Genomic DNA, 113,684 nt, shown 5'->3' with positions numbered 1-113,684 from the left:
TCCATCAGGGTGATCTGCCCCACCTCTGCATCTCGTTGGCCCAGGCTATACGTCATGACGTATTGCACCAGGGCTCGGCGGTGCTGCCACAGTCGCTGTAACATGTGGAGAGTCGAATTCCAGCGTGTCGGCACATCGCATTTCAGGCGATGAACCGGCAGGCCGAAAGACTTCTGGAGCGATACAAGTCGCTCAGCTGCGGCGGTTGAACGGCGGAAGTGAGCAGACAGTTTTCGTGCCCTTGTCAGAAACCATCTAGGCCGGGATAGTGTGTTAAAAATTGCTGGACAACAAGGTTCAACACGTGAGCCATACAAGGCACGTGTGTCACCTTGCCCAGGCGAAGGGCCGCACCCAGGTTTGCAGCATTGTCGCACACGGCCTTACCAGGCTGCAGGTTGAGTGGAGACAACCATTTATTAAACTCAGTCTCCAGAGCTGCCCACAACTCAGCCGCTGTCTGACTCCTATTTCCAAGACATGTCAAGCTAAAGACCGCCTGATGCCATTGCGCTCTGCTGCCAGCATAGTAATGAGGGGTGCATGATTCCTTCTGCGCAGTGCGAACGCTGGTGGCCTGACCAGGCAAGCTTGGGGCGGAGGTGGAGGACCCAGATGAGGTGGAGGAGGCAGAAGCAGTGGCGGAACTTGGACAGACAGAGGATTGACACACAAGTCGTGGGGACGGCAAGACTTGTGCAGCAGACCCTTCACCATCTATCACCATAGTAACCCAGTGCCCAGTCAGCGACATGTAACGTCCCTGTCCATCCTTACGGGTCCAAGTATTGGTGGTGAAATGCACCCGTTGACACACAGAGTTTCTCAAGGAAGCAGTGATGTTGTGTGCGACATGCTGGTGTAGCGCGGGCACACCTTTCTTAGAGAAGTAGTGGCGACTGGGCATCTGGTACTGGGGCACAGCGACAGACATAAGGTCTCTAAAATCCTGTCTGTCCACCAGACGGAAAGGCAGCAATTCGGTAGCCAAAAGCTAACAGAGAGATAAAGTCAACCTCTTAGCTTTGTCATGGGTCGCAGGAAATGGCCTTTTATTTGTCCACATCTGAGGGACAGAGATCTGGCTGCTGTGTGTAGACGGTGTTGAGTAGGGTGTCCCTGGAAAAATGCAGCTTTGTGAGGAAAGTGCAGGCGTAGACATGATGTCGCCTTCATCCAACGTTGGTGCTATCGATGTCTGAGAGAGCTGTACACACGTACTTGTTTCCCCTTCCAAACCAACTGACGACCTACCAAGCAAACTGCCTGTTGCGGTTACAGTGGTGGAAGTTGTGCGTGGAAAACCAGGTGTGACAGCTGTCCCCACAGTCCTAGAAGATGAAGAGCGCGTGGATGCACTAGAAGGGGCAGGCGGCGGATGGTTCGCTCCGCTAGGCCGCATTGCAGCTCGGTGAGCTTCCCACCGGGACATATGATATTTATTCATGTGACGATTCATGGAAGAAGTTGTCAAACTGCTGAGGTTTTGACCTCTACTAACAGAATCATGAAAAATTTTACAGATCACATAATTTGAGCGATCTTTTGCTATGTCAAAAAAGGACCAGGCTAGGCAAGGCTTAGAGGGCATGCGACCTGCTGATCCACCCCGACTAGTGCTCAGAGGCACAGTGGTGGCTGAGGATGCAGTTGTAGACATGCTACCAGTACTCCTACTCTGTCTAGGAAGGCACAAGGTAACTTCGTCGTCAGTTGCATCCTCCTCCACCGCCTCTGTTGACCTCCTCGAGTGCCTGACTGTGGGTTGACAGTAGGTGGGATCTAGAACTTCCTCATCAATTGTTGTGTTTGCACTCCCCTCACCCTCAGACCGAGCCTCTTCTTGCCTTGACCGAATATTTAAGTTATCATCCCAATCTGGTATCTGCGTCTCATCGTCATCAGTATGTTCCTCATTGTCTATAACAACAGGTGTTACAGTTGGTGAAAAAGGGTCAACATTATACTCAGAAACTTGGTCCTCACGGCCTGACTCAGAGTCACAAAGGTTCTGGGCATCACTGCAGACCATTTCCTGGTCTGTACTCACTGTAGCTTGGGAGCAGACCTCTGATTCCCAGGCTATAGTGTGACTGAACAGTTCTGCAGACTCCATCTCAGTTCCACCATACTGTGCAGGGCGGATGGAGACTTCAGAGCTGGGAGAAAGCAAGTTTGATTGGGATGACAACTCAGAGGACTGGTGTTTTTTGGATGCGGTAGTTGAGGTGGCGGAGAGGGCACTTGTTGGACCACTTGAGATCCATTCAAGCATTTTCCTTTTTTGGCCATCATCTACCTTTATTCCAGTTGTTCGTGTCCGTAAAAAAAGGAGCACATCGGATTGTCCACGGTAAGTAGTAGACATCTTACTTTTGCTGGAAGATGGTCTATCTTCAGCAGATGTTAATGGAGCTTTGCCACCTTCCCCACGGACAAACCCTTTTTTCCCTTTTCCCACACGCATCTTCCCCTTTCCACCAGCATCTGTCATTTTTCCACTCATTTTGATAGCGACAATATTGTGCACTTAAAATGTGGTAGTAAAAATTGACAGGTGGTGTAGATTGCAGCAGTGGTCTAGCTTTATTAACAGCAGAATAAACAACAATAATTATCCCTGACAATGCAACTACGGCCCTTAAACTGGCAGCAGTGTTTGCTAGTATAATGGCTTAGTAACAATGAGTTTGAGTGTGCAATGCAGGCAGACGTGCTGCAAATATCTTTGCACTAGTGGGACTATACAGAAGTCCAACAGCCACGTTTAGGATGCCACTAAGTTCACTCAGTGTTTGCTAGTGTAATGACTTAGTAACAATGAGTTTGAGTGTGCAATGCAGGCAGACGTGCTGCAAATATCTTTGCACTAGTGGGACAATACAGAAGTCCAACAGCCACGTTTAGGATGCCACTAAGTTCAATCAGTGTTTGCTAGTATAATGGCTTAGTAACAATGAGTTTGAGTGTGCAATGCAGGCAGACGTGCTGCAAATATCTTTGCACTAGTGGGACAATACAGAAGTCCAACAGCCACGTTTAGGATGCCACTAAGTTCACTCAGTGTTTGCTAGTATAATGGCTTAGTAACAATGAGTTTGAGTGTGCAATGCAGGCAGACGTGCTGCAAATATCTTTCACTAGTGGGACAATATAGAAGTCCAACAGCCACGTTTAGGATGGCACTAAGTTCACTCAGTATTTGCTAGTATAATGGCTTAGTAACAATGAGTTTGAGTGTGCAATGCAGGCAGACGTGCTGCAAATATCTTTGCACTAGTGGGACAATACAGAAGTCCAACAGCCACGTTTAGGATGCCACTAAGTTCACTCAGTGTTTGCTAGTATAATGGCTTAGTAACAATGAGTTTGAGTGTGCAATGCAGGCAGACGTGCTGCAAATATCTTTGCACTAGTGGGACAATACAGAAGTTCAACAGCCACTTTTATGATGCCACTAAGTTCACTCAGTGTTTGCTAGTATAATGGCTTAGTAACAATGAGTTTGAGTGTGCAAAGGGCAGGATGGTACAGTGGCAGGGTTGTGGGTCTGGGTAGAGGAAAGGAAGCCTGCCTTTCTATCCCTCCTAATGGGGAAATGCAGCGAGGAAATCCCTGACCTTAGCTACACAGACGCTGTCATCTTCTGTAGCTGTTAAACTCTGTTTTCACGGACCTGTCACTTATGGCTCTGACCCTGCCAGTATTAGCCCTTAAAAGGACTGATAGAAAGTGCTATCCCTATGCTGTACAGCGCTGTGTATAGAGCGTACACAGCAGTATCGGAGATAGGCGCTGCGCCAGCGGTGACTGACACCAAGGACGCAGAAGAGATAAGGGCGTCCGGACGGGCAGATATTCGTTTTTATAATGCAGGGACATGTGACATGGACATCCTATCACACATGCCGTTGCTTCTCTGGCTAAAAGTCCACTTAGCTGTGTGTGTGTCTGGGATTGGCTGACATGCTGGCCCGCCCCACTACACGTGCGTGCTTAGGGAAGGAAGACAAGGAAAAAAAAAATGGCGATCGCCATTATCCATACAGCAGTGATCTGAATGCGCTGTTCCCGCACACTATACGCTGAAATGTCATAATAGTGTGAGTCACAGAGTGACTTACACTATTACAGCGGAAAGCCAGCTAGTAATTAGCTGGTCTTTTTGCTGCTAGAACCGTTCTCGAACGTATCTAGAACTATCGAGCTTTAGCAAAAAAGCTCGAGTTCTAGTTCGATCTAGAACAGCCCCCAAAATCACTCGAGCCGTGAACTGGAGAACCTCGAACTGCGAACCGCGCTCAGCTCTAATTAAGTGCTAGTCAGTAACGTCCTGGTGGTAGCAACCCAAAAAGTTGTTCAGTTACCTGTTTTAACCTTTTAGTGTTTTTGAAAACCTGAAGCTGTTAAAAGAAGCTAAATAAAACTGAACGTCTGCACAGCAAGTGCAGATCTTCATTCTTATAGCATTTAGCACTTTTCCAAGTGTGTTACAGAGTAGATCAGCCCTAAATAGATGTCGGGAGCACAGACTCATAGGGTGAGATGTCAGTAAGGGGTGCGAGCACTTAAAGTGCCTAGGGCAGCATGAAGGCCAAATACAGCTCTGTTATATTCAGTGAGTCCACCCATATCCTGTCCACCGCCATTAACTTGAGAACGGCGGCAGCTATAGGCATAGAAGTTATGTCTAGGTATAGTAAAGTAGCCATGCGCTACGCAATGAAACCACCTATAGCGCCACCTGGTGGAAAACAACGGAGTTAGCATTTTTATCTCAACAACAGAACAAGATAGAGAAAAAAAAGTGAATTACAAAGTTGTAGGGCATCATCAATTCAATACGAATATATATATACTAGAAGGTGGCCCGATTCTAACGCATCGGGTATTCTAGAATTTATTGTGTAGTTAATGTATGATTTTTGTTATATATATATAGATGTTGTTGTGTCTAGTTGCCAAGTGTTTGTGTAGGGGCTGTAAATGTTCTGGGTGTTGTCTGGGTGGGGGTGTGTGAGAGCGGTGTTGTTTGTGTGGAGCGCTGTGTGTGTGTTGTGTTGTTTGTGGAGCGCTGTGTGTCTGCAGTGTTCTCTGTGTGTGGTGCTGTGTGTGTTGCTCGGTTTGTGTGGGTGTGGGTGTGGGGTGCGTGTGTGTGTTTTGGGGGGAGGTATGTTTTGTGCAATGTGTGTCTGTTGCACGGAATGTGCGTATATTTGTGTATGCTGCGGTGTTTGTGTGTTGGGTGTTGTGTGTGTGCGGCGTTGTCTGTGTGTGTGGGTGTCTGTGGTTCCCAGTGTGTGTGTGGTGTGTTGTGCGGTGCGCGTGTGGCAGTGTGTGTGTGTGTGTTTTGGGGGGAGGTGTGCACCCCCATCGTGCTCCATCCCCCATACTGCGCACCCCCCATCGTGCTCCATCCCCCATGCTGCGCACCCCGCATCCTGCTCCATCCCCCATGCTGCGCACCCCCCCATCGTGCTCCATCCCCCATGCTGTGCACTCCCCATCGTGCTCCATCCCCCATGCTGCGCACTCCCCATCGTGCTCCATCCCCCATGCTGCGCACTCCCAAACGTGCTCCATCCCCCATGCTGTGCACTCCCCATCGTGCTCCATCCCCCATGCTGCGCACCCCGCATCCTGCTCCATCCCCCATGCTGCGCACCCCCCATCGTGCTCCATCCCCCATGCTGCGCACTCCCCATCGTGCTCCATCCCCCATGCTGCGCACCCCGCATCCTGCTCCATCCCCCATGCTGCGCACCCCCCATCGTGCTCCATCCCCCATGCTGCGCACTCCCCATCGTGCTCCATCCCCCATGCTGCGCACTCCCCATCGTGCTCCATCCCCCATTCTGCGCACCCCTATCGTGCTCCATCCCCCATGCTGCGCACTGCCCATCGTGCTCCATCCCCCATGCTGTGCACTCCCAAACGTGCTCCATCCCCCATGCTGTGCAACCCCCATCGTGCTCCAGCCCCCATGCTGCGCACCCCGCATCCTGCTCCATCCCCCATGCTGCGCACCCCCCATCGTGCTCCATCCCCCATGCTGTGCACTCCCCATCGTGCTCCATCCCCCATGCTGCACACTCCCCATCGTGCTCCATCCCCCATGCTGCGCAGTCCCCATCGTGCTCCATCCCCCATGCTGCGCACCCCCCATCGTGCTCCATCCCCCATGCTGCGCACTCCCCATCGTGCTCCATCCCCCATGTTGCGCTCTCCCCTTCGTGCTCCATCCCCCATGCTGCGCACTCCCCATCATGCTCCATCCCCCATGCTGCGCGCTCCCCATCGTGCTCCATCTCCCATGCTGCGCGCTCCCCATCGTGCTCCATCCCCCATGCTGCGCATTCCCCATCGTGCTCCATACCCCATGCTGCGCACTCCCAAATGTGCTCCATCCCCCATGCTGCGCACTTCCCATCGTGCTCCATCCCCCATGCTGCGCACCCCCCATCGTGCTCCATCCCCCATGCTGCGCACCCCCCATCGTGCTCCATCCCCCATGCTGCGCACCCCCCATCGTGCTCCATCCCCCATGCTGCGCACCCCCCATCGTGCTCCATCCCCCATGCTGCGCACTCCCCATCGTGCTCCATCCCCCATGCTGCGCACTCCCCATCGTGCTCCATCCCCCATGCTGCGCATTCCCCATCGTGCTCCATCCCCCATGCTGCGCACTCCCCATCGTGCTCCATCCCCCATGCTGTGCACTCCCCATCGTGCTCCATCCCCCATGCTGCGCACTCCCCATCGTGCTCCATCCCCCATGCTGCGCACTCCCCATCATGCTCCATCCCCCATGCTGCACACTCCCCATCGTGCTCCATCCCCCATCCTGTGCACCCCCCATCGTGCTCCATCCCCCATGCTGTGCACCCCCCATCGTTCTCCATCCCCCATGCTGTGCACCCCCATCGTGCTCCATCCCCCATGCTGCGCACTGCCCATCGTGCTCCATCCCCCATGCTGTGCACTCCCAAACGTGCTCCATCCCCCATGCTGTGCAACCCCCATCGTGCTCCAGCCCCCATGCTGCGCACCCCGCATCCTGCTCCATCCCCCATGCTGCGCACCCCCCATCGTGCTCCATCCCCCATGCTGTGCATTCCCCATCGTGCTCCATCCCCCATGCTGCACACTCCCCATCGTGCTCCATCCCCCATGCTGCGCACTCCCCATCGTGCTCCATCCCCCATGCTGCGCACCCCCCATCGTGCTCCATCCCCCATGCTGTGCACTCCCCATCGTGCTCCATCCCCCATGCTGCGCACTCCCCATCGTGCTCCATCCCCCATGCTGCGCACTCCCCATCGTGCTCCATCCCCCATGCTGCGCACTCCCCATCGTGCTCCATCCCCCATGTTGCGCTCTCCCCTTCGTGCTCCATCCCCCATGCTGCGCACTCCCCATCATGCTCCATCCCCCATGCTGCGCGCTCCCCATCGTGCTCCATCTCCCATGCTGCGCGCTCCCCATCGTGCTCCATCCCCCATGCTGCGCATTCCCCATCGTGCTCCATACCCCATGCTGCGCACTCCCAAATGTGCTCCATCCCCCATGCTGCGCACTTCCCATCGTGCTCCATCCCCCATGCTGCGCACCCCCCATCGTGCTCCATCCCCCATGCTGCGCACCCCCCATCGTGCTCCATCCCCCATGCTGCGCACCCCCCATCGTGCTCCATCCCCCATGCTGCGCACCCCCCATCGTGCTCCATCCCCCATGCTGCGCACTCCCCATCGTGCTCCATCCCCCATGCTGCGCACTCCCCATCGTGCTCCATCCCCCATGCTGCGCATTCCCCATCGTACTCCATCCCCCATGCTGCGCACTCCCCATCGTGCTCCATCCCCCATGCTGTGCACTCCCCATCGTGCTCCATCCCCCATGCTGCGCACTCCCCATCGTGCTCCATCCCCCATGCTGCGCACTCCCCATCATGCTCCATCCCCCATGCTGCACACTCCCCATCGTGCTCCATCCCCCATCCTGTGCACCCCCCATCATGCTCCATCCCCCATGCTGTGCACCCCCCATCGTTCTCCATCCCCCATGCTGTGCACCCCCATCGTGCTCCATCCCCCATGCTGCGCACCCCGCATCCTGCTCCATCCCCCATGCTGCGCACCCCCCATCATGCTCCATCCACCATGCTGCGCACTCCCCATCGTGCTCCATCCCCCATGCTGCGCACTCCCCATCGTGCTCCATCCCCCATGCTGCGCACCCCCATCGTGCTCCATCCCCCATGCTGCGCACTCCCCATCGTGCTCCATCCCCCATGCTGCGCACCCCCCATCGTGCTCCATCCCCCATGCTGTGCACTCCCCATCGTGCTCCATCCCCCATGCTGCGCACTCCCCATCGTGCTCCATCCCCCATGCTGCGCACTCCCCATCGTGCTCCATCCCCCATGCTGCGCACTCCCCATCGTGCTCCATCCCCCATGCTGCGCTCTCCCCATCGTGCTCCATCCCCCATGCTGCGCACTGCCCATCGTGCTCCATCCCCCATGCTGTGCACTCCCAAACGTGCTCCATCCCCCATGCTGTGCAACCCCCATCGTGCTCCAGCCCCCATGCTGCGCACCCCGCATCCTGCTCCATCCCCCATGCTGCACACCCCCCATCGTGCTCCATCCCCCATGCTGCGCACTCCCCATCGGGCTCCATCCCCCATGCTGCGCACTCCCCATCGTGCTCCATCCCCCATGCTGCGCACTCCCCATCGTGCTCCATCCCCCATGCTGTGCACCCCCATCGTGCTCCATCCCCCATGCTGTGCACTCCCCATCGTGCTCCATCCCCCATGCTGCGCACTCCCCATCGTGCTCCATCCCCCATACTGCGCACTCCCCATCGTGCTCCATCCCCCATGTTGCGCTCTCCCCATCGTGCTTCATCCCCCATGCTGCGCACTCCCCATCATGCTCCTTCCCCCATGCTGCGCGCTCCCCATTGTGCTCCATCCCCCATGCTGCGCGCTCCCCATCGTGCTCCATCCCCCATGCTGCCCATTCCCCATCGTGCTCCATCCCCCATGCTGCGCACTCCCAAATGTGCTCCATCCCCCATGCTGCGCTCTTCCCATCGTGCTCCATCCCCCATGCTGCGCATTCCCCATCGTGCTCCATCCCCCATGCTGCGCACTCCCCATCGTGCTCCATCCCCCATGCTGTGCACTCCCCATCGTGCTCCATCCCCCATGCTGTGCACTCCCCATCATGCTCCATCCCCCATGCTGCACACTCCCCATCGTGCTCTATCCCCCATCCTGTGCACCCCCCATCGTGCTCCATCCCCCATGCTGTGCACCCCCCATCGTTCTCCATCCCCCATGCTGTGCACCCCCATCGTGCTCCATCCCCCATGCTGTGCACCCCCCATCGTGCTCCATCCCCCATGCTGCGCACTCCCCATCGTGCTCCATCCCCCATGCTGCGCACTCCCCATCGTGCTCCATCCCCCATGCTGTGCACTCCCCATCGTGCTCCATCCCCCATGCTGCGCACTCCCCATCGTGCTCCATCCCCCATACTGCGCTCTCCCCATCGTGCTCCATCCCCCATGCTGCGCACTCCCCATCGTGCTCCATCCCCCATGCTGCGCACTCCCCATCGTGCTCCATCCCCCATGCTGCGCTCTCCCCATCGTGCTCCATCCCCCATGCTGCGCACTGCCCATCGTGCTCCATCCCCCATGCTGTGCACTCCCAAACGTGCTCCATCCCCCATGCTGTGCAACCCCCATCGTGCTCCAGCCCCCATGCTGCGCACCCCGCATCCTGCTCCATCCCCCATGCTGCACACCCCCCATCGTGCTCCTTCCCCCATGCTGCGCACTCCCCATCGTGCTCCATCCCCCATGCTGCGCACTCCCCATCGTGCTCCATCCCCCATGCTGCGCACTCCCCATCGTGCTCCATCCCCCATGCTGTGCACCCCCATCGTGCTCCATCCCCCATGCTGTGCACTCCCCATCGTGCTCCATCCCCCATGCTGCGCACTCCCCATCGTGCTCCATCCCCCATACTGCGCACTCCCCATCGTGCTCCATCCCCCATGTTGCGCTCTCCCCATCGTGCTTCATCCCCCATGCTGCGCACTCCCCATCATGCTCCTTCCCCCATGCTGCGCGCTCCCCATTGTGCTCCATCCCCCATGCTGCGCGCTCCCCATCGTGCTCCATCCCCCATGCTGCCCATTCCCCATCGTGCTCCATCCCCCATGCTGCGCACTCCCAAATGTGCTCCATCCCCCATGCTGCGCTCTTCCCATCGTGCTCCATCCCCCATGCTGCGCATTCCCCATCGTGCTCCATCCCCCATGCTGCGCACTCCCCATCGTGCTCCATCCCCCATGCTGTGCACTCCCCATCGTGCTCCATCCCCCATGCTGTGCACTCCCCATCATGCTCCATCCCCCATGCTGCACACTCCCCATCGTGCTCTATCCCCCATCCTGTGCACCCCCCATCGTGCTCCATCCCCCATGCTGTGCACCCCCCATCGTTCTCCATCCCCCATGCTGTGCACCCCCATCGTGCTCCATCCCCCATGCTGTGCACCCCCCATCGTGCTCCATCCCCCATGCTGCGCACTCCCCATCGTGCTCCATCCCCCATGCTGCGCACTCCCCATCGTGCTCCATCCCCCATGCTGCGCACCCCCATCATGCTCCATCCCCCATGCTGCGCACTCCCCATCGTGCTCAATCCCCCATGCTGCGCACCCCCCATCGTGCTCCATCCCCCATGCTGTGCACTCCCCATCGTGCTCCATCCCCCATGCTGCGCACTCCCCATCATGCTCCATCCCCCATGCTGCGCTCTCCCCATCGTGCTCCATCCCCCATGCTGCGCACTGCCCATCGTGCTCCATCCCCCATGCTGTGCACTCCAAAACGTGCTCCATCCCCCATGCTGTGCAACCCCCATCGTGCTCCAGCCCCCATGCTGCGCACCCCGCATCCTGCTCCATCCTCTATGCTGCACACCCCCCATCGTGCTCCATCCCCCATGCTGCGCACTCCCCATCGTGCTCCATCCCCCATGCTGTGCACCCCCATCGTGCTCCATCCCCCATGCTGTGCACTCCCCATCGTGCTCCATCCCCCATGCTGCGCACTCCCCATCGTGCTCCATCCCCCATACTGCGCTCTCCCCATCGTGCTCCATCCCCCATGCTGCGCGCTCCCCATCGTGCTCCATCCCCCATGCTGCGCGCTCCCCATCATGCTCCATTCCCCATGCTGCGCATTCCCCATCATGCTCCATCCCCCATGCTGCGCACTCCCAAAAGTGCTCCATCCCCCATGCTGCGCACTTCCCATCGTGCTCCATCCCCCATGCTGCGCGCTCCCCATCGTGCACCATCCCCCATGCTGCGCGCTCCCCATCATGCTCCATTCCCCATGCTGCGCATTCCCCATCATGCTCCATCCCCCATGCTGCGCACTCCCAAAAGTGCTCCATCCCCCAAGCTGCGCACTTCCCATCGTGCTCCATCCTCCATGCTGCGCACCCCCCATCGTGCTCCATCCCCTATGCTGCGCACCCCCCATCGTTCTCCATCCCCCATGCTGCGCACCACCCATCGTGCTCCATCCCCCATGCTGCGCACCCCCCATCGTGCTCCATCCCCCATGCTGCGCACTCCCCATCGTGCTCCATCCCCCATGCTGCGCACTCCCTATCGTGCTCCATCCCCCATGCTGCGCATTCCCCATCGTGCTCCATCCCCCATGCTGCGCACTCCCCATCGTGCTCCATCCCCCATGCTGCGCACTCCTCATCATGCGCTATCCCCCATGCTGCACATTCCCCATCGTGCTCCATCCCCCATGCTGTGCACCCCCCATCGTGCTCCATCCCCCATGCTGTGCACCCCCCATCGTTCTCCATCCCCCATGCTGTGCACCCCCATCGTGCTCCATCCCCCATGCTGCGCACCCCGCATCCTGCTCCATCCCCCATGCTGCGCACCCCCTATCGTGCTCCATCCCCCATGCTGCGCACTCCCCATCGTGCTCCATCCCCCATGCTGCGCACCCCCATCGTGCTCCATCCCCCATGCTGCGCACTCCCCATCGTGCTCCATCCCCCATGCTGCGCACCCCCCATCGTGCTCCATCCCCCATGCTGTGCACTCCCCATCGTGCTCCATCCCCCATGCTGCGCACTCCCCATCGTGCTCCATCCCTCATGCTGCGCACTCCCCATCGTGCTCCATCCCCCATGCTGCGCACTCCCCATCGTGCTCCATCCCCCATGCTGCGCTCTCCCCATCGTGCTCCATCCCCCATGCTGCGCACTCCCCATCGTGCTCCATCCCCCATGCTGCGCTCTCCCCCTCGTGCTCCATCCCCCATGCTGCGCACTCCCCATCGTGCTCCATCCCCCATGCTGCGCGCTCCCCATCGTGCTCCATCCCCCATGCTGCGCGCTCCCCATCGTGCTCCATCCCCCATGCTGCGCCTTCCCCATCGTGCTCCATCCCCCATGCTGCGCACTCCCAAATGTGCTCCATCCCCCATGCTGCGCACTTCCCATCGTGCTCCATCCCCCATGCTGCGCACCCCCCATCGTGCTCCATCCCCCATGCTGCGCACCCCACATCGTGCTCCATCCCCCATGCTGCGCACCCCCCATCGTGCTCCATCCACCATGCTGCACACCCCCCATCGTGCTCCATCCCCCATGCTGCGCACTCCCCATCGTGCTCCATCCCCCATGCTGCGCACTCCCCATCGTGCTCCATCCCCCATGCTGCGCATTCCCCATCGTGCTCCATCCCCCATGCTGCGCACTCCCCATCGTGCTCCATCCCCCATGCTGTGCACTCCCCATCGTGCTCCATCCCCCATGCTGCGCACTCCCCATCGTGCTCCATCCCCCATGCTGCGCACTCCCCATCATGCTCTATCCCCCATGCTGCACACTCTCCATCGTGCTCCATCCCCCATGCTGTGCACCCCCCATCGTGCTCCATCCCCCATGCTGTGCACCCCCCATCGTGCTCCATCCCTAATGCTGTGCACCCCCCATCGTGCGCCACAGTCACACATCAGACAGTATACACGCACACATCTGATCGCATACACTCACACCCCACTTCTGCCTGTGCCCTCCGGTGGGCGGTCCCAGCAGCTGTGCTGCACGCAGTGCTCCTCTGCCTTCTGCCGACACGCACTCATCCGATCGCATACACGCACACATCCGATCGCATACACGCACACATCCGATCGCATACACGCACACATCCGATCGCATACACGCACACATCCGATCGCATACACGCAGACATCCGATCGCATACACGCACACAGCCGATCGCATACACGCACACATCCGATCGCATACACGCACACATCCGATCGCATACACGCAGACATCCGATCGCATACACGCACACAGCCGATCGCATACAAGCACACACACGATCGCATACACGCACACACACATTGACGATATCGCACATACGTGCTCACACTCACAACATCTGGAGATACCACATGCTTCCGGCAATGTGATCCTCCGGCAAGTCCTGGAAGGTCACTGCACGCACAGTATCGCCGCCGAGAAGCAAGCGATATCACTGGATGTTGTGAGTGTGTGGATGCGATCTGATGTGTGTGTGAGGTGTGTGTGAGAGTGAGTGTGATCTGATGTGTGTGTGTGCGTCTGTTCTTATGTGTGTGCGTGTGTGTGTGTTCCACCACTGCAGGACCTTGATGCGCTCACCTGCTCCCGGTCAGCTTCTGGTGAGTATGATCGGGGGTCTTCTTTCTTCTGTCTTCTCTCTTCTGCACATGAGTACCGGGAGCCAGTGTACACTGGTAACCATGCTACACAATATTACCCGATGTGTACCATGGTTACCCCGCCCCCCGCACGCACGAGAGCCCACACCAGCGTATGCCGGCAACCCCAGCAATGCGAGGGTATGTGTCGGCTGGGTTGCCGGAGCACGCTGGTGTGGTCTCCCGGGGGTACAGCACTCACCTGGGAGTCGGGGCTCCGTGTCGGTTCGGAGAATGCGTGCGGGGGGCGGGGCCAGAGCGAGCGTGCAATGCGTGAGGGGGCGGGGCTTGGCCGAGTTGCCAATGCATGCAGGGGGCCGGGGCGAGAGGCCAATCCGTGGGGGGGCGGAGCCTGGGCGAGCGACCAATCCGTGTGGGGGGGCGGAGCCGAGGCGAGGCGAGCTGCCAATGAGATGCTTGTCGCGGTAACGACAGAATTTTGGAGCAAGACAGACAGACAGACAGACAGAATAAGGCAATTATATATATATATATATATATATATATATATATATTTATATACAGTACAAGCAACATAGGTATGTATGTAAAAGCAAACAGACAGATCCCATAAGTATATACTCAAATCACTGTTTCTTCATAAGTTTCTGATGACCTGGTCTTCCTCTCCTGCTGTGGATGTGGAGCTGTGCAGCCTCCATCTTCCTGCTGCCTCTCAGCTCTGACCGCCACTCCTGCAGAAATCAGCTCCACACACAGAACTTTAGGAATCGGCTCCTCTTTGGCTGCAGCCTCCATCATCTCCTGAGTGGTGAGTGCTGGCGTCTTCTCCCCTTGCTCTTAGCAGTGGGAGGGGCAGGGTGTCCTGCAGAGCACTGAGCAGAGCTGCACAGGAACATAGAAAAGTCCTCTTACTGGTTCCGGGGCTCATTGTCACTCAACAGTTTCCTGGTGAGTGCGTCAGACCATGCAAATATATAAATGTTATGGTGCATGGTTCTCCTTTCGTTGCGGGGGCCCCCCTCCCCTCTGTGCCCTGGTACCACAATTGCACAGACCATAGGTCAGGCACTGTAGTCCTCACCTCTCCTCGTTCCCCAGTTGCTCCAGTCAGTGTCCTCACATCCTGCACTCTGTTGTCTTACCTCAGTAGCGCGCAGTGAAGACATCACCACACATTGCGAGCGCAGGCACAGGAGGAGAATGAAGAAGAATGGAGTGGAGCGCTACTCTACATTCTTCATCATTGCGGAGTGCCACGACTGACACCAGGCCCCCCTGACTTGGGTACATAGCGGCCCTGTGGTCTGCCACTGAACAGCACAGCTCCTCTCTCGCAGAGAGGAGCCGGTTGCTTCTCTGCAGGGCGGACGCTGGGCCCCTAACCCTGCGGGCTCAGTCGCGATGGCAACCTCTGCAACCATGGTACTTACACCCCTTAACATGACTTGTTAGCAACTGTGTCTCATTATCATCTATCTCTGGTATTATCAGAGAATGTAATTTTTTTTGTTTGCAGCAGCAAGGACTGTAAGACAATAAGCTCTACCTAAATGTCTATAAGCCTGCTTTACATGTTATGATTTCGCATACGATATCGTATGCGATCGTAACTGCCCATTGTATGTGTGGCACGTTCAATTTGTTGAATGTGCCGCACAAACGATTAACCCCTGTCACACGTACTTACCCGTCCATACGACCTCGATGTGGGCGGCGAACGTCCACTTCCTGGAGTGGGAGGGACGTTCGGCGTCACATCGACGTCACGCGGCAGCCGGCCAATAGAAGCGGAGGGGCGGAGATGAGCGGGACATAAACATCCCGCCCACCTCTTTCCTTCCGCATTGCCAGCTGGAGCCGCGGGAGGCAGGTAAGATCTGTTCAATGTTCCTGGGGTGTCACACACTGCGATGTGTGCTGCCTCGGGAACATTGAACAACCCGACATAGGTGAATCTACGTCCTGTTCTTATGAGAATAATGTTTCACATAATGTGGATAAGGCTGCGTTTGTGTTATGGCAAAACGGCAGTGTAGGTATATATGCACCATAAATGAGAAGGAGACTGACCTAATGTTGACTGGATATAAGGTCTAGTTATGAGCAGGCCAAAGGCTCTGTATGATACACAACCACGTGTGAGGCGCCTCACACGTGGTTCTCATAAGAACAGGACGTAGATTCACCTCTTTGGGTCCGGGGCTGATACAACCCAACTTTCATGTGGTCCACCTGTTGTGGTTAAGTTTACTATATGCTCGTTTTGACTCCTGAAATGGCTGGAGAACCCACTGGGACTTACTCCCAAACTTATAGTACTGTTTACTCACTCGTACAGGTCATTTTGACCCAAACGTGACCTGGGATCTCCGGCTCATACTTGGCCCCTCCCATGAGAAACATGTGGCACATGACCCACTAGGAATTCACACACTGAACCCTTTCAACACAACAGTGAAGGTTGTTTCCGTTTTTTCAATACCCATTTGATCGGATGTCCTGATCTCAACATTGATCCATTGAGTACCTTCCGTGGATACCAATGTGTTAATTTACCCGGCGCAATTTCGGTGCTTGTTTAAAGAAATTTAATCTTATCTACCATAGTCCCTGAGGAAAACCCTTGATGGGTTGAAACGTCGGACAATATTCACATTTAAAATAAAGACATTATTGAGCATCATATTGGACTTCTCCTTACTTTTTTCTATAGTGTGCCGGAGTATATTTTCTATATAGGCATTTATTCTCTGTCCTTCATGTCATCTGTATTGTAATACTGCCTCTGGCATGGCTGCAATTGCATACCTCCCAACCGTTCCGGATTCTGCGGGACTTCCCCGATTTTTGAGGTCTGTCCCGCAGTCCCGCGGCTCACAGCTGATGTCCCGGCTCCTCCCCTAAGTGCAGTGAATAAATTAAATTAAACTCTCTTCGGCTCTGGATTATAGAGGCGGCCGGGACTCGAACCCAGGAACCGAGTGATTATTGTCCATAGGCAGCAGCTCTACCACTGAGCCACTGCCTGTATTGAAAAGCATTGAAAGAGTTGGTAATCTTGACCTCTGTATTGCAGTTGCAAAACCAGAAGCAGATTGTTCAGCTGCAAGGATGGTTGAATGGATAGATGGAGGGAGGGAGGGATGGAGGGATGAATGGATGGATGAATGGATGGATGGAAGGAGGGATGGAGGGATGGATGAATGGATGGAGGGATGGATGGAGGGATGGAGGGAGGGAGGGATGGATGGAGGGAGGGATGGAGGGAGGGATGGATGGAGGGAGGGATGGATGGAGGGAGGGATGGAGGGATGAATGGATGGATGGAGGGATGAATGGATGGAGGGATGCATGGATAGAGGGATGGAGGGAGGGATGAATGAGTGGAGGGATGGATGGAGGGAGGGAAGGAGGGATGGATGGATAGTGGGATGGAGGGAGGGATGGAGGGATGGATGAATAGATGGAGGAATGGATGAATGGATGGAGGGATGAATGGATGGAGGGATGGATGGAGGGATGGATGGATAGAGGGATGGATGGAGGGATGGATGGATGGATGCATGGAGGGATGAATGGATGGATGGAGGGATGAATGGATGGAGGGATGGAGGGATGGATGGAGGGATGGATGGATGGAGGGATAGATGGATGGATGGAGGGATGGAGGGGGGGATGGAGGGATGGATGGATGGAGGGATGGATGGATGGATGGAGGGATGGATGGATAGAGGGATGGATGGAGGGAGGGATGGAGGGATGGATGGAGGGATGAATGGAGGGAGGGATGGATGGAGGGAGGGATGGATGGAGGGAGGGATGGATGGAGGGATGAATGGATGGATGGAGGGATGAATGGAGGGAGGGATGGATGGATAGAGGGATGGAGGGAGGGATGAATGAATGAATGGAGGGAGGGATGGAGGGAGGGATGGATGGAGGGATGAATGGAGGGATGGAGGGGTGAATGGATGGATGGAGGGATGGAGGGATGGATGAATAGAGGGATGGAGGGAGGGATGGAGGGATGAATGAATGGAGGGATGGATGGAGGGAGGAATGAATGGAGGGATGGATGAAGGGAGGAATGGATAGATGGCTGGAGGGATGGAGGGATGGATGGAGGGAGAGATGGATGGAGAGATGAATGGATGGAGAGATGGAGGGAGGGATGAATGGATGGAGGGATGGAGGGAGGGATGGAGGGATGGAGAGATGGAGTGAGGGATGGATCGATGGATATATAGATATATGATAGATACATACATGATAGAGGGATGGATGGAGGGATAGAGGGATGGATGGAGGCAGAGGTGTATCTAGGCTTTCCAGCACCCTGGGCAAGAATTCAGTTTGGCGCCCCCCCCCACCAAGCAATGTGGGTGGTGGCCATGTGACCAGTCACTCATATATGATTTGCATAAACAGTCATGTGGTAACGAGCTTCTCTTAATAATTCTCTCAATGTTCAATGAGAAATGTATGAAGAAAAACTAATTGTCTCATGCAAGTATGAAAATCCCATATGAGTGGAGTGGCCATGTGGTGACCAGCGAGCAGAGCTGAATTGTGACAGTGGGTATATTACACGCTGTTAGAACTGAGGATACTACACTACTTAATTTTGTAATTAGAAAAATCCAAAATGCCATAAGACATGAATAAGGGGTGGGTCCAGATTCTGCTGGAAGCCCACACACTTAGCACAAACTCAAAAATACATTGTAGAGATGAGGACAAGAGTTTTTAAGGTGCACAAATTACAAAGTTTTATTAAACAAGGTGAGGACAAATGAACATCCATATAAACATTAACCCCTTAACGACCGCGTGCCGTAAAATTACATCCTAAATGACATAATGTTACTGCCCGCGGTCCTCCGGCGGCAGCATGCCGCGATCGGCACACATCTCAGCTGATTTTCACAGCTGAGATGTGTGCCTGCTAGGCACGAGCAGAATCGTTATCTGCTCGTGCCGATTAACCCCTTATATGGCGCTGTCAATACATGACAGCGCCATTATAAGCGCGATTGCGGTAATATTTACCTTACCGCCCGATACCGGAAGTCACGTGACGCAATCACGTGACTCCCGATAGTTGTCATGGTAGCACAGGGTCATGTGATGACTCCTGTACTACACCTGACTTGGTTTCACTTTCGCTGTGCCCGGGGCACAGCAAAAGAGAAAGACAGCGTATCTGCTGTTTACAGCCTTCCAGCTGTGATCAGCAGATACTGCAGAGCGATCGGAATGCTGATCGCAATAGCCCCCTAGGGGGACTAGTAAAATAAAAAATAAAAGTTAAAAAAAAGTTTTAAAAAAAAACAAAAAACCTAAAAGTTCAAATCACCCCCCATTCGCCCCATTGAAAATTAAAGGGTTAAAAAAATAAAAAATATACACACATTTGGTATCGCCGCGTTCAGAAACGCCCGATCTATCAAAATATAAAATCAATTAATCTGATCAGTAAACGGCGTAGCGGCAAAAAAATTCCAAACGCCAAAACGACGTTTTTTTGTCGCCACAACTTTTGCGCAAAATGCAATAAGAGGCGATCAAAACGTAGCATCTGCGCAAAAATGGTACCGTTAAAAACGTCAGCTCGAGACGCAAAAAATAAGCCGTTATTGAGCCTAAGATCCCGAAAAATGAGAACGCTACGGGTCACGGAATATGGCGTAAAACGTGCGCCACTTTTTTCGGACAAACTTCCGATTTTTTTTTAACCCCTTATATAAAAGTAAACCTATACGTGTTTGGTGTCTACGAACTCGCACTGACCTGAAGCATCACACCCACACATCAGTTTTACCATATAGTGAACACAGTGAATAAAATATCTCAAAAACCATAGTGCTATCGCACTTTTTTTGCAATTTTTCAGCATTTGGAATTTTTTTGCCATTTTCTAGTACACAATATGGTAAAACTGATGGTTTCATTTAAAAGTACAGCTCGTTCCGCAAAAAATGAGCCCTCACATGACCATATTGACTGAAAAATAAAAAAGTTACGTCTCTCAGAAAAAGAATGGCGAAAAAAAAAAACGGAAAGCGAAAAATCGGCCGGTCGTGAAGGGGTTAAAAACATATTAAAAGATCATATGACAGGTTACTGACCATTTTACAATAATGTCCTGGGTTCAAATATCAAACTCCAGAGCATAGTGGTGCAGCACAGTCAAGAAAACATGCAGGAATAAATCAACATTAAGTACTCTTAGGGCATACAGCTACCATATGTAGAGACAAAATCCTGAGCATAAATCACATTGCTCCAGCACCTGCACCATCAGACCGTGACTGCTCCCAAAAGTAAACATCAGCCAAGTATAATATGAGAGGAGAGTCCGTCAAACAGCAGCCCCAAAATCACCTACGTACGTTTCGATATTACAGAGTAATGATCTTCATCAGGGAGGAGGCGTGTGCAGCACATGCAAGATGACAGGCTTTAAATATGTAATGATCGTTACCGCAGATCCGGAAGTCCCACTGTCGGCGATCGCGTCACCGTGCCGAGCGAAATCGCGCGAGACGCAGGCCGTCACACCGAGGTCGCGCATGCGCGGGAGCGGGGACGCGTCACCAAGGCTCCCGCGCATGCGCGCGATGCTGAGACGGCCGCGGCTACGCGGGCACGCAAGGCATCAGGCGCAATCGCGCAGAGACGTCCGCACAAGAATATCAGAAAAGTGAGCATAAGTCAGTCTATATATATATATATAGAGTAATATTATATATTTCTTTATGGGCCACTTTCGATACATAACACATATGATAAGGTACGTCTTTAAATGTTCAAAGGAGATCTTGATTTTCAGGTAATGACCACATGATTATTTTCTGGGTCCTAATAATAAAAAGGACATACAGATATCTGATTAAAGCCAGACATTCAAGGAGAGATGCACAAAAAAGTAAAAAAAGGTATAAAAATTTGATTAAAAACAAGGGATGCAAATGGAGAGAAGGGAATGGTGGCAATTTTACACTATAAATGTGCAAACAAGTTGCACATATAACACAAGAAGTATATACATGGACCAGATATTTTGTGGAATTAAATGACCCCAAAGAGAGAGAGAATAAATAAGTCATACAGGCCGTACCATGTTAAGCTTATAGAAAGGGAGCATAGCTCACCGATTCGTTTAGACCTCTGGGGACCAGTGTGTCTAGGGTCACTATCCATTTAGTTTCACACTGAGCCAGGCGCTTCCTAAGATCCCCACCCCTGATTCCCCCCGTTATCATATCAATACCTCTTATCTTTAGTTTCGAGGGGTCACAGGAGTGGTGTGACCTAAAATGCCTGGGCAGTGTTTTCAGTGTTGATGGGTCCTCTTCTGTTTTGGCTGCGGCATTGTCCCTCACGTGTTCCCTGACCCTGACGCGGAGCTCCCGGGAGGTGAGTCCCACGTAGGTCAGGGGACACGTGCATGTGGCGAAATATACCACGTGTGTGGTTGTACACGTGATATAGGAACCTCAAGACCCACCTCTTCCAACAAGCCTACAACCTACAACAGCCCTCAGTCCAGTAGACCACTGCGCAACCAGCTCTGTCCTCACCTATTGTACCATCACCCATTCCCTGTAGACTGTAAGCCCTCGCGGGCAGGGTCCTCTCTCCTCCTGTACCAGTCTGTTATGTACTGTTAATGATTGTTGTACGTATACCCTTTCACTTGTAAAGCGCCATGGAATAAATGGCGCTATAATAATAAATAATAATAATAATAATAGTGCCTGATGTTGAAGGTTTTCATACCATCAGATGAGCAAAACGTATTGCTCCGCAAGACATTGCCGCAAGCCAAACAGTGACCGCACGGGAAACACCCCTGTGGAGGACCCCGAGAACCAAATGGATTCATTCGAGGTGGGACGTAGTGGCTCCGGACCAAAAAATCCCTCAGATTCCTCGCTCTCCTTGAGGTCATCAAGGGATCCGGGGCAAGCACTTCAGATAGCACCGGATCAGTCAACAAGACAGGCCAATGCTTCTTTAAGATCTGACGCATAGCCCCCCATTCCTGATTGTGTGTTCCAATGAACCTCACAGCAATATAGTGTTGTACTTGCTTTTTAGGGGCATCAGCAAGTAGCTGCAACCGGGAAGTGTTCTTAGCCCGGTTGTAGCCAGCTCTGATGCTCCTCCCACTATAGCCTCTCTCGCGAAAACGATCTCTGAGATCAGCCGACTGAGCCTCAAAACTACTGACGGATGAGCAAATCCGCCTTGCCCTCAAATACTGCCCGGTCGGAATGGCGCGAATTGTTGAAGAATTGTGATCCGATGAAGCAATAGTAGTGCATTGACGGACGTCTCCTTGCGGAAAACGTCCGTTTGGATCGATCCCCCTTGATCAACCTTGATCATAATGTCAAGGAAATCGATCCTGCACCTACTACTTTTGTAAGAGAGTTTGATGTTAAACTCATTGATGTTAAGTTGTCTCATGAATTGGTCAAGCTGCTCGGCCGTGCCCTGCCACACAAACAGAATGTCGTCTATGTACCTAAGCCAGCACTGCACATGGGCGCTAAGCCCGGGGCCCTCGTCAGCAAAAATTAGCCTCTCCCAGTACCCAAGGAAAAGGCCAGCGTACGAGGGCGCACAGGCCGCGCCCATCGCAGTGCCGCGCTGCTGCAAATAATAGACATCTTTAAAGACAAAAAAATTGTGCGACAGGGCAAACCCAAGCAGCTCGTCTATGAATTCACTCAACTCGCCACTCCGACCAGACGCTTCGAGGAAAAAGCGGACAGCTCGTATACCGTCATTGTGAGCAATACACGTGTAGAGGCTTTCGACGTCGGCTGTGACAAGGATCATGTCGTCCTCCAAAAAGATGCCGTCAATTCGCCTGAGGACGTCCGTGGTGTCTCGGACATAAGATGGCAATGTCTCAACCAAGGATTTGAGATGGTAATCAATAAATTTTGAAATGGGATCGCATAAACCATCTATGCCAGAGACGATCGGACGTCCAGGCGGATTGACAGCATCTTTATGGATCTTGGGCAATATATAAAAAGTGGGTACCCTGGGATGTTTTTTACATAATCCGTCAAACATTTTATTGTCGATCAGACCGGTATCCAGAGCCCGTCTTAGTATTGCAGTAAGATCAGTGGAAAACACAATCAGGGGATTGGAGGGGAGTCTCTTGTAAGTGCTCCTGTCACGAAGCTGTCTAAACACTTCGTGTTCGTATTTATCACAAGAAAGCACTACAATATTCCCCCCTTTGTCAGCAGGTTTTATCACTATATCATTAAAGCCCTGCAATTCGATCAGAGCCGTCCTTTGAGGGTGTGTTAAATTGTCAAATTTCCGATTTGTCGGAATCTTTTTAAAGTCCTCACTGACCATTTTTGTAAATATGTCGATTGCAGGGCTAATTGTCAAAAGGGGGAATTTTGTCGACTTAGGTAAAAGGGTGTTCGGGAACGTACCTGTTGTCGGGGTCTCCTGCTCCTGGAGTAGGTCCTCAAGATTTTGTATGGCCTCTCTTTCCACTTGATTGTCGGACCCGACATTCCGCTTATAAAAAAGTTTTTTAAGAATTAATTTGCGCGAGAATAAATTCAGATCCTTCAAAGCCGAAAACAAGTGGAAAGAATTAGAGGGAGAAAAAGTCAGACCACGTGAAAGAACCTCCACCTGAGCCCCAGTGAGCACCCGTGATGATAAGTTTAATACCTGAAGCTTGTTTCCTTGGCGCTTGTTCTTGTTGTATGTTACAGGTGGTCGGGCTCTATGTTTTACACGAGCCCCGACCGTGTCGCCAACGTCCATGGAACTCACTGAGGCCCCGGAGGAGGAACCACCCGCAGAGGTCTGCGGCACTATGGAGGAAGATCTATAACGAGAATTTTTATTAGGAAAATTCCCAGTACGTCCTCTAGTTGTGTCAGTTCTCCATCTATAGGCTCTCCGCAGAGTATAATCCTGAATATCCCTGTTAAGTTTTTTCAGCTTGAAGGTCCTGATTTCTCGCTCCCATTTCTCCAATTCTTTATCAATGTCAGCATAGAAGCGGGTCACGACAGCTGGTGTACAAATCTCCATTAATTTGTTCTCCAACGATTCCAATTCAGTTTCAATTGGGGCCAATGCTGACGAATTATGGTCCCAAAGTAGGCCCAGGAAGCCCCGAGAACAGGTCTGTGCTAGGTCCTCCCATTTAGTTTTAAAGGGAACCTGTCAGCAGAAATTTCCCCTAAAACCTCACAGATTCCCCTTCTGCAGCTCGTGGGCTGCATTCTAGAAAGGTCCCTGTTATTATTGTGCCCCCTTTCTGACCAAAAAAAAGAGTTTATAAAGAGGTACCTTTTTGGCTTCGGATTCTATAAATGTGACACGGGGGCGGGCAGCCTGATGGCCGTTATTCTGCCCCCTGGTCCTGTATGCCGCCCCCATCGCTGATTTCCATACTTTTGGACGCCGCCCACTGCTCCAGCCATCCCCGCGCATGCCCAGTGCCAGTCTCACGGGACTGAGCACTGTGACTGCTGGTGACGTGTGCGCAGGCAAGTGATTATGGGCGGGACTGTGACTGTTATCAGCAAGTACCCGCCCATAATCTCGTGAGCGCGCAAACCTCTCCAGCGTCACACTGTGCTCAGTGTAGATGCTAGACTGTATGGGCTGCTTCCAGGTATGACATCCCTTTGTCACGTGATAGTATTTTGAACACGCCCCTATCACGTGACAAAGGGACGTCATCCCTGGAAGCAGCCCATACAGTCTAGCATCTACACTGAGCACAGTGTGACGCTGGAGAGGTTTGCGCGCTCACGAGATTATGGGCGGGTACTTGCTGATAACAGTCACAGTCCCGCCCATAATCACTTGCCTGCGCACACGTCACCAGCAGTCACAGTGCTCAGTCCCGTGAGACTGGCACTGGGCATGCGCGGGGATGGCTGGAGCAGTGGGCGGCGTCCAAAAGTATGGAAATCAGCGATGGGGGCGGCATACAGGACCAGGGGGCAGAATAACGGCCATCAGGCTGCCCGCCCCCGTGTCAGATTTATAGAATCCGAAGCCAAAAAGGTACCTCTTTATAAACTCTTTTTTTGGTCAGAAAGGGGGCACAATAATAACAGGGACCTTTCTAGAATGCAGCCCACGAGCTGCAGAGGGGGAATCTGTGAGGTTTTAGGGGAAATTTCTGCTGACAGGTTCCCTTTAAAGGTCTCATCCTCTAAAGGGAAGGAAGGGAATACCTGTACCCGGAGTCCCCTCGGCACCAGGTCTTTTTCTAAGTACTTGCCCAGAAAGGCCTTGTTCCACCATAATCTGGTTCTTTTTTTAAGTAAATCCTTATATGTGGTCATAATGATCTCATCAGATTGATTGCCATCATTCCCATCACTTAATGCCCCACCAGTCTTAAGGACATCATCCATCTGTGTCTGCCAGGTGCTGTTTCTGGCCCGAAAAGTCATGGCAGTAAGGAGACTATCTGCGATAAACAGAATAAATATGATTAGAAAAATCCAAAATGCCATAAGACATGAATAAGGGGTGGGTCCAGATTCTGCTGGAAGCCCACACACTTAGCACAAACTCAAAAATACATTGTAGAGATGAGGACAAGAGTTTTTAAGGTGCACAAATTACAAAGTTTTATTAAACAAGGTGAGGACAAATGAACATCCATATAAACATTAAAAACATATTAAAAGATCATATGACAGGTTACTCCCATTTTACAATAATGTCCTGGGTTTAAATATGAAACTCCAGAGCATAGTGGTGCAGCACAGTCAAGAAAACATGCAGGAATAAATCAACATTAAGTACTCTTAGGGCATACAGCTACCATATGTAGAGACAAAATCCTGAGCATAAATCACATTGCTCCAGCACCTGCACCATCAGACCGTGACTGCTCCCAAAAGTAAACATCAGCCAAGTATAATATGAGAGGAGAGTCCGTCAAACAGCAGCCCCAAAATCACCTACGTACGTTTCGATATTACAGAGTAATGATCTTCATCAGGGAGGAGGCGTGTGCAGCACATGCAAGATGGCAGGCTTTAAATATGTAATGATCGTTACCGCAGATCCGGAAGTCCCACTGTCGGCGATCGCGTCACCGTGCCGAGCGAAATCGCGCGAGACGCAGGCCGTCACACCGAGATCGCGCATGCGCGGGAGCGGGGACGCGTCACCAAGGCTCCCGCGCATGCGCGCGATGCTGAGACGGCCGCGGCTACGCGGGCACGCAAGGCATCAGGCGCGATCGCGCAGAGACGTCCGCACAAGAATATCAGAAAAGTGAGCATAAGTCAGTCTATATATATATATAGAGTAATATTATATATTTCTTTATGGGCCACTTTCGATACATAACACATATGATAAGGTACGTCTTTAAATGTTCAACGGAGATCTTGATTTTCAGGTAACGACCACATGATTATTTTCTGGGTCCTAATAATAAAAAGGACATACAGATATCTGATTAAAGCCAGACATTCAAGGAGAGATGCACAAAAAAGTAAAAAAAGGTATAAAAATTTGATTAATTTTGTAATTAAAGGGATTGTCCAGATTAGAGATGAAAGTCTGCAGTGAATCTATTCGTGACTTCAGGCTTTTGAATTCTGCTCTGGTGCCAGTGACGAGAGTGGACGATCATGTGAGCAGAAGTATGAGATTTGTAGACTTCTGGCCACATTCTGATCTGATGTGTCCAGCCTCAGTCAATTCATTTTCATTGAGCATGTCTGTTCAGCACGTGACCACATCTATGTAAATCGCATACTTGCAGCTTCGTAAGCTCCCACTGTCACTGCCGGCATCAGAGAATCCTGACAGCGGGCAGTGTGCGCACTATGAGAATTCAGAAGTCTGCAGTCACATAGTGACACACAGAGTGACTGCAGGCTCATCACAAACTTGGACAACCCCTTTAATGCTCCTAACAACATAAATATAAACATAGTAACCCTTAACTTGTCAGACGGCACAAGACTTTATTAAAGAGATTGTCCACTTTATTAAAGAGATTGTCCACTACTTTTAACACTGAAGGCCTTTCCTTAGGATAGATCCCCAATATCCGATTGGTCGGGATCCGGCACCTGGCACCCCAGCAAATCGCCTGTTCTAGGTGCCGTGCCGGTGGTGGCAGGTGGCCGGAAGTGCTCAGTTCTAGATCTGTTCCGTCTTCAGATAGTGGCAGCAGGTTCCTATTAAAATCAATGAGGTGGACGTGCAGTACCCGGCCGCGGACACCATCAGAGGACGGAGCAGATCCAGAAATAAGCATTTCCGCCACCGGCATCCAGAACAGCTGATCAGTGGGGGTCCCATTGCGCTCACATCAGAAGCAATGCGCAAGTGGGACCCAGGCCTAATGATGGGACATAGTATCACAAATAAACATTTACATTCAGGTACCTTATAGATGATGTTGTCTCTGAGTCGTTTCTTTCTATTCACCTTGTCCTGACGCCATGATGACTTTTCACATTCACATCTCATCTCTGCAGATTTCCATCTTCTCCGGTCTTCTGCAGCACATCCCATCACGATGCCCCTAAAATAGCAGAATAATTATAATACTTCTATTTAATACATATTATATTTTATAATTCATACATCCCCCCGCATCCTGCCTCTCCCCTTACATCCCATCGCATCCTCCCTCTCCCCATACATCCCCACGCATCTTCCCTCTCCCCTTACATCCCCCCGCATCTTCCCTCTCCCCATACATCCCCCCGCATCTTCCCTCTCCCCATACATCCCCCCGCATCTTCCCTCTCCCCATACATCCCCCCGCATCTTCCCTCTCCCCATACATCCTCCCGCATCTTCCCTCTCCCCATACATCCCCCCGCATCTTCCCTCTCCCCATACATCACCCCTCCTCTTCCCTCTCCCCATACATAATCCCTCATCATTTCTCTCCCCATACATAATCCTTCATCATTTCCTTGCTTCTCATATTGTATCCTTAGATCCATCCCTCCACTATCCATACTGCACACAAACTGAGCCTGCTCCCATCCCCCACTTACACTGTTTCCTCATGTATATCCTACTTCATCTCCCCCTTCCTTGCTTCTCCTATTGTGTCCTTAACTTAAATCCATCTCCCCATTTTGTGTCCACTCCACACCCATCACTCTAAGCTTCCCCCCTTCCCCTAATTACACTAAATCTTCAGCTCCACTGGAGCACTTTGAACCAACGCCGCGCCTTTGCAGGGCCGCCGTGTGACGTCAGCAGCATGACCAGCTGACCGGATCACGCTGCTCATGTGTCCTGACACTGAAGTGCCGGCGGGCAGGGACAACGCCGCACCTTTACAGGGCCGCCGTGTGATGTCAGCTGCGTGATCAGCTGGCCGGATCACGCTGCTCACGTGTCCTGTAACGGAAGTGTCGGCGGCCCGGCACTTGCATAACAATGCATCACAGGCAGCCGGCGCACTACAGCAGGGTGAGAAACAACTAGCTTCCGGTCCCGGGAGGCGGCATATGCTACCGCTGGGAGAAACCTCGGACCGCCGCCCGCATCAGTCAGTCTGACTGCGCCCCCTGACACTTGCGCCCGGGGCAGATGCCCCGCCAGCCCCCCCTAGTTACGCCCCTGGATGGATGGAGGGATGGATGGAGGGAGGGATGAATGGATGGAGAGATGGTGGGAGGGATGGAGGGAGAGATGGATGGATGGAGGGATGTATGGATGGATGGAGGGATGAATGGATGGAGGGATGGATGGATAGAGGGATGGAGGGAGGGATGAATGAATGGAGGGATGGATGGATGGAGGGAGGGATGGATGGAGGGATGGATGGATGCATGGAGGGATGAATGGATGGATGGAGGGATGAATGGATGGAGGGATGGATGGATGGATGGATGGAGGGATGGAAGGATGGATGGATGGAGGGATGGATGGATGGAGGGAGGGATGGAGGGAGGGATGAATGGATGGAGGGATGAATGGATGGAGGGATGGATGGATGAAGGTAGGGATGGAGGGATGGAGGGAGGGCTGGAGGGATGGAGGGATGGATGGAGGGATGGATGGATAGAGGGATGGAGGGAGGGATGGAGGGAGGGATGAATGAATGGAGGGATGGATGAAGGGAGGAATGGATAGATGGCTGGAGGGATGGAGGGATGGATGGATAGAGGGATGGATGGAGGGATAGAGGGATGGATGGAGGGGGGGATGGAGGGAGGGATGAATGAATGGAGAGATGGAGGGAGGGATGGAGGGAGGGATGAATGAATGGAGGTAGGGATGGAGGGATGGATGGATGGAGGGATGGATGGATGGATGGAGGGATGAATGGATGGAGGGATGGATGGAGGGATGGATCGAGGGATGGATGGAGGGATGGATAGATGGATGGATAAATGGATGGAAGGATGGATGGATGGAGGGAGGGATGGAGGGATGGAGGGATGGATAGAGGGATGGAGGTCATAATTCTCTGCCATTGAGCTTCTGTCACTGCCACTGCACAGTCACACCAACCACACATCTCCTGGCCTGGCTGCTCACTGGGCTTTAAAGTGCTAGGCAGTTGGGAGGCTCAGAAACATACTTTCTTGAGGATAGAAAATCATGTATGAGCTTCAAACTAATTTCTTAAAGGCTTGGTTACACAAGCCAATGTTTCTTCACTTTAAGAACAGCTAGCCTGTTCTTGATAACTTAAAAAGGGTTCATTTTTAAATGGCTTGTTAAAAAGTTTTTGAAATTTCTTTATCATTTTGTGAATAAGGAACCTATTGCGCATCCCAAAAAAGGGATATTTTTTCACTCATCTTTGTAAAGAATTACTTTTTCCTGTTCAAAACAATACATCGGTTTGTTTTTATAAAGAAATATTTTGGGACAGATTGTGAAAAAGCTAACATTTCTTAATTTAGGAAAGAATAAAATCTTGATACTTTGCAAAATTTTGCACTCCTAATGAGACACAGCTTCTTCCATTGCACAATATGTGCATAACACCAAGTCAGGGATATGCTCACTATTCGGAAAATGTTTGTATCGTTTATCCAATTTACAAAGGACCAAGTAGCCAGTTCTAAAGTGTCCAATTTGTGTTCTTATTTTATTGATTCTACTCCCCTGAGTATTCTTTTTTTTAAATTCACAATCTGGTTCCAGTGATATGGGCCTTTATATTTAGTGTTCATTTTTATGGTCTTTGCCAAGGGGACAATGCACAGGGTAATAACGCAGAGTAGTCTAAAGACACACTGCCAGAGAATACATCCCCTAAGTAGAGTCCATACAAATTTGCACTAAATGAAAGGACCATATTTCTGGAACTGTATCATGGATGATTTTATAGAAAAAAAATAAAGTAAATCTCAAGAAAGAAGAAGAAATAAAAGTCACCTACAAAGTCTGAAAATTCAGTGTGTGTTTTAATAGGCAGCTGGTTACTATTGGTTACTGTAAAGTTGACATCCCTGCCCTGTCCAGCCTCCTCCCCTTGGCAGGGACACAGACATCCTCACCACAGTCGGTCTGCTTGCTACCCTGTCTCTTCCCTAGTCTCCAGGCTCCTGGGCCTGCCCACGTCACGCAGGTCTCCTGGCTGCATGCTTAAGACACCTGTGTATGCTCAGGGCACATGTGCATGCTCCCCACAACTTAAAGAGGCAGCGTACTCTAAAGTGTTCCCAGCCTACCGGGTGGGAGTTACTAGGTATTTAAGGCACCTTTCCCTGTAGGGAGGTGCCTGAGCAATTAGGTTCCTAGTGTGCTAGTTCCCACCAATACTCCAGTCTGCTGTCTGCCTCATGATACTCTGATCCTGTCCTTCCTGTTACCAGTAGCTACTCTGTCATGCCTGTCTCCTGTATTGACTCCATTCTGCACCCTCTCTGTCCTGCCTGCTCTCCTCTACCTGCCTCTGAGTCTTGGGTGAGCTGCTACAGTTCTGGGGACTGTCCTGAAGTGATACCTGGTATCTACCCACAGCCAAGTCAGTCCTCCCCATCAGAGACTCTGGTAAAGACTCACTACTCACCCAGTCATGCCACTTTAGGGTAACTCTGTTTGGAGCTCAGTGGGTACACACCTGTCATTGTAGCAGTTAGCATCTGTTTTTCCCTAGCCAAATATGTTAAGGTCACTTAGACATTACTAAGGCTATGTTTGCATTATAGTGCTCAAAATGGGTTCAATAAGCTCCTTCAAGATGTCAGAGTTTTATGTTCTGGGTAGTTAGAGGCTTTTCAGTATTGTAGGTTTTTCAGAAAATTCAGAGAAATTATCTGACCATCTCTACAATATTCCTGTTTGGCAGTACCCATTAATAGTGCTTCCACAAAGTCACCTTTTTAGATTCATAGGCCCAGTGGGCCTTGTTTAGATGTGTAGGCCCTCCCTTTTAAAAAAAACTTTGCTAATGTTCCTTTTTGTGATACAATAGTAATGCCTCCTATGTGACCCTTCAATCAGTAGTATTGCCCACTGTGTCTATATTACAGTAATAATTCTCTCTGGGGCCCACATGCAGTAGCAATATATTTTTTGTGAACATTAATGATTTTGCCCCTTTTGCCTTCACACAGTTATAATGCTTTCTAATTACTCATCTATTGATAGTGCCCCATACAGTTGTCCTATTTAGTAGTCTGCCCCCTGTGGGCATATAGCGATACCTTAATCTTACCTCTCCTCATTCTCAGAACAAGCTCTGAGGTCATCTAGCTATTCTTATGCAATACAGGTGCAGCTACGTAATGATGTTATTGCACCAACTGTGATGGAACACAAACATCCTCTGTAGCTGCATTCATGTGAATGGCATGTGTCATGTATCATAGTGTCTGATCAAGAAGCCAAGATTGGTCTCTGCTCCTCCATAATCTTCAGCTGGGTCTACATCCATGTGATACACCTTCAGTTGATGTATCGCTGATCACTGACATGACACTCTTCGATCCGGGCTAAGCCACGATCCTACCCTGTGAGACCACGATAGTTACACCATTATGCCATACTTTATGGGTCTTTAAGCGCTACATTTTGCCATATTTGTCCAATGTATACAGAAGGATTTGGCAATATTTACTGATGATGGATAAAACTGTATAGACATCCATTGACCATTAATTCATACTATAAAAAGAAAAACTAGACAGCATAATAAACTTTTCTCTTTTAACTAGATGCCATGATATGGAATATATAGTGGATGAAAGGTATACTTATAGTAGATGATAAAACCTAAAAGGTAACTGTTTGCAGTTTAATACCAGCCTAAAGGTACCGTCACACTAAGCAACTTACCAGCGATCCCAACAACGATAGGGATCGCTGGTAAGTTGCTAGGAGGTAGACACAGGTTGGCTATTTTCAGTGATTTCATTATCATACTTATTAGATGTTGATAAAACTGTATTAGAAGATAATTCTTTTACTTACAGATGGCTAACAGGTTTTATTACTCCGCTACAGTGTATGTTTTGATCATTTGTCCCTATAACAATGTACGTCTGCCAGCAATTAGATGTCAATAAAGGTCTTTTCTTAGGTGTGTAACTAACAAGAATGTTTTTGCAAATGTTTCCTCATTTGTAACATTTTTAGATGAAGTGTTCATAGGTGTAGAGGACTAGTTATTTATGATTAATTACGTAAGTAAATATGTCACAATGTTACTTCGGGATAGCAAGGGACAGGGGGCTCCTATGTTGCTCTCCCTTACACTACGAGACCCTGGGCTATCCCTCACCTCTGGCTTACTCCTAATGGTGGAGATGGATGTCGGAATCCCGTGCCTTTCTATACTTTTGAGAACTACTCTAATACCCCTCTCCCCCTAGGGAGGGATAGGGCAGGAGTGAGATAATAAACAGCTAACGACATAAAAGGGAAAACTAAAAGTCTGACAAAAGGAACACAAACAAGAGTAGAAACAAAGAGACTCAGGAGAAAAACAAAAGCAGGAGGGTAGCAACAAAAAGGTAATGAGGGTCAACAAAAAAACTGCACACAGGAACAGATATTACACAAAATAGCCTGGACCAGACCAACTAAGATCCAACCTATATATATATATATATATATATATATATATATATATACTGTATATATTTTGACACACTGGGGCAATAGAATCAAGCTCCAGCATTTGAGCCGCCTGGGTCTCCGCTCACCCAATAACCAAAGTCCTGCACAGATGCATATAGGAGTATATCCAATAATAGCAGAAATAGAGGAGGACATCCAGCAAAGACTTTGCTGGACACAGGTGCCGTAGTAGGATTTCCTTCTTTACTGGCAATTCCTTAAAAATACAATGACCCACAAGGCTCAGGAACAAATACGTTAGTCAGCAGAGAAACCGCAGATGGGACTATGCGTTTCAGCGGCCTTGTCCACCTTCCTCAGGGTCCTAACCTGGTCCAAGGTTAGGACCGTGAGGAAGGCGGACAAGGCCGCCAAAACACGTAGTCCCATCTGCGGTTTCTCTGCTGACTAAAGTTTTTGTTCCTGTGCCTTGTCGGTCATTGTATTTTTAAGGAATTGCCAATAAAGAAGGAAATTTTACTACAGCACCTGTGTCCACCAAAGTCTTTCCTGGATGTCCTCCTCTATATATATCTATATATACACAGTATAGACCAAACGGCCGGACACACCTTCTCATTCAAAGAGTTTTCTTTATTTTCATGACTCTGAAAATTGTAGATTCACACTGAAGGCATCAAAACTATGAATTAACACGTGGAATAAAATACTTAACAAAAAAGTGTAAAACAACTGAAAATATGTCTTATATTCTAGGTTCTTCAAAATTGCCACTTTTTGCTATGATTACTGCTTTGCACACTCTTGGCATTCTCTTGATGAGCTTCAAGAGGTACTCACCGGAAATGGTTTTCCCTTCACAGATGTGCCCTGTCAGGTTTAATAAGTGGGATTTCTTGCCTTATAAATGGGGTTGGGACCATCAGTTGTGTTGTGCAGAAGTCTGGTGGATACACAACTGATAGTCCTACTGAATAGACTGTTAGAATGGGTATTATGGCAGGAAAAAGCAGCTAAGTAAAGAATCATTACTTTAAGAAATGAAGGTCAGTCAGTCCGAAAAATTGGGAAAACTTTGAAAGTGTCCCCAAGTGCAGTGGCAAAAACCATCAAATGCTACAAAGAAACTGGCTCACATGAGGGCCGCCCCAGGAAAGGAAAACCAAGAGTCTCCTCTGCTGCGGAGGATAAGTTTATCCGAGTCACCAGCCTCAGAAATCGCAGGTTAACAGCAGCTCAGATTAAAGACCAGGTCAATGCCACACAGAGTTCTAGCAGCAGACACATCTCTAGAACAACTGTTAATAGGAGTCTTTGTGCAGCAGGCCTTCATGGTAAAATAGCTGCTAGGAAACCACTGCTAAGGACAGGCAACAAGCAGAAGAGACTTGTTTGGGCTAAAGAACACAAGGAATGGACATTAGACCAGTGGAAATCTGTGCTGTGGTCTGATGAGTCCAAATTTGAGAACTTTGGATCCAACCACCGTGTCTTTGTGCAACGCAGAAAAGTTGAACGGATGGACTCTACATGCCTGGTTCCCACCGTGAAGCATGGAGGAGGAGGTGTGATAGTGTGGGGGTGCTTTGCTGGTGACACTGTTGGGGATTTTTTCAAAACTGAAGGCATACTGAACCAGCATGGCTACCACAGCATCTTGCAGCGGCATGCTATTCCATCCGGTTTGCGTTTAGTTGGACCATAATTTATTTTTCAACAGGACAATGACCCCAAATACACCTCCAAGCTGTGTAAGGGATATTTGACTAAGGAGAGTGATGGAGTGCTACGCCAGATGACCTGGCATCCACAGTAGAGATGAGCGGTGTTTGAATCGAACAGTTCGCTAATTTCAAATTCGAGTTGTTTTGGGCGATGTTTGAGTCGTTCGACAAACTCGAACGATTTGCTTAACGTTCGACCATTCGAGTTACCATTCGATAATGGTTCGATCACCAAAAGCGTAGCTAGTTACTAGCTGGCTTTTCACTGTAATACTGTCAGTCACTGTTAATAATGATATTAACAAAATTCAGTGTATAGTGTGCGGGAGGGACGGGGTTTAGATCAGTGCTGCTGAGTGCTGAAAGAATGGCGATCAAATTTTTTTTTTCTAACCGCGCGTACAATAAGGCAGGTCAGGCTGTCAGCCAATCACAGACAGACACACAGCAAAGTGGATTTTTGCCAGACAAGAATGGGCATGTTTCATTGGCTGTGCATGTCACATGTCCTTGCCCTATAAGACCCGGCCATTTTGCCCATCGCCGATATTATCTCAGTGCTGCGGGTGTATGTCAGTCACCGCTCCCGCTGCTGCTGCTGCTGTGGGCGCAATACACTTATACAGTGCAATCTACACATCGGTTTAGGGATTAGGGACTACTTGTAATTTCAGCCCTTTTCAGGGCTAGATTAGAGCAGTTCATAGCCATTTTTGCTAGGCAGCTCTGTGCCAGCGCTGTGCAAGGGTTTTTCACAGCATCTGTTTAAATCAGCTCAGGAAATTCCTTGGGGCATAGTATCAGTGTGTGTGCTAGTCAGTGACGTACCACTGCTGTCAAGAAAGCTACCCCACCTCTCCATTTCTACTAGCCAATTTTTAATTGCAGGTAGTCCAGGCAATCCTTTGGGGCATGGAATCAGTGTGTGTGATAGTCAGTGACGTACCACTGCTGTCAAGAAAACTACCCCACCTCTCCATTTCTGCTAGACAATTTGTAACTGTAAAAAGTGCAGGCAATTGTTTGGGGCATAGTATCAGAGTGTGTGATACTCAGTGACGTACCACTGCTTTCCTCAAACATAGCCCACTTCTCCATTTCTGCTAGACAATTTTTAACTGCAAAAAGTGCAGGCAATTGTTTGGGGCATAGTATCAGCGTGTGTGATAGTCAGTGATGTACCACTGCTTTCCACAAAGATAGCCCAGTTCTCCATTTCTGCTAGACAATTTTTAACTGGGGCTAGTCCAGGCAATCCCTTGGGCATAGTATCAGTGTGTGATATTCAGTGGCGCAGCACTGCTGTCAAGAAAGCTACCCCACCTCTCCATTAGAGATGAGCGAACCGGTCCCGGTTCGGCTCGAGGCCGGTTCGCCGAACGGGGGTCCCGTTCGAGTTCGGTTCGTCGAACGTTCGACGAACCGAACTAGAACCAATAGGCTATAATGGGAGGCAATCACAAACACATAAAAATGCATTATAAATGTACACAAACAGTTAATAAACATTGCCATAACACTTACCGGTCCTCGCGATCCCTTCTGCACTCTGTCTCCTGCCGCTATTCCATCCGATGATCGCTGAATCCTCCCGGTGACCTGCACTGCCAGCAGAGAAGCAGGACCTATCGTGACGTCAAAATAGCCATGTGACCAGTCACGTGGCTATTATCTCATTGGCTACAGACTGGTCACATGACTATGACACGTCATGTAGGACCTGCGAGTGCATCTCTCCGGTACACGGTGCACATATGTGTATCGCCGTGTACCGGCGACATGCTCTAGCACACGGTCGACTCCCCGTTCCGTTAGGGACCGGCTGACACAGCCGGTCATTAACGGAGATCACCGTTGCCATAGCAACGCAGTTAGCGGTGACGTCACCGCTAACCGCGGCTCCGGGAGCACCGTTGCTATGGTAACGCGTCTGTCAGCGTTACCGCTGTTACCGCTAGCAGCCAGCAGTGATCACTCACGGAGTGAAGGCTGCACGCTGCTTCCCGATTGTAGTGAGCATTGTAGTTAGGATGGAGGTTCCCCAGCCCCAAGTGATGCCCCTCACTACAATCGTCACTACTACTACACTAGAAAGAAAGAAGACAGAAGAGCAGGATCGTGGAGGGCTGACAGGGGGTAATAAAGATGGAGTCTCTAATGTGTCTGTGTATTTATTTCTATTAAAGTATTTTTTCTCTGTGTGGTGTCTTTTTTTAACCCTTTATTGGAGATTCTTAATGGCCGGGTCAAACGTGCCTGACATTAAGAATCTCTGGCTTAATACTGGCTGGTAAAACAAAGCCAGTATTAACTCATGATTACCCAACAAGCCACCCGGCTCCAGGGCTGTTGGAAGAGTTGGATACAGCGCCAGATGATGGCGCTTCTATGAGAGCGCCATTTTCTGGGACGGCTGCGGACTGAAATCCGCAGCAGAGGCGCCCACAAACCTCGGGCTAACCTGTGCTGCGGATTCCAATCCCCAGCTGCCTAGTTGTACCCGGCTGGACACAAAAATAGGGCGAAGCCCACGTCATTTGTTTTTTAATTATTTCATGAAATAAGTGAAATAATTAAAAAAAACGGGCTTCCCTATATTTTTGGTTCCCAGCCGGGTACAAATAGGCAACTGGGGGTTGGAGGCAGCCCGTGGCTGCCAGCTGTACCTGGCTAGCATACAAAAATATGGCGAAGCCCACGTCATTTTTTTGGTGGGCAAAAAACTTCTGCATGCAGTCCTGGATGGAGTATGCTGAGCCTTGTAGTTTTGCAGCTGCTGTCTGCTCTTCTCCATACAGACAGACAGCAGCTGCAGAACTACAAGGCTCAGCATACTCCATCCAGGACTGTATGCAGAAGTTTTTTGCCCCCTGAAAAAATTATGTGGCTTCGCCATATTTTTGTATGCTAGCCAGGTACAGCAGGCAGGTACGGCTGCCCCCAACCCCCAGTTGCCTATTTGTACCCGGCTGGGAACCAAAAATAAAGGGAAGCCCTTTTTTTATTATTTCATGAATTTCATGAAATAATTAGAAAAAAAATGACGTAGGCTTTGCCCCATTTTTGTGTCCAGCCAGGTACAACTAGGCAGCTGGGATTGGAATCCGCACCACCGGTTGGCCTGAGCTTTCTGGGCCCCACTGCTGCGAATTGCAGTCTGCAGCCACCTCAGAAAATGGCATTTTCATAGAAGCGCCATCTTCTGGCGCCGTATCCAACTCTTCCAGCACCTGCCTGCTATACCTGGCTAGCATACAAAAATATGGCGAAGCTCACGTCCTTTTTTTGTAGCTTTTTGGCAAAAAAAAAAAAAAATGCTTCCCTGGATTTTCCATTGCCAGTGAAGGTAACACCAAGCAGTGGGGGTTAGCAGCCAGTAGCTGCTTGGATTACCCTTAGCTAGCAATACAAAAAATGCAGTGGGAGCTAACATATATTTTTTTTAATTATTTATTTAAATAACTAAAAATAAAATGGGCTTCCCTGTATTTTGATTGCTGGACATCACAGTGCTGTAAAAATAAATCTTTAAAAAAATGACGTAGCGCTCCGCGGTATTTTTGATTCTCAGCGCAGATAAAGCAGACAGCTATGGGTTGCCACCCCCATCTGCCTGCCGTTACCTTGGTTGGCAATCAAAATACAGGGAAGCCCATTAATTTTTTCTATTTAAAAAATAGTTAAAAAAAAAAAATTACGTTGGGTCCCCCCATTTTTGATAGCCAGCTAGGGTAAAGCAGACGGCTGTAGCCTGAAAACCACAGCTGGCAGCTTTACCGTGGTTGGGGATCCAATGTGGAGGTCCCCTCAGGCTCTTTTTTATAATTATTTTATAAATATTAATAATTACACAATAAAAGTAGGGGACCCCCCAAATTGGATCACCAGCCAAGGTAAAGCGGACAGCTGTGGTCTGGTATTCTCAGGGTGGGAAGGTCCATAGTTATTGGGCCTTCACAGCCTAAAAATAGCAGGCCGCAGGCACCCCAGACGTGGCGCATCCACTAGATGCGCCAATCCTGGCGCTTCACCCCAGCTCATCCCGTGCCCTGGTGCAGTGGCAAACGGGGTAATAAATCGGGTTGATACTAGCTGTAAAGTCACCTGAGATCAAGCCCAGCAGTTTGTGATGTCATGGCGTCTATTAGATACCCAACATCATAAACTGTCAGTACTAACAAAAACAAAAAATCGACAAAAGAAATTTATTTGAAAAAACAGTCCCCAAAACATTTCCTCTTTCACCAATTTATTGTAAGAAAAAAAATAAAGGGGTCCCACGACGACTCTGGACCGTCTAGAATATGGGGGGGAGACACTCAGGGAACGTATCCCCCATTTTCTAGGAGTGCGGACCCTTCATGTGAGGAGTGTGGGTGCAATGAATCTGCACTCACTCTCCCCGGGTCCACAGCAGCAGAGTCCATGTCGTAATGGTTGCTACCAAAGCTGCAATGCCCTGCTCATGAGGTAAGGGCATGCCTAATCAGAACTACTGTAGAGGAAGCTCTGCTCACTGGTATATAGGTGCTCAGAGGTAATAATAGATAAAATTAGTGAGTAACCTCGGCACTCTATATCTCCCAGACTAAGTCAGTAAGTCACAACGGATAGTAATGCAAAATCACTCTTTATTGGTCCGTATTAAGAAATTTTTTTTTTCATAAGCATATATGTTTTTGTCCAAAACAAGTTACAAATGACGTTTCGGCCTGAGCCTTCGTCAGATTGGACTTATCTGCATGTAATCATGAAAAATGACAATAATCAGTATCACATAAGAGTGAGAGAACAATAACATAAACTCGAACAATGTAGAGGTACAATTGGGATGCAGCAAAAAAATTGCAACACAGCAAGAAATGAAACACATGATACAAATGTCATAATACAGTACAAGGACAATATAGTAATGACAAATATGGGGTCAGAGTAGACTTAGACAGCTCTGGTACGAAAGAGATGTCAATCATAAAGTAACATGTGCAGTAGGTGTAGAGCTACACTATGCATGGCAGAGCTAATGGGTAGACCGACCATAGAAAAAGTAGAGAAAAAGTGGAGAAAAAGTGGAGAATAAGTGGAACATAAGAGGAGAAAAAGTGGAGAAAAAGTGGAGAAAAAAGTGGAGAAAAAGTGGAGAAAAAGTGGAGAAAAAGTGGAGAAAAAGTGGAGATTAAGAGGAGAAAAAGTGGAGAAAAAAGTGGAGAAAAAGTGGAGAAAAAGTGGAGCATAAGTGGAGAAAAAGTGGAGAAAAAGTGGAGAAAAAGTGGAGCATAAGAGGAGAAAAAGTGGAGAAAAAAGTGGAGAAAAAGTGGAGAAAAAGTGGAGCATAAGAGGAGAAAAAGTGGAGAAAAAGTGGAGAAAAAGTGGAGCATAAGAGGAGAAAAAGTGGAGAAAAAGTGGAGCATAAGAGGAGAAAAAGTGGAGATTAAGAGGAGAAAAAGTGGAGAAAAAGTGGAGCATAAGAGGAGAAAAAGTGGAGAAAAAGTGGAGAAAAAGTGGAGAAAAAGTGGAGCATAAGAGGAGAAAAAGTGGAGATTAAGAGGAGAAAAAGTGGAGAAAAAGTGGAGAAAAAGTGGAGAAAAAGTGGAGAAAAAGTGGAGCATAAGAGGAGAAAAAGTGGAGAAAAAAGTGGAGAAAAAGTGGAGAAAAAGTGGAGAAAAAGTGGAGATTAAGAGGAGAAAAAGTGGAGCATAAGAGGAGAAAAAGTGGAGAAAAAAGTGGAGAAAGTGGAGAAAAAAATGGAGAAAAAGTGGAGAAAAAGTGGAGAAAAAGTGGAGAATAAGAGGAGAAAAAGTGGAGAAAAAGTGGAGAAAAAGTGGAGAATAAGAGGAGAAAAAGTGGAGAATAAGTGGAGAAAAAAATGGAGAAAAAGTGGAGAAAAAGTGGAGAGAAAGTGGAGAAAAAAATGGAGAAAAAGTGGAACACCCTTTGGTACCTTTCATGTGGCACTAAGGGGTGCTTAGCTTTGTATTTAGCCAAAAAAATGAAAAAAAAATGACATAGGGTTCCCCCTAGTTTTGTAGCCAGCTAGGGTAAAGCAGACGGCTGCAGCCTGCAGACCACAGCTGGCAACCTCACCTTGGCTGGTAATCCAAAACTGAGGGCACCCCACGCTGTTATTTTAAATTAAATAAATAATTGAAAAAAAAACACGTAGGGGTCCCCCAAAATTGGATCACCAGCCAAGGTAAAGCAGACAGCTGGGGCCTGATATTCTCAGACTAGGGAGGTCCATGGTTATTGGAATCTCCCCAGCCTAAAAATAGCAGGCCGCAGCCGCCCCAGAAGTGGCGCATCCATTAGATGCGCCAATCCTGGTGCTTCGCCCCAGCTCATCCCGCGCCCTGGTGCGGTGGCAAACGGGGTAATATTTGGGGTTAATACCAGATGTGTAATGTCACCTGGCATCAAGCCCTGGGGTTGGTGAGGTCAGGCGTCTATCAGATACCCGACATCACCAACCCAGTCAGTAATAAAAAAAAAATACACGACAAACACATTTTTATTTGAAAAAACACTCCCCAAAACATTCCCTCTTTAACCAATTTATTAGATTGAAAAACAAATCCAGGTCTGGTGTAATCCAAGGGGTTGCCATGACGATGCACACTGTCCCAGTCAATGAAGAGCAGGATGTTCCCCATTGGCTGGGAGAGCAATGCAGTGACCTGAGCTAACATCAATGGGTCAGCCCAGGTCACTGCAGGGGGGTGACAAGTGCTGCTGTCAGTGAGGTACATTACCTGCGCTGATCTCCAGCACTGCCAACAGCCCCTGTCACTGAGCTCAATGACCGCCCGGCGCCTTCACACCAAGTATCGCGAGAGGTCCGTGACGTCACCGCTAGTCAGTCTCGGGTCGGAAGCGATAGGTGATGTGACAAGCGGCGGCCATGGAGGACAGTGACAGCGCTGAGGTCGGGATGGCGGGACTTCATCACCGCAGGTAAGCCGAGCGAGCGAGCGAGGGGGGGGGGGGGGTGGATGTGTGTGTGTGTGTTTGTGTATGTGTGTGTATGTGTACATGCCGCGGGCAGGAGGGGCTGGAGCGAGCTGAGCGGGAAAGTGTGGGCTTCCTGCACGTAACTAAGATAAACATCGGGTTACTAACCAAAGCGCTTTGCTTGGATACCCGATGTTTATCTTGGTTACCAGCTTGTGGCAGGCTGCCAGCGATGGCTCCTGCTCACTGTAGCTGTAAAAAGCCCTGCTTTTTGCTGCTAGAACCGTTCTCGAACGTATCTAGAACTATCGAGCTTTTAGCAAAAAGCTCGAGTTCTAGTTCGATCTCGAACAGCCCAAAAATCACTCGAGCCGCGAACTGGAGAACCACGAACCACGAACCGCGCTCAACTCTACTCTCCATCTGTAGTAGCAAATGTTTAACTGCAGCTAGTCCAGGCAATCACTTGGGCATAGTATCAGTGTGTGATAGTCAGTGGCGTAGCACTGCTGTCAAGAAAGCTACCCCAGCTCTCCATCTGTAGTAGCCAATATTTAACTGCAGCTAGTCCAGGCAATCCTTTGTGCATAATATCAGTGTGTGATAGTCAGTGGCGTAGAACTGCTGTCAAGGAAGCTACCCACCTCTCCAGCTGTAGTAGCCATTTTTTAACTGCAACAAACAGTTGCCAATTTGTTCACATACAAAATGAGTGGCAAAAGGCCAGATGCTGGTGGAAAGGGGAACCGGCGTGTTGGAAAGGGAAAAAAAGTTTGTGTCCGTGGGGTAGGTGGTAAAGCAACAGTACCATCTGCTGAAGAAAGACCATTTTCCAGCCAAAATAAGATGTCTACTTCTTTCCGTGGACAATCTGATATGATCCCTTTCTTACGGACACGACCATCGCTACCAAATGTAGATGAGGCACAAAAAGAGCAGGTGCTTGAATTGATCTCAAGTGCTCCATCAAGTGGCCTCTTCTCCATTTCAACTTCATCAACATTACAAATACTCCAGTCCTCTGAGGTGTCACCCCAATCGCACTTGCTTCCTACCAGCTCTCAAGTCTCCACCAGCTCTGCTGAGTATGGGGTAACAGAGATGGTGGAGTCTGCAGAGCTGTTCAGTCACACTATAGCCTAGGAATCAGAGGTCTGCTCCAAAGCTGCAGTGAGTCCAGACAAGGAAATGATCTGCACTGATGCCCAGAAGCTTTGTGAGTTGGATCCAGGCCCAGATGAAGAAGGTTCTGACCATAATGTAGACCCTCATTACCAAATTGTAACCCCTCTTGGTGGAGACAATGAGGAACATGCTGATAACGGTGAGCCTCAGATGCCTGATTGGAACGACAACTTGACTATTCGGTCAGGGCAGGAAGAGGTTGACTCTGAGGACGAGGGGAGTGAGAACACACAGGGTGATGATGAGGTTGGAAATCCTACTTACTGTCAACCCACAGTCAGCCAGTCGATGAGGTCAGCAGAGGAGGTGGAAGAGGATGCTACTGATGACGAGGTTAGGTTGCGCCTTCCTGGACAGAGACGGAGTACTGGAAGCACGTCAACAACTGCATCCTCAGCCAAAACTCTGCCTGACTGACTGACTGAGCAGAAGTCGGGGTGGCTCTGCAGGTCGCATGGGCTCTAAGCCTTGCCTAGCCTGGTTCTTTTTTGACATCACAAAGGATCACCCAACTCATGTCATCTGTAAGATTTGTCGCCAATCTCTAAGTAGAGGCCAAAAACTCACTAGTTTGAGTACTTCGTCCATGAACCGTCACATGGATATGAAGCATAAGTCACAGTGGGAAGCTCACTGTGCTACAATGCAGCCTAGCGGAGCGGGCCAACCACCGTCTGCCCTTTCAAGTGCATCCATGTGCTCTTCGTCCTCTGTGACTGTGGGGACAGCAGTTACACATGCTTTTGGATCCAGACCTTCCACCTGTTTACCCACAACAGGCAGTGTGATTGGCAGGTCGTCAGTTGTTTTGGAAGTGGAAACAGCTGCTGGTATTGAGCTCTCTCAGACATCGAGAGTACCACCTTTCGATGAAGGCAACATTATGTCTCTGCCTGCACCTTCCTCACAGACCAGCAGTTTGCCAGAAACACCCTACTCAACGCTGTCTCAGAACAGCAGTCAGCCCTCGGTCCCTCAGATGTGGACAAGTAAAAGACAATTTCCTCCTAGCCATGACAAAGCTAAGAGGTTGACTTTCAGCATCTGCAAGCTGTGGGCTACAGAAATGCTTCCTTTCCGCCTGGTGGACACAGGATTTTCGAGACCTTATGTCCGTCACAGTGCCCCAGTACCAGATGCCCAGTCGCCACTACTTCTCCAAGAAAGGTGTGCCTGCACTACACCAGCATGTCGCACACAGCATCACCACTTCCTTGAGGAACTCTGTGTGTGACAGGGTGCATTTCATCACAGATTCTTGGACCAGTAAGCATGGAAAGGGGCGTTACATGTCACTGACTGGGCACTGAGTAACTATGGTGAGAGCTGGAGAAGGGTCTGCTGTACAAGTCTTGCTGTCCCCACGAGTTGTGCGTCAATCCTCTGTATGTAAAAGTTCCTCAACTGCTTCTGCCTCTTAAGGGGGCTTTACATGGTAGCGATATCGGTAACAATCAGTACCGATATCGCTAGCGTGCGTACCCGCCCCCATCGTTTGTGTGACACGGGCATATCGCTGCCCGTCGGCACAAGATAGCACTCCCCCGTCACACGGCTTACCTGCCCTGCGACGTCGCTCTGGCCAGCGATCCGCCTCCTTTCTAAGGGGGCGGGTCGTTTGGTGCCACAGCGATGTCACACGGCAGGCGTCCAATAGAAGCGGAGGGGCGGAGATAAGCGGGACGTAAACATCCCGCCTACCTCCTTCCTTCCACATAGCCGGTGGAGCAGGTAAGGAGATGTTCCTCGCTCCTGCGGTGTCACACACAGCAACGTGTGCTGCCGCAGGAACGAGGAACAACATCCCTAATTAGAAATAAGCGATTTTTGGTTTTAGGACAAGCTCTCCACGGCAAACGATTTTTGCCGCTTTTGCGATCGTTTTAGATCGTACAAAACTGTTACACGCTGCGATATCGTTAATGGCGCCGGATGCGCGTCACAAACAACGTGACCCCGACGATAAAACATTAACGATATCGTAGCGTGTAAAGCCCGCTTTACACCTCGTCTGGGTCCTCCAACTCCGCCAAAAAGCCTGTCTGGTCAGGCCACCCACGTTGTAACTGCGCACAAGGAATCCCGCACACCTCCTTACTATGCTGGTCAGCTCTGGAGACCAAGTTTCATCAATGGTTGTCTCCACTCAACCTGCAGCCAGGGAAGGCCGTGTGCGACAATGCTGCAAACCTGGGTGCGCCCCTTCGCCGGGGCAATATGACACACATGCTTTATATGGCTCATGTGTTGAACCTTGTTGTCCAGCAATTTTTAACCCACTATCCCGGCCTAGATGGGCTTCTGCATAGGGCATGGTCACTATGTGCTCACTTCCGCCGTTCACATCACACAGTTGAATGACCTGCATCGCTCCAGTCTTTCGGCCTGCCGGTTTACCGGCTGAAATGCGACACTGGAATTCGACTCTCCACATGTTTAAATTATGAGGATGAGGGCAAGATGTGACATTAAACATAACATTATATTGTAGCAGCAAGAGAAGTGGACGATCTGAGCTCCCTTAGGACCATTCCCCGACACTACAAGGTGCACCATGATTGTAACCCTGCATCTTTCAGGGTGTGGGCCATTGACAAGTTGCATCTGGGCTCGGGAGGCGGCAATCATCAACAGGCGCTGGCGCGTCTCGAGTGCAGATGGATTGTCACCTTGGGTACCATGACACCTGGGGGACTCAACGAAAAGTTATCTTTCGCCCCATTTTTGTGACTTCCACCTAACCCAGTCTTTGCTGATCTAGTACTTAGTTTTTGGATTTTAGTGATTTGCCTCACTGTCCTTTTTAAAACATTTTAGTAATGTTGGTGTGTTTGTCTTTTGTCCTTTTTTTGTTTCTATTTTCAGGCTCCTTTTGCTGCGTTTATATTTCTTCCGCTTTATGGACTATTCTCCCATGAGACAACTTTCCCTCTGTGACTATAAGATATGCCAACTCCTGGATCTACGGAACATTTGTATGTGTATGGATCCGAGGCACAAGCTAGCTACACATCTTGTCTCTAACTATACCATTGAGGGAAGACTGGGAGAAAGCATTGTAGAAGGGATTTTGCATATTTATGTTTATACATCTGTGTATAGTTGGGCTTGTTTGTACCTATTGCACTTGGATGTTATTTGTTTCATATTAGCCCGCAGGGAATATAACCGCATTAATTTCATCACTGCGGTCACCTATTTGCCCTGTATGGATTTGACAGCATGTTTGTGGAGGATGTCCTTATTCTGTTCACCCTCTCTCTAGTATATGTTGTACTTTCCCCATTGGCATTCATCCAGCTTCATATGGGTGTATAACCACAGTCGATATCTATATTTATATGAATAATGGATGTGATGACTGATGTTATCGCCTGTGTTTATACACTCTGGGTGATACTGGATGTGAAGATCTCTCCTATATGCAGAGTATCTATCCCCATGGTCTGCACGAATATGCGTATATTTGTTGTTTCACCTGCCCTTTCTTCGGCCCATTTCCTTAATGGTCGCTGCAGCGGTGCGCGTGCGCGCTGGCACTCCAGGTATGCTCGCGTCAGCCGGCTTCCATACGGGGTGACGCGCACACTCTGTGTGATGACACAGGAAGTGCTCGCGTCAGTTCCGGGAATGCCCTATGACGCGGTCCACTGCTGGAGTCCCGCCCTGCACGCGACCAATGGCTGATTAGCTGGTCACACAAGCGGGCTATTTAAACGCAGCTGAGCTTATGGCACACCACACCACGGCCCCATAAGAAGACAGCGAAATGTGCGCGTCGGGGCACGTTTTTCTCAGGCTCCACGTTAACCAGTATGGGTGAGTGTAGGACGGGGACTGACTAACAAAATTTGCTGATATTGCTTATTGTTACCTGTCTGCTATGTTATAGGTATTCGGTTCATGACCTGATTCTCCGGTTATTATACTCTATATAAATTGTATCTCTACACTATAGGATACACGCTTTGGCGTTTCTCTGATGTTTCATGCACTTGTGTTGTAATATTGGAGTTATTCTCCACTTATTGTATAGAAGTTAATCAGGTCATGTCCCTACTATTTTTTGATACTGCTCCCCTTATGGGTGGTGGACCCATGTGTTTTAACTTCAGTGACAACCTTATGAGCCTGATCATTGTTCCTTGTATATCCCTTTGATATTGTATTTAGATGTCACTTTTTTGCCATTTACTATATTTAATAAATCCTTGTCATATTTTTGCAAAAAAGTTGTGGTGATGTAATTTTTGATGCATTGGTCCTCTTTGTGACCTATGACTACCATTCCCTTAGTTCTCCTAGTTCTGACTCTCCACATGTTGCAGTGACTGTGGCAGCACCGTCGAGCCCTGGTGCAATACGTTATGACGTATAGCCTGGGCCAACGAGATCCAGAGGTGGGGCAAATCACGCTGCTGGAGTGGTCTCAGATCAAGGACCTATGCACCCTTCTGCACAGTTTCGACATGGCGATGGAGATGTTTTGCGCTGACGATGCCATTATCAGCATGACAATTCCAGTCATTTACATGCTGGAGCACACTCTAAACAGTATTCGGAGTCAGGTGGTGGGACGAGAGGAAGGGGAGGAAGTGTACCGCCCCCGTGCCAGCGGCCAAGCCGCTCGGATCCGGAGCTGCGGTGGCTCTAGGGGTCTCCGGACTTGCGGGGTTCGCGCGGACACTCGAATTAAAAGAAGAGGGGAAGTATGTACAAGGGGATTAGGAAGTTTGTGACGCCACCCATGGTGCGTGGTAATGTGAGGGACCACCACTGCTGTTGGAGAGCTAGTACCCCGATTTTGGAGCAGGTTGGGGATGAATCTTGAAGTCTTCACCCCCATTGGGTAAATTACCGGTTCGCGTGAAGCAAACTTCCGGCCTAGGGTCCACGTACCCCGTCATGCCCTGGCCCCTGCCGGTTATAGCGCAAGGCCGCCGGCTGCCCTCCTCGGCAGTCCGTGCCCTTTGACATAATCCCCTGCGACCGGGGTTCCAGATCCTACCAGGCCCAGACCAACGTCTGCCACCTAATAACTACAGGAGCCCTAGCAGCTAAGCTGTTACCGACACCAAAGAACCAGGACCCGTAACCAAGGAGGAGTGGACACTGTGCAGAAGGGCAGATTGCACAATACCCTGTGACAACCTGATACACTAGAGCGTCACAGAAGTACAGGAGGATTCATATGCGGAAGGGATACCAAGATCTACAAGGTCCAAAAGGTCAGCAGCACCAAGGCGGCAGGAATGGGACAGTGGGGGAGAGGGATTAACAAGGGCGCATGGTAGCAGCCAAACTGTTGAGGAAGGTGCAGGAGCCTAGGAAGAAATGGAGGATGAACTGGCGATGGGCATGGAAGACTCAGCAGATGAGGGAGACCTTGATCACATTTCTGTTGTGCGAGGTTGGGGGGAGAGGGCAGAGGAAGGAAGCATGATTCTTACCTCGCCAAAACCAACACAGCAAGCACTTGGTCCTCCTGGATGCGCAAGACACATGAGCGCCTTCTTGCTGCACTACCTACAACATGACCCTCGGATTGTCAGAATTCGAAGTAATGCTGACTACTGGGTTGCCACACTCTGAGATCCCCGTTACAAGTCAAAATTTGGCTAAATAATTCCTGCGGTAGAAAGGGACGCATGTATCCAGGAGTATCAGCAGAAACTATTACACAATATGAGATTGGCTTTTCCACTAAACACCAGTGGTGCATAGAGTGAATCTCACAGTTCTAACTTGCCAACCATGGGACTGTCGAGTCATTATCACTCAAACCGTACCAGCAACACCGTCTCTGGTGGTAACAGCAATTTAATGGAATCGTTTCATGAATTTTTTAGACCATCCTTTGCAAGACCATAAGACACAAGAAGTCTGACACATAGTCAATGCCTGTAGAAGATGACACAGGAGTATCTCCAAGTGAATATCGATGCCATCGATATGCTGTATAAGAGCCATCGAGATTACTCGCTAATCCCGCCTACCGCACATTAGCTCCACCCCCACACATGCCCACATGTGGTCCCTCCCACCCCCCGCCCACACGCGCTCCGCCCCCGCACATTATCGCTCCGCCCTCATGTGGCCCCTCCCACACATTTCTCCATCTACACGTTGCTCCGCCCCCAACATTTTACCACATGATGCTCCGCCTCCCACAAATATTATTACACGAGGCTCCGCCCCCCACATTACCACACAAAACACATTTGCCCCCACACATGCCACTTGAGGCTCCACCCCCCACACGAGGCTCCTCCCCCACGCAATACCACACGAGGCTCCGCCCCACACATTACCACATGAGGCTCCGCCCCCACACATTATCACACCAGGCTCTGCCCCCCCATATTACCACACACAGCACTTCCATTCTATGTAATTCAACCACTTCAACTAAGGTAAACGTACATTTAATTGCATCCATATTCTCCCAAATAAAATGATCAAAGAAGAGTTGCCAGGTCCATCTCACAGGCCGCAGGAAAATCCGGACAACGATGCAGTAGCTGCTCGACAACAACAATATCGACAAAATCGAAGGATTGCTTATCAACAAGGAACACCTGAGCAGATTGATAAGGCCAGAGAGAGATATCACAACTAGAGTTGAGCCACCACCCTAGTGTTCGAGTTCGGTTCGTCGAACGGCGGGTGTGTTCGTCGAACACTTTCTAACACCTTCGAACACCATTGAAAACAATGGCAGGCAAAGACAAACACATACAAACATGCACAAACATGAACGCACACACACATATTATGCTCACCTTACCTTCTGTTCCATCGCCCGCCTCCTGGGACTTGCAGTTCGCCGATACAAGATGTGTACTCTCTTTATTAATGACCTTGTGGATGGGATTGATAGTACAGTGTCAGTCTTTGCCGATGACACCAAACTATGTAGGATATTAAAAACTGACCTGGATAGTACAATATTACAAAAAGATCTGGATAAGATGTCAGAATGGGCAGATACTTGGCAAATGAGATTTAATGTTGATAAATGTAAAGTAATGCACCTAGGACGGAGTAATCCTATAGCTGCGTATACATTAAATGGAAGTAAACTCGGGACTACAGAACAGGAGAAGGACTTGGGTATTCTCATTACAAATAAGCTGAGCAGCAGCACTCAATGTCAAGCAGCAGCTGCTAAAGCAAACAAGATTTTAGGGTGTATAAAAAGAGAGATTAGATCCCGTGATCCCAACGTATTGTTACCCCTCTATAAATCACTTGTAAGACCACATCTGGAATATGGGATCCAGTTTTGGGCTCCACATTTTAAAAAGGACATTCAGAAGTTAGAGTCAGTTCAAAGGCGGGCAACTAGACTATTACAAGGAATGGAAGGCCTCCCATATGATGGCAGGTTGAAAAAGTTAGATATGTTTAGCTTAGAAAAAAGACGTCTCAGAGGAGATCTCATTTATATGTATAAATACATGTGTGATCAATATAAAGGACTGGCACATGACTTATTTCTTCCAAAAACAATACTAAGGACCAGGGGGCACTCACTGCGAGTGGAAGAAAAGCGATTCCGACACCTAAATAGGAAAGGGTTCTTTACAGTTAGAGCGGTCAGACTGTGGAATACACTACCACAAGAGGTTGTAATGGCAGATACTATAACAGCTTTTAAAAAAGGGCTGGATGATTTCCTCAGTACACAAAACATTGTTGGCTATAAATGACTTAGTGACTAAATGTAGAACTGGTGGAGGAAGGTTGAACTAGATGGACCTAGGTCTTTTTTCAACCTAAGTAACTATGTAACTATGTAACTATGCATCGGTTAACCATCGTGACCGATGCCGGAACTTCCGCTGACAGAGCGCTGATGTCAAAGGCAGGAGCCGCTTGCCTCTGATTGGCCAGTGCGCTGCCTTTGAGTAGCGTCTGACAGAGGAAGTTCCTCCCTCGTCGTGGTGGTTACCCGATACACGTAGTTCACTGCTACAGGATATGTATCGGGTAACAATCACGACCGATGCGGGAACTTCCGCTGACAAAGTGCTGACGTCAAAGGCAGGAGCCGCTTACCTCTGATTGTCCACCCCGCTGCCTTTGAGTAGCATCTGACAGAGGAAGTTCCTTCCTCGTCGTGATGGTTACCCGATACACATCCTGTAGCGCCGAACTACGTGTATCAGGTAACCGTCGCGACGAGGGATGAACTTCCTCTGTCAGACGCTACTCAAAGGCAGCACGCTGGCCAATCAGAGGCAAGCGGCTCCTGTCTTTTACGTCAGCGCTCTGGCAGCAGAAGTTCCGGCATCGGTCGCGATGGTTACCCGATACACCTCTTGTACTGGCAAACTGCAAGTCCCAGGAGGCCGGCGATGGAATGGAAGGTAAGGTAAGCAAAATATGTGTGTGTGCGTGTATGTTTGTATATGTTTGTGTGTGTTTGTGCATGTGTGGAATGGCACAATAAGGGACCAGGGTAGGACATTTAACAAGTTGTGGAAGGAATAGTCTGCATTGCAATGATTTCCTATGGGAAATCTTGCTTTGCTAAACGAGTAACTTGGTTAACAAGCACACTCCAAGAACGGATTGTTCTCGTTAACCAAGGTTCCACTGTATTAGCATTGAATGACAGTATTACTGTGAAAAAACAGTTACGCTTTTGGTGATCGAACCGTTATCGAACATAACCTCAAACTGTCGAACTTGAAGCTAATTGTTTGCGTTCGGCAAACGACTCGAACATCGCCGAAAAGGTCGAATTTGAGATTGGCGAACAGTTCGATTAGAACACCGCTCATCTCTATTCACAAGGTTTATATCAACCGAGCGACAGAAAGAAGTGAAGCTGATACATATACCCAGTGTCAACCAAGAATGAATTTGACACCTGCGGAAGTTGAAAACAACAATGCCCATCGACGTAAACTGCCACCATCTTCGAGGTATGCAGCAAGAAATCCAGAGCATATACCCAGTAAACACCACGTGGGAAAGCGAGACGTTACGTGTAGTGATTGCATCTCACTTTTGTAAAGAAAAATTACACAGTGCAAAGTTTACGTCATGCTGCGGAAGTGGTACCATACACTTACGTGAATTAACCCTTTCACGACCGGCCGATTTTTCGCTTTCCGTTTTTTTTTTTCGCCATTCTTTTTCTGAGAGACGTAACTTTTTTATTTTTCAGTCAATATGGTCATGTGAGGGCTCATTTTTTGCGGAACGAGCTGTACTTTTAAATGAAACCATCAGTTTTACCATATTGTGTACTAGAAAATGGCAAAAAAATTCCAAATGCTGAAAAATTGCAAAAAAAGTGCGATAGCACTATGGTTTTTGAGATATTTTATTCACTGTGTTCACTATATGGTAAAACTGATGTGTGGGTGTGATGCCTCAGGTCAGTGCGAGTTCGTAGACACCAAACATGTATAGGTTTACTTTTATATAAGGGGTTAAAAAAAAATCGGAAGTTTGTCCGAAAAAAGTGGCGCACGTTTTACGCCATATTCCGTGACCCGTAGCGTTCTCATTTTTCGGGATCTTAGGCTCAATGACGGCTTATTTTTTGCGTCTCGAGCTGACGTTTTTAACGGTACCATTTTTGCGCAGATGCTACGTTTTGATCGCCTCTTATTGCATTTTGCGCAAAAGTTGTGGCGACAAAAAAACGTCGTTTTGGCGTTTGGAATTTTTTTGCCGCTACGCCGTTTACTGATCAGATTAATTGATTTTATATTTTGATAGATCGGGCGTTTCTGAACGCGGCGATACCAAATGTGTGTATATTTTTTATTTTTTTAACCCTTTAATTTTCAATGGGGCGAATGGGGGGTGATTTGAACTTTTAGGTTTTTTTGTTTTTTTTTAAATTTTTTAAAACTTATTTTTTTACTTTTTTTTTTTATTTTACTAGTCCCCCTAGGGGGCTATTGCGATCAGCATTCCGATCGCTCTGCAGTATCTGCTGATCACAGCTGGAAGGCTGTAAACAGCAGATACGCTGTCTTTCTCTTTTGCTGTGCCCCGGGCACAGCGAAAGTGAAACCAATTCATGTGTAGTACAGGAGTCATCACATGACCCTGTACTACCATGACAACTATCGGGAGTCACGTGATCGCGTCACGTGACTTCCGGTTTCGGCGGTAAGTAAAACTTTACCGCGATCGCGCTTATAATGGCGCTGTCATGTATTGACAGCGCCATATAAGGGGTTAATCGGCACGAGCAGATAACGATTCTGCTCGTGCCTAGCAGGCACACATCTCAGCTGTGAAAATCAGCTGAGATGTGTGCCGATCGCGGCATGCTGCCGCCGGAGGACCGCGGGCAGTAAGATTATGTCATTTAGGACGTAATTTTACGGCCCGCGGTCGTTAAGGGGTTAAATGAATATCCTCAGCAGTTTCAAGCGTGGTTAACTCAAGATACGAACGAGGCAAACATTTTAGAAAGAACATCAGAAAGTACAACAGTGCTTTTGCCTTTGCATCCTTTGCATTTCAGTCAATGAAATTTTCCGGTGGCCCACCCGTTTTAATTATTCACGGTCAAGTGTACCACCGTACATCAACTTCTCTGAAGTAAAAGACCAGAATACAATTAAATGTACGTTTTTAATTTATTGCTGCTCTTTTTTAAAAATGAAAAATATATTTGTGCTTTCTTTAGATCTGATACTCCTTCATATTCACAACTCTACATATTAGATCCTGAGTATGCAAATATTTAATGATTAAATAACGAGCAAAATGAAGGATGCAAGAGGGACATAATGAATACTATTGACTGTTTCCTCAGAGATATCAACCCATTTGCTCAGGCTTTCAAGATGATGAAGGATTTGATTGATCAGAGTGGCTACGACTAGCATAAAATTTAAATGTGGATAACAAAGGATAGACAACACGACCCTCGCCGATACAACTTGCCGACAGCCAATGAAGTTGCAGCCGTGTTTGTCTCCGATGATGGAGAGCCGACGATCAAAAGAGACATTGCTGTTCATCCCATTGGGCAGCTATGACTACAGAATATTGTGTACCTTAGCCCAAACTGTGATCCAATGGTATATTCACTCTTTCCGTATGCTGAACACGGCTGGCAACCTGGAATACAGAAGCAAGGGAGAACTGCAAAAAGGAAAAGTCATGAAATGGAGGATGGTGACTGTGACGCCCTGGCCTCTCAAGTCTTGTAAGAAAACAGGGTGCACAGCAATATTGACAAGAGTAATGTAGCAGGGTGCAGCCACAAGCAGTAGGGGCAAAATTCACAAAGAAGAAGAAAAAGTACTGCTTACAACGGGAAGCACACCTGACAATCATTAAATAAATAGGATTTTATTGAATTGCTAAACAGGGGGGTTAAAAACAATTAAAAACATAAAGCCCACACCTGGGCGTCTCCATGTACCGCAAATGTCTACGTCAAATATGCACTTACAATAAATCAATAGCACAAAACAGTGTAAATCACAGCACATCAATCCACAATACTGTTAGTGAGGCTAGGGTCACCAGAGCATCTAATCTATCAAACAATAGTGTAATCCCTAAATAGAGAATCAATGCATATAGTCCCTAAAATAGAGAAATAATACATATTCCCATTTGTGGGGAGAAGGTGGTAAAACCGACCCTAGTCAGTTCTTACACAGACCAATGGTGGACCCAATAGGTGGAACAACCTCACTTCATGGAGACCCCAGGATACGCCCCACGCGTATCGCCGCTAGGCTTCATCAGGGACAGGTAGTGGTGACAATCCAAATCCCAATCCTCTTATATAGTGTACACAAATGAATACAAGTAGCCAAAAGTCACCTGTGTGCTCTGGTCCGGACCAGTTCGGAGCAGAAAGTGCCCCACGTGTGCAAACCGCCGGCCATGATAACTCCAGTCCATGGCAGACACTGCGCAGGTATCCTACACATATCCTTCTATGTGTAGGATACCTGCGCAGCGTCTGCCATGGACTGGAGTTATCATGGCCAGCGGTTTGCACACGTGGGGCACTTTCTGCTCCGAACTGGTCCGGACCAGAGCACACAGGTGACTTTTGGCTACTTGTATTCATTTGTGTACACTATATAAGAGGATTGGGATTTGGATTGTCACCACTACCTGTCCCTGATGAAGCCTAGCGGCGATACGTGTGGGGCGTATCCTGGGGTCTCCATGAAGTGAGGTTGTTCCACCTATTGGGTCCACCATTGGTCTGTGTAAGAACTGACTAGGGTCGGTTTTACCACCTTCTCCACAACAAATGGAAATATGTATTATTTCTCTATTTTAGGGACTATATGCATTGATTCTCTATTTAGGGATTACACTATTGTTTGATAGATTAGATGCTCTGGTGACCCTAGCCTCACTAACAGTATTGTGGATTGATGTGCTGTGATTTACACTGTTTTGTGCTATTGATTTATTGTAAGTGCATATTTGACGTAGACATTTGCAGTACATGGAGACGCCCAGGTGTGGGCTTTATGTTTTTAATTGTTTTTAACCCCCCTGTTTTGCAATTCAATAAAATCCTATTTATTTAATGATTGTCAGGTGTGCTTCCCGTTGTAAGCAGTACTTTTTCTTCTTCTTTCTGGCCTCTCAAGTCGTCACAGGGTATTGTGCAATCTGCCCTTCTGCACAGTATCCACCTCCTTCTTGGTTACGGGTCCCTGACCTTTACCAAGAACAATCTAATCAAAATCCTAGGAACACTGTGCACCGCACCCACCAGACACACCAGTGGCTAACCTGAAGGGAATAGGGTCGCCACTGGGGGGCTGGTTAAGGGGAGGTCAGGAGTGTCAGGAGACGGTCAGTGTAGTTTTGGAGGTGAAAGTGAGAGGACAGGTCAGAAGCTGGGCTTCTTGGTACTACTAGGTGGCAGACGTTGGTCTAGGCCTGGTAGGAGCTGGACCCCGGTCGCAAGGGATCGTGACAAGGGGCACGGACTGTCGAGGAGGACAGCCGGCGGCCTTGTACCATCACTGGGCAGGGGCCAGGGCACGACGGGGTACATGGACCCTAGGCCAGGAAGTAGCTTCAGGCGTCCTGGTAATTTACCTGAAGAGGACGGAGCTTTCAAGATCCGTTCTCCACTCGCTCCAAAATCGGGGTACTAGCGCAACGAGGGGGACAGGACTTTCCCACTACATAGTCCAGAAAATCCCAAGCGTGAACCCTGAGAGCAAGTTCACCCAGTTAGCCACACTGGTGAGCGGGACCCGACTAGTTTTATGCTAAAGGGACCAGTTAGAAGAGAAGGTGCAAAGGAAAAGGTCACAGACTAACAGGCAACACCAACTGGCTGTCAAGCACTTTGGTTTACCATAGTTGTCGGTTTCAGCGTTATTGGACTGAGTGAGTACATAAGTGACCCTTACCGTCCCAACGGTACCTCCCTGTCGCCTTCATCGAGTCCCGGGGCATTCCCCCTACCCGTGGAGGTGTTAAACACCTGGATGCCCACACCATCACCACCGGTTACTTCCAACTGCAGCGATGGTACTGCACCTTACCACACACCACGGGTGGCGTCACGAACTTTCTACATCCTCCCTTGTAAATATCCCCCCTTTTATTCCAAGTGGCCGCACGACCCTGACCCCCGGGTCCGGAGATCCCTCGAGCCACCGCGGATCCGGATCCAAGCAGCAGGCTGCTGACACGGGGGCGGCACATGACGATAAAGAACAGGAAGATATCAGTCATGATGCAGAGGAACAAGAAAAAAAAACAGGAATGTGTCGATGAGGGAATTCTTTGCGTACCGCCTTCAGGATCAACAATCCTTCAACCCGCTGTTACATTCCGGCAAGCTGACACAACAATACTTGGTGTGAATCCCCTCCACCTCTGGGTACTGGTATACATATGACTGTTACTTGATTTGTTATATATGTGCTGCTAAAATTCGTGTCTGATCCACTAGGATATGCATAGCACTTTACATGGGACTGTGTGCAATGTTTATGTAATCCCCCTGCTTCTGTGGTAATAGTAATTGTATTGTACATGACACTTTATTCCCTGTACCCTTTGTGGACATGTACTTCCTTGTAGCAATAATGTGACTTAATTAACTATATACTGAATACCTGGATACCCTTTTTGACCCCTGCTCTCCATATGCAATTTATGAGTGTTATAATATGGTATTTGCCAGCTAATAAAATATTTATTGTTATCCCTTAAACCACAATTCTCCGTTTTTTGTTGAATACATAATTGATGCCTACCTAGAGGTTGAAGCGCAGCGACTGGACTGGAACAGACAAAAGCAAAAGAAACTAAGACTAGAATTATATTTCGGGTTTATGGATTATATCAACAGTAGTGCTGAACAATAAGATCTGAGACCAGGTCGCATACTTCCCTCTTCTTTTACCGGTGGAAAATGTGCCATGACACAGAATTACCAAGATGCGATGACTGGTAGCAAAATTTGGAAAACCGGATTTATTTATTACGTTCACTTGCAACCCAATTTGGGAAGAAATTTAGTCCGGCCTTTTACAACATGAAACAGCAATAGACCGCTCAGATCTGGTATCTACCATATTCCACTTAAAGCTACAAGAGTTACTAAACGACTTGACTGCAAAAAAAGGAGGAGTGATGGGAAACGTAAAGGCATACACCTACGTCATTGAATTTCAAAAAAGAGGTATTACATAGATTCATCTGAATGTTCGTAACAGTAATGTTAAGAATGGAATGATTAATAATGCACATTTAATACATCCATTTATTTTTTCAGGTGTTCCTCATTGCCATATGCTCTTAATTGTGGACGACGAAGACAAGTTTCGAGAAGCTATCGATTGTAACAAAGCTGTTTGTGCAGAAATACCTGAATCGGATATTAACAAGGAGCTTTACGATGTTGTCACCAGCTGCATGATTCATGGGCCCTGTGGAGAACACAATAGAAATTCACCGTGTATGGAAGATGTAAAAGGAATCCACACATGCTCCAAAAAGTTTCCCAAAGACTTCAGCGAAGAAACAAATATTAATGTGGATGGTTATCCAGTATACCACAAACGAAAAGATGGAATTAAGCTCAAGATTAGGGACGTGGAAGTTGACAGCCTCTGGGTTGTGTGGAGACACGGGGGTCAGTGGGTGCTCTCGTCCGCTGCCCCAGTCGCCTTTAGAAAGACAGCATGGCCCAGGGCTCATCCCAACTGAACGCCCGACCTCCTTAACCGTGGGCAGAACACTACTCAGACAACACAGGGTGAGGGAATCACAATATTAAGACTTTATTGGATCCCCAAACAATTAACACCATATGGCACATAACCAGCAAAACCACAGAATGTAACTGGCAACAGTTTCTCACCCTTCCACTGGCTCACCAGGGATTAGAATGTCCGTGCCTCAGAGCTCCCAGGGCTACTTACTCCAAACCAGCAGCACCCCGCTTTCGGCAGGCACCCACCGAGAATGGAATAACGCCAGATTTAGGAAGCTAGATGAAGACCACAAAGCCTGTAGTCAGGTGAGTGGATTGTCCCAAGCTGTATTCCTTCCTTAGGTAGTCCTTGATAGCTCAGCCGAATCCTTGCATTCGATGCTGAAGTCTATATAGTATTATAATCCAGGTTTGGTTATGGCTTGCCAATCGGATCCCCAGGTCCTAGATTGGTAGCAAGAGTCTACCCGGGCAATGGACAGTCATCCTTCTTACACCCCTGAGCTCTCCATTCAGACCATTGGGTTCTTCACGATTGGTGGATAAGACTGGGCTCTTATCGGCTAGATTTCAAGCCGTATACAAAATATCCAGAGACAAGGGAGACAGCTAAGTTACATCACATCTAGCAATTCACATAGTAATACAATGGGAGGTTCGCATAATTGATTTGTCTGGGTGTCTGACCTTCACTGGCCAAGCCAATTACATGAGTCAACAAGTACTGTAAAGGCCACGTCTCACTAAGCGACATTGCTAGCGACATCGCTGCTGAGTCACGGTTTTGGTAACGCAACAGCGATCTTGCTAGCGATGTCGCTGTGTGTGACATCCAGCAACGACCTGGACCCTGCTGTGAGGTTGCCAGTCGTTGCTGAATGTCCTGGACCATTTTCTTCAAAGGCGATGTCCTGCTGGGCAGGACGCATCGCTATGTTTGACACTGTGTGACAGAGTCCCAATGACAGCAGAGATCGTTATACAGGTCGCTACTGCGACCTGTATCGTTACTGAGTCGTTGGTAAGATCTGACTGTGTGACATCTCACCAGCAACCTCCCAGCGACTTACCAGCGATCCTTATCAGGTCGCATCGTTTTTGGAATCGCTGGTAAGTCGCTAAATGTGACGGGGGCTTAACACTAGACTCCTAAGAGTTTTGTAGAAAAAATGAGGGGCTTATCCCCCGTCTATAAACAAACTATCTTCTTGTCTGGCTGCATTTTAAGAACTTAACCCATGCTAGGCACTGACAGAGTCCATGTCGTCACAGGTTGTGCCATACAACTCCTACCTCTCTCAGAAGTACAACGCACACATAAATGTGGAAATCTGCTCTTCCATCCAGACCGTCAAATATATTTTCAAGTACGTGTACAAAGGACATGATGCAGCCATCGTTCAAGTGAACAAAGCCAGCAACACTGGCACCTACCACTGGGACGAGATTAAGACTTTCATCGACACACGATATTCGGCATTGCCTGAAGCAATGTGGCGGCTGAGAAAATGTGAGATGTCTGCACGTTCCCATGCTATGGAAAGACTTTCGGTACACCTACCTTTCCAACAATCAGTTTACTTCGAGGATGGAGCAGAGCAGCGTTCTCTGGAAAAAGCTCAACGTGATGGCACAAAACTTACCAAATGGTTCGTTCTAAACCAAACTTATCCGTCAGCACGTCAGTATTTATATTGTGAAATACCCTACCATTATGTCTGGACAAATAAGTTTTAGAAGACAAGAACAAGAGGTGCAGACAAGAATGTACTCTGTCTCTCCACAAGATATGGAAAGATTTTTCCTGCACCTACTAGTGATGCATATCAAGGGTAAGGCTGCTTTCACATTACGTTTTTTTAACATGCGTCATGAACGTTTTTTTTGCTGTAAAAGCGGATCCTGCTTTTACAGCAAAAAAACGCATGCAAACGCATGTGTTATTTTGCAGGATCCTGTCACTTTAAGTTTATGGGCGGGCATTAGAGTCATGTGATCAGGAGTCAGTGGAACTGAACGTGATATACTGGGAGCTGGCTTCTAACAGCTGCAGAGGCTCATAACCAAGGTAAACATTGGGTAACTTGCTTGGATACCCGATATTTACATTGGTTATGAGCATCCGCAGGTGCTAGAAGCCGGGCTGCCTGCTCCCTGCACACGTAACCTACGTAAACATCGGGTAACTAAGAGAAGCGCTTTCTTTGGTTACCCGATATTTATCTCGGTTACGAGTGTCCGCAGCTCCCAGGCGGGGGAGAGGGAGAGGAGAGGGAGAGGGAGAGAGGGAGGGGGAGAGAGACAGAGAGGGAGAGAGGAAGGGGGAGAGAGACAGAGAGGGAGGGGGCGAGAGGGAGGCGGAGAGAGACAGAGAGGGAGGGGGAGAGAGAGACTGATCACCTGAGGCTGGTTTCTGTACATGCTCAGTAGAGCAAGCAGGATCCTGTCTATCAGCATGCCAGCGTTCACATGCGTTTGCATGCAGTATAGTCAGGATCCAGCAATTTGCAGTATTTGGACGCAGCTCAAAAACGCTACAAGTAGCGTTTTTGAAAAATGTTTAAAAACTGCAACTCCCTGGATCCTCACTATAAACGCACGCAAACGCAGGTGAATGCATGTTGACGCGAGTCCATTGCAAATGCATTGAAATGAAAATGCATTTGCACTGGATCCGTTTTTGCGTTAAAAAAACTTTCATGACGGATGTTAAAAAAACGTAGTGTGAAAGCAACCTAAGTCATATTCATCTAATTGTATGTTATTAGATCATCCTGACTTTTTTATAATTTTTAATTATTTTCTTTATGTTGTTGACAGGTGCTACATCATTCGAAGATCTGAGAACAGTGGAAGGACACACATACGAAACTTATATTCTGATAGCAAGGGCCATGGGATTATTGCATGATGACTCAGAGTGGGAGAAAACCATGGAAGAAGCATCTTTATTTAGAATGCCTGGTGAGCTTCGACAGCTATTTGCTGCAATCCTGAACCACGCCAACGTCACAAGTGGACTTAATTTATACAACAAATATAAAAATAACATGATGGAAGACTTCCTCCTGACTCACAGCGAATACATGGCCGAGCAGCAATCACTTGCCGATATCCAAGACCACTTACAACAGTTTGCTAAAGATTGCAAAAGTTGTGGACTACCTTCCCTATCAGATGCATATCAACTGTGTGACATTGTTGATGTGGTAACGAGAAACATGAATCTGAACTACTGCAGTCTCTGATGAACCTAGAAAAACGAGGCGCCTTTGAAGCAATTATGAATGCAGTTAATAATCCAACCACGTCACAAAAATGCTTTTTTTTATCTGGTGCAGGAGGTTGTGGAAAGACGTTCATGTATAAGGCTTTGACATTTACTATACTTGGGAATGGTGGCATTGTAAAAACAGTTGCTCCTACTGGTTTGGCAGCTACATTACTAAAAGGTCATTTTATTTACAATTACAGAATACTGAAAAATGTAAATTTAAGATGTCTGTATTGAAGATTTTTTTTTTTTTACGCAGGCGGTAAAACAGTCCACTCCGGATTTGGAATTTCAATTCATTTCAATGACAGAACTGTACCAAGTATTAAAGAAGGAACCTCAGTCTGCCGAGAGCTTCGGGATACTAAGCTTATTATATGGATGAAATTTCAATGTCTCACGTTCATCTTTTTAATGCCGTTGATAGAAGCTTACGTGTTCTCCTTCACAATGAAGAACCTTTTGGTGGGATCGTGATTGTTGTTGGAGAAGATTTTTGTCGACAAAAATGCCGTTGTACTTCAAGGAAATCGCGTTAGTATTGTAGAGGCATGTGTCAAGAGCAGTCCAGTCTGGAAATCCTTCAAGGAACTGAAATTAATCAGGAACATGCGAGTCAATCCTGATAAGGTAGAGTTTTGTAAGTGGCTGCTAACTGTTGGATCAGGAGTTGAAGATGGGAATCCGGTGGATTTTATGAAGCTGAACAAAGTCATGCTGACTCAAGACGTCGTGACGATCATATTTGGGAATGACCTGAACTCTCTCACTCCTGCTGATCTTGCTTCCAGAGCAGTACTATGCCCTAAAAAAAAATGACACGCTGACAGTCAATGAACAAGTGTTGAACATGCTTGGGGGTCAGACTAAATCATACTAGAAGAAGAAAGAGCTCAGTACCCCATCAAATTTGTAGATTCCCTGAATCCTATCGGCCTCACTCCTCATATGCTAAGCCTTAAGAAATGCTGCTGTGTCATGCTACTCCGCAAGCTAAATCCAAAGAAAGGACTGTGCAATGGTACTCAATTAATCGTAGAAACTCTTGGTACAAATCTCATCGACTGCATTTTTTTTTTCTGGGGAGCGTCGTGTTCAAAAGGTTCTCATTCCAAGAATACTATTGGACACTAGCGAAAATCGCAATAAAGTTTAAGATAACAAGAAAACAATTCCCACTTCGTCTGGCTTATTCCATGACAATTACAAAATCGCAAGGACAAACATTCGATAAGATTGGCGTTCTCCTACCTGATCCTGTATTCACACATGGTCAATTATGCACTGCATTCTCTATGGTAACAAGTCATAAATGTCTTTCAGTTCAAATTGTACCTGGTAGAAGTCAAGGAAAGATTTTTGAAAATGACAAAAATGACTATACATTTAATTGTGTTTACAGAGAAATTTTAACTTAATTTTCGTTATGAAATTTGTTTAGATGCTGGAATGAATAAAAAATGCACATCTTATTGAATCCAGTTTGTTTTCAATTTTACACTGTGAATAAAATGTATCATTAGTATTATTCAGATTTTTGATGATTATTATTGTTACAAACTTCATTTAATTTAATTTACCACCTGCGTAAGCACTACTGAATGTCATATTAACTTTAGTTTAATCACTAGCAGCGTTAATTAGATAGCAATGAGCATGCCGAGCGTTAGCTGGCTGGAAACAGCTAGTATATATATAGGAGGGGAGCAGATGTGATTTTTTTTTGACCCACAGCAGTTGATTAAAGGAGACTTTAGGCTGGCATCATACTATGGGCTGCCTTTAACTCCTTATTACCCCGATTGCCACCACACCAGGGCAATTCGTGATGAGCCGGGTACAGTCACGGGACTGCCGCATCTAATGGATGCAGCAATCAGGGCGGCTGCTGGCTGATATTTTTAGGGTGGGGGCTCCCCATAACGTGGGGCTCCCCATCCTGACAATACCAGCCTCCAGCCGTATGGCTTTACCTTGGCTGGTATGAAAATTGGGGGGGACCGCATGCCATTTTTTTTAAATTATTTATTTATTTATTATACTGCACGATATAGACCCGCCCACCGGCAGCTGTGATTGGTTGCAGTCAGACACGCCCCCACATTGAGTAACAGCTGTCTTCCTGCAACCAATCATAGGCGCCGGTGGACAGGGAAAACAGTGAATACGAGATGGAATAATGAGCGACCGTCATTTTCAAAAGAGGAAAAGCCGCCGGAGCTTTGTGACAGCTGTGCAGCGCCGCGCCGGTGATTGGTGAGTTTGAGAGAGGGGGTGAGCGGGAGAGACCGACCGAAAGCGATAGAGACCGAGAGAGAGAGACCGACCGACAGAGAGAGATAGAGACCGAGAGGGAGAGACTGACAGACAGAGAGAGAGAGATTGACCAACATCGATAGACCTCATTCATTTACAGTGTTCCCTGCAACATGCGAAAAATGTATTTAGAAAAACGCATGTCACTAGGGTGGTCTGTGTGCCATCCATATGACATCTGTTTTTTTTCTCGCACCCATAGACTTGCATTGGAGTGACTCGCGTGAGAAACTCTAAAAATCGCAGCATGCTGTGATTTTTTTCTCAGTCCGATTTGAGCTGAGAAAAAAAAGCAGATCGGAGCTGCCTCATTGCTTAACATTGGTTCGAGTGCAATGCGAGGTTTTCTCGCATTGCACATGTGCGAGTCAATCGCAATTGTGACACCGGCCTAACAAGGAGACTAGCAGAGATTAAACCCTTCTAGCCTGCCTCTGAATTAGCACTCAGCAGGTTGACACCAGATCACCTGCGTCTGCCTGCATAGATCACAGACACCAGAGGAGTTATCAGGTGGAGTGTCAGAATATATAGTTTGAAAAGAAACTCAATGCTATAATGACAGTCTGCAAAGTTTGTGAAAATCTCTATGTGACAAAATTTCATCGTACTGACTTACAGTAATTATTTTAATTAAACAAAATATAAACAGTACAGACCAAAAGTTTGGACACACCTTCTCATTCAAAGAGTTTTCTTTATTTTAATGACTCTGAAAATTGTAGATTCACATTGAAGGCATCAAAACTATGAATTAACATATGTGGAATGAAATACTTAACAAAAAAGTGTGAAACAACTGAAAATGTGTCTTATATTCTAGGTTCTTCAAAGTAGCCACCTTTTGCTTTCATTACTTCTTCGCACACTCTTGGCATTCTCTTGATTAGCTTCAAGAGGTAGTCACCGGAAATGGTTTTCACTTCACAGGTGTGCCCTGTCAGGTTTAATAAGTGGAATTTCTCGCCTTATAAATGGGGTTGGGACCAGCTGTAGATTAACAGCACAGTAGCAGAAATTCCACTTATAGCAGAGACTGAATAATACTGGAGAGACATATGGGAGAAGGAAAAAACACACAACACGGGTGCAAAGTGGCTGCAAGATCTGAGAATGAAACACAATAACCACCCAGAACAAGAACCAGTCACCATCACAGAAGTAGACATCCAAGAGCACGTCAAGAAAATGAAGAGCTGGAGAGCACCTGGCCCAGACATGATCCACACCTACTGGCTAAAGAAATTAACAGCAGCATATGAACGGCTGGCAAAACAGATGAACCAACTACTGGAAGCAGGCCACCACCCAGCTTGGCTAACACAATATAGAACAGTGCTGATCATGAAGGACCCTTGTAAAGGAACAATTCCATCCAACTACCGTCCAATAACCTGCCTTACAACGACATGGAAACTCCTGTCAGGCATCATAGCCACCAAGCTATGTAACCATATGAATGGGTACATGAATCCAGCTCAGAAAGGCATTGGGAACAACACCAGTGGCTCTAAGCACCAGCTGCTAGTGGATAGAGCAGTCACTCAAGACTCAAGATCCAGACAGACCAATCTCAGCACAGCCTGGATTGACTATAGGAAAGCCTATGACTAAATGCCACACACATGGATCTGTGAATGCTTGGCTCTCTACATTGCCAACAGGAAATTAAGAACCTTCCTGAGCAATTCAATGGGGCTATGGAGGACAACACTGGAAGTCAACTCAAGGCAACTAGCACAAGTGTCCATCAAATGTGGCATGTACCAAGGTGATGCACTATCCCCATTGCTGTTCTGCATAGGCTTGAACCCCCTCAGTCAGATAATTACAGAGTTTGGCTATTCAAATTGTCTCTCCAGGAAAGGAGACAAACTCTAGCGACACCTATTTGAAGTAGCGATCATAAAAGTCAAAATTGGCCTTTTGACAAGTCTTTTCATATGACCTAGGATATATGCCAGATCAGAATCCCAATTTGCAGACACGATGTTTCGGGGTGATTGCCCCCTCGTCAGTGCAAAGTGTGGGTATCTGATCTGGCTTATGAGAAGCTATGTGGGGCCACGGGGGAAGACTATTCTCCTTATGGAGACCTGACAAACCAGTCTGGCTGTCAGTGGTAAGGGGACTTATAGCTGCAATGCCCCTCTGGGAATTATTCAAATTGTCTCTCCAGGAAAGGAGAGTCTGGCTATGGATACAAGCTCAAGAGTGGAAGCGTCATCAGCCACCTGCTCTACATGGATGACATCAAGCTGTATACGAAAAATGAACGAGACATCAGTTCACTGACCCACCTGACCAGGATATACAGCGAATACATCGGGATGTCCTTCGGACTGGAGAAGTGTGGCCTGCTGGTCATAAAGAGAGGCAAGGTAGTAAAGACTGATGGAGTAGAACTACCGGCAGGGCACATAGCAGATGTACAAACCTGCTACAAGTACCTTAGCATCCCACGGGGATACAGTAACCATGATGGGGAGGCAAGGAAAGCAGCAACATCCAAATGCCATCAAAGGGTAAGACAGGTCCTAAAGAGCCAACTCAATGGGAAGAATAAGATCTGTGCCATCCATACATACGCTCTGCCAGTTATCAGATATCCTGCTGGCATCGTGTGCTGGCCAAAAGAAGAAATGGAAGCTGCAGATGTGAAGACCCGGAAGCTCCTTACAATGCATGGTGGGCGCCACCGCAAGTCAAACTCCCAAAGATTGTATACCAACAGAAAGGAGGGTGGTTGAGGCTTGATAGGTGTCCAAGCCACCATCATGGATGAAACAAGAAGTATCCAGGAATACATCAGAAAAATGGCACCAAAAGGTGAGATGCTGAGGGAGAGCCTAAGACAGCAACAACAAAAGTCCAGGAAGAAAGAACAAGAACACGAAGTGCCATGGCAAGACAAGCCGCTGCATGGGATGTAACATAGACAGATAATGGAGGTGGCTGACATGAAGAAATCCAACCAATGGCTGGAGAAAGCTGGACTCCAGGACAGCACAGAGGCACTAATCATAGCAGCACAAGAGCAGGCGCTAAGTACCAGATCCATAGAAGCATGAATCTACCACACAAGGCAAGACCCAAGGTGTAGACTATGTAAAAAACCATGGAAACAATCCAACATATAGTGGCAGGATGCAAAATGAAAGCAGGAACAGTGTACACCGAACGCCACAACCAAGTAGCGGGAATTGTATACAGGAATATATGTACAGCATATGGGCTAAGTCCCCCTACATCCAGGTAGGAGACCCCAGAAAAAGTGGTGGAGAATGAAAGGGCTAAAATCCTGTGGGTCTTCACGATCCAGACGGATAAGCAAGTGGTAGCTAACCAACCAGATACCGTGATAGTAGACAAGGATCAGAAGACAGCAATGATAATAGATGTGGCAGTGCCTAATGACAGTAACATCAGAAAGAAGGAATATGAGAAGCTGGAGAAATACCAGGGCCTTAAAGAACAACAAGATGTGGAAGGTGAAGGTAAAAGTGATTCAAGTGGTGATAGGAGCACTTGGTGCAGTGACCCCCTAAGTTGGAAAAACGGCTGCAACAGATTCCAGGAGCAACATCTGAACTCTCTGTCCAGAAAAGTGCAGTGCTGGGAACAATTAAGATCCTGCGCAGAACCCTCAAACTCCCAGGCCTCTGGTAGAGGACCCGAGAATGAGGAAGGACAAATAACCACCCACAGGGGGTGAGAAGGTAACTCTCTCTATAAATATATATACTGTTAGTCATTTCTTCCTTTTGAGAACGTTAACACAGAGAAACTTGCAAGTAGCTAAAAGAGATTTGACTAAACCAACTCTGTAATAAAAGTTGGTGATGGTTAAAAGCTAGTATTGTGAGGAAAAATTGCTCAAATATATAATATTGTGCCCTATTGCATCAAAGTTGTTATTACATTAGGATTTTTAATTATACACTTACAGAAGGGCATATGTAGAAATGTAGTGTCCCATAACAAAGCACACAATAGGTTCTCTTAAATGGTGGTTAACATTATCACATACCTGATCTCATGAGATAGAAGGACTTTGTACTTGTTTGCCGCCTACCTTATTCCTAAAATCTTTCCATGAATCTTGTTTCTTGTAAGACCAAATGGAGAAGGATCTAGGCTAGACCATAAAGGGTTTATCTGGTGAAAATCAGTTACCACCAAACTATAGGATAGGTGATAACTTCTTTAATGATGGGTGTCTCACTGCTAAGACCCGCACCGATCAGTGGAACGTGAAAGCATTATCACCATTAGAATGGAGGGGCAGTATGCATGTTTGACCACTGCTTCATTCATTAATTCCCTATGAGGCTGAGGAGTGCTGTACTCACCTTTTTCTGGCAGCCCTATAGAGAATGAATGGATAAGAGATCAGGCATACAAACTGATTCTCCATTTTGTAATGGGACTAGAAGATTCCTGTGTGGGCTAAAACATCTCTGAGCCACCAAGTGGTGCGCATTCCATCTATCAGTAAATTATCACCTATCATGGGGTTAGGTGATAACTTAAGGCCACGTCACACTAAGCAACATCGCTAGCAACATCGCTGCTAAGGAATACCTTTTGTGACGTAGCAGCGATGTTGCTAGCGATGTTGCTGTGTGTGACATCCAGCAACAACCTGGCCCCTGCTGTGAGGTCGCTGGTTGTTGCTGAATGTCCTGGGACATTTTTTAGTTGTTGCTCTCCCGCTGTGAAGCACACATCGCTGTGTGTGACAGCGACAGAGCAACACCTGAATGTGCAGGCAGCAGGAGCCGGTTTCTGCAGACGCTGGTAACCACGGTAAACATCGGGTAACCAAGAAGCCCTTACCTTGGTTACCCGATAATTACCTTAGTTACCAAGCGCAGCATCACTTCCACGCGTCGCTGCTGGCTGGGGGCTGGTCACTGGTTGCTGGTGAGATCTGCCTGTGTGACAGCTCACCAGCAACCCGTGTAGCGACGCTCCAGCGATCCCTGCCAGGTCAGGTTGCTGGTGGGATCGCTGGAGCGTTGCTTAGTGTGACATCTCACCAGCGACCTCCTAGCAACTTACCAGCGATCCCCATCAGGTTGTATCTTTGTTGGGATCGCTGGAAAGTTGTTTAATGTGACTGGGCCTTTACACTCACTGGACAACCCTTTTGATCACCCATTAGTAAAGGATGAAGGTAACCTGAGCTGAGCCACTTCTGGTTGAAAATAGTAAGTCCAATTTTTTTGACATTTCACAGTCCCTAAAAAAGCCTAGAGATTGTGTTACATTTGCCCCAAATGTTGTTATCTCATAGAGTAACGTCTGCGATCTGACGAGGGTAGGCACAATGAAATCAGCATGATCGTCATCTCATAGAGTGGCACTGATATTCATGAGGCAAAAATAACATCTACGTCTAAAGATAGGAGAAAGAACTTCAGGCTATTCTGAATAATGCGCTAGTGAATGACATTAGAAAATTATGTATCATCAGAATGACAAATCCCCCAGGATACAACTTACAGCTATGTGAGACTTGGTGTAAAGGAAACACCACACCTTTTTTCTGGTAAGTCAGATCCTTTAAAAGCCCTGAACTAGGAGCTAAAGTATAGATCAAGCAACACGTACTCTGCCAGAAGGTAAGGTATGTAGGGGGTCATGCAAATGGAAAGTATTTTGGACTCCATGTGATAAAAGGATATTTATTTTGCAGCAAAACTTAGTATAAAGAGAAAAGAAAACAAAATTGTTAATGCTTCAAGGATGATATTTACTTTATAGAATATTAATATTTAATTATTTGATATCCTATTACTGTAATCTTGAAACCAATTAGAGACTGTGCAATTGATTAATATTGATTCATTTTCAATATACTATATTTAATTTAATGGAAAACAATTAAAAACAAACAGAATTAATACAATTATATTTTCTGTATTTTTCAGTAACACTCATTTTTTAATTTAAATCTCATAAATTTGAAAAAATTCAAAATTTTGTTTTAATCAAAATTCTGTTTACAATACATTTTGAAGTGAATGATCACTTTTAACGCAATGTTATTTTAGGTTGGTTATTCTGTGTTGAATAACTTTGTATGGGAACTCCACGAGTTAACCTTTTAGTGCAGCGTGCCAAATCTATTGAACCAGTACAGCACTCTAGAATTTTTTTTACCTCATACTGCTCACAAGGAATATTTTGCCAATGTAATTTATTTCATCACAGCCCAGTTGCATCCATACATTTTGAGCCTTTCATTATGAACAGCTATATCTTCTGACCCATGTCGGACAACCAAGTCAGTAAATGAACTCCTGGGTGAATAGTCTCTTAATTCCTGTGAAATACGGGAAGTTATCATCACTGATCACATCTCTCCCAGAAGCTCTAACACTACTGCCAACCAAGGTCTTCCCTTATTGGTTCTCTGTATGGTCTCTCATGCAGTTAAAGAGAAATTATATAGTATGTCTAAACTATTAGTCACATTAAGCATGATTATTACTTTGTGTCCCGAACCCTGCTTGTAAAACCTGACAAGAAGAAAACTATCACAAGCAAACTTTAAGGTTGAAGCTATGTAGGATTATAGGATACACTAAAGGCCCTGTCACACACAGAGATAAATCTGCGGCAGATCTGTGGTTGCAGTGAAATTGTGGACAATCAGTGCCAGGTTTGTGGCTGTGTACAAATGGAACAATATGTCCATGATTTCACTGCAACCACAGATCTGCCAAAGATTTATCTCTGTGTGTGACAGGGCCTTAAGACTTCACAGAGGTATGGGATGGCATTTCTATGTCATGGCCTATCACTATGGTCATTGGCTAGGACTGCAGTCTGCATTAGAAGAAAAATATCAGAGTGGAAGAAGTAATAAAGATGGCAAACAAGTATACACAAGACATACACAAAAGTATCTGTATTATATTTCTATACCAGTCTATGCTGCCCTAAATACCTCACCCCAATAAATAATAATAATAATAATAATCATCATATTCACTTGCATACTGTGTTACTATTCAGTTGAGTGTGATAGTATAGCAGTATGGCAGGGGTGGCTGCAGCCAGCTGGAATTGTATTACTAATTTCTATGCCGATACTGAGTATCTGGAGCTCTGTATCTGACAAGCAATACTTTGTTCTCTGAAGAGCTCTGCACTTTCAGAATTATAGTTATCAGATCCAGAGCCATAGTTGGTGACTATACTAGGCCGGCACCACACCCAGGGAGCTTATCCCAATACTGCTGCAGATGATTGACAGGTCTCTCCCATAGTGAGAGACCTGTCTTTTGGTGTCATTGGGAAAACCTGCCGGAGTTCAGCACTCCACTAGACACCGATTATGGACACTGACCAGTTTTTCTGTTTTCATTGAAATATTTTGGGCAAAAATATTCCTGGTTACAATCCTGCAATCATGTGGCCAGGTTTTGATTCATGCTGCCCGTGGTTTGGGCAAAATGATTTGATTTACCTCATAGGTTCCCTTTAAAAAGAAAGAACCTGTGAGCACAATTTATGTAATATGAATTAAAGACATGGCTGTAATGATGCTGTCATAGCGATTTATATTGATACCTTTGGTGAAGAAATATACTATATTGTGTGTCTTTATTCACCATTTAAAATTTTCTGCTAATTTGATTTCGGTACACAAGGGCCAGACCATACACTCGGTTATCTTCTCCTTGTCACTGATTCCCTGCCATTCGCTTGCCTACAGCCTAACAATAACTGGTCACTGCTTTTTCAGTGACCAGTCTCCTCTGTTTAAAGTGAGTTTTCAAATGAAAGCAGTCAGCGCAGCTGGGGTATCATAGACAGGGAGGAGAAGACCCAGAGTACAGTCCAGCCCCTGCCATATGAAGTTTAATTAACGGAAAATTATAAATGATGATTAAAGAGGAACTACAAAGCAGATTTATTCACCAAAGGCATCAATTTAATCTGTATTACAGTGCCATTACAACTTAGTCTTTACTCTACATAAAATTGTGCTGACATATTCTCTTTAAATCTGTACATTCACTTTAAGGCACTTCTCATTTCATAATAAGGAATTTAAAGAGCTGTTGCTAAACTTTACATTCTCTAAATGGCTAAAATCAGCAATAGGGTACAATAAGAAGCCATGCTATGGGCACACAATGTCTTTTTCAGAGAGATTCCACTCTGAAAAATGCCTAAAAAAGCATTAACGAAATACTCAAAGATGCATTCTATGTAACAATTTGCAGTTCATATGTTCAATTTTTTGACCGTCTTTTAACTACTTTAGTTTTTAAAAACTTTAGGTTTCCAAAGTGTTTCCTAAAGAGTCTTCCTCTTGAAATACTCAGCTTGAAAACGATATTGCCCATCAAAGATATTGTGTGCATATACACTTAGGTTTAATTCCTTTCACACTTGTGTTAAAGCTTGTTTTAAAGACTTTGTGGATGTCATTGAAATAGTCAGGGTGGGTTTACACAATCTAATTTGCACCATTAAACAACTATCAATTGCATCCATATTTATGGTTGTTTAATAGCCTCAGTAGACAGGATGACTATATTTCCCATTAGGGCTGGCGTAAGCACCCGGCACACCAGGCAAGTGCCAGGGCCCTGGAAAGATGAGGGGGCCCACTCTCCATTGGTAGAAGCAATGATGTATTCTGCGTCCCCTGGGCCAATTGGCCAGCAGCCATACTTTCCTGGCTGCCGGCCCGTTAAAACAGCACTTTCATGCAGTGTTCACTGCTCAACGCTGTATGCAGGGGCATTGAAGTTCATCTGTGGGCGGACTTAGTGCATGGTGCATTCCAGCTCCACAGATGAAGAGGAGCCACAGCACCAGCATCCCTCTATGTGGATGCTGTGAATGGCTATGTAGTAACATGTATGCCCCCCTAGAGTTGAAAGCTCCCCAGAGCTGAATCCCCCTGAGTGCTGTATGCCCCCACCCCAGTAACGTGTATGCCCACCAGAGATGAATGCCAAGCCCCAGAGCTGTATGTCCCCACACCCCAGTAATGTGTATGCCCCACCCCAGTAAAGTGTATGCCCCCATAGCTGAATGCCCCCAGAGCTGAATGTTCCCCTATTGCTTCATGTCCCCCACTCCAGTAACATGTATGCCCCCTCTGTGCTGTATGCCCCTTACTGTAGTAAAATGTAAGCCTCCCCCAGTGCTATATGCTCTCACCCAAGTGACAGGTATGCCCCCCAGTGCTGTATTGCTCCACCTATGTAACATTTTTGCCCCCCCTACTGCTGTTTGGCACCCATAGCTGTATGCCTCCAGTGTTGTATGGACCCCAGAGCTATATGCCCTCCCTAGCTGTATGCCTCCCCACCCCAGTAACATGTATGCCTCCCTCAGTAACGTGTATGCCCCCCAGTTACATGTATGCCCCTTTGTAACATGTATGCCTCTAGCCTCCCCTTTGATGTATATACAGCAGTGTCAGTGTGCACTGTGCCCTCATAATAGGAAAAGAACTTGAGTATTCTGTATACAAGCATGTAAACAGCAGTACACAATGACATGATATGACTTATGATCCTCTTGATACGAAACGTGTCACCTAACTCATGGTTTTAAAACAGGTTTTCTTTTTGTTCATCATGGATTTTAATATATGAAATAAATATTCAGTTTTAATTTTTGAATTGCTTGATACCCTTTTTTCAATGAGAAACAGCAGTGGCAATTTTTGTTTACCATTTTAGGGTGTATAAATACATATAAAAACCTGTGATCCAAATGTTATATTACCTGTTTATAAATCACTGGTAAGGCCACATTTTGACCATGGGATCCAGTTTCAGGCTTCATTCATAAAAGGATATTAAAATGCTAGGTAGAGTTCAAAGCGGGCTACTGGAATATTACGTGGGATGGAAAGTCTCTCCTATAATGAAAGGTTACAAAAATTAGACTTCTTTAGCTTAGAAAAAAGATGCCTCAGAGGTGAATAATTACATGTGTGGTCAATACATATAACTTTCACATGATTTATTACTTCTAAAGACCTTACAAAGGACCAGACGACATTCATTTTCTTTGGAGTGACGCAATTCCTTTATCTAAACACAAAAGGGTTCTTTACAGTTAGAGCAGTTAGACTGTGGAATGCCCTACCACAAGAAGTAGTAACAACAAATACATCTTACCATTTAAAGGCAGCTGTAAGAAGGTTTTTACAAATGAAAAACTTCCAAGTGCACTGACAAGTCCCCAGTGCTCTTCCAACTTCATTTGCTGATGGCTTCAACACTAGGGTTCTTAAGAATTACATATTAGATCCTTACAAAAAAAAGTATCATTACGCACTAATTCCATATGTAAAAAATCTGCTATGTTCTCTTTAACATTAAGGGTAGTAAATAATCCAGAAGTAATAAATTATATTAATTGAAAATCTTTTATATTAACTTGACAACCTTTTTGACAAACTGCTTAATTCTTCTAACAGCAAAATGAAAGCACATTTCTTTAATAATGGTAGACGAGCAGAGTTGATTGAATGAATTTGATTACACCAGAACTGTGCCCATCTCCCAATCTCGCGTCTCGCTTCCAACTTATTGAGGCAACTTTAAAGGGAACCTGTCACCAGATTTTTCCCTATTATTTAAAAGAATCAACTTCTGCAGCTCCTGGGCTGCATTCTATGAAGGTGCACCTTGGCCCTGACTCCCCTTCCAGACCCCAAAAATTACTTTATAAAACTTGTCCGTTAGGTATTCTAAATACCTGTGTTGGCCAGATGAGCGGGCTCATTTTCTGCTCCTTTCCCCCCTCCTGCTGCTGATCGCTGTCCTCCTGTCTTGATTGACGGAATGACGCCCTCTGTCATTATCCTCATTGCATTTTCAAATCTCGTGCCTGTTCAGTTAGGTCGGCTCGCGCAGGCGCAGTTCGCTCTGCTATATCGCAGGCAGAGCAGAAAACATAGCTGCCCTAGGTCACGCCAGTGAGCTGAATGCGCAGGCGCGAGATTATGGGCGGGTACCAGCATGGCGCTGGTGAGGTCATGCACAGCGCCGACCTCACCAGCGCCATACTCGTGCCCACCCATAATGTGCCTGCACATTAAGCTCTCCAGCACGAGAGAGAGCAGCTATGTTTTTAGCTGTGTCCGCGATATGGCAGAGCGAACTGCGCCTGTGCAAGCCGACAGAACTGCACAGGTGGGGGATTTGAAAATGCAACGAGGATGACGATGGCAGTGTCATCACGTCAATGGAGGACGGGGATCAGCAGCAGGAAGGGGGACAGGATCAGAAAATGAGCCCACCCATCTTGCCAACACAGGTAATAAGCATACCTAACGGCCAGGTTTTATAAAGTTATTTTTGGGGTCTGGAAGGGGAGTCAGGGCCAAGGTGCACCTTCATAGAATGTAGCCCAGGAGCTGCAGTAGGAGATTCTTTTAGTTTAATAGTTAAATTCTGATGACAGGTTCCCTTTAACATATTGAAGCAAGCAATATACACTACTACCGTAGGAAACCTGACACTATTAACCCCATCATTTCAGCACAACTGAACCTGACAAACATGGATTTCAAAAGGGTCGATCATCTCTATATATGAGGTATAAACCAGTTGATGTTTCTTTTTCAGGCTTGATCCGTCATCATGAATCGCGTGACGACAACGCTTCTATTCATTTTTGCCCTTTACATCAAACAAGGCTGCTCAGTCATATGTAAGTAAAAGTTTATGATGGATCGAATCAAATGATGTGATTTTTTTTTCTAAATAACATTGTACTTTAGAATTTTACAGGTTTTTTTTTTAGGGCTTTCATATATGGGTTAAATGATATCAAAATGTAGTCTCCTTTCCCTCCCAAACTTCCTATGTACCTTTTGGTTTTCTATTTCCTATATACATGTTGGTCTTTCACCATGTTGGACATGTTGCCCTAGTAAATAACAATGGCGCACAATAACTGAACAAAGCAGGGATATTTCAACCTAAGGTTAAGTTTACACGACTGTAACTTCAGTCCGAGTGCTGTCCGTGGAAAAAACTAGCCCCACACAGACAGCAGTTGGACCAATGTTATTCCGTTTTTCTGGTAAGATGACGCTTCTTTTAACACAGACACTGTAAAAAAAATGCAAAATGCACTAGTCTCGATAATTTAACTCTAAGAATTCCATATGGATCAACCGTATAACGTTCAATACTGCCAATTCCACTATTTTAAATTTAATGCTGTTGACTGTGCATGCCATGGTAACTCTGTTCTTTCTTCTGGGGGTATTAAAATATAAAAAAAATAATAAAAAATACAATTTTGATTTGTGTTGCCGTATTCTTAGACTATTGTATTATAATGCAGTAAAATTTCTTGTTATTGCACTATCCGCGAGGAAGGCCGATCCTCGATAGTCCAGTTTAAAGACTTTAGTTGACTTAATAGACTTCTCCGCATTGAAATTGCAACACCAACACAGAAAAGTCACGGAATAATGGAAATCACAAGATGGATAGATATTTTAAAATTATGCAAATGTGAAAAAAATTTAAACAAAGTTTTCAAAACATCTCGATTTGTTTAGTATAAAGAAATACAAACACTTAGACACATTGGCACAAAATCAATATGGTATAAATGGTAAAAAGCCTAATGACATACATCTTTGTATCAGTTTTCCCATCAATTCTAATCTGTAGAGTTACATTAGGTGCAAAAAACTGTAAGATACAATGCTTATATGTGAACCCAACCTTACTGCTTACTATTTGCATTTTCTGCTAATTGTTCAGTTTGGCACTACTAATGCTCACTCTTTTCTTTATTTTCCAGCGTTCCCATCCAGTAAGTATCTGCATGTTCTTTTTGGTTACTTAATATGTAACATAATTTAATTTTGGCAAAAGACATCAGGATGGAGTTGAATTTTGTTGTGAATTATGTTTAATAAGGGACAACAGTGTTTATAGTATCTCTCTTGTGAACCTTACTGGCTTGTTTTGTATGCCGAGCTATAGTTTTTAATTGTACCATTTGTGGGTCTATATGACATTTTGTTAAGTTTTATTGCATTTCCTTTTGGAGGTGTGGACAGAAAAATTGTATTTTTGTTGTTTTGATATTTTTTTCTTTTCGTTTACAGTGTGGGTTAGGCAATTATATTTGTACCAAATATGCTTACTTTTTATTTGAATTTATTTTTTTTATAACTGGGAAAAAGGGATGAGGGGTTGTTTTAAACTTTAATGAATCAATTGAAGACATTTATTATGTTGAAACGCAGTTTTTTTTTGTTACATCTGATGGTGTCAGTACCTGTGCAGTTTTATTGTTATGATATCATAAAGAAGAACTTTTTATTCATCCTAACATGTGTTAGGGCCAGGTGGACGGGCAGACCCAGGAGGTGGATCCACTGGACTGAACTCCTTGATGATGGTAAGGGGTCCGGCAGCTGGAGCACTACAGGTAGCAGGGCAGTCCGTGCACAAGAGTATAATGGAGAAGTCCCTGGGACCACGGAGTCACTGATGGTAGTCCGGGTGACGGAGCTCAGGTTCGGAAGCCGAGATGTTGTCAGGCGGAGTCCGGAACCGTTGGAGCGAGATGACGGGTCACCGCAGGGATCAGAGATGGTACGGACTGTCAGGATGGCAGATAGACAGCGTTCGGGGTTTGGGGTTCGGCAGGACCGGATGGCAAGGCAGGATCAGCTCTAGAAGAGAAAGAGGTGAGTATCTCACAGGAACACAAGGAGACCTGACTCCTAGCTTAGGAAACACGAAGAACAGGCCCCGCCCACTTGGACACTAAACCCCTTTATACCCTGTACCTGTGTGCCTCATTTCCTGTCAGTGGACGATGGCCCTTTAAGAAAGGGTCGATGACCGCGCGCGCGCCCTAATGCGCATGCGCGCGGCCCGGGTGCCAGAAGCCAGAGCAGGAAGCGGTGGAGAGGAGGCAGCAGAGCCGGGCTGGGGCTGAGAAGCCGACGGGCGCCGGGAGCGGGGACCAGGACGCCTGGGGAGTGCAGGCAATGGACGCTGGAGAGCGGGGAGCGTGGCAGGTGAGCCGGGGAGCAGGGCAGGGGACCCGGGGAGCGTGACAGTACCCCCCCCCACGCCCCCCTCCCCGCAACCGGGACAGGAAGGCACGGATCAGAGGAGTGCCCACATTCTCCCGGGGCTCCCAGGACCTATCCTCAGGACCATACCCTGCCCAGTCCACCAGGAAGAACTGTCGACCCCGTACGGTTTTCATGGCCACGATATCCCTTACCACATAGATGTCGTCATCGGCAATAGGAGGAGGAGCCGAACTGGCAGCAGCGGAGAAGGGACCAAGGACAACCGGCTTGAGCAGGGAGACGTGGAAGGAATTGGGTATCCTCCTCGTGGCCGGGAGCTGTAGCTTGTAGGAGACCTCATTGATCTTGCTAAGGACTTTAAACGGCCCGATGTAGCGAGGACCCAGCTTGTAGGATGGTAGCTTCAATCGGACGTACTTGGAAGCAAGCCAGACGAGATCTCCAGGAGAGAAACACGGAGGGTCCAGACGTCTCTTGTCTGCGTGTCTCTTCATCCGCAGGGAGGCACGTGCAAGGGACGCCTTAACAGAGTCCCAAATGGTTGTAAAGTCACGGGCTACAGCATCAGCAGCAGGGACCTCCGAGGAAGAAGATACAGGCAATGGGACGGAAGGCTGAAGTCCGTAAACGACATGGAAGGGAGAGCTGGAGGAGGACTCACTGACGTGGTGGTTATGGGAGAATTCAGCCCAAGGAAGAAGCGTGGACCAGTCGTCATGATGGGCGTTGACGTAGTGACGTAAGAAAGAGGTCAAGATCTGATTGACCTGTTCCACTTGGCCGTTCGACTGAGGATGGTAGGCTGAAGAGAAGTCCAGAGTCACTCCCAGATGTTTGCAGAGAGCCCTCCAGAAGCGGGAGGTGAACTGAGTTCCTCTGTTGGACACAATGTGTGATGGAAAGCCATGCAAGCGGAAGATGTGATGTATATAGGCGTCCGTGAGTTCCTGGGCAGAGGGCAGTCCAGCCATAGGGACGAAATGAGCCATTTTAGAGAACCGATCCACCACGACCCATATGACTGTGTGTCCGGAGGACAATGGCAAGTCCGTAATAAAGTCTCTCGCAATGTGTTGCCACGGAACTGAGGGTATAGGCAGAGGCAGAAGACGGCCATATGGCAGGTGTTTGGGCGTCTTGTTCCTGGCACAAGAGGAGCAGGCAGAGACAAAAGAAACGACGTCCGTGCGAAGGGATGGCCACCAGTAATGACGTACAATCGCACTCCAAGTTCTCTTCTGACCAGCATGACCGGCTGTTTTCGAGGCATGGCCCCAGTGTAACACTTTTTGCCCGTCAGTCTCAGAGACATAGGTCTTCCCGGGCGGTATCTGGGCCAGGGTGACAGGAGCCACCGGAATGATTTTACTAGGACAGATGATGGGTTGGGATGTCTCCTCCTCCTGCTCCAGAGGCATGAAAGACCTGGACAAGGCATCAGCGCGTACATTCTTGTCCGCGGGTCGGAAATGGAGCTGGAAATCGAATCTGGCAAAGAACAAGGACCACCTGGCTTGCCGTGGGTTCAGTCGCTGAGCAGACCGCAGGTATTCCAGGTTCTTGTGGTCCGTGTAAATAATAACGGGGTACACTGCTCCTTCCAGAAGGTAGCGCCATTCCTCCAGAGCCAGTTTGACTGCCAATAGCTCTCGGTCACCGATGGTGTAGTTGCGTTCAGGCGCTGAGAAGCTCTTGGAGAAGAAACCGCAAGTCACCATCTTCCCGGAGGAGGACTTCTGCATGAGCACTGCTCCGGCTCCCGAGGAGGAGGCATCCACCTCCAAGGTGAACTGGTGGTTTAACTCCGGACGGTGGAGTACAGGAGAGGAGGCAAATGCCCGCTTTAAAGAGCCAAACGCGGCGTCGGCCGCAGGTGACCAGTCCTTTGGATTAGCCCCCTTCTTGGTCAAGGCGGAGAGAGGAGCAGTCAGAGCAGAGAAGTGAGGGATGAACTGGCGGTAATAGTTGGCGAATCCCAGAAAGCGTTGGATTGCCTTCAGTCCAGAAGGAGGAGGCCAGTTGAGAATGGAGGAGACCTTCTTTGGATCCATCTGCAGTCCGGTATCGGAGATGAGGTAACCCAGGAAGGGGAGAGAAGACTGCTCAAAGACACACTTCTCGTACTTGGCGTACAGACGATTCTCTCTCAGTCTTTGTAGAACCAGCTGCACGTTCTCTCTGTGGGTCTAGAGGTCCGGAGAGAAGACAAGGATGTCATCCAGATACACCACCACACAGACGTAGAGAAGGTCCCGGAAAACGTCGTTCACCAATTCTTGAAAGACTGCTGGTGCGTTACACAGGCCGAAGGGCATCACGCAGTATTCATAGTGCCCATCGCGAGTATTGAACGCGGTCTTCCATTCGTCCCCAGAGCGGATGCGGACCAGGTTGTAGGCACCCCGAAGATCCAACTTGGTGAACACACGAGCTCCTCTAAGCCGATCAAACAATTCGGGGATGAGCGGCAGGGGGTACTTGTTTTTCACGGTGATTTGGTTCAATCCCCGGTAGTCTATGCATGGGCGTAAGTCGCCTTCTTTCTTCTTGACGAAGAAGAAGCCTGCTCCAGCAGGAGAGGAGGATCTCCGAATGAATCCCCTTGCCAGGCTCTCTGTGATGTAAGTAGACATGGCCCTTGTTTCGGCTGGAGACAGTGGATATATCCGTCCTCGAGGTGGTGTAGTTCCCGGGAGCAGGTCGATGGCACAATCGTAAGGACGATGTGGCGGAAGTACCTCTGACTCCTTTTTATCAAAGACGTCCGCGAAGGACCAATAGGCCGAGGGCAGTCCCGGTAGGGACTCTGGAACCGGAGGTCGTCGGATGGGTTGTATGGTCTTCAGACATTTCTCATGGCAAGAAGAGCCCCATCGGGTGATTTCACCAGTACCCCAGCTGACTGATGGCTCGTGTGTCCGTAACCAGGGAAGTCCCAGCAGGACTTGATGGGACATGTGTGGAAGGACGTAGAGAGCGATGTTCTCGGTGTGCAGGGCACCGATACGCAGTTCGACCGGCCTGGTGACCCAGGAGATGGTGTCAGAGAGGGGTCTCCCATCCACAGAGGCTATCACGAGGGGTTTGTCAAGTGGAGTAACAGGCACCTGGTACCTGTCCACCGTGGCCTGCTGGATGAAATTGCCTGCTGCCCCAGAATCGAGGTACGCCTCAGCCGTGAACCGCGTCTCTCCCGTTGTCACTTGCACAGTCCAAGTAACCGGGTCTGAGAGAGTCCCAGCACCTAGGGTGGCCTCTCCTACCAACCCTAGGCTTTGGAGTTTCCCGGCCTCTCTGGACAGGAGCGTAGCAGGTGTGTGCCCTCTCCGCAGTAGAAGCAGAGGCCCTTGGCGAGCCGCTCTGCTCGACGTTGTTCAGACTGCCGCACACGGTCGATCTGCATGGGCTCGTGGACGGAGACACCAGATGCCGATGAATGGAGTATGGCGGGCTTCTGCGGAGGAGAGGAATGCCGTACTGGACGTCTCTCACGGGACACCTCTTTGGATCGCTCCTGAAAGCGAATGTCAACTCGAGTCGCTAGGGTAATCAGGGCATCCAGGGTGGACGGTACGTCACGACCAGCCAGCTCATCTTTAATTCGACCCGAGAGGCCTTCCCAGAAGGTGGCGGTTAGGGCCTCGTTGTTCCACCCGAGTTCCGAAGCCAGGGTGCGAAAACGGATGGCGTATTGACCCACCGTCAGAGTCCCCTGACGTAACCGGAGAAGAGATGAGGCAGACGCGGAGGCGCGTCCGGGCTCATCAAAGGTGCCACGAAATGCCTGCAGGAACTCCTGGATTTTCATGGTCACAGGATCCTCCCTTTCCCACAAGGGGTTCATCCACGCCAGTGCCTCACCCTCTAGATGGGACATGATGAAGGCGACCTTGGCTTGGTCGGAGGCAAACAAATGCGGCAGCTGCGTGAAATGGAGGGAGCATTGGTTTATGAATCCCCTGCAGGTCTTGGGATCTCCGGCGTACCGGGGTGGTGAGGCCAAACGTAGTCTGGAAGCATCCGAAGAGGCTGCCACGGGAGCTGGAGCCGTGGATTGTCTAGTGGAAGTCCGAGATGCCGAAGATGTAACTGACGCTTGTAGCGTGTTCAGGCGGGCGTCCACAGAAGACATGAATTGCAGCATGCGGGTCTGAGTCTCACGCTGGCGTGAGAGTTCCTCCTGTAAGGCTGCTAGTGCTTCAGCGGGATCCATGGCCTGTTCTTACTGTTAGGGCCAGGTGGATGGGCAGACCCAGGAGGTGGATCCACTGGACCGAACTCCTTGATGATGGTAAGGGGTCCGGCAGCTGGAGCACTACAGGTAGCAGGGCAGTCCGTGCACAAGAGTATAATGGAGAAGTCCCTGGGACCACGGAGTCACTGATGGTAGTCCGGGTGACGGAGCTCAGGTTCGGAAGCCGAGATGTTGTCAGGCGGAGTCCGGAACCGTTGGAGCGAGATGACGGGTCACCGCAGGGATCAGAGATGGTACGGACTGTCAGGATGGCAGATAGACAGCGTTCGGGGTTCGGGGTTCGGCAGGACCGGATGGCAAGGCAGGATCGGCTCTAGAAGAGAAAGAGGTGAGTATCTCACAGGAACACAAGGAGACCTGACTCCTAGCTTAGGAAACACGAAGAACAGGCCCCGCCCACTTGGACACTAAACCCCTTTATACCCTGTATCTGTGTGCCTCATTTCCTGTCAGTGGACGCTGGCCCTTTAAGAAAGGGTCAATGACCGCGCGCGCGCCCTAATGCGCATGCGCGCGGCCCGGGTGCCAGAAGCCAGAGCAGGAAGCGGTGGAGAGGAGGCAGCAGAGCCGGGCTGGGGCTGAGAAGCCGACGGGCGCCGGGAGCGGGGACCAGGACGCCTGGGGAGTGCAGGCAATGGACGCTGGAGAGCGGGGAGCGTGGCAGGTGAGCCGGAGAGCAGGGCAGGGGAACCGGGGAGCGTGACAACATGCAGTTTCCCCTGAATTCCTTCGGTTTGTGGTTTTAAACTTTAAAGGTTTATACTTGTACTTTTTTTATACTTATAAAACATCTCTTTCATTCTACACTGTATTTTTTAGTCACTTTTATATATATATATATGTATATATATATATATATATATATATATATATATATATATATATATATATAAATATACACACATACACTATATATTTTTATATATATATATATATATATATATATATATATATATAGATAGAGAGATATATCTCAAAATTACATTATTGCAGTATGTAAAACAAATCACATTCACCCACAAGATCAGGAGGACGAACCTGAATATCACTGTATGGTAACATATTGACTCGTGAAGTATACAGTTTTTTGTTTTGTGTTTTTTTTAGTACTGCACATTGTAAGAATATTTTAACAAATAAAAATTGGAAGAAAACTAATGTATTTTCAGTATATTCAATGTGTGACAATAACCTTATTTGAAAGTTATTACACCCTTGAGAAGAATTCTTAAAACATCTTACCTTATTTGTACTACATCATTACTATTACTATTCTATTTTTTCTTTATAGATGCGAAAGCGTGCCCAGATTGCTCTAAAGATGCCACTTGTAAACCTTATCCAAATTATGCAGCAATAACATGTACTTGTACAAGTGGATCTGCAGGGAATGGTTTTAACTGCACAAAGCTGGTGTTCTGTGATTCCACCAACTGCTGTCCCCAAGGCTATACCTGGAGCAAAGATACACAAAACTGTGTGGATATTGATGAATGCAAAACAAATACCGATAAGTGTGCTACTACGAATAACTGCTATAATAAGAATGGCATCTACATTTGCAAGTATGACGCATCGATTCTATGTCCTGATAAGGCATGCAGCAGTGATCGAGATTGTGTTAAGCAAAATGGATTAGAAACATGTGTTGATCCGTGTAATAATCCTGAAGAGTTGGATGGAGCCAGTAGGCTGTTCACCATTAACAGTACTGGAAGATTTCAAACTGATCGATACAATTTTGGCTGGTTCAGATATAAAAGTGGCTATAGAATGAAACAAGGGCCTGTAGGTTCTCTGAAATGTGGATCTCTTAATCCTTATTCTCTTGTTCCTGATTACCAAACAATTACTCAAACGGTACAAACAGTTTCACTTTGGAGTAACACAGACCCTCCAGCCGCTGGACCATCCATACAAGTGAAGGCCTGCCCTGGAGGATATTACGTTTACAAGTTTTCTGGAAGCTTAGCGTTTGAGGTGTATTGTACAGGTGTGTGATACCACTAAATATTTTATACATAAGAACCATAGACTTAATGCTTGAAATCATTGCATACAGAACCACACGGACAACAGAATAAATAGTCTGTAGTAGCATATTGCGTTGATAAATATGTAAGGCTGGTTTCACACATCCGGCTTTTCGCCGGTTTTCCAGATTTGGCGCACGCCAGTACAGTGTATACAGTACAATGGCAGCACCGCAACTTCCGGGTCACATGCTCTGGTCACATGACAGCATGTGACGGGCGCTTGTGGAGCTGCCATTGTACTGTATACACTGTACTGGCATGCGCCGAATCCGGCAAACCGGCGAAAAGCCGGATTTTTGAAACAGGCCTAAGGCAGCTTTGGACGCCACTAGCATCCTATGTTTTGGGTTCTCAGAAGGTATGACAATTATAATGCAACACCTTTGTTCTGATGGCCTATAATAGGCCTATAATTAACCATCACTTTTCTATTTATTTATTGAATAGGGTAAGTAAAGTAACAAGGGGCATCTAGTACAATAGAAGTCATATAACACAATCTTTTGCCGTTTATGAACATAACCTTAAAATAATTACATTGATATTTTAAAATGGATTTATATTGCAATTGAAATGTTTTGACTAAAATCTTCTTGTTTTTCGAATCCCCACTCAATATGTAAAGATAACCCCATACTCACTAATCTATTACTGCTATTACAGTGAGGATGTGTGAACACAGTATAGAATTACTTACAAGATCAGTGATGTTAGTGAGGTTAACATATAACACACTGTAAGCAGCGTTTGGCTATTGACTGATCCATGCAGTAAAGAATGCAATATTCAAGTTACAATCAATGAACTGCTGTAATGGGATTCACATTGCATAAGTGGCTAAATTTAATTACTAGACTCCTTAATTTAAATTCATATATATATATTTTTTCAGAACAAGAACCACCTACAACGACAACAAAAGCAACAACAACAACTTCCACTACTCAACCACCCACAACACCCACTACTACCTCCACTACTGAACCACCCACAACACCCACTACTACCACCACTACTGAACCACCCACAACACCCCCTACTACCACCACTACTGAACCACCCACAACACCCACTACTACCACCACTACTGAACCACCCACAACACCCACTACTACCACCACTACTGAACCACCCACAACACCCACTACTACCACCACTACTGAACCACCCACAACACCCACTACTACCACCACTACTGAACCACCCACAACACCCACTACTACCACCACTACTGAACCACCCACAACACCCACTACTACCACCACTACTGAACCACCCACAACACCCACTACTGAACCACCCACAACACCTACTACTACTACCACCACTACTGAACCACCCACAACACCCACTACTACCACCACTACTGAACCACCCACAACACCTACTACTACCACCACTACTGAACCACCCACAACACCCACTACTACCACCACTACTGAACCACCCACAACACCCACTACTGAACAACCCACAATACCCACTACTGAACCACCCACAACACCCACTTCTACCTCCACTGCTGAACCAACTACAGAACCCACTACTGAACTAGAGACAAAGCCCACTGAGGCACCTACTCCTAAACCAGAGACAGTACCCACTGAGCCACCCACTTCTGAACCAGTGACAGTGCCCACTGAGCCACCCACTTCTGCACCAGAGACAGTACCCACTGAGCCACCCACTTCTGAACCAGTGACAGTGCCCACTGAGCCACCCACTTCTGAACCAGTGACAGTGCCCACTGAGCCACCCACTTCTGCACCAGAGACAGTACCCACTGAGCCACCCACTTCTGAACCAGTGACAGTGCCCACTGAGCCACCCACTTCTGAACCAGAGACAGTACCCACTGAGCCACCCACTTCTGCACCAGAGACAGTACCCACTGAGCCACCCACTTCTGAACCAGTGACAGTGCCCACTGAGCCACCCACTTCTGAACCAGTGACAGTGCCCACTGAGCCACCCACTTCTGAACCAGTGACAGTGCCCACTGAGCCACCCACTTCTGCACCAGAGACAGTACCCACTGAGCCACCCACTTCTGAACCAGTGACAGTGCCCACTGAGCCGCCCACTTCTGAACCAGTGACAGTGCCCACTGAGCCACCCACTTCTGCACCAGAGACAGTACCCACTGAGCCACCCACTTCTGAACCAGTGACAGTGCCCACTGAGATGCCCACTTCTGCAGAGACAGTACCCACTGAGCCACCCACTTCTGAACCAGTGACAGTGCCCACTGAGCCACCCACTTCTGAACCAGTGACAGTGCCCACTGAGCCACCCACTTCTGAACCAGTGACAGTGCCCACTGAGCCACCCACTTCTGAACCAGAGACAGTACCCACTGAGCCACCCACTTCTGAACCAGTGACAGTGCCCACTGAGCCACCCACTTCTGAACCAGTGACAGTGCCCACTGAGGCACCCACTTCTGAACCAGAGACAGTTCCCACTGAGGCACCCACTTCTGAACCAGTGACAGTGCCCACTGAGCCACCCAGTTCTGCACCAGAGACAGTACCCACTGAGCCACCCACTTCTGAACCAGTGACAGTGCCCACTGAGCCACCCACTTCTGAACCAGTGACAGTGCCCACTGAGCCACCCACTTCTGAACCAGAGACAGTACCCACTGAGCCACCCACTTCTGAACCAGTGACAGTGCCCACTGAGCCACCCACTTCTCAACCAGAGACAGTGCCCACTGAGGTACCCACTTCTGAACCAGAGACAGGGGCCACTGAGGCACCCACATCTGAACCAGAGACAGAGCCCACTGAGGCACCCACTTCTGGACCAGAGACAGAGCCCACTGAGGCACCCACTTCTGGACCAGAGACAGAGCCCACTGAGGCACCCACTTCTAAACCAGAGACAGGGGCCACTGAGGCACCCACTTCTGAACCAGAGACAGGGGCCACTAATGTACCAACACAACATCTTACTGATACCCCCAATGAGCAAATAAAGTTAAAAATTTCTATCTTTAGCAACTCAGTGCTGAGCAGTTTCCTATATAGCAATGTGGATGCAGGAACGTCTTTTCATGTAGTGCTTGAGGCTGAGGACATCCATGGAAGCAAGAATATTTTGTATATCAATTCCAAGTTTAACAATGAAGATTCTCCAATAGAAGATTCACAATCCTTCAAAACATTTTTAACAGATGAGTAAGTAGCTAACATTTCAAAATGTTATTCTTTAATATGATAGTTATCTTTATATAATACTTTGTTGAGGCCCAATCCCTGCGTCTTATGTTTTTTAAAAAAGATGTACAGTACTGCTTTTATAAAGCAATTAAATATAATTAATTGTTGAAGTTGAGTACACCTTTGTAATTAATGTATTTTGTGTTAATAATGTAGTAAATTTATTTAGTTATTTGTTAATTAACTTGTTACGTAATTAAAGAGTTAAATTATTAGTGCTTGAGGCTCTGGACGCCTATGGAAAAAAATATTTTAATAAATTCCATGTTTGATTATCAAGTTTCTCCAATAGAGGATTCAGATTCCCGTTAAATATTGTTAGCTGATGTTTCAAGATGTTTTGTTCTAATAGTTACCATTGTAAAATATGAGGTATATTTGTTTATATACCGTCCCTTGCTTCTAATGTTTTAAACCTTTTTCATTTATTCAGCCACTTTAATAGGACTTTTCGCCTTAAAGGGAATTTGTCACACTTTTGCGTTTTTTAGTCATTAATATGGGCATACAGGTAGCATAGAGCTGAAATTAGCCATACCTGTATGCCTCCTGGATGAGGGGTAGTTTTGGAAAAATCCTCTTTCATATCTTACATCTTCTGGGCTATGGGGCATGTGCTGCCCAGAAAGTAAGCCTGCCTCCCATCTTCATTATACAGGATTCCTCCTCCCCTTCTCTTTACCTTTGACGTGAGTGCACAGCTGGAAATCCCGCGCATGCGCACTCTGCCTACTGTCTCTCCCCTACACTGTGAAGTCGCAGTGACTCCGCGGCACCTGTGCACATGAAAATTGAAGACTGCCCACAGAAGGGCGGGACGGCAGGCAGAATGTGCATGCACAGGATCTCCGGCTGCATACCTGACATCACAGGGACACCAGGGAAGAGAAAGGAAGGAGGACTCCTTTATAATGAAGACCGGAGGTAGGTTTATCTTCCGAGCAGTGGACTCCCAATAGCCTAGATGACAGAAGATATAAAAGATGATTTTTCCAAAACGGGCCCTCATCCTGGAGGCATACAGGTATGGTTACTTTCAGTTCTATGCCTCCTGTATACTCATATTAATAACTAAAAACACTGAAAAGGGTGACAGATTCCCTTTAATATACAGTAATTAACCATAAATAATTGAATAATCTATAAAGCAAGTAATTACACAGATGCCCAGTAATTATTCGGATGACCATCCTATAAAAGATTTTAACTATCTATTCATCTATCTTCTCATTATCTATGTATCTGTCCATGTGGCTATCTACTGTATTATTAATCTTTGTATTTCTTTAAGGATACAATTACACTACACGACTATTGGGAAGTGTTCATAAGAGAGCTTGTTTTTGATGATCATACAGTGTAATCACGCTGCTGATCACTCAATCAACAAGCAAAATGTTCATTCAGCTAATGAAATGGGTTTTAAGCATGTTTAAAAATCATTATTCCTGGCAGTATTTAATAAAGCTGGTCTACCTAGCTAGGTTATTAAATGAACTTCAATTGGGAAACATGCAGACAATCTACGGTTGTTTCTCAATTTTGAAACATGAAGATGATCTGTGTTTTTTTCATTTGGCAAAAATCTACACGATCTGCGGTTCTTTCATGCCGCAGATCGAGTAGTGTAAACTCATGTTCAGCTTGTGCTAAATGTTAAAGGGATTGTCAGGACAAATAGAAATGTTTCCAAGACACTTGGTTTTTAAATAAATATCAAACTAATTTATACTTACGTACCCATGCCCATTTGGATCCAGTGCTGTCCTCTTCATGGTTTGTGTCGAAACAGGAAGAGGAGACGTCATTGCTCCACCAGCACCAGAACCACTGTGGCCTGTGATTAGCTGCAGCTGTTCACTAACTTGACCAGTGGCACCATTGGATGTTTTTCTGATGAGCCTGACCACTGTAGCCAATCAAAAGCTGCAGTAGTCCCGCTGCTTTTGGAATGATTGCGTCTCCTTTCTGCCTCAGCACAGATCATGAAGCAGCCTATGCCGGATCCAGGTGGGTACTGGGAGGGGAGTATTGATTCATTTGACAACCCTATTATCTGCTGAATATTCATTATTTAAATAAAACGCTTCATGTTTTTGTAATCTGGTGTTTTTTTGTAGATGTCTAGATGAAAGTAATGATCAAAATGACCTCTCATCTGTAGTCAAATGGTACAAGGTTTTAGAAACACCAAGCACTGACAAGTGTGCACCCAAGGCAAGTTACCTCAATTATAAATAAGTTTGCTTGATTTAGAAGCATTTCCAAAGAAAATTGTCAATAACATTTTTCAGGGTGTTACATGTTTTGCTTTATTTTTCTCCAAAAAATATGCAGCTTAATTGTTTGCATGAAGTCAACAGGATAAAATTGGCGGCCTTTCTTAATAATAAAATGCGGCATGCTCTACGGATAGCATTTTTCTGACACATTCTCCATAAAAAAATCCATAGTTTTTTGCACCTCTTCAAAGGAAAAGGTCAAAAATAATTTAACAAATAGAAAGGTCTTTCTTTGGATCTTTCCAAAAAAAGACAGAGAAAGGTGCTAATTCATCAGAATTCTTGCATAAAACCCCTTGAAATGTTGCAAACTTTTTGTGCCAATATTTTGTGACTTTTGTTGTCTCTAGACTAGTTTTAGCTAACTCCGGAAAACTTAGTGGTGGTGGGGAAGGGATGGGGCATGGCAAATTCTTCCGGACACATCCATAATAATTTTGGACACTGTATTGGAGTAAATTATGTCAGGCCCTGACTGGGGGAACATTTTTGTCGAAGGCAAACAGTAATTTCAAGATGAGTCTATTAGAATTAAGACATTGAATTAGCCACACCTTATCGGGCACTGCCAAAGCTAAGAGTGGCATGCAGATTGACAGTCGTAATAAATCAGGGCCACAAAGTGAGCGCGAAGATTTATAAATTTACGACTATATTATAATTAAAAAACACCTTTAGTACTTTTGATGCTATAAGATATGTATACATTTGCAGTTAAAGTCACAAAAACAAAATCAGAACCACGCTACTTTTTTTCAGTCTGGTAGCTTTTTTTCCCCCATATTCATGAAAATTTTGTCTTGTAGAAGAAACTGTGCAAAGTTTCATTCCCATGGGTTAGTTTTCTTGTGCTAACTTAGTTACAATTGGTAGAACTCTGTTTTACGTGTACTATAAATGTTTTATGTCTTATTTTTTCCAGTGTGTGAAGACACCACACATACCACAGATACCACAGCCAACATCGCAGGACATTCCATCATAGTCATCATTAAAGGTACATCTTATTTATTTACTTTATGTATGGAATGATGCATTTTTGGATAGACTTTAAGAGGTACTTTGCACGTTGCGAGATCACTACTGCGATCTCGTCGGGGTCAAATCGAAAGTGACACACATCCGGCGCCAGTAATGACGTCGCAACGTGTAAAGCCTAGATGCACCGATAAACAATCGCAAAAGCGTCGTAAATCGGTGATTTGTGTAGTGTCGGTCATTTCCATAATTACGTTGCAGCGACAGGTACGATGTTGTTCCTCGTTCCTGCGGCAGTACACATCGCTCTGTATGAAGCCACAGGAGCGAGGAACATCTCCTTACCTGCATCCCGCCTGCAATGAGGAAGGAAGGAGGTGGGCGGGATGTTTACGTCCTGCTCATCTCCGCCCTTCCGCTTCTATTGGCTGCCTGCCGTGTAACGTCGCTGTGATGCCGCACGACCTGCCCACTTAGGAAGGAGGCGGGTCGCCGGCCAGAGCGACGTCGCAGGGCAGGTAAGTCCGTGTGAAGAGCCGTAGCAATAATGTTCACTACGGCAGCTATCACAAGATATCGCATCTGCGACGGGGGCAGGGACTATCGCGCTCGGCATCGCTACAATCGGCTAGCGATGTCGCAGCGTGCAAAGTACCCCTAAATCACAGATAATTCCAGTTTATCACCAATGCAGACAGCAGCAGCAAAAAAGAAATGTCTTAAAAGAAAATCAGTTATTTTAAGTTTCCATTTATAAATTAATACTACACATAAACTATACAGTATATGGCAAAGTTTCTTATTTTTATCAGAAAACTTGCTTTTTTAACCATCAGGACTAATCTTTTACTCTCCAAATTATCATTTCACATGTAAATTCTAGAGTCTCCCTTCTACATTGAATCTCATAAAAACAATGGCCATCTTCCATCTCAGCAATGTGAAAATCTTTCATTGAATACAGATTTCATCCAAGAATTATCATTTTGAGATGGAAAGATTAATCCAGGAAGAGAGAAGCATATTTCTAAAATAGCATATATAGCGCCTTGGAAAAGTACTCATACCCTATGAACTTTCCACATTTTTTCACATTACACCTACAAACTTAAATGTTTAATTAGATTTTACATGAAATACCAACTCTAAGTAGCAAATATTTGTAAATTGTATAGGAAATGATACATGGTTTTCTAAATATTTTAAAAATATAAACTTGTGATGTGCATGTGTATTCAACCCAATGTGTCAATACTTTGTAGAATCACCTTTCACTGCAATTACTGCTACACGTTTTTTGGGGTATGTCTCTGCCTGCTCTGCACATCTAAAGGCTGAAACTTCTACCTATTCTTTATAAAATAGTTCTAGCTCAGTGAGATTGGATGGATAATGTCTGTGAACAGCAATTTTCAAGCCATGCTACAGATTCGCAATGGGATTTAGGTCTGAACTTTGATTGGGCCATTCAAACACATGAATATGCTTTGATCTAAACCAGTCCATTATAGCTTTAGCAGTATGTTTAGGGTCGTTGTCCTGTTGGAAGGTAAACCTACGCGCAAGTCTCAGGTATTTTGCAGCCACCAACAGATTCTCCACGATTGCCCTGTATTTAGCACCATCCATCTTCCATCAACTCTGACCAACTTCCATGTCCCTGTTAAAGAAAAGCATTCAACATGTTGGACAGTGAGGATGGTGTTTTTAGGGTGATGTCAAGTGTTTGTTTTCCACCACTCATAGCATCTTGCATTTAGCCCAAAAAGTTTTACTTTGGTCTCCTGTCACCAGAACACCTTTTTCCACATTAAAGCTATGTCCCCTACATGGCGTTTTGCAAACTGCAAACGGGACTTATGGATTGCCCTCAAAAATGGCTTTCTTCTTACCCTCTTCCATAAAAGGCCAGATTTGTGGAACATACAGTATGAATAATAGTTGTTCGGGTTTTCCGAAGCTCCTCTATGATTTTCTTGGCTGCTTCTCTGATTAGTGCTCTCCTTCCTTGGGATATCAGTGTAGATGAATGGCCATGCTTTGGTAGGTTTGCAGTGGTACCATACTCCTTACATTTTTTGATGCTGGATTGAACAATGCTCTGTGAGATGTTCAGAGCTTGTTTTTTTTATAACCTAACTCTGCTTTATTCTTCTCCACAATGTTATCCCTGACCTGTCTAGTGTGTTCCTTGGTTTTCATGATGCTGTTTGATCCCAAATATCCCCAAACAAAACTCTGGGGCCTTCATAGAACAGCTGTAGTTATACTGAGAATACATTATATACGGGTGGACTCATTATATTAATTAGATGTTTTCTAGAGGCAATTAGTCACTTAAGATTTGTTTTAGGAACATCAGACTACAGAGGGCTAAATAAAATACTTTTTAAATTTTTAGAAAACAAGGTATCATTTCCTTCACACTCCACAAATACTTACTACTTCATGTTGGTATATTACAAAAAATACTAATAAAATACATTTACGTTTGTAAGTATAAAGCAAAAAAATGTGGAAAAGTTAACCGGTCATGAATTACAACATTTTTATTAAAAGAATTGAGAGTCCTCAGTAGTTGATACCTTTTAATGGCTAACTGAAAAGATGGTAATAATAGCAAGCTTTCGAGACTACTCAGGTCTCTTCATCAGGCATGGTATAACACAAACTATCAACTATCAACTACTGAGGACTCTCAGTTCTTTTAAACATTTTTTTTTTTATCTCTACTGGCTAACACGGTACAAAGATATATTTTACCTGTAACATTTTTATTTTCAGATGTGCTAATAATTTAGGAAATAAAAATTTAAATGATGGTTACTCTTTAATAGTGTTGAGCGGACCCGAACTGTAAAAGTCCGGATCCGCGCAGTTTCAGGGTCCGATCCAGGTCCGACCTGGACCCGGGAACCTGGCTGCACGATCCGGGTTCGGGATTTCAATCCGCTCAGCTCTACTCTTTAAGCATATGCGCTTTATCACTTTACAATGATATGCTAACTGCTTAATAAACAAAATTAAAAAATAGTCTATAAATGTGAAGCATTTAGTCGGATAAAGGAATTCATTTGGTAAAAAATGCCATACTGTTACCTAACCAATGCTATTTTTGTCTCACCATCAGCTCCGTAATCGTATACCTGGAATGATTTCAGATTTAATGCTTGGAAGACAGTAATTGAACTGGAAGTCTACCTCATGGCACTATTCCATTCTGGATCTATACCGTATATTATCTTTTTTTAATCATTTGAAGCAATCACACCTAATGTATTCTATTTATTACCTTTCCTATTTTAATATATAGTATCTTTTTGATTGTGTTTTGATGTCTTTGATTTCGGAAGTGAAGGTTACCCATGCCCCATTATGTATCACCTACTGCTTGACAGTGAATACTAGTCCATTAGTTGTGAACCCCAGAAACTTCCTATACTATTTAATGCTGCTAGTAGCAGAAATAACTAAAGAATGATGCTCTAAGGTTCTGCTGCATATGCTTTACCTGGAGCCTGTATTGATTTGTATTTACATACACTGTATTTGGACTATGTCTATGTCATATACATCATAATGTACAGAATCGTTTTATGTTGTAAACCAGAAACAGTCATTTGTTTAGTAAAATGGCTATATCAAGAGCAATAGGTCATTCTGCGTTAGCATGAAATCTTATCCTTACTCTATTGTTCTTCTGGTGAAACTACTTTTATGGTCCTATGTGACCTATAGGCAAGTACTGTCTATTTGCTACTGCAATGCTATCTCAGACCCTACAATTGCTCAATAAATCTTTACAAAACTTTCTTACTTAGACCCGTTGTGGCTTTTGTACTTTCTATGGTCATGTATGGTAACCTAGCAAATTCATGAATAAATTGGCACAGTTGCGATGGGCTCAAAGAGGGACTTGATATAGTGTAAAGAGAAGCACAGACTACCCCATCGAAAATCACAACAGAAAATCACACAGATCTTGATGTAAGAATATGTGTGTTCTCATTGGTATAAAGGGTCATTCTTTCATGTTCTATGGAGCTAAAAGGCAAATTGTGGTCATATCTGCTTTTTGCAATTAATGATAGTAAATATCCAGCAGTGTTGGATATCTGTTGACTTATGAATATTATCAAAAACTTTAAAACTTATGTTCTGGTTGGGACCAATAAAATGTCTGCTTATTAGCGTTTTATTTAAAGGAGTTGATTTTGTAATCCACGTATTTAATTATCTGAATGCTAGGAGTTGGTTTGATTGTGGATAAATCTTAAGCCCGCTACACACGCTTCAATATATCTCACAATCCGTCGTTGGGGTCAAGTTGTAAGTGACGCACATCCGGCATCGTTTGTGAGGTAGCTGCGTGTGACAGCTACATGCGATCAGGATTGAACGCAAAACCGTTGATCGCAAACACATCGTATCATTCTCTAGAATTGAGCGTTTTGTTGCACGAACCTAGTCAATTGTAACGTGTGACATCCCTCATAGGATTTCGGTGTCTGATGCTATGTGCGCAGGTGTGCGCTCTGCACCGCAGCTTAAAAAAGGTCTGCTTCAGAGCGCAGCTGAAAAGCTGCGTTCTGAAGCGCCTCACAATGTCTGTCATGCACTAATCTCTGTCAGTCCGTCACTATCTCTGTCCCTCACTCTCAGTCCATGTCAGTCTATCCCCCTCTCTCATATACTCACCGATCCCCGATCCCTGGCGCTGCACGGCATTCACACTGCTCCGGCGGCTTTTACTGTTTTGAAAAAGCCGTCCGCCCATTAAACAATTTCGTATTCCCTGCTTTCCCCGCCCACCAGCGCCTATGATTGGTTACAGTGAGACACGCCCCCACTCTGAGTGACAGGTGTCACACTGCACCCAATCACAGCACCCGGTGGGCGTGTCAATACTGTGTAGTGAAATAAATAATTAAATAATTAAAAAAACGGCGTGCGGTTCCCCCCATTTTTAAAACCAGCCAGATAAAGCCATACGGCTGAAGGCTGGTATTCTCAGGATGGGGAGCTCCACGTTATGGGGAGCCCCCCACCCTAACAATATCAGCCAACAGCCGCCCAGAATTGCCGCATACATTATATGCGACAGTTCTGGGACTGTACCCGGCTCTTCCCGATTTACCCTGGTGCGTTGGCAAATCGGGGTAATAAGGAGTTATTGGCAGCCCATAGCTGCCAATAAGTCCTAGATTAATCATGTCAGGCGTCTGAGACACCCTCCATGATTAATCTGTAAGTTACAGTAAATAAACACACACCCGAAAAAATCCTTTATTAGAAATAAAAACACACACATATACCCTGGTTCACCACTTTAATCAGCCCCAAAAGCCCTCCTTGTCCGGCGTAATCCAGGATGATCCAGCGTCGCTTCCACCGCAGCTGCATGGAGGTGCCCGGAGCTGCAGCACACACAGCCGCTCCGGTCACCTCCATGCAGCAAATGAAGACAGCCGCGCGATCAGCTGCTGTCACTGAGGTTACCCGCGGCCACCGGTGGATGCAGCGGTGGCCGCGGGTAACCTCAGTGACAGCAGCTGATCGCGCGGCTGTGTTCATTTGCTGTGTGGAGGTGACCGGAGCGGCTGTGTCTGCTGCAGCTCCGGTCACCTCCATGCAGCAGCGCTGGATGCGACGCTGGATCATCCTGGATTACGCCGGACAAGGAGGGCTTTTTGGGGCTGATTAAAGTGGTGAACCAGGGTATATGTGTGTGTTTTTATTTCTAATAAAGGATTTTTTTCTGGTGTGTGTGTTTATTTACTGTAACTTACAGATTAATCATGGAGGGTGTCTCATAGACGCCTGACATGATTAATCTAGGACTTATTGGCAGCTATGGGCTGCCAATAACTCCTTATTACCCCGATTTGCCAACGCACCAGGGTAAATCGGGAAGAGCCGGGTACAGTCCCAGAACTGTCGCATATAATGTATGCGGCAATTCTGGGCGGCTGTTGGCTGATATTGTTAGGGTGGGGGGCTCCCCATAACGTGGAGCTCCCCATCCTGAGAATACCAGCCTTCAGCCGTATGGCTTTATCTGGCTGGTTTTAAAAATGGGGGGAACCGCACGCCGTTTTTTTTAATTATTTAATTATTTATTTCACTACACAGTATAGACACGCCCACCGGCTGCTGTGATTGGGTGCAGTGTGACACCTGTCACTCAGAGTGGGGGCGTGTCTCACTGTAACCAATCATAGGCGCTGTTGGGCGGGGAAAGCAGGGAATACGAAATTGTTTAATGGGCGGCCGGCTTTTTCAAAACAGTAAAAGCCGCCGGAGCAGTGTGAATGCCGTGCAGCGCCGGGGATCGGTGAGTATATGAGAGAGGGCTGCTAACTTCAGTTACTCAGGAGTTTAGCGGTCACCGGTGAGTCTTCACTGGTGACCGCTAATCAGGACGCGACACAGACAGAGCCGCAGCATGACAATGAAGTCGGGTGAAGTTCACCCGAGTTCATTCTGACAGTGCGGCTCTGTCTGTGTCTGCTGTCATCTGCCATTCAGCTCTGCTACATGGCTGTCTGTGTCTGCTGTCAGCGGCCATGTAGCAGAGCTGAATGGCAGATGACATAGTAAAAACGCATCCCACATTACACATGCTTGGCAAGTCAATAAATAAAAAAAAAAAAAAAAAGGTGCTCAATGCATACGTCACAGAACACATGATCTAAAGGATCGCACACAAAATTGACCAATTTAACATAGACTACTAACGCACGTGTGACAGCAAATGAACGACCAACGTGAAATCTCATAGATCCCGTATGCAACCTGGGCGTGTCACATCGCAAATGCGATTGTACAACTAATTGCAACGTGTAAAGTGGGCTTAACATGATGAAATTGATCGAATATCTATATATGTGCTCCAATGAAAATGAAAATAAACTTGATTAATTGCATCATCATTTTTAGTTATTATTTACTAGTAGTACTTGGTAAACTATAATAGAGGCATGTTAGGCAGTAGCCTTGGATCCCATAAAATTAGGTTGCCCCAACCATCTCTGTGGAATATTGTATCAGATGGATTGGTTTAAATGACATCATAACAAGGAATCCATTACACTTGAGCACCAACATTATGCAGGAGACAAAAAAAAAATAGAAGAGAAACACTTGTTTTTGTTGTTTATGATTGCAATTAAATATATGCAGTACAAAAATGTGTGGTACCAACTGTTCATCAGGATATTTAAGGAATGAGCTGACTTTGGCTCATTAATGAGTACTTGTAGGCTATAAACAAATCTATCAACACTCATTAAGTGAAATTTTTATACATTTGTTCTGTTCCTATAGACTATAGGTGGAGACCGTTTTTTTGCCAAGGTCCATTTGTATATTTATACCATTATTCGCAGGATGTACAAAATCATCAACTTGAAAAATATCTTGCTATATTTGGTCAAACATTTAATTAATTCCCCACTAATGTGAAAGGGGGAATGCCTTTTTGTTATCATATAATGTTAGGTGGTGATGATGATGTTGCTACTCACAGCGGATTTTCAAGGTTTGCATCAGTCTGGAGTACAGTCGACTCTTTGCAATGATAGATTTTGTTCTCGCAGCAGTTTTTCAGAACGCTAGTGCATATTACACAGCATGTACCCTCAAAGTGGGAAATTCATCATTACTCATGTCATATTTATAGAACTCAAGTAGTAGGAGGTCTGCTGTATACATCACATAGGAGAAAATGAGACTTCTTTATATAGATCACATAGGAGACACTGAGACTGCCACAGTAGGAGCCTAATATAAGCATTGTATACCAGAGATTAAAATCCCAACATCACTTGGGACATTACCACTACCATCATCAACACCCTAAGACCATCAAATATGTCATGATTATGTAACGCTTTTATAATTAATTATCATCAGAGATTCAGCATTTATCAGGACTGATGAGAAACACTTACATAATTCCAGTTTCCACAATCCCATCCTAATCCTGATTTTCACTCTATCCATTCCACTTCCACCCTTCAAAAGATTGTCCAATCTAAGAAGAAAAGTCTGGAATCTCTCTGTGTGACTAAAGATTGCCGAATTGGGATTTGTGGGTTGGTGCTCATGGTAAAGCATTTATGCAATTTGCATGCTTGTGGTCATATGCCGACTAGACTCCTGCGCTTTGCTCATCTTTCTCCTATTCAGAGAAGCGAGCTAATACTAGTTAGCATGTGACTGCAAGTTTGAGAATCGCATACATGTAGTCATGTGACCACCCACCCTTCCACGAGGAATACAGGCAGCGGTGTAACTAGACTCCTATGGGCCTTGGTGCAAACTGCACCAGGGCCCACATCAGCCTGTGATCAGATTTATGGGTACTATACATACATGTGTTCACTTCACTTCATTAAAAAAAGACTACAGATAAAATATATAAATCTCATAGAAAAAATAGCAATAAATTACTAAAGTCCACTATAGGAAAACTAATATACCAATATTTAACCACATAGAGGGAATAAATACCAGCACATAATGACCATAACATATCATCACATATTTTCTGAGTATAACCACCTGTTTTGTCAGCCTGTATAGCTATTTTGGTGCAGGGAGCAGGAGACTCTTCTGTAATGTAGCGCGATCGAAAAATATAATATTCCAGGTTATGGTTACTAGATTCTGTGATGGGATTTAGATTCTGTGAAGTAGTCCGATTGCCATATCTGGAATCTGGAGGATACTTTTTCCCTAATGTGGGGCAATTAGCATCTGCCTTATGCAGCTTTTGCCTTCCTCTGGATCAACATGTTAGTATATAGGATAAACTTCATGGGCTTATGTCTACCTACAACCATAAAAACTATGAAACTAGTTTTGTATTAGAAAAAAAAGGTCTGTTTACCTAACCCCTCAAACCTAATCAAATGCACTATTAAAGGATGCTCAAAACTGGGAATGTGTCTTTTGTTCCCATTTAGAACATTTGTGTGGTCAGGCCCACAGTTTTTACTACATATCAAACTAGTTTATTTTGAAGCTTGCTTTGTGCACAGCGGCACAGTAATACTGGAAAATGTAACGGTCTCCCGCAAATTGTTACTCTTAATTGGAAATAAGAGGGCTAGTCTAAATGATGAAAAAATGCTCTGTGTTATTACCTTTCCTCTATAAAATCTTATAGATAACCCTATTCATTCTAGGAGGTGCTGGTACACCAGCATCTACCTGTGAGATTTCTCAGCTCACCTCCATGTACATAGTTCAAACGCTCCAGACTCCAGGGACAGCAAGTTTTAGACCGTTCCAGTGCATACTTGGCATGGTGATTTTAGGTTTTTATACAGTTGGTTGACCATGGAAATCAACTTAATAAAACCTTAAACTGTGCAATTGATGGTTCAGAATTAAAAAAAAAAAAAAAGAAAAGAAGCTGAGGAGTCATTTATTTTTACTGGACAGCAATAAGGGCCTTATTTTCCTTGTCTGAACTTCAGCTGTATCCCATCTCATCTTTGGTAAGGTTCTACTCCTTGCATTCTCAAACGCTGCCCAATGAAGATAGTATGGGGAAGCCTGTCGCCTCAGACATCTAAGCACACTCTGTCCCATTTTGGCCTCCCTGAAATGCCATAAAGAATCAATGTTCATTCAAGAGTGTACATTGTCTGCAGCCCAATCAATACACGCCAATTCATATCCACACCTCCAGACATTACAAATGGCAAGAAACAGCTTTCTATAGAAATTAAGATAGCTGGCCATTAGTGATCCCTTACACCAAGATTTCCTACTGTGAGAGCCACAGCTTTGAGAAATGGTTGTAAGCCACATTCAGCTCTGATAGATGGTCAGGAACCAGATACAATGGTGAGAGATGGTGGCGAGCCACATTCAGTGCTCTCTCCGGACACAGTAGAGAAACCGAGAACCTAGTATAAAGACAACCAATACTTCCTCACAAAATGCACAATGTGCTCTTGTTCCCCTGTCCCTTATAGGCAGGATATTTACATCTGGGAGTGCACTTTACCACATTCAGTATTCTTGCACCAAGTGCACTCACCTCATTATTGCATTCAAGTTCAAGCACCCCTCTAAATGTTGCTTTGCAGCGCTCAGGTACTGGGCTCAAATCCTACCAAAGACAACAGTTGCAAAGAGTTTGTACAGTGGTGTGAGAAAGTGTTTACCCCTTTCCTGATTTCTTATTCTTTTGCATGTCTGCCACACTTAAATGTTTCAGATCACCAAACAAATTTAAATATTAGATAAATATAAAACACAAGTAATGCATTTTATACTGTAAATGATGGTCTTTCTTATTAAGGGAAAAATAAATCTAAACCTCCAAGGCCCTGCATGAAAAAGTGATTGCCCCCTAAATCTAATAACTGGTGGGGCCACCCTGAGTAGTAACAGCTGCAATCAAGCGTTTGCAATAACTGGCATTGAGTCTTTTACAATGGCCCACTCATCTTTGCAGAATTGATGCAATTCAGGCACATTGGAGGGTTTCCAAGCATGAAACACCCTTTTTTGTCATGCCACAACAGCTCTATTGGATTTAGGTCAGGACTTTGACTAGGCCACTCCAAAATCTTAATTTTGTTTTTCTTAAGTCATTCAGAGGTGGATTTTCTGATGTGTTTTGGATCACTGTCCCGCTGCATAACCCAAGTGTAATACAGCTTGAGGTCACAAACCGATTGGCCAGACATCCTCCTACAGGATTTTTTGGTAGACATCAGAATTCATTGTCCCATTTAACATAGCAAGTCTTCCAGATCCTGAAGCAGCAAAACCATTGTACACCATCACACTACCACCACCATATTTTACTGTTGGTATGATGTTCCTTTTCTGAAATGCTGTGTTACTTCTCTTCATAGTTGTTGAATGATAGTGCACCAAGCTGACAGACGTTGCATGCCACACATTACTGGCCCACGTGCCACATGCGGCTCCCCTCTTGAGCCACATGATGGGAATCCCTGGCTTACACTTACTTCACAACTTAGAGAGGGGATTATAACATTTATCACTCATTCACAACTCCCACACCTGAATAGACTACTTCCTAATTGCAGATAGTTTGTTTCACGAGTCCAACATTCCACAATAGAATCACTCCTTATCTCTGATCACACGTTTGTAAATATAATCTTTAGGGTACCTTCACACTTTAGCGACGCTCCAGTGATCCCACCAGCGATCTGACCTGGTCAGGATCACTGGTGCGTCGCTGGTGAGCTGTCAATCAGGCAGATCTCACCAGCAACCAGTGACCAGCCCCCAGCGACGCGTGGAAGCGATACTGCGCTTGGTAACTAAGGTAAATATCGGGTAACCAAGCACATTCAGATCGTTGCTCTCTTGCTGTCAAACACAGCGATGTGTGCTTCACAGCGGGAGAGCATTATCCAAAAAATGAACCAGAGCAGTGCGTAACGAGCAGCGATTTCCCAGCAGGGGCCAGATTGCTGCTCAGTGTCACACACAGCGAGATCGCTAATGAGGTCACTGGTGCGTCACAAAACTCAGCAGCGTTCTCGCTATGTGAGAAGTACCCCTTACTCTAAAGCCCCCATCACAAATAGCGAGATCGCTAGCGAGATCGTTGAAACGTCAAAGGTTTTGTGACGTATCAGTGACTTCGCCAGCGATATCGCTGTGTGTAACAAGCAGCAGTGAGCGGGCCCCTGCGGTGAGGTCGCTGATCTTGACAAAACGATCAGGACCATTTTTTGCTCTTTGGTCTCCCACTGTGCAGCATGCATCAGCATGTTTGACAGTGAGAGACCAACGAGCGCCGGTTCTGAGTGTGCAGGGAGCCATCGTTACATGGGTCGCTGGTGGCTGATAGCTGGTTGCTGATTGCTGTGAAGCTCTGCATGATTGACAGCTCAGCAGTGACCATATAGCGACATTCCAGCGATCCCTGCCAGGTCAGATCGCTGGTGGGATCGCGGGTACATCGCTATGTGTAATGGGACCCTAAGACTACCAAAATCAATGAACAAAATCTGGAGATTTCCCGTACAGCTACATTCATCAGAGGACTTTAAACCATTTCTTCATGCCTAATGAAGCAACTTTGTGGATAACAATATTTCATCTGCAGATTACCCCTTTACTATAGTGTACATTGAAGGCAGTGATGCATGGACAGCTTATTTCATTTGTTGCCCATACACAAAAATGCAAAAACCCAAACATTATGCCCTACATTCCAATCTCTTTGTAGATCATGGTGCTGTTTAAACTAGTTCCACTCAGGAATACATGGATAGATATCTTGAAACTAAGCAAACTATGAATGTTCACACAATGGCTGTTGCTCAATGCATTGTTGAACTAACCATAAATAAAAACTTCTGCTGGAGTAACAAAACAGGTATTGTAGTCTACTAAATTCCAAGAAAAAACTTCACGGCTGTAGTCCTGATGAATAAAACTTCCTTTCTTCTTTTATTAATCTATTTTAAAATGACATATCAAGGAGCAGGATAGCATGTGGACGTGTTTCGGCGTTAAGCCTTAATAGTAACATGTCCAAACTCTACTACACAAACATTTAAAAACATTTACCGCTTCCCTCAATGTGGTATTATCACACAATTAAAAAATAAGGAACACGTGTATTAGAACACAAGTTGAACAAAAAACATATATGGTAAAACTAATTTATTCACATATCCAACAAATTTCATAGAAAAAAAATATACAAATGAAATCCAAATTTACATATTAATACATTATAATTAATTCATATAATTCTATTTAACAAAAAATAAAAATAAATCAAAATAATAAACTGTCAAAAATTCATTAATGTATATAATTTAAATCACTGCAGTAATTAAAACCATGGGGTTGTATTTAATCATATATCCATAAAGCTTAATTTTCAAGAAGAACGTTACGCCAATCTCCTCCCTTATGCAGATACTCGATGCCTGGGTGGATTCTTTGTTGCAGCCTATGATTAAAAATATACCTGGTTATTTGAGGGACAGCACTGATGTACTTGAGAATTTTCGTACTTTAAATTGGCATAAGGAATATAAATTTTGTCTTGCGACATAGCGGATCTATACTCTAATATTCCTCATACATTAGCCCAAATGCAATTGATAATTTTGTCAGAAAATATTCTAAATTTGACACTAGCAACCTGTGAATTTTTGATTTTGACCATAGAATATCTCTTGTGATAAAATTATTTTATGTACATTTCAAGATATTATAGAAAAATTCTTGTTGTCCCGATGGGATCTAAATTTTCACCATGTTTGGCGATTTTGTTTGTTCTATGGTGGAAGGAGAAGTACATCTATTCTATTAATAATCTATTTACTGATTGTATACTCTGGTACGGTCTCTTCGTTGACGATATTTTGATTGTCTGGTGTGTACATGGGGTGACCGTACCAGAGTTCATTTGCTACATTAATAGTAATACTTTCAATTTAAAATTTACTCATTCACAACCATGTTTGATTCGTTTTTTGGATCTTTTTTTTTGATGGGTGATCCATTTAATAACAAAATTGATATAACTATATATAGGAAGCCATCTACAGGAAACAACCTCCTAGAGACTGACAGTTGTCACCCAAAGCACACTATTGCTTCACCATTTGGAGAACTGGCACGTGCAAAAAAAAAATCTGCACCAGTGATAAATTATTTAGCAAGTAGTGCAGTACTATACAATCCAGATTAAAACAAAGAGGTTGCGGTAAAAAATTATTGAATAGAGAAGAAACAAAAAGATAATTAAATATCTAGGACTCAATTATTACAAAAAAACAGGAATAATAATAATAATAATAATAATAATAATAGATATGGTTCTCCTGGTGTAAATTCTAACAATAAAGTCAATTTTCTAAGATCGTTTAGTAATAAAAAAACATAGCGGCAAAATATCTACCAATTTTATATCAGGATGAAATCTTAGCGAAAATACTTAAACCAGGGTGTAATTTTGTTGCTAAAAGAGCTAAATCCTTGGGAGATTTTTTTGTCTCCTAGTTTATTTTATAATACATCTAAACCAAAGAAAACCTGGTTACATCTAACTTGTTTTTATAAGTGCATTTTAAATCAATGTTCAGTATGACAATGTGTACATAAGATACAATGCTTTGGACAGGGTAATTCAGGTGAAATCAAACTTAGAAGTTCCAATAATTGTGAAATAACACGTCCTCTATATAATTATGTGTACCTGTTGTAATCTTTTATATGTCGGATGTACAATCAGATGACTTAAGATCAGAATAGCTGAACACATTGCTGACATTAGCAAAAATAAACTTACCAACATATCTGGTGCAGTAGACACTTTGTAGAGAAACATGCAGGCAGTTTGGAGTGTTTAGCGTTTTTTGGTGCAGCCACAATAAATAAACCGCATAGGGAAGGAGACTGGAGGAAGGTCCTTTTTAAAAATGAAGCTTTCTGGATTATGGGATTAAATTCAAGATCCCCCATGGTTTGAATTACCGCAGTGATTTAAATGATATAATAATTTTTGACAGTTTATTTTTTAATATGCTTTGTTTTATTTGTTAAATGCAATTATATGAATTAAATATAATTTAGCAATATGCACATTTTTATTTCATTTGTATATACTGTATATATATATATATATATATATATATATATATATATATATATATATATATATACACACAGTACAGTATCTGTTCTGCTTAGGCCAACTATATAGACAATAAAGGTACCGTCACACTAAGCAACTTACCAGCGATCCCAACAACGATAGGGATCGCTGGTAAGTTGCTAGGAGGTTGCTGGTGAGCTGTCACACTGCGACGCTCCAGCGATCCCACCAGCAACCTGACCTGGCAGGGATCGCTGGAGCGTGGCTACACGAGTTGCTGGTGAGCTCACCAGCAACCAGTGACCAGCCCCCAGCGTGGCGTGGAAGATGCTTGGTAACTAAGGTAAATATCGGTAACCAACCCGATATTTACCTTGGTTACCACCGCACGGAGCTACACGTGCAGAGAGCAGGGAGCAGCGCACACTGAGCGCTGGCTCCCTGCTCTCCTAGTACAGCACACATCGGGTTAATTACCCGATGTATGCTGCAGCTAAATGTGCACAGAGCAGGGAGCAGCGCACAATGCTTAGCGCTGGCTCCCTGCTCTCCTACTTACAGCACACATGGGGTTAATTACCTGATGTGTGCTGCAGCTACATGTGCACAGAGCAGGGAGCAGCGCACACTGCTTAGCACTGGCTCCCTGCTCTCCTAGTACAGCACACATCAGGTTAATTAACCCGATGTGTCCTGCAGCTAGCTACATGTGCACAGAGCAGGAGCCGGCAGCACAGGCAGTGAGAGCGGCGGAGGCTGGTATCGAAGGTAAATATCGGGTAACCAAGGACAGGGCTTCTTGGTTACCCGATGTTTACATTGGTTACCAGCCTCTGCAGAAGCCGGCTCCTGCTGCCTGCACATTTAGTTGTTGCTGTCTCGCTGTCACACACAGCGATCTGCGCTTCACAGCGGGACAGCAACAACTAAAAAATGGCCCAGGACATTCAGCAACAACCAACGACCTCACAGCAGGGGCCAGGTTGTTGCTGGATGTCACACACAGCAACATCGCTAGCAACGTCACAAAAGTTGTTCGTTAGCAGCGATGTTGCTAGCGATGTTGCTTAGTGTGACGGGGCCTTAAGACTTGATGCCTCTGCTCTGTCAATTTGTGAGTTACAGTTAAAATGATAGAGGCACAGCAACACATGTTTGCATTGACTGTTGCTTTACAAGATTTCCAGGACTGTGTTGCTGAGCTGTGAGGTTTGCCTTCACACTGTTATCATCTGCCTTATCTGTGAGGCTTCAGCTAACAAGGGTATTCGGGGGGGGGGGGGGGGGGGGGTAATGGGTTTTGTCTATGTTTAGGTAGATAAGTTGTAAGCTCTTGTGATGCGACACTGGTAAGTCGTGTTCGCACACACACACACACACACACACACACACACACACACACACACACACAAATACTCCTGCTACGCAGAGGGATTACCAGGTAGTAGGCAACTGTTTAGACAGTCCCTTGATTAGGCAAACGTTGGTGAGCGGGGTTATAAATTGCCATTACGAGTGTCGCCGCATAGGGGTGTAGGCTTTTGGAATTGTGAATAGATTGTTCTATTCTTTCAGTTTTATGCATGGTTCTTATTGTTTGTTTTTGGAAAGTTAAACAATCATTTATCAACCCAACTGCCAAGAGTCCTTTTCCTAGTGTGTGGTTTTGCTGTATACTGGGGAGCCACCCTGTACACAACTTTAAATGAAGTATAAGTCACAATGGGAAGTTCACTGTGCTACAATGCGGCCTAGCGGGGCTGTGCAACCACCGTCTGCCCCATCAATGGCATCTGCGTGCTCTTCATCCTCTGTGACTGTGGGGACAGCAGTCACACATGCTTTTTGATGCTGACCTTCCACCCCTTTACCCGCAACAGGCAGTGTGATTGGCAGGTCGTCAGTTGTTTTTGAAGTGGAAACAGCTTCTGGTGTTGAGCTCTCTCAGATATTGAGAGAACCACCTTTGGATGAAGGCAACATTATATCCACGCCTGCACCTTCGTCACAGATAGCCTGGACTACCTGCAGTTAAAAATTGCGTAGCAGACATGGAGAGGAGTGTAGAATACACATGTGGTGTACCTTGCTTGACAGGAGAGGAATCCTAAGGTAGCATCCCAAACAATTTTACTATGCCCCTAAAAGTGTCAGCACTTTTGGAAATTAAAATTGCGTAGCAGAAATGGAGAGGTGTGTAGAATGCACATGTGGTGTACCTTGCTTGACAGGAGAGGAACCCTAAGGTAGTATCCCAGACAATTTTACTATTCCCCTCCCTAAAAGTGTCAGCACTTTTGGAAATTAAAATTGTGTAGCAGAAATGGAGAGGAGTGTAGAATGCACATGTGGTGTACCTTGCTTGACAGGAGAGGAACACTAAGGTAGTATCCCAGACAATCTTAGTATACCACTAAAAGTGTCAGCACTGTTTGCAATTAAAATTGCGTAGCAAAAATAGGCAGGTGTGTAGAATGCACAGGTGCTGTAGCTAGCTGGTCAGCAAAGGAACACTAAGTTAGTATCCCAGACAATTTTACTATGCCCCTAAGGCCCCTTTCACACGTCAGTGATTCTGGTACGTTTGTGCTTTTGTTTAAATGTACCAGAATCACTGACATATGCAGACCCATTATAATCAATGGGTCTGCTCACACATCAGTGATTTTTCACTGAACGTGTCTCCGTGCGGCGTACCCGCGTGTCCGTGAATGCCGCACGGAGACATGTCCATTTTATTCTGGCATCACTGATGTCCCACGGACCATGCAGTGGTGTGATCCATGAAACACGTGCCAGAAAAAAACGTGCATATAAAATAAAAATTATTTTTACTCACCCGGCTCCAGCGACGCTCTCTGCAGCCTGTTCTGCCTGCTGCTTCTGAGCCGGCTCATTATTGTCGTGCATATTTATGAATGCATGACACAGCCGACCCGGAAGCAGCTGCTGCGGGGGTCAGCGCCAGCCGGGATCGTTCAGCACCATGGAGAGCGGGAGCGGGCACAGGTGAGTTGATCGCTAAGTGCAATCACGGACCATGGAGGGACATAGGCGTGTTTTACACGTCAGTGAAGAACATCAGTGTTTTTCACTGATGTGTGAGACGGGCCTAAAAATGTCAGCACTTTTGGAAATTAAAATTGCGTAGCAGAAATGGAGAGGAGTGTAGAATGCACATGTGGTGTACCTTGCTTGACAGGAGAGGAACCCTAAGGTAGTGTTCCAGACAATTTTAATATGCCCCTAAAAGTGTCAGCATTTTTGGAAATTAAAATTGATTAGCAGAAATGGAGAGAAGTGTAGAATACACATGTGGTATACCTTGCTTGACAGCAAAGAAACCCTAAGGTAGTATCCCAGACAATTTTACTATGCCCATGAAAGTGTCAGCACTGTTTGCAATTTAAATTGCGTAGCAGAAATGGACAGGTGTGTAGAATGCACAGGTGCTGTAGCTAACTGGTCAGCAAAGGAACACTAAGTTAGTATCCCAGACAATTTTAGTATGCCACTAAAAGTGTCAGCACTGTTTGCAATTAAAATTGCGTAGCAAAAATGGGCAGGTGTGTATAATGCACAGGTGCTGTAGCTACCTGGACAGCAAAGGAAGACTAAAGGCCGCTTTACACGCTAGTGTGGGTACCCGCGCCTAATCGGTTGTGCGACATGGGAAAATCGCTGCCCGTGGCGCACAACATCGCCCAGACCCGTCACACTACTTACCTGCCCTGCTACATCGCTGTGACCGGCGAACCGCCTCCTTTCTAAGGGGACGGTTCGTTCAGCGTCACAGCGACGTCACAGCTGCATCACTGAACCGCCGCCCAATAGAAGCGGAGGGGCGGAGATGAGCGGGACGAACATCCCGCCCACCTTCTTCCTTCCGCATTGCGGGCGGGAGGCAGGTAAAAGAGAGGTTCCTCGTTCCTGCGGTGTCACACGTACCGATGTGTGCTGCCGCAGGAACAAGGAACAACTTTGTTACTGCTGCAGCAACGATATTAGAGAATGGACCCCCATGTCACCGATGAGCGATTTTGCATGTTTTTGCAACGATGGAAAATCGCTCAAAAGGTGTCACACGCAACGGCATCGCTAAAGCGACCGGATGTGCGTCACAAATTCCGTGACCCCAACGAGTTCGCTTGAGCGATGTCGCAGCGTGTAAAGCGGCCTTAAGTTAGTATCCCAGACAATTTTAGTATGCCACTAAAAGTGTCAGCACTGTTTGCAATTAAAATTGCGTAGCAAAAATGGGCAGGTGTGTAGAATGCACAGGTGCTGTAGCTTCCTGGTCAGCAAAAGAAGCCTCACTTTCTATCCATGCCAATGAAACAATTCCCCTAGGAATTGCCTGAGCTGATGTAGCCAGACGCTGTTATATAAAACCCTGAAAAGCGTTGGCACAGACCTGCCTAGCAACAATGGCTATAAACGGCAGTAATGCAGCCCTGAAAAGGGCTGAAATTACAAGTAGTCCCTAATCCCTAAAGCACTGTATAGTTTTCACTGTATGTCTATAGTGCACACAGCAGCAGCAGCGGGAGCGAGAGCGGTGACTGTCACCCACCCGCAGCAGACAGATAATGGCGGCGATGGGGAAAACGGCCGTATCTTATAAGGCAAGGACATGTGACATGCACAGCCTATGACACATGCCCTTGCTTGTCTGGCAAAAATCCACTTTACTGTGTGTGTCTGTGATTTGCTGACAGCCTGGCCCGCCCCACTGTACACGCGGTTAGGAAAAAAATAAAAAGACGATCGCCATTCTTTCAGCACTCAGCAGCAGCACTGATCTAAACCCTGTCCCCCCGCACACTATACGCTGAATTTTGATAATAATATTATGATTCACAGTGACTCACACTATTACAGTGAAAAGCCAGCTAGTAACTAGCTACGATTTTTGGTAATCGAACCGTTCTCGAACGTAACTTGCACTGTCGAACTTTAAGCAAATCGTTCGAGTTCGTCGAACGACTTGAACACCCCCCAAAATCACTCGAACATGAAATTGCCGAACCGTTCGACTCGAACATCGCTCATCTCTACTAATGATAGAGAGGAAAAAAGGGGGGAGATTGTATTCAATTTCAAAATGATACAACAATAGGACTAATTAGTCATAACAACCATCACCATGAATACATACTGATTACTGATTAGTTGCCTTTTGAATAGAGATGACCGAACCTTTCAAAGTTCGGTTCACCGAGCCTCACCAAGCAAACGCTACGTTTTCCAAACGGTTCGTCGGACCATTTAACAAACCTTTCAAACCTCATTGGGTTCAATAGGAGGCCAAACCTAAGGCAGAGAAAACACCTTTAGGGGGTGGAAATGTTCATAAAACAGCAAAAATATGTTTGTCAGTGCAACACCAATATTTTGGTACAGCCATTAGCTTCCTAGACTATTGACATAAGAAATATAGAGGATTCACATAAGAAATATAGGAGGTGGTGAGAGACAGGTGTAGAGCTGGTGCTCCCATACTCCTGTCAGTACAAGACACAACTTGGAGACTAAAGATGAGCCAGCCTCTAAAGGCTCGAGTTCAGTTCGGTTCGTCGAATGGAGGCCCCGTTCGAGTTCGGTTCGGCGAACCGTTTGACGAACCTCTCGAACCCCATTGAAAACAATGGGAGGAAAACACAAACACATAAAAACACATTATAAATGTACACATACAGTTAATAAACATTGCCATTACACTTACAGGTCCCCGCGACCCGTCCTGCACTCTGTCTCCTGCCGCTTTTCCTTCCGATAATCGCTGCGTCCTCCCGGTAACCAGCACTGATGATAGGACCTTCCGTGACGTCAAAAAAAGCATGTGACCAGTCACGTGTCTATTATCTCATTGGCTACAGACTGGTCACATGGCTAGACGTCATTGCTACGTCCTGTCAGTGAATCTCTCCGGTACGCGGTGCTCGTTTGTGCATCCCCATGTACCGGCGAGATGCTCTGGCACATGGTCGGCTCCTCGTTCTGCTTCCCCAATCCGTTATTCACCGGCTGCCACAGCCGGTCAATAATGGAGATCACCGTTGCTATAGCAATGCGCCTGTCAGCGGTGACATCACCGCTTACAGCCTGCAGCCTCTGCTACTCACTGAGTGACATAGACTGCATGGGAAGCAGCAGCATCTTCCTCCCATACAGCGCTGTCTGATGTAGCAGAGCTGCATGGTTGAAGGAGAAAGAAGACAGAAGACCATGGATCATGGAGGCATGCGAGGGAGAAATAAAAAGGGAGTCTAAGTGTGTCTGTGTATTTAGTTCTATTAAAGTATTTTTTCTCTGTGTGGTGTCTTTTTTTTTTTAACCCTTTATTGGAGATTCTTAATGGCTGGGTCAAACTTGCCTAACATTAAGGATCTCTGACTTAATACTAGCTAGTAAAATAAAGGTAGTATTAACTCATTATTACCCAGCAAGCCACCCATCACCAGGGCAGCTGGAAGAGTTGGATACAGCGCCAGATGATGGCGCTTCTATGAAAGCGCCATTTTCTGGGGCGGCTGCGGACTGCAATTCATAGAAGAGGGGCCCAGAAAGCTCGGGCTAACCTGTGCTGCGGATTCCAATCCCCAGCTGCCTAGTTGTACCTGGCTGGACACAAAAATGGGGCGAAGCTCATGTCGATTTTTTTTTTAATTATTTCATGAAATAATTAAAGATGAACTAAAATGGGGAGACAAAAGGGCGCAATAGGGTCTTACCCGATATAACATATGATGTTAGAGAAGGTACAGTAACACTCACCTGGTGGGGTTGTGCCAGTCACAACTCCTTCAAAGACATGTGAGTGTCCGCGTGGTTCAAGCAGCAGCCCCGTAGGCACGATATAAATATAATGGTGGACAAAAGAAAAACGGGTATATGCCGCGCTTAAAAACCACTGAGTTGGAAGTGATATAATATTTCTCTTTTATTTACAGCATTCCTACGCGTTTCAGAGACAACAGACCGTCTCCTTCTTCAGGGAAAAAAGAAATCATACAGACAATCAAAGGCTGACATCTTATAAAGAATCCATACTGCCACGTTAGCAGCTATGACGTCAATCGCCCCTCAGGATTGCAGGGTGATGACTCAACAACACGTGGAGACAATGGACACATTGAAGGAAAAAAGAAAAAAAGGGGAGGGTTTTTTTTATATATATATACATATACATATAAAATTTCCATATCATTACTCATTTATTGTTTGGGAATAAAAATGCAAATAAATCTGGATTTTTTTGTGGTTATTTCTTGTGTAGGAAAAAATATATTTGTGGACTTGTAAAATGAAAAGAAAAATGGTGCGAACCTATAGATCATATACTTGATCAGGAGGGGGGGGGGTGAAAGCCCATACCTTTGCTCTAAAGCAACAGACAATCAAACAGTCTAAATTAACCAAGGGCTGATGTGTGATCAGAAGGGAAGACAAAACCGGGATTAGTGAAATGATTCCGATTTTAGTGTAGTCAGTTTTATCCTATTTGCATTTGATTATTTAGTGATTAACAGGATTAGAAGATGTGAAATTTTCACAGTAAAAATGCGTGTTCCCGTGACTAAGAAAAAAAGGGGAAAGGATTATCCCCGAACTGATGGGACCATTACTAAACAAAGGTATTATCTCCACTAATGGGACCAATGTTAAAAGACAGCAGACAGATCGATTCGGCTGCCGGCTGATGTGTAGTTAGAAGGGCAATAAAAACATCGGTAGTAAAATGGTCCGAATTTTACAATTGGAAGAAACCTATTTGTGTGCTATTTTGGGCTTGATCATTTATTAATTGGGAGGAATAGTGAAATGTGAAGAATTTCGGTGAAGCAATGTTAACGGTATGTGACCATAGCTAGAAGATGAAAAAGGATGATTATATCCACAGAAATAGAATAGTTTCAATTGTCCGGGTGAGTGGAGTTCAACTGAAGGTGGAGGAGGACGCATGCGTGAGGGGATGGAGCGGGTGCTGAACTGTCGGGGTGAGAAGAGTTCAAACCGTGGGAAAAAACCTTGGTGCGCAGTCGCATGAAAAGATAGCTCGGCAAGGGTAACCTTAGGTCAGAACTAGAGATATAACATCCACTGCGATATAGAGTAGTGGAAAGAGGACAAACAAGAATTATCCAGCAAAGACAAGGCTACAATTCAGAGAAATGATCGGATGAAACACCACTAGTATTGCTAATAGATAGAAAAAAAGGGGGGGGGGGGAGGCAGTCACCATTCGAAAAAAATAAATGAACGAATGGAAAAGAAATTTTGTGAATTGAACATGATTTAAAAGGGAAACCTGCAAATTAATTTTGCAAGCGATCTCTAGGTCAGTTGTAATGATATGGAGATTTGAATTAAATGGATCAAAAATATGAAGTATATTTTAGGGAATACGAGATTAACATGCAAAGCGGAAAAACACATATAAAAACATATAATACTTTATGAAACAACTATATAAAACATATAATACTTTATGAAACAACAATAAAACCTTCTGGTTAAAATATGGTAAAAACATGGAACCATCAGGACAACAAAATGGTCACCAAACCAAAGGATTAAATCCATCAAAACAATATAAACAATATAAACAAATTTTATACTTTGATCATATTGTCAAATATGGGTTCATCAAAGACATATAATAGTCACTGAGGACTTGCTAAAAGGGCCCCGGCATTAAAATGAAATAACAAGATCTGAAGATAAAATATGTAGAAGATGGAT

At 46.4% G+C, this 113,684-nt stretch overlaps 1 protein-coding gene and 1 pseudogene across 1 annotated transcript; both read left to right on the top strand.

Moving 5' to 3' along the window:
- The first annotated feature begins 57,086 nt into the window (after window positions 1-57,086).
- LOC142289697 (uncharacterized) lies at window positions 57,087-61,131 on the top strand (annotated as a pseudogene).
- Window positions 61,132-61,766: 635 nt separating this feature from the next.
- On the top strand, window positions 61,767-90,323 carry LOC142289695 (uromodulin-like). Its single transcript, XM_075333623.1, has 6 exons — window positions 61,767-61,797; window positions 83,088-83,784; window positions 85,098-85,428; window positions 88,348-88,415; window positions 89,177-89,273; window positions 90,261-90,323. Exons 1-6 carry the CDS (start codon window positions 61,767-61,769, stop codon window positions 90,321-90,323), a joined length of 1,287 nt encoding a protein of 428 aa, XP_075189738.1.
- Window positions 90,324-113,684: the final 23,361 nt, after the last annotated feature.

Source organism: Anomaloglossus baeobatrachus, chromosome 2 (genome assembly GCF_048569485.1).
Source record: "Anomaloglossus baeobatrachus isolate aAnoBae1 chromosome 2, aAnoBae1.hap1, whole genome shotgun sequence".
Taxonomy (NCBI): domain Eukaryota; kingdom Metazoa; phylum Chordata; class Amphibia; order Anura; family Aromobatidae; genus Anomaloglossus; species Anomaloglossus baeobatrachus.
The sequence above is the reverse complement of the archived record's forward strand: the minus strand, read 5'-3'. Positions and strand labels throughout refer to the sequence as shown.

Coding starts and splice junctions, on each gene's coding strand:
- LOC142289695 (XM_075333623.1), top strand. CDS start 61,767: ATGCGAGTCAATCCTGATAAGGTAGAGTTTT. Junction 61,798..83,087: donor TCCTGATAAGGTAGAGTTTT/GTAAGTGGCTGC, acceptor TTTTCTTTATAG/ATGCGAAAGCGTGCCCAGAT. Junction 89,274..90,260: donor CTGACAAGTGTGCACCCAAG/GCAAGTTACCTC, acceptor TATTTTTTCCAG/TGTGTGAAGACACCACACAT.